Genomic DNA, 144,179 nt, shown 5'->3' with positions numbered 1-144,179 from the left:
TCCCTCTTTTTTGCTGCTCCCTACTTCTCTCCGACCTAGACAGTGGTTTGGGTAAAGTGCTTAGAGCATTTTCTTATTAAGAGCAAAAGCACCTTCCTTGTCACAAGGTTAGTTTCACTGTTCTTTGAGCGAGGGGGTGCATTGTATCAATATTCAATTCTACTTTGGCTTTGCATTGTGTTGACACACTAGTCTAGTTTTCTTTGAGCTCTGAGCTGGATGGTTGCCAGTGCCAAACCCTGGAGGGCGAATGCAAGCAGTGAGTGTTCGCGCATTGAGGCGCAGTCGGGGCACCTATCACTCCAGGCGAGTGTTTGCAGTGCCTAGCTCAAGGTCCACCACTGGGGGTGAGCACTCAAGAATCAACAGGAAAGTGTGAAAAACTAAAGATGTTAGATCCGAAATATGCTTAAGAAACTTCTGGGTGCTGGGGAGGTACAGACATCCCTGGCACTAACGATGAGTAACACTTGTAAGATTATAGTATCCTTAATTTTAGGATAGTCCTGTCCCCTGCACACCGGATCACCGAAATCATTCAGACATTTTTATCAAAACGCAATATTATGCCAGTAATCATCATCAGTGCATGGAAAAAGTAAAGAAAATATTGTTTGACCAAGCAACATCCAACTTGTTGTAATAGGAGAAGAATTCCAGAGACAATCCTTTAAGTTTGTAGAAAAATGTTTAATATTTATGTTCCTTATACTTCTATACCTGTGGAAACATCTTCCTTCCTAACTAGAAGTTACAGACCACTCTTATTCGCAAGGTCATAGAAATATATCAAACCCGAATTTTATTATTACCAATAGAACACATTGGCAATACATAGATCCGTACACATGCGAGGGTACAAATGCGACAAAACTACCAACAGAAAATGTATTCAAGAGTCTGAGGGATTTCAGTGAAAAAGTGTGCAGGGGACAGGAGTACCCTCAAATGAAGGCTACTATAATCTTCCATTTGCTTAGCCACAGTGGCTCTGCATGGTACAGATGGAGCCAGTGCACATGATAGCTATGCAGGGCGGAGGGCATGCCAGGTAACAAGATGGCAATGCACGGGAGTGCAGGGGGTTGCAATGTCAATGCGAAGGGTGGATAGCGGAGCACAACAGAGACAATGCGAGGGAGTTGGAGTTGTGGAGGGAGACCAAGGCATGCAATGGTAAAGCTTTGGGGGGAACTGGGGTAGACAATGGTACTGTGCATTTACGTACAGCCCTTCTACAGATAAAATCATTCTTAACAAATAGAACAAACAATGTTTGGAGCAAACCCTTTAAATCCGCTCCACGGCACACCGACTTTGGAGTATCACAAGGATCATCCCTATCCCCACTGTTCTTCAACATCTACCTGGCTCCGCTAATTAAAATCATCAAAAAAAACAACCATACGTGCTACAACTACGCAGACGACACACAAATCATCTTTGAAATCGAAGATAGACAAGAAGAGAACACAACGCTAGGAGCATGTCTCAAAGAACTCTATGACTGGATGAACACAAACAGCCTAAAACTCAACCCAGGCAAGATGGAAATCATGATTATATCCAAAAACCAGGAAAATAACATTTATATCCCATGACCCACAGAACTAGGAACAGCACCCACACCATCAAAAATAGTCAAAAACCTTGGAAACCTAATGGACAATCCGCTAATATTAGAACCACAAGTATATGCAATAATCAAGAAATGTTTTTCCTCCTAAACTTGGTAAAAAGAATCCTACCATCCAGGTCCTTCACCCATAAGACACCAGCAATCATCGCCTTCATCATGTCAAGAATTGACTACGCCAACAGCCTCTACCTCGGAATGACAGAACACCTAATGAAGAAACTGCAACGTGTCCAAAACGCAGTGGCAAGACTCCTTCTCAAACTATCACAAAGAGACCACATCACCCAAGCGTGAAAAATGTAACATTGGCTTCCACGGCCAAGGAGCACAACTCCTACAAAAGAAAATAATGATTTACCAAACGACAAGAACACTCAGATCAAGCAACGACATCCGCCTAGAACCAAAACCTTACAAAAGGAAAAAACTATGCTCCTTCTCGCACCGGGCAGCAATAACTTGCAACATCCTCCCGAAAGACATACGAAATACAAAGGATCACCTAAAATTCAGGAAACTACTCAAAACCTAGCTCTTCGCCACAGAACCTTCACCTCCTGTCCCCACCATGGATTACTAGACAGCCTCAGAGATAGGCCACCGCCTCGCGCAGAACCAGGTGAATGAACCTCAGAGGAATGCTCCAGCAGACAGCAAGGCCAAAGATACACAAGACAGAGGCCCGAAAGAACGAGATAACCCCACTAACCTATCCGCTAAAACCTTAACTCACACAAGCCTCACAAATGCTAAAAAACCCAACCACCCTCCTGCACCGCAAACCGCAAGCCCTTCACAATACTGCAACAACAAAACAAACCACACATAGTCTTGCACAACAGCACATGGGAGCCCACAGATCCGGAATCCACACCCATACTCACCGAACGGTGGTAACCAAACTGAAGCTGCCAACAGGACACCACAAACCTCGCTCTACCTTTATCCCGCTACACCCTACTAACCCTCCCTACCCTCTTACCTTTCAGATCCGCCAGAGCGCCAGGCGACCACTCTGGTGGTGATAGTGCATGGTGTAAATATCCTTTGACATAACATAACAAACCATACAGTGGGGAAGGGTAGTGTGCACAGCTGCCGGCTTGGACAAGTCTGCAAGACATACACCTTGTACGGTTCCCAAAGTGTATGGCACGAATGGTATCATCAATGCTACTTGTCATGTCATGACATCCTTTGTGAAGCTCTGCATGGCATGGGTTAGTGCTGAGGTTTTGCATTGTAGCCGTACATTATTTTGAGCTGTTTTGGGAAATTGTAAGGTTTTCGTAATAACCTAGGCTACTTTCAAATTTTAATAAAGTACCTTAACATCCCTCAACCAAAGCCTTTTCATGTTGGGTGCCTTGGGCATGTCTTCGTGGTGTCTGGAGCATGGCCCCAGGCTTTATTCACATGTCGCTTACAGGCCATGCCTCAGAAGTAGCCTTGCACAATGAAGAATGCAATATTGGAAAAGTGAATTTTGTTGCAGGGGCCACAGAAACAGCCTGGTTTCCGTTCGCCCTTCTGGGTGGCCCTCAGGAGCCCTAAGGGTGCAGGTCTGGGCCGGATTGCCTTCTCTACGCTTAACTGCGTTGGACTAGATGCGGAACGTGACTCCAATCTTGAGACACAGTGGAGAAAAACAGTGCTAGTACTTGCACTAGGACTACAGCCAGTGCTTTAAGTGGGGGAAGATATTTAGAGGGGGCTCTCATTCGGCGGTGTGGCATGCATGATGGGTGTGTTGTAATAATTGGTGGGCGTGGACTAAGAATTGATGGGCGTGTCCTAAAGAAGCACATGTAAAAGAGGGCACAGGAGTGGTGTGGGTTGTCAAAACCTATTTATTTAATTTAACACACTACATAAAAAGAGCAATGTCAGCATGCAGCCACACTAGTGTAAGTGCATACAGCCACACTAGCATAAGAACAAGATCCAACTGGGAAAAACCAATTTGTCATAAATTACCGTACCAGCCATCACCGTACTCACCCTGCACTTTCCAACTCCCTACTGAGGAATAGCACAGACGCTGAGAGCTGCACACCGTTGCTGTTGGGTGAAGAATTCCTGGCTTTGCCATTGGCTGGCCCGCGAGGACCCTAGATTGTGCAGCTCCCAGTTCTGAGAGAACGACTACTTTTCAAATAACCTGGTCGCAATTCAGATGGCAATTCATATTGGCCACTAGGGTGTTCGTGGATGCACCCAGTACCTTTCTGGGAGTCATGGACAACATTTCCAAATACAAATTGTGTGCATTTAACAGTATGTTCTAAAATATTGTTGGTGCATATCTGAATAATAACACCTTTATGCATTGTATATTTAGAGGCTATTGCTTAACCAGTTGGTTTTGTGGGTCTTGTGGTGCCACCTCAGCCACGCACTCGCCCTGCAGTGAATGAGAGAGCCAAAAGCCAGTAGGGTGCAGGATCACGCTGCAGCCCTCGCTCTGGATTACACCTCCCAGAATTCTTTCATGTCGAGGAACAGGAGCTCTATCCTAGATTCCGTCATGTCTCTGGCAGGCGAGACATGTTAATGCGTAGCAGACACGTGTGTTACTTTGATTCTCTCAATAAAACCCTGTCAACAAAACGCTCGAGTGGGAATTCAGTTTTCAAATATCCACTCCTCCCATCGCCCCCGAGCGTTTCGCCGACACCGTTTTATTCAGAGAATCAGAGTAACACACGTGCATGTTCGTGAATAGAAACGTCGCCATTCTCTGTGAGGCTTTCTGACTGGAAATGAACTTACTGCGCGAGCCTCTTACATAAATACCCTTGTTCCTGCAGTATATTTGTAAGAGGCTCGCGCAGTGAGTGCATTTTCAGTAAAAGAGCCTCAAGGAGAATGGCAACGTTTCTATTAACGACCAGACACGTGAGTTCATAATGAAGGCTACTGGCAGGGGCGCCGAGTACGGGGGCCTCCGGGGCCCGAGCCATCCCCCCCCCCAACGCGCTGGAGAGAAGTGATGCGGCATTGATGGCCCTTTCCATCGATAGATAATGCATCACTTCTCTCCGGCCGGGTATAATCGCGAACATGTGCGATTAAGCCCTCCCCTCTAGGACTCATATTTGTTGTAACCTGGGGGGCACTGTGGTGGAGTGTGGCCCCCCCTGGGTCTGGGCACCAGCGCGCGTATGCGGCGTGCAAGAACACACGCCAGAGACGTCTGCCTGTTCCGGCGCTCCAGCGCGAACTGCCCTGGGCGCCGCCTTTATTAACTGGCACGCATGCGCCGGCCCGCTGGGCCGCGCATGCGCGCTTCGTGTACCACGTACACAACATCCCTCCTTTTCCCCCTCAAACAACAAACACATTAAACATGGGGAGCCAACATGGCTCAACACAACTTATACTTAACAGACTTAGTTACTCAGGCTGCCGAGTCCATGATGAAATCTTGGAATCTTTGTGGGGGGCGGCGGCCTTCCCTGCGCGGGTACCTGGGCGGGCTCCTCTCGAGGTTCTCTGGCCTCCCAGGATCTTCGGGCGGTTCAACGCCTTCCAGCGGCGCCTCTGCCGCTAGTCCTTGGTCAGGATCGGGTTCTTCCTCCGCTGCCACGGGCCCTATGCGCTTGAAGAAGGACACATTCCTGGTCACCGTCCCTCGCGCGTTTGCAGCCGTGACCATGGAGCCTTTGACGTGAGTTACTCCCATTGGTTGGGTTTCGTAAGTCATTGAGAGTTTTCCTTCCGGTTTCCTGTTCCGGACGAGGACGGTGTCTCCTACTGCTATCTCTTTCTCCGGCAGCCTCCGCCTTGTTGTCTCGCTCTCGTTTCTCGCGGCTCTGTCTGCTGCCACCTGTGCGCCATCGATCGTTCCTGGGCGTCGGTCTCCCGCTTCCGGTATCAGCCCTCTGGGTATTCGCCTGAACAGCGCCTCGCGGGTGCGATTCCGGTGGACCGATGTGGGGTGAACCGGTACTCACGGAGAAAGTCGATTAAGTTGTGGCGCAGGTCCTCCCCTCCATTGACAGAGATGCGAAAAATTTTGTTAAGCGTCCGCATGAAACGCTCGACCTCTCCATTGGCCCTTGGCCACAGCGGGATCACCTTTCGGTGCTTGATGCCTCGTTCCGCGCAGTATCTGGCAAACCGCTGCCCTTGGAACGGCGCTCCATTGTCTGAGCAGATCTCAAGTGGGAAACCATGGGTGGCGAAGATTTTGTCCATGGCCAGGATGGTGTGGTCGCTGGCGGTGGATTCCACGAGTTCCACTTCCGGGTACCTCGACCACTGGTCTGTGACTACCAAGAAATATAGACCTCTTCCGGTCGAGCCGAAATCTGCGTGCACTGTTCCCCATGGCACGTCGCTCCGTTCCATGGCCTGAATGGGCGGACCCTTTTCCGCCGGACTCGTGGCCTGGCAGGGGATGCAGGTCCTCACGAATTCGGCCACCCTGTGTTCCAGATCGGGGAACCAGACCTTCAGCCTAAGGCGCGCCTTCATCCTCGCCATGCCTTGGTGCCCTGTGTGGGCCAACTGGAGGACTCTCATGACCAGTGACCTGGGGATCACGATCTGGTCCCCACGCAGCAGCAGGCCGTCCGTGGACACCGAGAGCTCGTGTCGAGCTTTCCAAAGCAGTTGTAGGTCCCTTTGTACCTCTGGGTTTCTTCTGGCATTGTTTAGGAGGACGTCCCGCCACTCTCCTGTGGCCACCGCCTTTTTCACTCTTAGGAATGCCTCGTCAGAGTTCGAGTCGTCCGCAATGTCCTCTCTGGACAGGGCTACTGGCAGGGCTGATTCAACGACGAGATGCACAGCGTCCCCAGCGTCCGACACCTCTACAGGACCCTGGGCGTTCCTCGTGCCTGGGTGGCGAGACAGGTAGTCAGCGGGGTTATGAGTGCCTGGGCGGTATACCAGCTTGACGCCGTATTCGATGAGGGACAGCATCCATCTCTCGATACGGGGAGGCGGCTTGGAAGATGTTCCCGACAGGATAGGAATCAGGGGTTTATGATCGGTAACCACGACGACGGGTTTGCCGAGGATGTAGATTCTGAAGTGTTTGCACCCCCACAGGATGGCAAGGGCCTCTCTTTCAATCTGGGAATACCGCCTTTCCGTGTCGGTGAGGGCCTTGCTGGCGTATGCTATGGGTCTCATGGCCCCTAGTTCATCTGCCTGCATGAGGACTGCCCCCAGCCCCACCGGGCTGGCATCGACCACAATCTCTGATTCCCGGCTGGGGTTGAAGTAGTTCATTGTCTCTTGTTCTGACAGGGCTTCTTTGATGGCATTGAAGGATCTTTGTTCAGTCACCGTCCACTGCCAAGCCACGTCATTTCTCGTAAGTGCTCTCAGTGGTTCTGACAGGGAGGCCAGGTCTTTGATGAATCGGCCGCAGTAGTTGACCATCCCCAAGAAGCTCCGAACCTCCGCCGGTGATGTGGGTGGAGGCGCATCTCTTATGTCTTTCACTTTACCAGGGTCTGGGGATATGCCTCCCGCATGGAAGGTGAACCCGAAGAATTCTAGCCGGTCTTGGAGGAATTCACACTTTTCTTGGTGCAGGGTTAGGCCTACCGCCTGTAGTCTCTCAAACGTGCACTCTAGCCGTTTCAGGTGTTCACTTTCCGACCTGGCGAAGACCAAGATGTCGTCGGACATGTTAATGACACCCTTCAGACCGGACAAGGCTCCTCTGATGGCATTCTGGAAGACCTCAGCCGCGGACGAGATCCCAAAGTTAAGTCTCTTGTACTGGTACAACCCCTCGTGCGTAGTGAACGTCGTTATGTACCTCGACTCGGGGTGCAGTTCCAACTGGTGGTACCCAGACCTGAGGTCCAGTTTGGAGAAGACTTTGGCGCCTTGAAGTTCTCCGACGATGTCATCTAGAGTGGGTGTGAGGTGGCACTCCCTTTTGATGGCGGCATTTGGGAGCCTCATGTCCACGCAGATTCGTACTGCCCCCGGCTGTTTCGGCTTTGGGGCTACTACGATGGGCGAAACCCAAGGGGTGGGGCCTTCCACTCTTTCGATGATGTCTCGGTCGACCAACTGTTGCAGCTCCTCCTCCACTTGGGCTCTTAAGTGAAAAGGGATTCGGCGGTGTTTGAGGGCTGTCGGCCTCACGGACTTGTTGATGTGCAGGCGAATGGGCTCTGCGTTCAGTTTGCCAATGCCCTTGAAGAGAGTCTCAAACTTGTGTAGCATGCTTTTCAGATTGGCGTGGTATACCCCAAACGTGAAATGGACAATGTCGAGTGCTTCTGACGCCGCACAGCTCAACAAGGAATGTGGGCTGACGTTGGTGACGAAGAATCTTGCTTTGATGGTGTTTTGTCCATGAGAGACTGGGGCGACAAACACGCCTTGGATGGGTAAGGGTGTTTCCCCGCCGAATGCATATATTCTTGCCGTGGACGCTGACAGTTCTGGTGGGCCCGGCAGGGCCACATAATGTTTGGTGGCTAGCACGCAGACCGAAGCCCCGGTGTCGATGAGAATGGGGGTGGGAACGTCATTGATGTTGACAGTGCATGTGGGTTGGCGCCTCGTGCCGGGACCATTCGCGATGCTGGAGATGAAGAAAACTTCTTCCTCCTCCTCTTCTTCTTCCGCGATATCCAGGTCCTGCAGGCCCTGATCGATCGAGGAGATGCCTCCCACTCTGCGAGCGCCTCCTCGTCCAACTCTCTCTGGCCCCCTTCCTGCTGCAACGGGGGAAGCAGCTCGGCACATCCTGGCAAAGTGTCCCGGTGTGCCACACCGGGCGCATGCTCTCGACTTTGCCGGGCAGTCACCGCTGTGGCGGAGGTCATACCCACAATATACGAGCATGATGGGGTGTTGCCTGGTGTGGGTGTGGCATCGGGCCTTCTCGGCGCCCATCTTGACCTACCCGCAGCTGACCGTCCCACTGCAAATGGGTCTTCGTTATTCCCTGGTCGCGTGGCAGCGTCCATTTTCGCACCTCTGGCTTCCGCCAGCTCATGTGCTCTACCCAGGTCCAAAATTTGCTGGAGGGTCAGGCCAGGCTCTCTCAATACCTGCCTCCAAAGTTTTCCGGAGCTGCACCCCTGCAGTAGATGGTTGCGGACCATTTCTTCCTCGTTGGCCCATCTGCAGGAGGTCGCCAGGTGTCTCAGGCGGGCGCAAAATTTGTCTAGGGGTTCGTCGTCCAATTGTCTCTCAGTGCCCATGACAAACCTATCAAAATCCACGTTAGCCATGGGGAGAAAATGGTCTTTGAGTGCCTGCTTGACTGCGTCATACGTGACCACGGGGATGACGAGGGAGTCGTAGATCTTGTGGACTTCTGCGCCTGTCGAGTAGATCATGGTTGCGATCTTGGTGTTGTCATCGTCCACCCCGGATGCCCTGAAGAACATATCTAGTCTTTTGACCCACAATAGCCACTTCGGGCCCAGCTTGGAAGGGGGGCCAGTAGTATCGAATTCCGGCATGGGGGCTAGGGAGCTACGAGCTCTGCGAGGGATTGGGGCGGCGGCACCCTCATCGTCAGCTTCTTCACCCATCTCAGCGCCACGTACTCACAGTTGGCTGTCTTGAGAGAAGGGTGGCTTGTCGTGGCCTCGTGGTAGGGTTGGGTGTAAAACCCACTTCTTTCTTCTTAGTTGCCACAGCCCTGCGCCTGCAGGACTGTGGGCTTTCCAAAAATTCTTCTTCTGTGTTCCCTAACACCGCTGGCGAGTGGCGCACGAGCACCCAGTCGGGCCGCAACCACTGTCGCCACGTGTGAAGGGGAGCGAGTGAAAAAAAGAAGATGGCCGCCGGCGCTCCGCGGGTCCGTAATACGGCAGACTTCCGTCTCTCCGAGGTAGTCGGGCACGGAAGCGGACCGTACCTCCTCGTCGCCAGTGTTGTAACCTGGGGGGCACTGTGGTGGAGTGTGGCCCCCCCTGGGTCTGGGCACCAGCGCGCGTATGCGGCGTGCAAGAACACACGCCGGAGACGTCTGCCTGTTCCGGCGCTCCAGCGCGAACTGCCCTGGGCGCCGCCTTTATTAACTGGCGCGCATGCGCCGGCCCGCTGGGCCGCGCATGCGCGCTTCGTGTACCACGTACACAACAATATTTGTGTATGGTCCTGGAGGGGAGGGTTTAGGGCAGCAGTATTCAAACTGTGGGGAGCGCCCCCCTGGTGGGCCACAGCCTCATGCTGTTTGAAAAGAAAAAAAAGGATAAATGACCAAAGGATCGGGCTGTTGCTTCATCAACAAGCAGCAGCCCGATCCATGGCCCCTGCCACACATGCTTAGTGCGACAGGGGCTGGACCTTTGTGAGGCCTGGGGCTCCATTAATATCCTATTTATGAAAACAAAAGAAGGTGTGTGCTTTTTATTTTCTTCATGAATAGGCTCCTAATGGAGCCTGAGGCCCCACAAAGGCCCAGCCTCTGTCGCACTATGGGTGGTGGCAGCAGGGTAGTTTCTAGCCCATTTGGTGCCCAGGGTGAAACACTAGGAATGCGCCCCCCCCCTCGCGCCCCACTCCCACCGCACCCCACTCTCACAGGACCCTGCGCACCACTTCCAAACTCAATATAACACTGCACAATATTGGGACATGGGGACCAGTGGGGGCATACATTGGGACACAGGGACCAGTGGGGGCACAACAGTGGGACATAGGGACCAGTGGGGGCACACATTGGGACACGGGGACCAGTGGGGGCCGGGGACCAGTGGGGGCACACATTGGGACATGGGGGCACAACATTGGGACACTGGGAACAGTGGGGGCACAACAGTGGGGCACAGGGACCAGTGGGGGTACAACAGTGGGACATGGGGACCAGTGGGGGCACACATTGGGACATGGGGACCAGTGGGGGCACACATTTGGACATGGGGACCAGTGGGGGCGCAACATTGGGACACAGGGACCAGTGGGGGCACACATTGGGACACAGTGGGACATGGGGACCAGTGGGGACACACATTGTGGCACGGGGACCAGTGGGGGCACACATTGTGACACAGGGACCAGTAGGGGCACACATTGAGACACAGGGACCAGTGGGGGCACACAGTGTGAAAAGGGGACCAGTGGGGGCACACAATGGGACACGGGGACCAGTGGGGGCACACATTGGGACACAGTGGGGGCACACATTGGGACAGAGTGGGACAGGGGGACCAGTGGGGGCACACATTGTGGCACGGGGACCAGTGGGGGCACACATTGAGACACAGGGACCAGTAGGGGCACACAGTGTGAAAAGGGGAGCAGTGGGGTAGGGGACCAGTGGGGGCACACACACATCTTCAAACACAGTGCATTCAGATCGTGGAAGTGCACAGACAGTTCCAATGGGGGTCCAAGTGCACCCAGTCGGTGGATAGTAGGGTAAGTGCAGAGAGAGCCACTCTCTTGGGTCCTTTCTCAAGTGCATTGAGGGTGGGGTGAGTGCAGGGCGCTGAGGCAAGTGCAAGAGAGGACTGGTGGGGTGCCAGGGACCTGTGAGACTTTGATGTACACCAGGCGGCCAGTCAGCAACCTGTAGAGAAAAGGAGGGAGAGAGGGAGAGAGAAGGAAGAGGAGAAAAAGAAGGTCTTAAGGAGTTTCCAGAACTTAAGGAGATGAGGCTCAAGACGGAGGGTGGCAGGGGGGCTATTCCAGAGGGAGGCCCCTGCTGAGGATAAGTATCTCCATCCAAATCTCTGCTTGGAGAACCGGCTCATTCGCAGAAGGTTGGAGGTAGATGAGTGGAGGGCTCGGGAGGGACAGTATTTAGGTAGGCAACGTTGCAGATAGAATGAAAAAAAAAACACTTGAAATTGTCACCTCTAAATGATTGCGCAGCCCTGAGCAAATGGTAAATGTCCTATTCAAACGATCTGGGTTGTTTAAATTTGACTAAAAGTGAATACATAAAAACAAACAGGGAATAATGAAAATACAGTTACTGCAAGTATAGGAAATGTGCACCAGCATTTATGTAAAGCATTACAAAAATACATTTAGTTCCGTGTCCGTGTTGAGACCAAGACTGGTACAACGAAGTTTGGCGATGGTGCGTGCCTCAAGCTGGCGTAAAAGTAATTGACGGTCCCCCCCTCTTGGGTGGGAATGCGCTTGAATGAGCCCAATGAACTTAAGATCTTTTACTGAATCCATTTGATGATTCTGTTGCCAATGAAGTGCAATAGGCAGCTTCGGATCTTGACTCTTCAGGTGTGCAAAATGTTCTCAAATGCGAACTCGCAGTTCTCTTATAGTAGAACCAACATATACTTTGCGGCATACGCATAAAATAGCATACACCACAAATTTCCATTTACAATTAATAAAATCAGAAATGTGAATTGACAAACCATGGTGGCAACTAAATGTATTTTGAATAAGAGCATATTGGCAAAAATTGCATAGACCACATTTGAAAAAACCAACAGGTTTGGGTGGAAGCCAAGTCAGAGGCTGTGCATGAGTAGGCTTTGGTTGTAAAAACGAAGGGCAGAGTTTGTTGCGCAATGTTTTATTACGAGTAAAGATGAGTTTGGGTGTAGCCGAGACATAAGGCAGAAGCTCTGGGTCAAGTCTCAACAAATGCCAATGTTTGCTTAACAGGCGATAAAGCATACAATGGTCTTCTGAATATTTCGTTATGAACTGTACATACTCCAGACTTGGTCTGGTAGATTCTGTATTCGTAACCAACGTCTGATCCTGAGTGAATGTGTTGATACGATTAAACCCTTGCTTAATGCATTGACTACTATATCCACGTTCATAGAACCTCCGCCTAATCATGCGACACTCATGTTGAAAAGCCATGTCAGTACTGCAATTACGTCTCGCACGATAAAATTCTCCAAATGGGATGTTAGAAATGACAGATTTTTTATGGCAGCTGGAGGCATGCAACATAGCATAAACTGCGGTGGGTTTCCGAAAGGTTTGAGTTTGTAGTTCACCATTCACAATGTTTATCTGAAGATCAAGGAATTCCATAGACTGAGAGCTCACATGTCCAGAAAATTCTATGCCAAAATTATTACGATTAAGATATTCAGAAAAACCAACAAAGGACGAAGACGTCCCATTCCAAATGACCAGGACGTCATCTATGTAGCGTCTCCATACTATGAGATTCTGTTTATATGGGTGGTCTGTGTATATGTGTTTGTCCTCAAAACAACCCATGAATAAGTTAGCCAAAGAAGGGGCATATTTCGCACCCATGGCTACTCCTTTCGTTGCAGATAGGTAGGTTCAAGGCTCCAGAAAGCCTTGTGGACAATGCAGAAGGTCTTCAACTTGATCCTTGCAGCCACAGGGATCCAGTGAAGGGATTTCAGTGCCAGAGAGATGCAGTCGCTGGTCTTGAGGCCAAGGATAAGTCTTGCGCTTCTGTTCTGGATGTGTTGCAGAGGGCGCAGGGCAGAAGCAGGGACGTTGAGGAAGAGGCTGTTGCAGTAGTCCAACCTAGAGAGAACCAGGGCTCTGGAGACAGAGAGCCGCTGGGGGAAAGTGAGAAAAGGTAGAGTACCTCTGAGGAGGTCTAGCTGATAGTAAGACTTTTTAGCGACGTCAGAAATGTGAGAGGAGATGGACAGAGTGGAGTTGAAGATCACTCCAAGTTTTTTAGCCTTGCAGGTGGGTGCAGGGCCAAGGGAGGCCGGCCAGAGTGAAAGTAGGAAGGCGGGAGCAGGGGTGACTGAGTAGCGGACAGACAGTCGGATATGAGGGGGAGGAGGAGGAGGCGACTGAGGGTAGCCTGAAAGATAGTTGTGTGTCACACGCGTAGCACTGGAAGTTAGAGGAGAAAGTTAAAATCACACTTGCCAAGGCAGCCATATCGACGTTGAAGAACCAGGGGGATAAGTTAGATCCCTGGGGGATGCCACAGGTTGAGAGAGCGATAGTTGAGAGAAAGGCTCAGAGTTCCACCTGGGATGGGCGTCGGAGAGAAAGGAGGTTAACCACACCAGAGCCTGAACTGTGATTCCCAGGGTGTCACAGAGCCGTGCAATCAGGATATTGTGGTTAACTGTGTCAAAAGCAGAGGAGAGATCAAGGAAAATGAGGACAGAGGGGGTGTTAGTGTCAAGTTTGAGAGCAGTTCTTCACAGGTGTTCAGAAGAGCAGTTTTCGTGCCTCTGGATACTCTAAAACAGACTGATGGTCGTGGAAGCACCCAAAAGATTCAGTGTGGAGGGTCAGCTGAGAAATAGCCAACTTCTCCAGGAGTTTGCCCAAGAAAGGAGTGATAGAGATCGGGCGGTAGTTTGCCAGAATGGAGGGGTCGACAGAGGGTTTCCTGAGCAGAGGGTGCACAAAAGAGTGCTTAAGAACCGTTGGGAAAACTCCAGTGGAAAAGGAGAGATTGCAGAGATCAGCCAAGGCTCGGGCGAGGGAGTCAATGTTGTCCTTAATGGTTTTGGAGGGGCAGAGGTCCACCTATTTAGATGAGGCCTTCATGGACTGGACTTGTCTGGCGACCTCAGCGGGTGAGACGGGTGAGAGGAAAGAGAGGGGAAGTGGTGGGGGGGCAAAAGAGGCTCCAGTGTAGGTGTATGTTGTGATGTGGAAGGGAGGGAGGAAAGGATGTCTTCAGTTTTTGTGATGAAGTGTGCAGCCAGAGCCGAGCAAAGGTCCTGGGTGGGTGTGACAGAAGAAGAGGCTGCTTCAGAATTGGTCAGTTCCTTACAGACTGAAAAGGTTGGCGGTGTTGCTTGATAGCATAGAGATGCAGGCTTGAATAAAGGCTCTTTTCTTGGTGCGGATGCAGAGTCGATATCACCTTTGAAGGAGGTGGCAGGCCAGTTTGTCAGAGGGTTCGCCTGAAAAATTCCATTTCCGCACAGCTGCCCTACACTTGCGTTTTAGGGCTGCCAGATCGGAGTCGTACCAAGAGTTGCACTTTTTGGGAGACTGCAGACGGACCCTCATGACATGACATGACATTTTGTAAAGCTCAGGAAATATTACCACAGGTTGACAGAGCCTTTGAGCCACATGTGGAAGTACTGTGGTTTAGGCGGACCTGGAGCGCTCGCTCCTGGGAAGCAAGCGGTAGAGCCACCCACACTGAGTGAGGACTGCAGTCTGCAGGGGGGCCATAGGCTCCATGCTGGCCACTGCCCCCCACAGTAGTTCCGCTCTCAGCACCTGATGCCCTGCGCCCCGAGCCATGGAGCCCCGGGGACGGGTGATCGCGCTGAGCCTGGCACTGGGCCTCGTCTCGCTGGCGGTGGCGCTGCTTGTCACCGACACACTGCCATCTTCAGCAACCACACCTCAGTCCCCCACCCCCAATCTTGCTGAGATATCTCGCAGGCACTGACTCTGGCTTTGTTGATTTGAATAGTCTGCTTGGGGCTTGATGTGGAACCCATTCTTGAGCCGTCACATAGCCCTTTAATGCAGTTTTTCAGCATGTGTGTTCTGCAAGTAAGTAAGCACGTTTAACGTCGGTTTGCGCACTGGTACATCTACTTAAATGGTTGGCAGTGTAGTCGGCACAGCACCTCGGTCCAGGGGTCCTCCTCACCTGTCCTGACTCCTGCGTCGTGGTCATCGCACTGAACTGCAGCATTCATACCATTGACGATTGGATCGGTCAAGGGGGCACTTGTGCTTGGTGGCGTGCTAATGCACATTGCACAGGTGCCAGCGCTGCCACCACACCCATTCGTGACCCTGACCCGGCCCCAAGACCCAATCTTCAGTGCGCCACCTGGTCTGCTGCTGCAGCCAGCCTTATTGCAGACAGTAACGAACAACAGGACCTGTGCTATCACCAGGCAAGGCAGTAGTGTGGGGGTGTTAAAAAAGCATTTTGCAGCTCTAACATTTCCAACATATAGGCAAGCGCCTAACCTTGCCTAGTGATAGCACCGGCCCTGCCAGGGCCTCTTATAGCAGTCCCTGACAAATGAGCTGTATGCTCGTTTCTTGGAAGGTAAGACGTTATTAAGCATAAGTGGGGTGTACTTTTTTTACTGACTCCTTCATTTTTTTGAATAAGGGGTGTTTCAAATGAATGTTGAAAACCAGGAAAGTGGGAGTTTTTAAAACATGGAGACAATCATGGCTACAACATTTAGACGCGAGTGCTTCCATCAGTCCCAAACATCACTTGAGTGCAGGGTGAGCCTGGGTAACTGCTTTTTAACATTGTACACTACTTTACCAGAATTTCTGGTAAACTACAATGTTAAAAGCAGTTAATACTCTTCCCCCCAAGTCTGAAACCACACTTGATTGCATTATACTTCAGCGAGGATTGCATTAAACTTCAGCAGAACATCTGATGTGTCCACTGAAAGGTTTAAGATTAAGCTACATCCCTAAGTCTATCTGGTTACCCAGAGGTAACATCTTAGCAAATGTCACTTGTGGCTGGCTGATCTACAGCAGCACTATTGTAAGTTTGAATTGTTGATGTTTTACTGAACTATGGCACCATACATGTCTTGCTTGGTAGTTTTTAATCGGGAAACGTCTTTACTTCTCGTTTCCCTTGAATTGGGAACTTTATTTTGGTGGTGGTGGTGGTACTCCACCTTGCAGCTGTACCTTCTGTTTAGCAAGGATTTCATTCTCCCATCCTAGTTGTGTTGCTCTGCGTTTTGAGGGAGGGCTACTACAACCTGGACGATTATAGAGCGGTGGAGTAGAGGCAGTGATGTCTTACTGGAATGCAACTCGATGGCTTAAATCTCCTTCTTACTTGACTTTAGTATATGCAGTGCATGCTAGCCAATGTTTCCACTGTTCTGCGCTGCGTGCGCCACCACCACCCCGCGCGCCATTGCACCAGGTGGGCGACTACATGCAAATTTGCGGTCATATAACTGCCAGTGATGTCACTTTCTGTATTTGGGCCCCCCCGGGAAATTCATAAGTCGGCTCCCCTGGCTGGCGAACTGCACTGGCACTTTGCTATCATTCCCTCATGTAGAGGACGAGAAGAGGATAGATGCAGGGTTAGGAGAGGAAGAGGTGCAGAGAGAGGCGGACCCGGGGACAAAAGAAGACAAGGGAACATTCAGAGGAACTACCTAGAGGGCAGAAGAGACAGAGAGTGCAAAAGAGAAGAGGGAAGAAGAGGCTTGGAGGGCAGAGAAGTTACGCAAGGGCCTTCTCCTTTGGTCGGGCTAGATCCTCTCGGGGTGCGCAGCGGGAGACAGTTGACTGGAAACCCAGATGCTGCAGAGACACACTGGCAAGTCGAAAATGGCGCACAGAGCAGCACGCCGCAGGTGCAGACCCTTTCATCAGGGCTGGCCTGACAATTTAATTACCTCTCGTGACCATCAGCGAGGTTTGGAAGCCTTTGCGAAGGGTCACGAGAGGAAGTTACAGTGACTGACAGAAGTGCCAGCCAGTTAGTGGCTGACTGGCACTTCTGTCAGTCATAGCTTGCCTGACTTCGTCATGGCGGGTGCATCTCCAGTCGTGGCTGCGGCCGTGGCGGGATAATGTGTCCTGTCATGATGTGGTGGGACCAGGGGGGGCCCAGCAATGCCCCATCTCAGCCCCACTTTCTGTAGATTGCCGGGGTCTGGCCTTGAGGTTCCAGCTACTTCCAGGCACTCCAGGAAAATGTTCATCTCCTCTTCTGGAAAGCAAAGAGAGCCAAGTTTGGCAGAGAAGAGAGGGGAAGAGTGTCCTCGCTTCTTAAATGTGTTTCGCTAATTTGTTAACAGTACCTGATGCACAGCAAAAGCTCGAAACATTGCGCATCTACGGTGAAGAAAATTCCTGCCTGAAATGTATTTTGATGAGTAAATAATGGTGCACAATCTCATTTCAGTGAATGGGAGGGATTCAATAACCAAACAACACCAGATGAACTGTGTATCCCTCCTCAAATGTCATCTCCAATTGGAAAAGCATTACAGACATTCAAAGTTTCGGCTTAAAGGTAGCGTTTTCAGCACCGCCTATTAGCCCAAACTAAGAAGTAGTGGAACTAAGTTCCATCTACCCCACCTCGATTTCTGTTCCTCGCTCCTCAACCCTCCCGACCGAGCCAATACTCACTGTCACTCACCATCCACAATTTAAACCCCATAACTGCGTGCTTCCTTTTCTTATCTCCAACCTCCACAATGCTGTCTTCTACAACAGTTCTATCAAGACTGAAGAAAACAAAATGAAAGAAAATGCCTTTAAATAAACACCATTACTTTGTCACGGTCTCCCACAGCATGTTATGTTATGCTGTTCTGATTTATACCGCACACCGCTGCCATTCCATGGTCTCAATCGCTCTGGCAGATCTGAAAAGGAAGGAGTGTTAGGGAGGGTTTCATTAGTGGCAATGAGAGGGGAAAAGTGCAGAGAGCTTGGCTGTGCTGTTGGTAGCTTCCGTTCAGAAAATAGTGGTCACTGTGTGCTGGATTGTTTTTAGTTGGTAGACGTTATGTGGTGTTTGGTGCATCATTGCGTATGGGTGATTTGTGTATAATTGGTTTACTTTCCTGTTGGGTGTTGTGCACTGTGTGCCGTTTGTGGTTGTTTTAGGTTTCTGCTGTGATAGAGGTGTGAGTGTGTGTTGTTCAGTGTTTGAGGGTGCGATATTGGCAAGTTTTTCGAGGGTTAGTGGAGCTTCATCTGTCCTTTTGTGCCATGGTTATGTTGATCTGTTGAGTTCGTACTATTCTATGGTGATTTGCGGTGGCCTGCTTTATTTTGTTGGTCTTGTTTTGGTTCATCAATTTTCAGTTGTTTTGGTGTTTCCATTGTGATATCTTAGCAGTTTTCCTTTGTTGATGTGTCCTGTTGACATTGGTGAGCTACATGTTTTTGGCAATTTAGGAACTTTAGGTAATTTTCTGTTGTTCGTATTTCCTTTGGGAGCGAGTTCAATGTCATGCTGGACCTTAGCATTTGTCTGTATGCGGGACACAGCAACCTATTTGTGCGCAGAGCATTCAGTTACAGTACAACTTCATGTACTGAACGTGTAGTGTTTGCCTTCCATATATACTGTCATCCAAAGCACAACATTTATCAGTGCTTAGGATGACAATATATGACAGCAAACAGTAATATTCCAGCGCGGGTAGGTCCCTGCGGCCTGCTCACCATGGCCAACAGGGTGTACCTAAAAGAGACCTGCGCTGAATGCTCAGTGTCGAAATGGTACGTGCCAAAAGGGCTGCTACCAAAGAGGGCATGCTGCCTCCCATTAACCGCAAAGACTACTGTGCCTACAGCAATTCAAATGCAGACAGCTGCGGAGCTGCGATTTTTGGCGGCTTGGGAGGGGGCGTTATGATCAAAGCAGTCTACTTAAATGAGCAAAGTCAATATCGAAGTTGTGAGAATGCGCATTGAGATTTGATGTTGGATTTTTACCGGCAGGGCCCAGGTTCAAATCCCCAGAAGGGGAGAAGATTAAAACAAAAAAAAAAACAAAGATGGTCTTACTTGCTGCACTGCAATGGAGTTCCTGCATCACATAAAGTAAGGGAAGTAAGGAAAGATGACTTTCCTGAAAAGAAAGGGAATGTTGTACCCTTTAGTTTCTGCACACTGATGAGGAAGTGAAAATGGCGGTTGGGCGCAGCAAAAGTGAACTTCTGACATCACGTGGAACCCCCCCCCCCGCCCCCACGCTCCTGCATACATACGGAAGAGTGCGTAAACCCTAAATCATCAATTCGTTATGGTGTGGTGCTCCTTCTCCACGTCATCGCTTCTGTAATGACGTGGAGAAGGCCACGGATAATGTCAGCAGGTTATGCCAAAATGGTACCAATCATGGGGGCAAGGGAGCAGCTTGATACCCCACAGGACTCCACTGTGCTGAAAACTGGGCCATTTTAAATTTGACCTGGACATTTTCCCCAGCTGATGTCACATCAGGAAGGCCCTGTGGCATCGAGAAAATGTCCCTGATACGTGTTCTACGGCATCCATTGCTTCAATGCCCTGCTAATGGGCAGCAGGTAACTGGCTGCAGCAACTCCCCCCTATTTTGGCAATGGTTGAAGGGTCCTGCTCACCCTTCACATCTGTTAGCAGCAGGTCAAAATGCAGAGGAGAAAAGGCATCTTAACAATGGCATCGCAATTACTGCTGTGCACATTTCCTTTGTTAACAGTGCCTTTCTTAGGCTTTTAGTCAATTGACACAGTGATGGTACATTTCCAAGCAACAAAAGAAAACACACCCTCCAGTTACCTACCAAATCAACCTGCTACTTATTCAATTCAAATGAGTAGTGTCGTAAAGCTCCTTTTAAAGGTTCACTTTTATCCAGTATGTCTAATAACATGCAAAAAAGGTTTTGCCTTTATGTGGCTAGTCAAATGTTCTTAACATCATGTAACAGCAAGCTGGAAGTTTGTCACAACCTCTATACCCAGGTGACAATTATTTGAGTGTGTACCCTAAAGTGGTAAAATTACAGTGGTGTGAAACAAGAAATGTTTGAACTTGCATTATGTTATATTCTGAGACTTAAAGCTTTCGATTCAGGGTGCAGAAATAAATGGGGCGGATTGAATGCTTTTAGGGACAAAATGGTGTCCCTACGTGCTCCGATTTTTGGCTCATGAGACCATCATCTAGAATTGTGCTATTGTTGTACTAGCTCTCCCTCCATCCCACACCAATTGATTTGACAAGCAGATATGTAGGCTCAACAGCCAATCAGGGCACCAGAGGTTCTAGTATAGTGGACTGACTGAGGCAGAACTAACTTTATTTTCCTCTCCTGTTGCTGCCAATCACCAAAGTTGCCTGGGCCGTCCAGAGTACTTTCCCACAGACGAATGAGTGAAACTCTGTATCATGGTAGTGTTAGGTTGCTCAGCCTTGCATTGCACACCTTCTGCTGTTTCCATGGGGTTCTTGGTGTTTTATAATCTGCAAGAGGTTGGGTAGAGATCTAGAGTAGGAGTAGGGGGAGCAGGCTAAGGTTGCTTTATAGAAATATACACATGTGCAGATTGAAAATATCGGCCTTGTGTTGGTAAGTTTGAAATATAGTGCAATTTGCCTGGAGCAGTCATTAATGTACGATCCGGGTCGCTAATGTGAATTCTTTGTGTGGTTATGTGTGGCGTCTGTTAGAGGGGTGTTTAAGGAGTGTGAACAGTTGCATTGGTCTGTCTGTGGTGAGTTAGTGTGCTGCATAGGGAAATGTAGTATAGACACGTGTCTTCAGGTGGCGTAGATTCCATTGTTTTGTTTTGGTGCTGGCATAGTGTTGAGATGGGTTGTCTGTTGGGGTTGGAGGTAGAATGATTTTGAGGTGGTTATTGTTATCATGTCTTGCCGAACAAACCACCCAATTTCTGGGGCAACATTTTCCACTTTGAAAGCATCTCATTTGTTTATATCCTTGCAAAGCATTCTTTCTCAAGCTTGTATGGCTTATTTTGCCATTGTGTATGATTTTAGGCTAAGTGATGCTACGTTAGGTAACGCTATGCTATTACCCAAATTAAGGGCCCACTGTTTCTATTCAGTTGGCCAGGACCTTCTGGTGATCTCGTGCAAAAAGGATATGACCAAGCAGTTTAGGCTGGACTACCCCTTTTGGGCTGGGACCAAGCCTGATTTGCATATGGGCTTTCCTCTTTTGTAACGACGTGGCAGGCAAAGGACAATGGTCTAGAAGGTTGCCGAGAGTAATGCCAGTTAAGATGAATTCAAAACCTTCCAGCCATTACCTCTTTTGTTTTGCTTTGTCACCCCGAGTGGGACAGGTATACCCAGACGTGCGTCCCGTACCTCTTGGGCCTAGAGACCCATGCTACTCCTCCCTGATGATGTCCAACAAGGCCGAAACCTGTTTGGGGATGCTGGTGGTCTCGTGCAGAAGGGATGTGATGAAGCGGGTAGGGCTGAACTACCCCTTTTGGGGTGGGAACAAGCCTGATTTGCATATGGTCTTTCCCCTTTTGTAATGGCTTGGCAGGCGAAGAACGATGGACTGTAGGGGTGCCCAGAGCAATGCCAGAAGTTAAGATTAATTCAAAACCCTCCTAACCATCATATCTTTTGTTTTGCCAGGACCTTCCTTATGAAGGCCCTTTGAAAACCTCAAAGACACCCCAACTGTAGTGTCACTCAGTTTTACATGGGATTATGGTAAACTGTAGATGGACATACACCGTGAACTAGCACTTGAAAAAGTCACAAGTGTTGGTCTATCCCCATCCCCCAGACGTTTTGGCATAGTTGTGACCCTAACAGCGTGCATGGCAAACAATACACAGGTAGCTCTTTCCTCTCAAAAATCCCAGCTCTCTTGAAGTATTACAGACTTGTTTGATGTGCAAAGGTTGTGTACATGTTGCAGAACTTTGTCAAATGATGAATGATGAGCGATCCTGGGACTCATAGACCAAAATATCAGGAGAGCCGCAGGTATCAGGCTCCTGGTTGAAGGAGATCTCAAGTTTTCAAATGTCAGTTGTGAAATAATTAACTATTCCTGGCTTTTAGGCTTGTAAAAAAGAAATCAAAAAATATATGTTTAAAAAAACGTTTGTCTGTGTGTTTGTATGTATGTACGCATTTGTGTGTCTGCATTTTGGGTGAAGATGCAGTTTGTGTGCCCTGAGAGCTACATAATACACAACTTAGGGCAATGGTGCCATGCACTGAGACAGACTGCCGGAATGCATTTAGGCACTAGCAGGAAAGGTGGGCAGTGCAGACATATAGTGTTGAGGCAAGCTTTTGGGGGGCACTGACAGCACGAGAATGTGTTTCACAGTGGCAATGCTGGCATGCATTTATTTAAGACCAGTTTAATACATTTTTTGTATCTGGATTGGGCAGAATCCGCTTGAAAGTGGGGCAATGATGGCATATATTGTTGAGAGAGACCCCCCCTGTTTTTTCCTTAGGGACACCCAGCATCAACACCTGTTACAAAATGTTCCTGTGTACTGTTAAAGTGATTCATGTGTTACCCTGCAGAACCGAGTGCACATTGTTTCCAAATTTTACAACATTTTTTGATGTGAAATGCACAGTTGGAACCCATTTTTTGAAAACACTGACGGGGAGGCACCAGGAAAAACCTTACTGTGTTAAGTTCTGGTGGGCATATTTGGTTCAATTCAGGTAAAAGCTTTACACCCCTCAATTTTACAAGTTCGCCAGCTGCAACTGAGCTAGACTGTAGTGGTATTGTCAAACCGGGGCATGGACATTCACAAAGATGGCTAGTTAGCTATTCCTTCCTGCTTTGACCACACATTGGGAAAACCCGATTTCCAGAAGCACAAAAAAAGATCCTATTCCATTGCTCTCCCCCTGCCTCTCACTCACTGAATACTCCCCTGAGAATAGGTTCTACTCAAGGCATGCTGCAGGAAATGCTACAAAGCTTGATTGTTTACATTTTCTATCTGTCTCCAAAGTGAATAGTTTCCAGAGGCATTAACCATTTCACTGCCAGGAATTCAATGGTTTACTGCATGATCTCTGACATGTGTACTCTCCTGTAGCTGGGAAATGGGTAATGTTTAGTCCAAAGCTATTAGTGGGTTATTCTACACCCACCTTAAACTGTCTGTTCCAAGGAGCTGTGCGATGTAGTGTCCTGGCAAGGACACAGTTAACAGAGTAAACAGAGCCTTGGAGCTCTGATGGATGGGCCAATGAGCATGCACAAGCCTCACCTGGGAAGCAGCAGTTTCAACCTGCTGAAGGCTCCTGGCTTTATTACAGGCCTGGGCCTGTTGTGTGTGCATGTGTGCTGCATGTTCTCCTTGCATATTGTCCTCCCTTGAGAACCAAAGCTAAAACAACCAACAGAAACTAGACAAGGGCGACGAGGATGGCATACTTCCTTTGAAAGTAAGAAAATACAGAAACCCTTGTCGCAATGCACATTGCGGATGAGGTTGTGAATTGGCGCCATCATTTGCTGACTGCCAAAATGTCAGAAACCGAAGAACCAAGTAGTGCTGCAACTTTTCATTGGCATGGACCATTTGACATGGGTGACCAGCAAGCCCTGGGGCCCTGATGGGAAAGATGGATCCGGAGATTCAAAAATCACCTACATGCCCGCGGTGAAACTGCGCCATACAAGTTTGCTAGGCGGCTGCTGGTGAACCAGGTGGGAGATGAAGCAGAAGATCTCATTCCCACCTTCAGAAGCGCTGATCAACTACTACACACGTTCAACGGTGCATGCCAAATGGCGAGTGAGTCCATGGATGCCTTTACCACCTGCCTTCGCAAACTAGTGGTACATAGTGAATTCTACAAGTTCACGAATGAGGAAGCCATCAGACTGAGGATCAAAGGAGGGTACCTGTCCTCAGCATTCAGGAAGAAATTAGTACGTGAACCGCTTCCTCTGGCAACTATACCACAAATGGCTAGGACGGAGTCACGAGCGGACACGCAGGCTTTGCAAATTGAAACCACTTACACTCCAGGACGAGAGCAAGCATACTAGGTCTTGTCAGCAGCGTCACTTCGAGTGAGGCCTACAAGCAACAGCACGCCCAGATGGTGCCCTTCCTCCAGAAGATGCTACCGGTGTGGCCTTCAATTTCCTCACCAGGAAGGTGTGAAATGCCCTGCCTTTGGGCAAGCCTGTGCCAAATGTGGTAGAGAGAACCATTTAGCGATCGTCTGCAATTTTCCATCCGTACGTTCGCAGGGGTAAAGCTCCATGCCATACAGGTCGGAGTCCGGCACACGCAGCAATGTTTTGAGGAGACACGCAGGCGCAAGGAGAAACCTTGTGAGACACGTCAGGCAAGCAACTGGAAGATCTCCATCGCCCTCACCATCTACAGATGGCACCCCACGGGAATATGTATATATGATGAATGGAATTATCTCAGCATTGGAGGGCGACATCACTCTACTAGAGACTAAGTTCCTCATTGATACTAGCGCCACTTTAAACATCATGTGCATATCAGAATTTCGCAAAATGACATCTTCACCCCAGTTAAGGTAATCTGATCTCAAAGTATTCCAAGGGGCCGCGAGAGCTCCTGTGCAGAACCACAGAAATTTCTTTGCGACAATCTGCTACAAGAAGAAGTATGCACAAGCTGAATTTCATGTGCTGCAGGGGGAGGTCCCTGGAAGCAACCTACTAGGGTGCACCACTGCTCTTGAGATTGACTTTGCGGCTGTGTCCTACACCATGCAACATGGAATGTGAATCACGCAAGCCTTCCCGAATTTGTTCGAGGGCATCGGATGACTCAAGGGAGACCATGTGACACTTCACATTGATGAATCCATAGCGCCCGTGGCTCAGCACCCGAGGAGAATACCAGTTCACATGCACCCTCTCATTGAAGAAGAAATACAGTGGTTGCTGAAGGAAGGAATAATTGAACCGGCTAACGGTCTGATGCCCTGGGTGTCCCCCACAGTGGCTGTACCCAAGAGAGGATCCTCTGACAAGATAAGCATATATATGGACATGCGACAAGCAAACAAAGCCATCGGATCCCGGAATGCACCTTGATGACATAATCGGCCTGCTGAATGGGGCAAAAGTGTTCTCGAAGCTTGATTTGAACAAAGGCTATCATCAGATCATGATAGACCAAAAATCTTGCTACATCACCACGTTCGCCACCCCAATTGGGCTCTTCAGATACAAGAGACTCAGTTTTGGCATCTCCTCAGCAGCTGAAATATTTCAAGATAGGGTGCGGAGAGTAATTTGGCACGTTAGCAACTGTTTCAACTACAGTGATGATATCATGGTGTTTGGAGCCACCATTGCTCAGCACAATTAAGCACTCCACCAAGTATGCATGGCGCTCGGGGAGGCCGGTCTGCCACTGAACAAGGATAAGTGTGTGTTTCACAAGTCTCGCCTTAAATACTATGGACACAACTCATGCGAAGGCATCAGCCCAGAACCAGGAAAAGTGGCTGCCATCTCCAATATTTCAGCTCCCCAAGATGTCAGTGAGGTGAGGTCTTTCCTAGGGATGGCCAACTACCGCAGCCGATATCTCAGAAACTTTGCGACCACCAGTGCCCTGCTAGGGGAGCTCGCCAAGCAGGACAGGGCATTCCGATGGTTTCAGCAATGTGAGGAGGCATTTACACAAATAAATAAAGAAATTGTCTTGGCTGAACGCATGGCCTACTTCAACCCAAACATGTGCACAGAGGTGAATGTAGATGCCAGTTCATTTGGTCTGGGGGCAATCCTGGCACAACACCAACCTGGGCGAGAATCCCCCAGAGCAGTGATCAAGAGTCTGTCAGAGGTAGTAACAAGATATTCGCAACCTGAAAAGGGGGGTCTGGCTGTCGTGTGGGCTTGCAAGTATTTTCAGATGCTTCCCCTTGCCAAGCCCATTACGATTGTGACAGATCACTAAGCCTTAGTGACCATTTATGGTAGTTCCAAATGCAAGATGGTGCCAAAGATAGAGAGATGGGGCCTGCTACTGCAGGATTTTGACTTTACAATTATTCACAAGCCGGGGAAGGGGTACAACCCGGCGGATTTCATGTCACGGCATCCCCTCTCGGACACGTTCACCAACAACTCAATGGTAGAGGAGTATGTGAACTTCCTCAACCATCATGGACCCCAAAGGGCCATCATGCCAGCAATGAATCTGGATCACACGGAACAGGATGCTACGCTGGAGGGATACAGTCTTCACAAATGGACAGGTGGGTGACTGTGCCGCGACAGAACTGCAAGCCTACAGGAATGTAAGAGAGGATTTCAGAATGTCAGTATTGGCAGAAGGACTTGTCATGCAAGGACACAGACTAGTTATCCCCATGGATTTGCCGCAGCAAGTCATAGACGGACGTAACTCATGAAGAACACTGGGGGTGGTGGTCACGAAGAGACAGGAAAGAGACACCATGCGGTTCCCAGGACCTGATCTGATCAGATGGTCGAATGCACGATTGGCACCTGCCACTTGTGCCAGTGCACATTCAAGCCTCATAACCCAGAACCCATAAAGATGTTCGACATGCCAGAGCTCCCATGGACTTAGCTGGCAATTGACTTCTTCGACCTGTTCTGGGAGGGCAAGTACTGGCTAGTCATCATGGATGAGTATTCACAATTCCCTCTAGTACACCTGGTATGATCCACGGCTGCCAGTGCTGTTATACCATTGTTGGATAGCATCTTCTCCGCTTGGGGCATTCCTGAAGTCCTCAAGTCTGTCAACGGTCTGCCATTCTGCAGCCTGGAGTTTGTGAAATTTATAGAATACATGGGCATCCACCACAGAAAGAGTAATCCCCTCTGGCCACAAGCAAATGGCATGGTGGAGAGATTCATGGTCAGCCTCAAGGAAGTTCTCCAATAGAACGAGTTAAGATCGATGTTGCTCAATGAAGTCCTGTGCAACATGTTGCGTGACTACAGGAACTCTCCTCATGGCAAGACTGGAAAGTGTCCGTCAGAGTTGTTATTCGGCAGGAGAATTAGAACCAGGCTTCCTTACCTGGCAAGTGATCCGAAAGAAGATGTGGAACAGGCCCAAGAGATGGACGCATGCAAGAAGTAGGACATGAAGGCCTGTGCTGATAGTGGGAGATGAGCCAAGAACTCCAACTTGCAGATAGGAGACAAGGTGTTTGTCTGTAGAAGGCAGGAAAGGATGCCAGACTCAAGATTTGATCCAGACTACCTAACAGTGTCCTGTGTCAATGGAACAATGGTGACTGCTCCATCCCCTACCAAGGTGGTCACTCAAAATGTTTCCCAGTTCAAGCTGTACAAGGAAGAGGGTCAGCAACATGGTGAGAGAAACAAATGAGTGATCTCAGGTAGTGAGCCAGCGAGAGAAGAGACTGAGGAAGAGCCAGAAGGATGTCGAGCAGGCCAGCCAGATGCCTCAGAAGACCGGTGTGTCTAATTGAAGAAATGTGAAGACAGAACTGTAAGTGACTTTGTTTTGGTCGACAGGGGGAGATGTAGTGTCCTGGCAAGGACACAGTTAACAGAGCCTTGGAGCTCTGGTGGATGGGCCAATGGGCATGCACAAACCAGTTTACCGTAGGAGTTGAATAAAGAAGGTTCAACCTGCTGAAGTCTCCTGGGTTTATTAGAGGCCTGGGCCTGTTGTACATGCATGTGTGCTGTGTGTTCTCCCTGCATGGTGTCCTCCCTTGAGAACCACAGCTAAAAGAACGCACAGAAACTAGACATGCACTAAGCACACTTTTCACACAAGTTAAAAATGATGTTTGCATTTAAGCTAGTACCCCTCCTATTCGTGGACCGACAGGACTAATAACGGCCCACCAGGCCACGCCTACAGAAGGTAAAGTGTATCAGGGCACCCAGCAAGGACACGTGGAGATTGGTTGCCCTCACTCACTGCCTTATAACCTGGGGATGATGGCTGTTATCATCTTGGGGGTCCCTCTAAGGTGCTACTTATTTAGGGGGGCTTTTTTATGGGAATCAGGCAGTATACCTAAATGGTTGCATCATGGAAAATAGAAAAGGCACATTGTCCTGCTTCTATTTTCTGCGTGTGCAGATGTTAGGGTATGGAGAAGGACGAATTTGGCAGTACATATGTGGGTTGGTGGGTGTATTCAGGGGTGAGAGGAGCCACCAGTGGAAGGGATAAGAGGGGGTGCGTGGCCATGAGGCATTGGTGCAAAAAAAGATTGTAGATGCGGGAGAGGCAATGGCTGGCCAGGGGGGAATGGGGGGGCCTTGGAGTCATGCCCTCGATCCTGGCCACCTGATTGGTTCGGCACCTCGCCCTACGATGCTAATTTTGAATTCACTTGTTTAATGTATTCGTACAGCCCTTTGAAGTACGGGAACATGCCAAAGGGTGCGACAGAGTTTTCATTACTGTGCCGAAAGTCTATGAAATATTTGATATGAAAAGGTTTCATCTGTATTATTTAAAACCCGTGGAGATGCTACAAAATTGAACCACCTTTCTTGTTGGCTTGCTGACTAAACCTAGTTTAAAAACTAAATGTGAACGCTAAAATAGAATTCATGAACCCAAAAAGTCGGCAAAGAAATAGGTTCTCAGTTTGTTTAATGCAGCTATAGGTTTCGACAATACTTTTAAAGCTCATTGATTTGGTGCCACTCTTATTGCATTGTCTCTCTGACACTTATTACATGCTGGACATTCACTGGGCCCCCTCCCCATTACGCTCAACTGTGATCAAGAAGGACTGATGTTCTCTCTGTTCTCACTGGGACAATGGTCTTCAAACTGTGGGGTTGCCCCCACTAGGGAGCCCTACTGGTGCCCAAAGGACGGAGCGAGGCTCTTCCAAAAGGGTGTACAGTGACTGCTTTCAATAGACATATAAGCAGATATAGTATCTGGGGGAGGGGGCAGCAACACTATATTTACTCAAGGGAGGGGCTTAGCATAAAAAAGTTTGAATACCACTGCTCTGAAATAAATGAAGTACTAGTGCTTCCATTAGAGAGCCAGCATATTCTTTTTGGTCCACACAAATACAGTCAACAAGGCTTGTGAACAAGATAATGCTCAGCACGGACCTTAAAGGACAAACCACACCACACCATATACTGACCACACAGACTAACACCTGGACACTTACAGGCAAGAGGTGAGGACTTACAAGTACACAACCGCCCCTGCCAGGACAGCTCTTTCAATAATCTATACTCCATGACACTTCCTGATGCCCCATCAGACCCTCTTGCCCGCCACCCATCCAGCCCTCAGCCCTGATTGGTTGAAAACATCCACTTAACAGAACCACCCAGGGCAGCCCTCTGCCTGTTGCAGCCCCAGTGGCTAAGGACCCGAGGCAAAGGACAGCTCCAGAGGAAGCATCTCCAGACTGTGTTGGCCCGTGTTAGCCTGGGGAGCCGGCGACCATCAACCAGCAGCAACAGATAAGGTAGACGAGGTCTGGACAGATGGACCAGAAATCGCTGTTCCTCATTAGACTGTCCGACCTAATCTTACCCTATCCCATTTCTAATAGCATTTAGCCTGATTGTGTAAGTTAGCTATTTCTAACATCTAGCCTGATTGTGCAAGTTAGCCATATCTCACATCTAGCCTGATTGTGCAAGTTACCCATATCTCACATCTAGCCTGATTGAACAAGTTAGCCATATCTCACATCTAACCTTACTGTGTTAGTTAGCCATATCCCACATTGAGCTTGATTGTGCAAGTTAGGCAACATGGCTGTGATTCCTGGTAAATTATAAACAACTTCCACTATTTTCATAAGAGACTTTGGACGCAAACAAGATATAAATTGCAATGCCCTCTGTATGTACACACAATATGAACCGTGCTTGATAACATATGCACGTAGTTCTTTGTTACCAGAGTTGTAAGCTGCGTACTCTCTTGACATTTTTCTTCAGGTGCACCACACTTGGCAGACTCTTGATGGTAGCCAAACACCAATGGCCTTTCAGCCAAGTGCCTTATAGCGCACATAGATCTGGACTGGACTGAAGCCAGGCACATGTCTTTAGCGTTTTCCACCCTGACCTCGTTTTCATGATTAGGTAAGGTTATGACTTTTCTCTCTGATTACTCTCCTCCAGACAATGAGTTTGACCACTGTTACTATTTTAAGGATAACAAGCAGATCGGGTGGCTTGTGATCCATGTACAACCAATACAGGGATTTTAGGACTATGATTTACTTCCCCCAGTGACACATGTCTTTTACAGTAAGAAGATCACTTTGGATAGGAATATACAGATAGTCTAGAGTTGTTTAATAATTCAGAATTTAGTTGTATTTCTCAACTTGAGCATTTCACGTTCTTTACACGTATACATTTCCTCCTAATGCAAGTGATCATTTGAACACCTTTATAATACCCTTCCTTTTTCTTTCCCCTTCATTTCCTTAAACTATAGGGTCCTTTACCTATTGCCCTGACGAAGGGGGACCTTTATCCTTTTTGGAAAAATTCATCTCACATGGTTATTCCTCCGAAACGCATTCTAACAAGAGGGGACTGGAGGTCTTGACAGACCAAGCCGGAAGTTTGAATCATGGATTACAATAGGTCCAACAATTGAAGAACTCTTTTTGGTCAATTTCTGGCTCCCCCTTCTGTGTTGGCAGACCCTATACTGAACAAGAATTTTTCACTTTGGGATATTGAGGAGGACATGTTCCCTTCTCTCTTCTTAAACGAATGTCCTGAACTAATAACAGTGTTTAGGCAGACCTTATTCTGGACAAGAATTTAGATTTAGTTTGTAGGTACCACAAGTCATGGTTTTACACAACGGTCGATTTGGGACATTTTTGATTTACTTTTGTTTGTGCCAATTACGTTCAAGCATTTTGGTATTCTTGTTCTTTTCAACAAATGTTTCTCTCACCTTTTGTCAATGTCTAACACTTTTTCATAATTTCAATAATATGCAGATGTTATTATAATTTATTGTGCCCTCAGCAGTTGGGTTTCACAAGTTGTTTACTCTTTTTTCTTTGACACTATTATATTGTTATGCTGAACACTTTAGCACTCAGTGTTGTTTAAACAAATATATACACAATCCCTTTTTTTTCTTTTGACGCTTGTGGCTGATATGGTGGTCTTCTTTCCTGTGACTGAATGTATGAATGATGTTTTGAGGACGGAGTGGACTAGGATGTTTTCTTCAAAGTAATTTTACCTAGGCATACCACTCCTTTTACGTGACAGCACACTCTTTTCTTGATACAGTGATTGTGCAAGTTAGCCATATGTCACATTGAGCCTGATTGTGCAAGTTACCCTGATTGTGTAATTTAGCCATATCTCACATCTAGCTTGATTGTGCAAGTTAGCCATGTCTCACATCGAGCCTGATTGTGCAAGGTAGCCTGATTGTGCAATTTAGCCATATCTCACATCTAGCCTGATTGTGCAAGTTAGCCATGTCTCACATCGAGCCTGATTGAACAAGTTAGCCATATCTCACATCTAGCCTGATTGTGCAAGTTAGCCATATCTCAACTCTAGCTTGAATGTGTAAGCTAGCCATATCTCACATCTAGCCTGATTGTGCAAGTTAGCCTGATTGTATAAATTAGCCATATCTTACATCTATCCTGAAAGTGTAAGTTAAACTGATTGTGTTAGCCATATCTCACATCTAGCTTGTGTAAGTTAGCCTGATTGTGTAAGTGAGCCATATCTCACATCCAGCCCTATTGTGAAAGTTAGCGTGATTTTGTAAGTTAGCCATATCTCACATCTAGCCTGATAGTGTAAGTTAGCCATATCTCACATCTAACCTGATTGTACTAGTTAGCCTGATTGTATAAGTTAGCCATATCTCACATCTAGCCTGATTGTGTAAGTTAGCCATATCTCACATCTAGCCTGGTCGTGTAAATTAGCCATATCTCACATCTAACCTGATTGTGTAAGGTAGCCATGACTCACATGTAGCCTGGTTGTGCAGGTTAGCTTGATTGTGTGAGTTAGCTATATCTCACATCTACCCTGATTGTGTAAGGTAGCCATGACTCACATCTAGCCTGGTTGTGCAGTTTAGCCTGATTGTGTGAGTTAGCTATATCTCACATCTACCCTGATTATGTAAGTTTGCCTGATTTTGTAAATCAGCCATATCTCTGCATCTACACACACTGTGTTAGCCGGGCATATCTCCCATTTAGAGAGACGGGTTTGATAACACATAATTTCAAAAGTGTTATACCCCTGACTGTGGCACTCCCTCATAGGGCCTTTCTCCCTCTATCTAGGTGCCCCAGGTCTAAGGTTGATGCATTTGCTGCTCTGGTCCTCTAGCTACGTGTCTCAAATCAAAGTGTCATTCCATTGACTGTTGTGCCCCCTTTGGGTCCTCTCCCTCTACCCAGGTGCCCCAGGTCTAAGGTTGATGCATTTACTGCTGTGGCCCTCTACACAGGTGTCCCAAATCAAAATGGCATTGTAGTGACTGTTGTACCCTCTTTAGGCCTTTCTCCCTCCATCCAGGTGTCCCAGTCCGAAGGTCTAAGGTTGCTGCATCTACTGCTGTGGCCCTCTACCCAGGTGTACCAAATCAAAGTGTCATTGCATTGACTGTTGTGCCCTCCTTAGGCCTTCTCCCTCTATCCAGATGTCCCAGACCAAGTAGTGTTGTGTTGAAGGCTGTGTCTTTGGACCTTCTCCCACTGTTCAGGTATCCAGATTCTAGGTGTGACTGCTTTGACTGCTGTGCCCCTAATTAGGGACTCTCCCACTGCCAAGGTGTCCCAATTACAGGTGGGACAGCATTGCCTCTTGTGCCTCTATTTAGGCACTCTGCCCCTGTCCAGGTGTCCCAATTCTAGGTGTGACTGTACTGACTGTTGGGGCCCTCTTTAAGCCCCTCTCCCTCTAGACAGGTGTTCCAAGTCTAAGCATTTGGCATTGACAGTTCTACCCCCCCTGTAGGCCCTCTCCCTTGTACAGGTACCCCAAGCCTAGGTGTGACTGCATTGCCTGTTGTCCCCCACTTTAATTCCTCCACCCGCTATACAGGTGTCCTGAGTCTAGATGTCACTGCACTGACTGTTGGACCCCACATAATCGCTCATAGCTAAAGTACAGGTGCCCTTTGAGCAATCCCTGTGTCTCCAACCAGACATTCCCACCCACTGTGGGTTCGTACATCGGAGCCAGAAAGAAAAGCTTGCAAGGATAGAACTAAAACGAAAGAACTGTGAGGGTATACTACCCCTGGTTCATCAACCATAACCAAAGGAGCCCCAAGATAAATTACAAAACAACACAGGGACCAGAACAGAAAGGGCAATATACAAACCGAACCATGAAGGTCTTTGAACCAAGATCTCAACTATCTGCAACCTCACCAACTACAAACAACAACTAACCACAAACAGCAAAGACTGAACCCCAAGGACCAGGAAACACCCCAATCCAAAGAGGATGCCAACTCAAAGGAATACAACCCACAACCCAAACATAATGCCTTGCCGCAAGAAAGACAAAGAAGCAAGAACAGACAACAGAAACAAGAATGAAACCCAAACACATGGAAAAATACCGATTAGCATGATCCCACAACTCCAAAAAACTGGACAATAAACAGACCAGATGGCCCAAGAAGACAAACAAAGAATAGAGTAAAGACAGACTACATTGCTTGCAGCCTCTCCATATGTGACTGTGTGGCAAGCAAAAACTGCCCAGCAACAACAAACCGACAGCCAACAAGCGTTATGAATGCATACCCCATCAGGACAGCAACACGACAACTAATAAACCATCACAACCCAGACTAAACCCTGACAATACCCCAACCAGAATCAGGGACAAGTTGGATGCATCACCCTCTACACACCCTACATCACCAAAGATTGGAACAACAGACGGGTACCTACACAATTTACAACCTGGAGCGAACCAAAACCAACCTACACTGCCATAAACCTTATCAGTCTACTTGACAAAGAGACTGATCACTAAAGAACCACACTGCCCAACAGGTTCAACAAGGGAAAACACACCAAAAATGGAAACCCAACCGACAACACACCAGGCCGAACAAACAATACAAACAACCACCATAAAGGAAAATCAAAAAAACTGCACCACAGCCTTCTAAACGTTAGATCCATGGCAAAACACTCAATTAAAATCCATGACCTTCTAAGCGAAGGAGCCACAGATGTGCACTTTCTCACAGAAACCTGGTTAGCAGACAACTACAAAGGCTTTGCGAACGAAGCAATACCGGACAATTATCAATTAATACACGTCAACAGAGAGAACTGAAGAGGAGGCAGAATCACAAACATACACAAAGGGCACATCCAAGCTCCTCAGCTCATCTCAACCAACGCAGAAGACTATGAATCCCTTCTCATCAAGAAAGAACTCAACAACCAAACTAACATAGTATTCCCCTTGATCTACACCCTCTTAAAACTCTGACTTTGCAACGAAACTAGCGGTCATGGCTGCCATGCTATCAACCCACCACGACACCTTAGTCATACTGGTAGACTTCAACATATGGTTCAAAAAAGAAAAACAAGTCCACAGCAAACTCACTTTGCGCACTCCTATAAACTTTGCATTGAAGCAAATAGTAAATAGATTCATACACAATGTCAGACATACCCTGGATGCAATTTTCTGCAGGGAAGGACTATGCACCTCCACTCCAGCTACACCAATGGTATTGGGCGACCACTACTTAATACCATTCTACATCACATCCCAAACCTGCCTAACAGCCGAAAAGGAAGTACTCCATTCCAACAAGAAAAGAAACTGAAAGAACTTAGAACCTTCTAGACTCAACCCTTACAAGCGAAACAGAACCCACTGAAATAACCATAGACGCAGCAGAAGACACACTCAATGATTGGATCATCAAGGCCCTTGACCAATTGGCACCAGCTAAAACATTCAAAGCAACACCAAAAAGACTGGCAGCAAAATGGTTCATAGAAGAACTGAAAAAAAACTCAAACCGCCAAATGGAAAAGAAATAGAGAGAACAATACACAAGATGAGACAAAATTAAATTCCAAAGACAACTATACATATCAACAGTCCTCAAAGCAAAAAGGTTCTATTACGCCACAAGAATAGAATCAGCAAGCAATCCACAGAAAGGACTCTTCAAAATCTTCATTTAAAAAAACCTTCTTCCTGCAAGAATTCCATCACCCCAACACAAGCACTTTGTGACAACATTGCCAAACACCGCAGAGCAAAAATAGGCACAGCCCAGGAGACCATCAGCCTAGCTTAGGCACATATAACCATGACTACCGGACCACAGACACCGGGCAAATCGTAGACTACAGCAAAACTCACCTGTCTAGAACCAATCACAGAAGAAACCTTTGCCACGCTGATCAAGGAGACCAACCTTTCAGGTTCCCCAAGGGACCTCTGCCCACCTAACATCTACAAATGAATCCTCAACCACAGAATCCTGGAGAGACTTGCGGAACCTAATGAACATATTACTCAAAAGTGAAATAGTACTATACACCTTCAAATCAGCATACATTAAACCACTTATAAAAAAGAAATCAGAAAGTGAAGAAGACCCGGGATCACAGGGATCCAGCCTCTCCCCACTGCTTTTCAACATCTACATGTGCCCACAGATGGAAATCATTGGAACCCACGAACTTACCACCTACAACTACACGGACAACATTCAACTGATTGTGAAAATCAACAGAACCCAGGAACAAAATAGCCTCAACAACTTCCTCACAGCTAACAATTAACAACCTTAAACTGAACCCAGTAAAAATGGAAATAATGTTCTCACTCGCAGTATTCAATGGAGGAAACACTCCAATAGACTGTCCGATTGGCATGGGAACGCATCCAAAGTCGATTGATGCAGTAAATGACCTTGGAATACTCATGGACAACTGATTATCTAGAACCGCAAGTCAACACAATCACCCAAAAATGCTTCTTCCTTCTATGACTGCTCAGAAGATTCCTCCCCTACCTCTACTTCCTCACAGAACCCTCACAATCATTTCCCTGATACTCACAAGAATTGACTATGCAAACAGCCTCTACCTAGGAATGGTGGAAAGACTTACCAAGAAACTCCAAAGGGTGCAAAATACATTAGCCAGGATCCTATTAAGACTAAACAGAAGAGACCACATCACTCCAGCACTGAACAGCCTACACTGGTTACTAGTAGAAAAGAATATCAAATTCAAAGCACTCTGCTTTGACCACAAGGCCTTGCACAGACAAGGAGCGGAATTCCTCCAAGACAAGATTAGCTTGTATCACCCATGAAGGAACTAAGATCCAGCAACGACTTACAAAACAGGGGCAAAACACTACAAAAAAAAGGAAATTCAGCGGTACAGCTTTCCCATGTCTAATTGCTAACATCTGGAACAACATGCCGAAAGAAATTAGAGCCACGGAAGACCACATCACCTACAGGAAACAGCTCAACACCTGGCTTTTCAGCAGACAATTACATTCTTGAAGGGGCATCAACCAAAACACCACAGACAGCCTGCGATGTGACTAGATGGGCCAAAAAACCACAAACAAGAACCTGAACCGCCCCATGTGATAGCAAAGAACGGGAATCACACAGACAGTCCTCTTCAACACACCTGGACAGGTAGGAGATGGGGAGGATCTGCAGATTTCCGACCCCACTGACAATATTAGTCACCCTCAACCACCCCATTGACCCACGCCAACATGTTCCCTCTTTGAGATGGTAGTTGAAGAGGGGGGACCAAACCCTACTCCCTGAGGGCACTAAATATAAAGGCCACTGAAGATCATGCGTATCACAAATACGCGACTTCCCCCCTCTCCTTGGTTACGGGTTTATTTGATTATTTCGGTGTGTGAGGACAGAGTGTGACTAGTTGATTTATTTGGGGTTTGATTGCGGGTGGATGCCTGTGGATTTGGTCCTGTTTATTTATTACATTAATTATACGCCCAGAGGTATCACGGCGTAGTTACAGACAGAAGCAAATACAATGTTGGTGATCATAAAAACATTAGGACAGACAATACAGGTTTACCTTATTACATTATCTACAATTATGTACATTTATATACACTGAGGGAGGTGAGTTGGTCTGGGATGCAACGTATCTGGGATCAACTTAGAAATGGTTGAATAGCCATGTTTTTAGTAGTGTTTTAAATAGTGGGAAGGACTGTTCATTCTTGATGTTGATGGGTAAGGCATTCCAGTGCCTTGGAGCGAGTACTTTGAATCTGCTGCCTACTGCTTTTTCACTTTTGTATCGTGGGATTTCGAGGTTTTCACTGTTATTAGATCTGAGGAGTCTATTATGGGATTTCTTAGTGACTGTGTTGAGAAGGTATTTGGGAGCTTTGTTAGTGATGCATTTATGGGAGATGCTGAGGGCTTTGAAGAGTATTCTGGCTTTAATGGGAAGCCAGTGATTTTGTCTCCTGATATTGGAGATATGATCAGATTTTTTTATGCCTAATACAGCACGGAGGGCTTTATTCTGCATGAGTTGGAGTTTGGATAGGTTGCAGTTGGAAGTGCCTAGGAAGAGGATGTTACAATAATCAAGCTTTGATAGTATGAGCGCTCTTGCTAGTGTAATGCAGTTTTCTGGTGTCAGGAATTTGCGACTAAGAGAGATCAGTTTGGTTGTGTAGGAGGTGGAGGAGGCAAGGGCATTTACTTGCTTAGTCATGGTGAGTGTTGCATCAAGGTAAACCCCTAGTGTCTTTACTTGTTTAAGAACTTGGATTGTGGTGCCATCAATGATGAACGATTAGTATACAGGCTGAAGGGATACGATTTTGGAAGATGTTCCTTATATGAGTAGCTCTGTTTTGTCATCATTGAGACACAGGCTGTTGTTGGCCATCCAGTTTTGGATTACTGAGTAGATTTTATTGATAAGCAGGGAGTCTTGCTCATGGTTGACTATTAGTGGGATAAGGATCTGGGTGTCTTCAGCGAAATTGGTATAGATGACACCCAGAGCATCCAATTCTGCGGAAAAGCAGCTTGGTGTAGGCGTTGTATAAGGTCGGGGAGAGGCAGGACCCCTGAGGGACGCCTAGCGGGACTGGTATGGGATCTGCTGATTCTTTTCCAATGGCAACTCTCGAGGTCCTATCTACGAGGAAAGATTTAATCCACTCTGTGGCATTGTTGGATAGGTTGAAGTTGTTATTTAGGGTGGCACAGAGTTTGTCATGGTCGACCAGCTTGAACGCTGCAGAGAGGTCAAGGAGCATTATCAGGCAGAGTTTGCCTGACTCTCTTGAGGCATCCATTTGGATCTTCAGGTCGAGTAGGGCTGTTTCTGTCCTATGGTTGGGGCGGAGCCCTGACTGTCGGTCCCCTAGTAATTGATGGTGTTCTAAGTGGTTTGGAATTAGGGAGTATGCTATTTTGTCGATGATTTTCAATAATAATGTTACGGTGGTTGTGGGTCGATAGTTGGTAGGGATAGAGGGGTCCAGGGTAGGTTTTTTAAGGAGGGGTGTTACCCAGGCTTTTTTCATGCTAGCGGGTACTATATTTGAGCTGAAGGAAGCATTAACAAATTCAGTGATGACTGGTGATAGGGTGTGGGCGTATAGTTTGACTAGATGTGATGGGAATTGGTCTTCTTTGCAGTTGGAAGGTTAGAGTTTCATTATGGTGTCTAATACTTCTTTTTTGGTGACTGGGGTGAATTGAAAAGGGGTGCAGGTGGAAGTAGTGGGTGGGTTGGAGTCTATGTTGGGAAGCGTTTTTTCAGCAAGGAGGGTTTTTTGCTGTCGATTTTCTTTTGTAGTAGTATAATTTTAGAAGCTAATGCATCTTGTATTGTGGTGGACCAGGTTTTGCTGGAATTATAGAGTGCTGTCACTTGGCATGGGTTCTCAAGCTCTCTGAGAATGGAGAACATTTCTTTCTATCAGAGTTGGCATTGGTTTACGTGTGTTAAGGGCGTTGGCTTTATGAGAGATTATGGCTGACTTGTATTTTGTATTGGCTGTTTTGAAATCATGCACTGATTCACTAGTATTAGTTTTCCTATGTAGGTGCTCAAGTGATCTTTTTGTACGTCTGAGGGGGACTAGTTCTTTGTCAAACCAGAAGCAAGATCGTTTGTCGGGTTTCCGAGTTTTGGTAGTGACAGGGGCAAGTGAGTCAATGGTATGGGTGAGACTTTGTTGGTAAAAGTCTGCTAAGTAGTCGGGATTGTTCGTATTGAGGGTGACATTTGCAAAGGCCAATTGTAGGATGGGTGAGAGGTTGTCTTCTGTGAGTATTTTAATGTTTCTAGATTCAAAGGTATCAGGTGCCTTGGGGCTGGCAGGGTCTGTGCTTTTGTATTCCAGGGTGAAAGTGATGATAAAATGGTCTGACCATTCTACTGGGAGGGTGGAGTTTATAGTAATTTGAGAATTGAGGGATAGGATCCAGTCTAGTGTTCTGCCTTTGGAGTGAGTGGGTTCATTAATCAGCTGGGTGAAGTTCATATCTGACATGGCTGTGTGAAAGGCGGCAGCGTTTGTGTCGAGGGGGTCATTGTAGCCTGGGTTGCTAATCCCTAGGATGATGAATTTCGTCTTGGGTTTGATAAGGGGCGTAAGTAGTAGGGGGATGTCTATGCTGGGTGGCTGGCTTTGTTGGGTGATCTGTATATTACTAAGAAATTGGTAGTGGTTTTAGGGTTGGGGGAAAATGTAACTAGTAAGAGTTCATAGCCCTGTATTTGTTCCAGTGGGCAGGCTCTGAATTGCAAAGTGGTTCTGGCTGTTAGGGCAACTCTGCCTCCTTGGAGGTTGTTCCTATCTGTTCTAAGGATACTGTACCCTGGGGGGATGGCGATAGCTAGTAGGGGGCCTGCGGCAGGATGTAGCCAGGTTTCGGTGACTACTAGTATGTCGAGTTGTTGGTCCACGATGAGGTCATGGATTTCTATGGTATTTGCACAGAGGAAGTGAGCATTGATGAGTGCACCTCTGATCGTGGGGGTGGGCTCAATGGGAGTTGCTAAGTTAGGAAGCTGAGTCGTGTTTTTGGTTTCTACTAGTGGTTTGGTTTGTTTTTTGCAGGAAACTTTAAGTTGTCTATTTGTAGGTGATGTTGCTGTATTGGTGCCGGTGTCTTTGGTTGCGGTAGGTCTGGGCGCTTGAAGGTTGGAACTGGTTCTGGCTCTAAGTCTATTAAGTCTGTTGAGTCCCGTAGAGGGTATAGTTTTATGGTTGGTCTTGTTGCAAAAGGAGGTTAGTGTAGAGTTCCAAATGTGTGCTAGTCGGTTAGGTGTTTTTGCTTTACAGATCATTTCTTTCTGCCTTTTTTAGCATGCCTGTATAACCAATACATGTGCGTTTATTATACAAAGTTGTTGTTTGCTCATGACTTATGTAGTGTTCTGTGTTGGATTTGTATCAGTTTGTGTTTATTTCATGTGTTTACTTGCAGTGTCCTGACTCAGGAATGGCAGACAGGACGTAGGGAGCACAACACAGGAGCCAGCAGGTACAAAAGGTAAGTGAGCTTTATTGTAGTTTCAGAGTAACAGGTTAGAGGGATGGAGAGAGCATAGGTGAAGGCGTCCTTCCAGTAATATCTCCCATCCTGAATATCCCAACTGTCCTCTGTGGAACCCTGATGGCACCCAGGGTTCCATCACCAGCTAACAGTCTATGACTTGCATTGCCATAGGCAATGTAAGCCCCACACTTATCTCTGTGAAATATGTGGCTTGGACTCGCGTTTTTCTGATATTCCTCGATTCGTATGCCCTAGTTAGACTTGTGGGTTTACCTCATTGCTTGTGACACTTAAGCTCCTGCAGGCAGGAGACAGCGAGGGCTCACAGCCACGCGATACCCCCCACAAGGACTACTGACGAGGGCTCACAGCCACGCGATACCCCCCACAAGGACTACTGACTCCACAGACATCCACGTGAAACTCCTACAGGCATGAAATGGGGAAGGTCTGTAGGCACCCAGCGGCACACTTCTGAAGCACACACACACACACACACACAGATTAACAAAGTCAGAGCGAGTACTGCTCCAGGGGACAGCAGATGGTACTGGAGCATGGTGTTACTGTAAATACCTATTCAATGCCCACGCAATGGTAGCTCCATTTTGGCCACAAAGGAGTTGGTCTCCTCTTCCCCATTCAGCTATCATTGTCTCTGTTCTTGCTTGTTTTACCATGAGGCAGTTAACATTTGTGGAAATATTTGCTCGTAAATTACCTATTTCTGATGCCTTTGGTTTTGGATCATCACTTTGCTATGCCTATCATGATTTCTTCCCCTATCAGCAGGAAGCTTTTCTAGTCGGGACAAGGACTCTGTGTGGACGATCATTTGGAGCCCTTGGTTTTCGAGCTTGGCTTCTTGGGCTTGTAACTGCCTGGCTCTCGGTGATGATATTCCCAAGCGCCTCTGGCGGTGAACGTCTTTGGGTTTCGTTCCTCCCTCACCCAGGAGTGCTTTAGAGGGTGTCTTGCCACCTCTATTTCTGAGCAGCTGGGTTGGTCTGTGCCAGAGATAGCGCGTGCTTAGCCTGTAGTGACCTCACCCTCCGAGTTCCTCCTCCCCGGGACAGGAGCCACGCCAGCAACAACTGGCAAGTGAGAGAATTGGAGGATGGGAGAGAGACATATACAAGGCACGCGGCACGAAGAGGGGCCAGGAAGGGACTTGAAGGTGATTGAGGGAACCTCGGAGGCAGAGGGATGAGAGAATGCAAGAGGTAGAGCTGAGAAGGACACTGGCAGAGAGAGGAAAGAGAATGGGAGCAGGAGTGGGCAGAGAATTTAGAAGGTACAGTTGAGAAAGAGAGGCAGGCATGTAGAAAGAGAGGCAGGCATGTAGAAAGAGAGGCAGGAATGTGGGTGAGATCATGTATCTTTATTGCTCATTTAACACGTAAAGGAGGTCCCCTAGGTACTCATACACAAGGTCTGCTCCCTACATCCACCCACATCACATATCCACACACACACACATAGAAAAAAGTATCCACTGTGCTCTCAAACACACACACACAGGCATTTTGCATGCCACACTCAGTCAACGTGCATACCGCACAAAGATCTTGATTGTACATATCACACACAAATATTGCACACACAACATTGTGCATATCACAGCGAAAGATTATCCATAAATACAACACACAGACAGGTTGCCTACCGTACAGAGAGTTTGTGCATAGCACAGGCAGACACAGAAGTTCTAGTTTTAGGCTTTTATTGGTGTGGTTGAGATGAACAGAGAGGACAGATGATAAACATGACGTCCCTCAGGGCTTACAGACTTTATTTACAAACGCAGTTAGGGATCTCCTCCGATAACCCAAGTGACAACCAGTTACCATAAATGTCTAACACAAGCCTCACAGAGTTACTTATCCTGAGGTGCAAGACCTTCCCCAGCTGAGGCACTCCCCATCCTAAGGTACCTGACCATTCCCCGCCCGAGTTACTCCCCATCCTGAGGTATAAGGTCACTCCCCATCCGAGGCACTCCCCATGCTGAGGTACAAGGCCATTCCCCACCGGAGGCACTCCCCATTCTGAGGTACCTTTATACGCCTCCGGTCCTTTCTGCCCTTAGAAACTACCCGACCTTCATGAGGTACTTCCAAACTGTAATGCTCCCCCACCAATGGGTCTCCTCCACCTCAATTCCTACCCCACCTCTGTTGGATCTTCAAGACCCCGATGCATCCCCCAGAGGTCCTTGGCCATCTTAGGGCCTTTCTTATTCAGTGCAGCCTCAGCTCCTTCACATCTTCTGGCCTTCATCAGCCCTGAAGAATCTTTTCCTTGTGAACTTCAAATTACCAACATAAGAGAAACAACCCTTCTGATCCTCCATAACCCCATGCCTCTATGTTCTGCCCCTCCCTCCCCCAGACCCTCCCCCCACCCCCTCACCCCACGCCAAATACAGTAAAAAAACATTGACACTGGTTAAAAAAACACACGAAAAACATTGAGCAAGACAAAGCGACGAGGAGTTCAATCTCAAGAGATCCGGGGTAGGAGCCGGCTTCCTGCTGGTATCAGTGACTGGTCATCCGGCACTCTGAGGAGTCTCCCTTCAGCATTTCCCATTGCCACATCCGCCTGTGCGAATAGCAAAGAAAATAAGTTTAGAGACTGAGTTACTGCTGCCCTACATTAAGAGATCACTCGCCTAGGCCTACTTGTCCCTAGAGAGGAATGGATTGGTGTCCCTGTACCGTTCCCCTCTACAAGCACTATACATCTCAGCCATTCTACCAAGCCCACCCAGCCACACAGGTGACATTGCCCTGTGTCCTGGTACCCGGCCCACCGCCAGCTGCAGACCATGGCACTCACCTCTGTAACCTCCGTTCCCCAAGAAGCCGTTCAGCCCGTATTTGGATTCTTTGCCACCTGAAAGAGTACGACAGAAGTTGTGAGGTGACAAGTGACTATTGAGTTCTCTCTACCCTACTGTAATGACTGGTCCTTTTTTCTTGCCTAGAATATTCTAGAACCTCCAGGGGGCCACTTGCAATGGAACCATCTTACTTAAGTCATGCCCGTAAGGTCCATGAAGTTGACTCATTCATGCACATTGGCCAGTAGGGAAAGATGAAACTGGCCCAGCCAACAATGTGCACCTAGGGAGCGAAGCAGGACTTGAGGAAAAGATGGAAAGGGGAGCCACGGACATTAAAATAAATGATGACTTACCATATGGATTGGGGTTCTGTCCCGCTCCCAGTTGCCCATAACCACCTAGAAAACAAATGAAAGGCGGTCAGGGGGCTCAGAAGAGGGAGTTCCACCTTCCTTAGCTGGAGAGCTGGGTAGAAGGCCTGTGCCAGCCCTGTTCATACAGTGGGGGCTCCCAGTAAGATTCCCAGCGGGATCGCCCAGTGATGTTTTGGCAGGGATGTACCAGTCTCCACCAGTAAGAGGTACCACTGATACACCCATTCTGTCTCAGGAAGAGGATAGTGGAGATGTCCCTGTCTCCCCCAGAGGAGACTCTAAGGGGGTGCAAAAAGTGAGGGTCCATATAGGAGGCCACAGCGCACTACCTACTTGGTTGTTAGGAAATTGTGGTGCCTAGGGGGGAACAGCCAACTATAAAGTAATGGCTGCAACTGGCCGGCGGAGAACTGTCACGCCTGGAACAGCCTCCTGAACTATGCACAAAACACCCTCTCCCTGCCCTAAGTGCACCCAGTATAATTATAAGATGATCTAAAAGCATATTTATTCATACAATAATTCAAAAGATAAGTGTTCACCAATTAGCCTACATAAATTCAGGCGAAGCCTTGGCACGTGCACTAATGGGTTGATGTTGGCTAAGAGGGAGGCGAACAGGGTAACAATGAGATGTTTTGCACGGTCATTACTCGTGCAGCATATGCTCTCTGGTAGGAGGCGATGAGGATGATATCAGGGCCCATCGATCCATAGCATAGCAACCAATATTGGAAACATCGGACTTTGTTCTCATTTGTATAAAAACAGTTCACTTTTTTATTTTTATTATTGTGGATCAGTCAACATTTGACTTTTCACAAAACAAAGAGAAACAACATTATTCAAAAAATACATTTTATAATATAGTGAACATAGAGAAAATGCAACTGTAAGATTTGTGACGAGGGAAGAGTAATTGAAGGATACAAGAATTACATCATGATATCGGCAAATTACTTTCACTGTGATGTTAATGTTAATGTTAAAGGATATTTGTACCGCGCACTATCACCACCGGAGTGGTCCCTTGGCGCTCTGTCACTAATGGGTTTTATTATTTTACTGTGTTATCTGAGCTATGCATGTTAATTAACGTATTTTGTAGTATTATGTGTATGCATTTAACTGTGCTTAAGGTTATAAAGATGTAACGAAATAAACAATAAATAAAAATTTAAAAGATAATTATCATATGAATAAATATGCTTTTCAGCACATCGTAGTGTTTTCGATCAACTTATTCTTATATTGTGCGCACTTAGGACAGGGAGAGGGGGTTTTGTGCAGAGACTCTGTGGTTTCCCAACCTCTCACAGTAGGAGGGTCTCTGGGGATATCCCGGTGTCTCCGCATAGGGGAATCTGTGATGATGTTCCAATCACTCCTAGCCAGAGGCTCTGGGGGTTGGGACTCCCAGGCTCTCCCATTGTAAGGCGTAGTAGGGATATCCAGTCTCCTCCAAAAGGAGGCACTCACAGCATATGACAGCCTCTGTCTGGAGGTACCCCTATCAGGACATGCCACATGGCGTAGAAGGTGCCTTCCACCCAGTCTCACACTCTTGCGCTTGCGTAAGCCAGTAGCCACTCGCTCATCTTTTGCAATTGCCATACTCAGTAAGCAGAAGCCACAAACAGGAAGGCTGAAGCATTGCAGGCCCCAGCCCGCCAACTTGGGATGAGAAGCAGCAAGCCAGAAAGCAATGGGTTTCCCTGGATGCCTCATTTCAGCGGAAAGGTCCTGAGGCCTTTCGAACATTAACCACAGATTACTGATGTTTAGAGACCAGCCCACCCTATGAAAACACCCCATATCTGTTCCACCAAACTGCAAAATAACTTCACCTGTCTATTGCAGGGAGTATGAGGTTATGGGTCTCGGGAGGATAACTCAGAGGCAACGTGCTCGCCTTGGAAGCAAGACGACACGGAGCAACACGGGTTCGATCCCCAGGTCCGCGCTTAGAAACCTCTGGGTATTAAGCGTGTTATAAATAACCTATCATCATCATACGGGTGATCACCCTGCCCGGGGTAGCTGATATCTTCCTTATCCCCACATCCCTTCGGTTGCACACCATCATAGGTGCTATGAGCTCAGTGTTGGACAACAGTAACCAGCGTGGAACTGGTGAACTTGCTAGCAGAGTCCGCTCCGAACTAGCACAGGGTTTCTAGGTCCATGGTGCACATAACTAGTTGGAACAGACAACATCCCCTTTGAGGCATCCCCTCCACTCTCGCCCCACACAGATACCTTTGTCAGATTTTGTTTTCCTTGACTGAGCCGCGGGCTCCGGAAGCGGCTGGCGGCCCTGCACCTCCTGCCATGGGGCTAGCGTTCCTGAGGAGTCGAGAATGTGCACAGTGTTAGCTCCCTTGAGTGTGACTTTAGTGGAGTCACACTTTTATGCAAAGCGGGCAAAGAACCGCCTGTCCTTGCTCAGGTGTTCTCTGCCCCTGAGTGCCCATAAGAATTCATTTTCTGTATGATTTGAGGATTTTCCGCTAAAACATCTGAGATCAGGATGGAATTTCCATTTCTTGGGTGGGGGGAGGGAAATGCATTGTGGATGATTAATTTAATCAGGGTCATGCTATAGAGTAATAAGGGTGGCAGGTAAGTAGAATTAGAATAAAATCTTAATGGATCAAGATGACACCAGAAATATTTCTGAGAGGGTGCATATGGCATGCAACGAGTTCAGAAGAGCAACTTACATACCTTGAATAAGAGGGCCGATAGGGACTACAAAGCCCACATGCACTGCCTGTTCCCTGGAAGCTATTTTATAAGCAGATTCTGCATGGCCTCTGGGTCTCATCACGAGTTGGGCGGTATCCCGGTGGTAAATACACTGGAATATTACCCAATACAATTACTATTACTGTCACTTGGTCCGGTGGGATTACCACCGGATTATATGTGGCGGTGGTGTGTAACCCTCCATAGGACTCAATGTGGAATTTTCGAAGCAATTAATGCAACTTTCCTCCAAGCTCGTAATTGGGCAGAGTAGTAATGCAGCAGTAATGCTATTACCACTGCATTTTTACCGGACTGCGGCCATATAGTCTTACGCACCTAGTACTATTGCTCTCCTTTTCTAGGCTGTGGGCTAGTCAGTCCGCTGTTAGAAATGAAGCCTGCATACCCTAATTTTAGTCTTGCTCTCTCAGTACTATTTCTCTCATTTGCCAGGCTCCGGGCTAGATAACACACTGTTTAGAAATAAAGCCTGTGTGCTCTAGGTTAGCCTTGCTCTCACAGTGCTATTGCCCACATTTACCAGGCTCAGGGCAAGTTAACGCACTGTCTAGAGATAAAGCCTGTGTGCTCTATGTTACCCTTGCTCTCTCAGTACTATTTCTCTCATTTTCCAGGCTCCGGGCTAGATAACGGACTCTCTAGAAATAAAGCCTGTGTGCTCTAGGTTAGCCTTGCTCTCACAGTGCTATTGCTCACATTTACCGGGCTCAGGGCTAGTTAACGCACTGTCTAGAGATAAAGCCTGTGTGCTCTATGTTACCCTTGCTCTCTCAGTACTATTTCTCTCATTTTCCAGGCTCCATGCTTGATAACGGACTCTCTAGAAATAAAGCCTGTTTGCTCTAGGTTAGCCTTGCTCTCTCAGTACTATTGCTCACATTTTCCAGGCTCAGGGCTAGTTAACACACTGTCTAGAGATAAGGCCTGTGTGCTCTATGTTACCCTTGCTCTCTCAGTACTATTTCTCTCATTTTCCAGGCTCCGGGCTAGATAACGGACTCTCTAGAAATAAAGCCTTGTGCTCTAGGTTAGCCTTCCTCTCTCAGTACTATTGCTCACATTTCCCATGCTCCGGGCTAGATAACAGACTCTCTAGAAATAAAGCCTGTTTGCTCTAGGTTAGCCTTGCCCTCTGAGTACTATTGCTCACATTTTCCAGGCTCAGGGCTATTTAACGCACTGTCTAGAGATAAAGCCTGTGTGCTTATGTTACCCTTGCTCTCTCAGTACTATTTCTCTCATTTTCCAGGCTCCGGGCTAGATAATGGACTCTCTAGAAATAAAGCCTTGTGCTCTAGGTTAGCCTTGCTCTCTCCGTACTATTGCTTACATTTTCCAGGCTCCGGGCTAGATAACGGACTCTCTAGAAATAAAGCCTGTGTGCTCTAGGTTAGCCTTGCTCTCTCAGTACAATATCTCCCATTTTCCAAGCTCCGGGCTAGATAACACACTGTTATGATATGGCATTTGTAAATTTAGAAATAAAGCCTGTGTGCTCTAGGTGAGCTTTGCTCTCACAGTATAATTGCTCACATTTTCCAGGATTTGGGATAGCAAATACGTTTTTTTGAAATATAGACTAAGAATCTAGCTGTAGCTCTACTCTCCCAGAACTGTGGCTCCCCTGTATCCATCTCAGGCTCCCCTGCTGATCATATATGTCTCTCTACCTCCCAATTCCTCCCTTCTTCGCCTCCTTTCATTCTGCTCTATTCTGAACCCCTCCCGTCTTCTCATGCCCTCTCACGTCTGCCCCATTTTGTCCTGTTTACCATTATCTACGCACGCCGTCTTTTTCGTGAGCTGGCAGGTTGAGAGTCTGCTTAAAGAACTTGTGGTTCGATTCAGACTTTAGGTTCCCATCTCTGAACAGTTTCTAACCTGTATGGATTCCTCTTAGATCTGAGGCTCAGAGAACTGTACACAGTACAGGCTGGAGGCTGTGGCCTGCCAAACGATCTGCAGTGCTCCAGATAGGACCTTGAGAAGTAGACACACTACTCAGAGAGGGCATCCAGAGCTGGACACACTACATCAGATGAATCTAGGTGATCACTGGGCCGCCGGTAACTGCGCCGATGAAAAGGTTGACGCCAATTACGGCAAGGCGCAGTGATCAAATAGATCACTTTACCCACATCCTCCAACCCGCGTTCCCCTACCTGACCCCCCCCCCCACCTCATTTACCTTTACGGCGGCACACTTCTGTGTGGGCCGCTGACTCCCCGCTACGCCTATGGCATCGGTTCCTCCCACTTTCAAGGGTCGGAGCTGACGCTGCAGGGTGCTTTTTTTGTATTACTTTCTTGTCCCCCGCTTACCACATTGGTAAACGGGGTACACCCCGGCAATCCCCGACTCCCGTTACTGCCCCCAAGGAGAGTGAGGGACATCCCTGTAATCCCTGCTCTGCTTGGGTGCAGTAATGGGAGTCAGTAAATGGAAATGCACCAAAGTCACTGTAACTGGGTAGTTGCAGTTACGAGGTCGACATTTTGGTGCATTTCCCATCAGATGAGGCCAGGAGAACTATACACAGTTCTCCATATAATGCAGGGAAAGTGGTGTGGTTAATGCTAACCCAAACTGGCTCTTCCTGTTGGTCTTGCCGCCCCTTCATTCCCATTGCACCGCAGCAGCCCTCTCGCATTGTTTGGTCCCTTCGAGGTCATCCGATAGGAAAATCACAAGATCCTAAACCTGGGGTTCATCTCCCCCCACCCTGGAATTCTGGGCATTGGGATAGGTGTGTGTTCTGGGAGGTGAACGATAAATACAGGTGTCCTCCCAGCTGGGCATTCATCAACCATACATGCCCTTCTCCACCCTGACCTGCATAGGGGACTCATGGGGGAATGGTGGTGAGAAAAAGGGGGAAGCCATCAGAGAGCTCGGTGATGTTGATGTTACCAGAGAGAGACTATTTGAAGCTCCATGTGGACAGAATAGCCCTCACATTTGACTACTGGTTCATAGAAATAAGGCAGGAAGCAAAGACTGAAGGTCAAGTCACTGGAGTGTTTCTAGCTGCCTCTCAAAGAGGACACTTTCAGGCCTTGCCGTCACACCATCAAAGTTGATCCAAGTGCCACCATGGGAATCAATTTGGGTTCTTCTCCTGCTTCAGATCATACACTAAGTAGAGCATATTCCAGGAGACAAGAAGTGCAAACCAGGCTCCTCTCTTCCTCTCTTCCTTAAAGGGTTCATTCAAGCCATGCACCAGGCAGGAGTCCATTCCAGTGTGCCTGGAAATCCATTACAGGTTCTTCTCCTGGATCCAGCAGCACTAATAGTTCATTCCACAAGGCACAAAATGCCAGTCTAATTCATCTTCTCCCTGCGGCTATGCCCAGAGTCCATTCCATAGGTACATAATTCCAGTCCATGGTCTTTTCTTGCCACAGCTCATTGCAGGAGGCAAAACACGAAGCAATGGTTGGTCACATTCCAAGGTCTGCAAAGAATGTCTGCCACCGAGAGCAAATGTCTGGGTTCTTCTGCTTCTCTGGAGGATAGCTCAGGGGCAACGCGGTCACCTTGGAAGCAAGCCAACACAGAGCAACACAGGTTTGATCCCCAGGTCCGCGCTTAGAAACCTCTGGGTATTAAGCGCATTATAAATAAACAACTACAATCTCAAAAAGCTGCACCTAGAGGCCAGGCAATGACGCCCTGAAAACCAGTCTAGGTTTGTGAACTTGGTTCCACTGAGCTCTCTTTTTGTGGAGAGTTGTAGTTCTACATTAAGCCCCCACCAATCCACCCCCTATTTCCAGGTATCCCCTATGCATCACCAGAATCACTGAGCTTTCCATGGTACTCGGCCGTGTGCACTAACCACTTCTGTGAAGGGTGGAACATGCAAACATGCACCCAGGGGAAAGAAGGGTTAGTAATGCCATGCGTGCATGCCCAGAGACAACCCTGCCCTCTGGCCCCCAGGGGTTGTTCTACTCCCCCATTATATCTCACCAGGCACAAGTCCATCTCCGTTCAAGTATCCCATGTTATTGACACTGCCTGAAGGACAAAGGAGAGGGGGTGAGGTTTGGAGAAAAGCAAGTAGGGGGAGGCAGAGGCGGATGCCGCCCCCTGCGCTCGTGATTAAGGCCCAAGGGCGAAAACTTACCATCCAGACCTGTGGGCACCACGGGCTGTCCACCATAGGGAAGCTGGCCTGCACCTGCTGAAATCAGAAAAAAAGGTTGAGTGATGGTGTCAGGTGTGAGGCAAAAATGCGGTGCCGAAGAGGTACAGATAAGCAGAGAATATGCAGGGGGTGGATTGCGAAAGGAAGATAGAGCAGCGGCGAGTGGTTGGGAAGAAAAAGGAGAATGGAGACAGTAGGCGACGTAGAGTGAAAGGGTGATCAGAGAAACACAGAAAAGTGGGGGGTGAAAGCGAGGGAAACGGTTTCCATTTGAGACAATTGTGTGACATTGTAGAGCGCACAGAGGCTCCACCAGGGCCTGCGCAACCACTGCCGTGGGCAGGCTACCACTTGCCATCGCCTATTTAAGATAGACAACCACCTGACCCAATTAGGTCCAACTTCTCTACTGTTTAGCTTCACACTCAAGTGGTGGGCCCTAATACAGACATGTTATGTTAAAGGTACTTATAGAGCGCACCGTCACCAATGGAATTGGTCCCCAGGCTCTCTGGCGGATCTGTAAACGAGCAGGTGGGATGGGTTAGTAAGGTGAAGAAGGAGTAGGATAGTGAGGAGTGGTGTACTGTTGACAGCATCAACTCGGTAGACACAGGGTGCTGAGCTTTGGTGCAAGTATTGGATCGGTGGCAGTCAGCGTGTGCTGTTGGTGCGGCTTATGTGTTGTTGTGGTGTGGTGAAATGTGTGCAGCTTGATTGTGCGAGAGATGGTTGTGTGAGTTTTTTTCGCGAGATAAGTATGCAGAGTGTTTGAGCTTATATTGGTTAGTGGGTTATATGAAATTTAACATGCTAACATTCACAGTTCTAAGTGTAGTACTTGCTGATCTACATAATTCTGTCGAAGTGTGGCACTCACTTACCTTCACAGTTTTATCTAGATATGGGGCAGGATAATGTTCTCAATTCTAAGTGTGGCACATGCTAACATCCAAGTTCCATCTGGGTGTGGCATATGCTAACATTCACAATCCTATCTAGATACGGTGCAGGCTAATGTTCTCAATTCTAAGTGCGGCACATGCTAACATTCAAGTTCCATCTAGGTGTGGGATCTGCTAACATTCATAATCCTATCTAGATGCAACGCAGGCCAAAGTTTGGAATTCTGTCTAAGTGTGGCACATGCTAACTTCCAAGTTCCATCTAGATGTGGAATATGCTAACATTCACAATCCTATCTAGCTACGACGCACGCTAATGTTCTCAATTCTAAGTGCGGCACATGCTAACATTCAAGTTCCATCTAGGTGTGGCATGTGCTAACATTCACAATCCTATCTAGCTACGACGCACGCTAATGTTCTCAATTCTAAGTGCGGCACATGCTAACATTCAAGTTCCATCTAGGTGTGGGATCTGCTAACATTCATAATCCTATCTAGATGCGACGCAGGCCAAAGTTTGGAATTCTGTCTAAGTGTGGCACATGCTAACTTCCAAGTTCCATCTAGATGTGGAATATGCTAACATTCACAATCCTATCTAGCTACGACGCACGCTAATGTTCTCAATTCTAAGTGCGGCACATGCTAACATTCAAGTTCCATCTAGGTGTGGGATCTGCTAACATTCATAATCCTATCTAGATGCGACGCAGGCCAAAGTTTGGAATTCTGTCTAAGTGTGGCACATGCTAACTTCCAAGTTCCATCTAGATGTGGCATATGCTAACATTCACAATCCTATCTAGCTACGACGCACGCTAATGTTCTCAATTCTAAGTGCGGCACATGCTAACATTCAAGTTCCATCTAGGTGTGGCATGTGCTAACATTCACAATCCTATCTAGATGCGACGCAGGCTAGTGTCCACAATTCCCTCCAGGTGTGACAGATGTTAACATTGACTAGTATGTTAGGATGCAGTGCAAGGCAACATTTCAAGTTCTGTCATGGATAAAATCATTTCTTAGTATGCATGGGCTAAATCTGTGGCAGTCCATGTTATAGGAAGTTAAGGTAGAGTTGCGGGGGCTTTCTGGTGTAAAGATATGAAGCCCTTTCGCCGAAATCTAGCACTAAAACTACCCTAGGAAATCTACCAGCTTTATGGAAATTCTGGATAAAGGGCACCACAGGTCCCTGTCACATGTAGGGGGAGTGCTTTTAATGTGCTTGTAATCCTAACAAAAACATTGTGTGCAATTCAGATTAAGGGCTGTTCACACCAGCCACTGTGCATGCCACTGTCTAGCACAAGAGGTTCCTCTGTTTAGCTTTCATGAAGGCGAGCTCAGACGGGCGGCAATGCCCTTGGCATTTCACCTGGAGATGGGGGCAAATGCACAGATATGGAGGGAGAGCATTGTCTACATGGATGTTTTATAATCTCCTTTTTTTGCCAAATGGGATTTACAAATGGATAGTCCCACTCTACAATGGCACTGGACTTAAAAATTCAGAATTATTTTGGCAAGCGAAAAATGCAAGAAATCCTTTAAAAATTGCACCTTTCTGGTTATTGTCAGAAACATGTATTAGGGAACCCCTAGCACGCTCTCAACTCTTACACAGCCCCCGAAGTAACCTCTCTTGGAAGTGCCATGCACTAGGGAGAGGGGCGTTCTAGGCAAAGGACCTTGAGGCATTGCAGGGCGAGTTAATTAAAGTTGTCCAGCTGTGGCCACGGCGTGTTTTTTTACATGGAAGTGGTGTGAAGTGGCAAAAGGGGAATACAGTAAAGGAACCATGCCGAGAGCCAAATACAAAGCACCATATATATACTGACACGCGTGGAACTAATGTAAGGGTTAAGGGGGAATCCGCGTGAAGGAGAAAGACGGCTTAACCCGAACGTGCTACGTAGCGAGTCGTGACCTCAGGGCGTGACCTCGGGGCGTGACGTGGACGCACAGCTCATTCCTAATAGGAGTTAGCGCGAGTACCGTATTTAGCAGCTGCTGGATCGACTCCGAGTCCTCCTTGAATTCCTGCCTGTGCACCGTAGGGTAAATGGGCAGCACCTGTGAAAGCAACGTCGATAGAAATAAATATTGCTAAAGAAAATGCGGAAGTCATTATTAAAAGTACTATTACAAAAGATAACTATTGCTGAGGAAATTGGAGAATATTTGACAGGTAATGAAAACATATGGATAAAGAAATTGGAGAAGTCATTTGAAAATCTATCAGAGAAGCTATAGAAGAAAATGTAACTATTGGCAATGTTAGTAACGTCAATGAAAGAAATACTGAAAAAGAAATAGGTTAAAATTACTAGATACGTTTAAATAAATACTAATGGTATTGGAGACATTGGAAATGTTCTTTGGTAAAGTTTTGATAGATTTTTCGAAGTTATTCCAAAAAATACTGACACATGTTGGAGAATAAAATAGATATTAGAGAAATTGCTACTAAATATACTCGGAGGTCTTTTTGGCAAAAGCACTGGTACATCAACTGGAGAGGCTATTTGCACATCTGTTAACATTACAGAGAAGGTTATTCACTAATTTGTTGTTGAAATTACTGCCCATGTTTGGGGCAGTGCTATTTAGGATGTCTGGGCTGCTATTGGTCAAGGTAGTGATTATGATACCGTAGAGGTTATTTGTGAAGTTGTTGATAGTTAATGGGGTTAGCAGCTGTTTATGGTCTTGTAGTGTTCATTGGCATTTATTCCTAAAATAAACTAGATTATTATTCTTTTTTCTATTATTGTATATATTGGTTTATCAAAAACCTTTATACATATTTATATGAAGATGGTACATAAAACATTCCCTAACTAACTAAATTATGAATTAATGTATTGTTGGAGAGGGTTTTGGTGATTATAGTCACTGGTGAAATTATTAATATGGTCATTGGTGAAGTTGTTTTACCGTATTTGCCAGCTGCTGGATCAACGCCGAGCCCTCCTTGAACGCCAGCCTGTGCATCATACTGTGGCTGCCCGGCACCTATAGAGAGAAGACGGTAAAATGCACAGGATTATATCAAGATGGAATTGTCCTAAACAGTTGCCTTCATCTCTCTTGGACAGTATAGCCGGCTCCTTATCTGACCAATTAGCTGATTGTATGAGAAGGAAACTTGGCCTCACGTGGGTACAAACCGCCAACGCATTTGAATATTGACTGGGATCGGGTTGCTAATGGGAGGAGCCTCCTGACATTTCCACCTGTGAATGTGCGCAGTCTCTCAGGTTTTGGGGACACATTAGTGACTGTATATTGTATGGGAGATGGTGTTATGAATCTGCATTCATGGAAGTTCTGGACTAGGTGAAAGCGCCGCCATTGATCCCCCATTACGTTATCCTGCTAACGTACTTCCACGGTCTAGCTTGCCGATCCGCTATCACGTGGTTCTATATCTTTGGCTAGTGCCGCCCCCTTCTTCGCGTTGCAACCCTTGTTCTCCCTCTTTGGGCAAAGAGACTTCCTGGATATGCTGCCTTCCTACCACTGCCTTGCGCTGCTTTCGTTGGGTCCACACTGCTCTCCAGCTCTGCTTACCTTGATCTACTCTCCATCCTATGCTTGCTTGCCTGCTTCCGTTCACACCATCTCTGAAGTGCTTTGTTTACTTTACGGATCTTTTTGATCCTGCTTGCCCGATGCTGCAATATTCAGGGTTTTTTAATGCCTCCAAACTTTTTCCCTGCAGAGGGGCTGTTTCCGGAAGGTACGCCTCTAACCCCATTTTTTTACTACTCTCAGGGCATAGTGGCGACCTCGCGGAACAGACCCTATCTCTTCGACAAGAAGGGAACATCTAAACTGCGACCAGAGGACACCAAATCAAGCCACTGCAACCCATCCGCCCCCCTTCTCAGGGGAGAGTGAAGGGGAGCACTGCGTTAGTTGTGAGAGATGGCACATTTCCAGTTTTTATAGACATAGTTTTGGTGTGCCCGCTGGCCCCTGCTTTGATTCAGTGGAACTTCCCCACTGACTCTCCAGGGCAGCATCCAATCCATGCAGGGGCCCTGGTGTTCCCCTGGAACATACAGACTCTTGGGCATTCTAAATACCCCATATGCAGCCTTCTCATGTGGACACAATAGTCTAGATCTGGCTTTCAGCGAGAGATACAATACTGCGGGTTGTGGCTTCAGAGCTGCAAATGTTCTTCCAGGTTCAGCTTGTATTTGACACAATCTGAGAGCACATACACAGGCAAGACCAACATATAGACATCTAACAGATAATGATGTGGAAAGTACCATGAACTAAGGAGCACTGAATCACACAAAGCCTTCAGGAAAGCCATCCAAACGTGGTTGTTTGCATAAAAGGGCCTCCTAGATTTCTGTTGCCTCCCTTGTTCTTTTAACTCTGCACCCATTCACTGTAACCTTGTTGTTAAACCTTGTTGTTATTCTCTGAGTTATGATTCATGAAATTTTCCATGTACCTGCCTCTGGCCCATCATGCCTAGGTTCTGCTCTCTGTAACCCACGAGCAATCCTTCATAATGTGTAACTAAGACACCTGCTTGCAACAGAGACTCAATGCCTTTGGCTGTAGTGCGTTTTACAAATGCAACAATAAATAAATAAATAAATGAATTCACAGGGAAGGGTTTTACCGTATTTGGCTGCAGAAGGATCAACGCCGAGTCCACCTGCCTGAGCACCGTATGGAGTCTGGGGTGCCCCTGCAGGGAGAAAGGGGATGCAAAGCATTAGCTCGTGTTTAGTGATGTGAAGCCCCCACTCGGAGCCCTACATTTTAAAAGGCTGGTGCCTGTGAACATCCTGCGGGGCAGTGGCACAATCCATACATGACCTATCACACACTACTTGACAGATGGTGAAGTCTGCCCTAGCTCCACTGGGCTGTCAAGGGCACAACTCCTCGCTCCCCTCTCCCCTCTAAGGATGTCTTCATTCTCTGGATAACTGAATGCCGCTGCCCTGACCCGCCCCCCCCCCCTCTGCCTCTGCTCTCTCTCACCTCGCCCACTTACCGTACTTTCCAGCAGAGTAGTCACCTCCCAAGCCAGTGGGCACGATGGGCTGTCCATTGTAAGGCAGCTGTCCAGCACCTGTAAGAGAGTATGGGCAAGAGTCAAGGGGACGTGAGGCTGGCCACAGAAGCAAAAGGAATGTTGGCTGGGGGCAGCAGGATGGACTGGGGCAGGGATTTCTGCCCCCTTCACCAATTCTTCACCATGGAAGTTCACAACCGGCTCATCTCCAACAGTGGCCCCCTTAAATACAAAGAAAAGCATAAAAAACGGAAGCGCAAGGATCCTCTGGAGACTGAGGGAGGGCGATTATATGGGGCCCCTGGCTGGATGGCTGAATTGGGCGTATGCCCTGCTTTGTTTGTTTTGGGCATTTATATAGCACTACAAACCCAGGTATCTGAGCGCTGCTTATTATTACCCAGTGTGGTGCTCATTTATCAACCTCGGAAGGATGAAAGGCTGTGTTGGGCCCTGCCAATATTCGAACCTACATCAGCAGGTTCTGCACGGATGTCAAAGCGATCGCTCTACTCGCTGTGCTATCTGACCGGCTTTCTACTTTTCGTACAGCTTCAGCGCTCCATAGAGAAGCACAGTTAGTTCATACAATGAAATACCTATAAGGACTGAGAGTCAGTCAGTTAGACAGTGTTTATGTTGGGCTTCAGGCCGATAAAATACATATGCACACATCAATGAACAAGCCATGAATACAATGTTTTAAGAACGACTGAGAACAAAGGTTTTGGCTAGAGCAGAACTCCTGTGGCCTCTTAATTGCACTACCTTTTCCTTCCTTTACGCTGGAGCCATAGACACAATGAGCCTTGTTCCGAATTCAGAGGTATTAGTTGCGATGATACCTTCAAATGGGATTACTGCTACCACTGGTGGTAAGACTAGCCTCTCCGCATGATTAGGAGTTTCTGTCATTCCCTATTCTGAAGTCCCATTTGAGTTCATTGGGGTTACGACCCTGGCGTTGGACCATGGTGCTAATAGCACCATGGTCCATGCCGGTAATTTACCGACTCCACCATGGCGGAATGGGGAATTACCGCCCCATTCCGAGGTTGGCGGGGCAGTAATTCCCCATGCCGCCATGACCCTTCCCATTCCCATTTTTGCCCCATAGTGCTCAATGGGAATGGGGAAGGCGCTAAGTACGGTGCCGCACATTGCGGCACCGTACTTAGCCCCAAGGTCCCTTTGCGGGTTGGTTTTTAACGCCTGCAAAAAGCAGCTGTTAAAGTCTCCAACCCGCAAAGTGAACTCGTAATCAGGCGCTAAGGGATTACCGGTACGGGTACCCTTACCGGTACCGGTAATCCCTTAGCGCCAGGGTCGTAATGAGGCCCGGCAGTAATAAAGATGGCCCCCATGACCGCCATTTTTTATAGGTAATACTGCCATGCGCTATACCTGCCTACATTTCAAAATGAAAAACCCTGAGACCTATGTCACCGGAATGCCCCGCCCACAAGTTTGCAAGGCCATGCCCACATGCTTGCAAGGCCACGCCCACATGCTTTTTTACCTTCATGTTAGATATGAAATGTAATATAACGCTCATGTGCACTGCAAGAAGGAAGTTAAAGAAGGCCCGTTGTTTTCCGATCTCTTTTCTAAATCCATCGCGTTTGCTCAAGCTGCAAGCATGGTGGGAAGCGGTTTTCCATAGAGAATAAATCCCCACGGTCTTATTTTCTCACTTGACGTTATGTCGTGGGGGCAGCAGCAGCGAACCTTCAAAGCTGCATTTTTCCTTTTACCACCGACCTGGGCCAAAACGATTGTTGAAAAAGAGGAGTAAACAATCGTATTGTCACAATTGTGTTTCTCCAAAGGAAAGAGTTTGGGCGTTAAGCCGGGGAGCCCAGACAAGTGTGTTTCCTTGAACCGTGTACAGTAGTGACCGACTGCACCTGTGCGTGTGTATCAATCAGTACTGGGTGCGTGCTAGATGGTGGTGTGTGTGCTTTGTTACGAGCTGCTCCACCACCGGGCGCAGGAATGTGCCTGGGTAGGCCTGGCTGCTGTGGGCTCCACAATGGTACTGAGGGAATCCCAGCCTTTGAAAAGGAAACCTTGAGCAGTGTCACAAGCATTGGGTTCCCTCAGGGATCTCACAACCTGCATAGACCAGGCCTCACAGTGGATGTGTCTAGTATTGCAGCTTGCCAGCAGAGGGCAGTACGTTCAAAGCCTGGAGACTCCACTCTCTTTCCCGGGAGATCCAGAGAAGAACGTGAAAACCCTGAGTCTCCGGGCTAAAGCCAAAGGCTAGGCAGGTATTGCATGCGCAGGCAGGTCGTTTTACAGTTTATGGGTTTACAAGACTGTTTTCAGGCGGACTGAAAAAACGGGCAATAATAATGATACTGCCTGTTTTTTCAGTTACCTTCAAACTAGTAAAAAGGCTCGTAAAAGTAGTACAAGAGCTCTCAAGTTCTCGTGCCCGAGAAGGCCATCCAGTCTGTTTTTTCTCCGTTTGGATTCTGGGATTTGTGGTTTTTTTCTTTTCCATTTGAAATTCAGTCCCAGAATTTCAAGCAAAAAAGGACTAGTGGCCTTTTCACACATGACCAAGGGAAACTGAAGAGCTCAGGTGGTACACACCTATTAAGAAATGTCCATGCTTTACAATGCTACACGTTTGCATGTCTCAGTGCTATATTTTATAACTTTAAGGTCACGGGCTGTCCGCAGAGGCTTTAATTTGAAATTATCCATTTTAAAAATATTGTGATATTGTACTATTACTTAATTGAGTATACCGAGAAGTAATATCACTTTTTGGTAAACGCATCACCTTTGATATGATATGGCATTTATAAGATATTTACAGCTATTTTATTAAATACAAGTTAACACCACTTTTTCTATCACAAAGCCATGAATAAAGGTCAGCAATGCTGCCATTTGCACTGAATGAGAGGGGCCTGAAGAGTTACGCAGCAGCGTGAGTTGGTTCTGCAGCGGCCATTTTAGAGTCTCGCAACACAGTGATATTTTGGGCGAATGCACTTAAGAATTTAGGGCAAAGAATAGTTCTGGTAAAGCGTGGAACAGACGTGCAGTTGGAAATAAGCTCGGGACTTGATCTCAGCATTTATGTTTGTATCAGATAGAAATATTACATGTTTACAAATTCACTCTGCATATAGCAGTGTATAGAAACACAACAAAACCCTACAACAGAAAAAAACTTGGGGGATCGTCTTTCTCTCACCAGGCACCCAAAACCTGGAATAACCTACCTAAGAATATACGGAATACAACAAACCACCTAGCATTCAGGAAACTTCTCAAATCATGGCTCTTCAAAGCGTAACCACAACGGAGACGCACTAGAATGCCCAGTCATTAAAACAATGATGAAAATAACTCCAACCTCGCCAACTTTCAAATTGGAGAAACACTCAAACCAAAGAACCAACCACCCGACAGAGCATAAGACATCATTGAAAATAGCCACAAAGGAAGGCTGCAGAGACTGACCACATACCTAGACCCAGACGAAAGCCCTCAAGTGACTCTCCCACTTGTACGCACCGGACGAACATATCCAGACCGGCAGACGTTAGATAGATGTTGGCCTGCATCGCATCTGGATAGGATCGACTGAAGGATAACATGCCCGCGCCTAGAAAAACGTGAATGCTAGCATGTGCCACACTTAGAGTTGTGAACACCAGCCTGCGTGGCGTTCGGATGGAGTTGTGAATGTTAGCATGCCCACACCTGGACGGATCTCTAAACACCAGCCTGCGCCGCATCTAGATAAAAGTGTGAATGTTGGCATGACCACACCTGAATGGAGTCCTAAACATTGGCCTGCGCCGTGTCTAGATGGGAATGTGAGGGCCAACAAGTGCCACACTCAGACAGAACTGTGAATTTTAGCATGGTAAAGGTCAGGTAACCCACTAACCAATATAAGCTCAAACTCTGCATACTTATCTCACTCAAAAAACTCACACAACCATCTCTCGTACAACAAGCCGCACGCACTTCACAACACTGCAACAACACATAAGCCGGAACAACAGCAGGCGCGGACTGACTCCGATCCGATACCCGCACCAAAGCTCAGCACCCGGTGTATACTGAGTTGAAGCTGCCAACAGAACACCACTCCTCTCACTATCCTACTCCCTTCTTCACCTTACTAACCCATCCCATCTTTATCATTTACAGATCCGCCTGAGCGCCTGGGGACCAATTCCGTTGGTGACGGTGCGCGATACAAATACCTTTAACATTTAACATGTATTTCTGTGCTTGGGTTATTTTTTAAAATAGATTGAAACTGCAATATTCTGAAATATAACTCTATTCATAAAAATTTACGAAACTGAGCACCACACTGTAAGCTTGTTTCAGTTGTTGGGTGGGTCATTCGTAGGTCAATATCAAATCTCATGTCAGAAGTCATTGGACTCCACAATCCTTAATGACTATTATATCTGTGAAGAAAACCATCAATTGTATCTAATATCTGGAGAACACTGGCATGCAGTCCTTACCATACTTTCCAGCTTTGGCACTGCCATCATAGGCACCAGGAAGGGACAAGGTAGGCTGGCCTCCATATGGGCTGGCACCGGCTGGGGGAGAAGGGAGAACATAGTTAAAGGTTTAGATTGCAGGAGATGACCGCTTCAAGTTGGATCTCTGCGCAGGGAGGGACAGTATGGAGGACAGGTGTAACTGAAATGTACGTATACATCCGCGATGGCACTGATGAAGCCCAGTGAGGTGGATACGTGTTCGGGTTTGCTCGTGGTCCAACAATTTGTACCGAACTGCCCCATGTGGGCCAGGGCCCATCCTGGTTTACAAATGGTTTTTCCTCTTCTGTAATGACACCACGGGCTGAAAAATCATGATGTGGAAAGCTGCACAGCGCAAGTACCATTGATTATGATTAATTCCAATCTATTCTATCCTTCACTTCTCATTGCAGCAGAATGTTTCATTAAGGTTACATGCACCCATGTACCAGTCTCTCATACCATAATCAAACAGTCATCACTCATTCATGGGTAGGAAGCGTTAAATGAACCTGGGCTTACTGCTAACCCTGCTGCTGCCACATTGGTATTTCAATGGTGTCAGACCTCTGCTAGTTGATGCCTTGTGTCCCCTTTGCCTCAATGGAATCTCAGTCCCTTTCAGGCATACCATCAATGAAGCCACCAGTTCCCCTTTTGACCTCATTGATCCTCCAAAGCCTTACACATGACAACTACATGGCAAGAGGAAGCTGAGGGGCTCAGTGTGCGAGGAGTCACCTGAGAAGACACGGGTCCCTTCTGAGCGACAACTCTCCCATTAGGTACTTATTCCACTAAGGCCACGGGGGCACACCCTGGTTGGGACATGCTAAGCTGTAGGGTGCGCGCCATATATTGCAACCTCATCCTAGCCAAGAAGAAGTGTGAGCGGTCACTAACCACACTTCGCCCGCCACGTTTCCAAGGAACAGTTCTCCCCTAAACCATTGCTTGTTCTTGCAGGGCCTGCACTTCAGCAGGGTGGTGAGCTGCTTCTTCAGTTTATGTTGCGCTTTTACCTCACATGTGTTGTATTAGGATACGTCATATCCAGTTGAGCTAAGCTAAGGTGTCTTATGAGTAGTTGCATAGTACGTCGGTGCCGTGGCATACATATCCTGTTCAGGTCACTGCTCGGATACTGATACTTTTTGGTAACACCTACCGTACTTTCCAGGCTTTCCTTCGGCGCCGAGCTGTGCGCCTCCGTAAGGCTGCTTGCCGGCCCCACCTGGAAGCATGATGAACATAGATTCAGTCATGTTACAGAGCATATAAATCATAAAGACACATTTACCAATCATGGGGTAGGGAACATTCCATCCCACAATGACTACTGTCGCGTGAAATGTATGTAGGGTAAACGACCACTACTGCGGCCTGAAAGGCTGTAGTTTTTTGCATGGTTCTAGGTTTGTGGCAGAGCGTAGTCTGAAGTGCATCACAAGGTGACAGGGCACTGCAAAATTGAATAGAGTTGCATTTACAGGACTAAAACGTGAACGTCAAGGCTGTATTTTGGCAATGTTAGTTGCCGGTGTTGAGTGTGAAAGGAGTTGAAATGGTGAATAAGTAGGATCAAAGTTATAAAGGCCAGCAAGCAAGCTGGTAGCACCCCGGTGGGCGCCGGTAATGCCTTACCATCAGTGGCCCAACACCATTGAGCTGACTGGGCTTCAGCCCACCCACCGACATTTTAGGCTAAGTTGACTCAACCTGGCTCACCTACAGAGCCGTGTTCGGACAGAACAGGACACAAACGTTAAAAGGCACCTGTGCTTAGCTGTTAACAAAGGCCCTGCAATTTCTAATGTAAAGCATTGCACTGTTAGCACTTGCATACATTTTTAGGCAATGGAAATCGTGATGTGGGTTCAGTACTTGCATGCCAGAGGAGTGATTGGACCGGTAGAGAGGGGAAAGGAGACCGCTCACTCTCACAGCAGTCCTTAAGTGGCTGCTTTCAGGCTTAACTGCTTGTAACATTGAAGCTGCACTAGAATAGTCTCATTAGAATGTGTGAAGAAGTTATATGCCCCCACACAAATATGTTTGTCCCTCCCCCACCGTCCCTGAAGTTAGCACCTCTCCCAACACTTGAAGGGTTAGCCCACCCCCGAAATTTAGGTTTTGTAGCACCCCTGCTTATCATAGAAGCAGACACCTCCTCAGGCAGCCCCCTCACCTTCCTGTGCAACGACCCTACTGTCATAATGAGTGACCTCATTCTAATATAGGACAAGAAACATACAATATGACCAGATCGGCTGTGCCCTGGCTAGTTTGTTTGTGGTAACACATGATGTCTTAATATCTCGTGGGACCGTGGGTTGCAAAAGTTCTTCTATACACGGAACCCAGAGAACGGGGGAGGGGCAGTAGTAGTGGCAACTGTGCCCGGGTCTTACCATTGCGGTATTGCGGCTGGAGTCCTGCAGCAGGGTATGCACCAGCGCCATATCCTAAAGGAGATAAAAACAAATAGCAATACAGTTTAAGCAGACCTGCAGTCATGCATAATAGGACAGTGAGGTACCCCAAGAACACACCTAGGAAAGAATGGATGATGGAAGGACGCTATAACAACACCTGCCCCATACGCTATCCGGATGCCCCACCCGGCTCCTAGGACAGTGAGGCCCCTCTGCAGACATTTCTCTGTAATCCGCAGGGCACGTGCTCCATTCCATTATCCATTGCATTACTTGTGAACGATGAACGGAGGTACTTTTTCAGAATAGCAGGGGGCGCAAGGCACCAAAAAATTCAATACAAATCTTTGCAGGTTTCATGAAAGTGCATGTCTTTCTCTGCAGTGTCAACCTGTTCGTAAATGCTTTTTTATTGTTGCTACTGGTTACACCTTTAACATTTGCATGTGTTGTTTAAAAAAAGGTTATACTATTTGTAGCAAAAAAATAATAAATAATACCATGGCAGACAAGGACTCTACCAATGGATGAACACTAATAACCTCAAAATTAAGCCGGTCAAGACAGAAATCATGATTACGCCCAACAACCAAGGAAACAACCAGTACACCCCGTGGCCTACAGAACTGGGAATGACACCCACACCGTCCAAAGAAGTAAAAAACGAGTTAACTCTAGAACTTGCGATAATTAAGAAATGCTTCTTCCATCTTCATACAATCAAAAAGATCCTACCCTTCCTCTCCTTCATGCACAAAACACTTGTCATCATCTCCCTCATCATGTCCAGGATAGACTACGCCAACAGCATATACCTCGGAATACCGGACGACTTACTGAGGAAACTGCAACGCATATAGAATGCGCTGCCAGACTACTCCTCAAATTCTCACGAAGAGACCACATCACTCAAGCGTTAAGGATGCTACATTGGCTCCCAGTGAAATAACAAATCACCTTAAAAACAATGTGCATAACACACAGAGCAATCCACAGCCAAGGAGCTGAATTCATACAAAAGAAAATCACCATCTCCAAGCCAACAAGAACACTTAGATCCAGCAATGACATCGGCCTAGCACCTAAAGCATACACAAGGGAAAACTTAGGGGATCACCCTTTCTTGCATAGCTTTAAAACTTTGGAACTTTCTCCGCAGAGAAACACAAACTATGGAGGACTATCTAAAACTCAGAAAATGTCTAAAAACCTGGCTCTACAGCTCCGGAAAGGGATGAAAACGACTGAACAACATCCGCACATCATGAAACAAACACACAACAGGAAAGGAATGGGGAGTAGGCCGAACCAGAGCAGAGGGCATGGGAGAACAGAGGAATCTGACTGGGAAGGGTGGTTGGAGACCTGAAGTGGATCCCATCCCCATAGAGGGTCAAAGGTGGAAACAGGGGAGGGACATGTTTCCCCTCAATCGGACGACCGAGGGCGAGAAACTCGTCATACATAGAGGAATGCGGCTGGACGCAGAAACCGTGCAACCTACGGACAGACCGCTGGGAACAGGGAACACATCACTCCTGGAGGAACCCGAGGGGGTGGTAATTGCTACGCACTAGAATTGACGACAGGGGAAGGGATAGGGGTCGCATTTAGTCAGAACAGCAGAGATAACAAATGTACGGCCACTAACAAATCGTACTAAAAACTCACCCTTCTGAATACCCCTTATCAAACTCTGAACTAAACACAACCATACCTCTACAGCACCACAAACCGCACACACTTCACAACACCACAACAATGAAACAAACCACACATAGTCTCGCTCCAACACCACTTGGCGAGTAAAAACCGAAAAACACACTTACGCTCTGACCAGTTTCTCCTAATTGAAGCTGCCAACAGCACATCACAGCTCTCTTGCTCTTTTTCCTGCTCAGCCCTACTAACTTACCCCTTCCTGCTCAGCCCTACTAACTTACCCCCCCCCTCCTTTACCCCTTTGCTTTACAGATCTGCCAGAGTGCCAGGAACCTTTAACATAACATAACACAACATCACAAGCTGAATAGAAAAATGCAGCCCTATTTGAGTATCTTATTCAATCTATAAGGCATGGATGCAAAAAAAAGTTCTGCATGACCACATGAATAGGTATATAGCGTGAAATTCATTGTACAGGCAGGTTTTGCTAATCAGATTCCCTGCCAACTTTCTGGTGACTTATGTGTATTTAACTGATTCTGAAAACACTTTCTACCAGCAGAGCATGTTTTACTAGTGTCTTGCGACAAGCATTTTATTTGCATGTTATTAATGATGTGTAAATGTGCACAAGTGCGCAACTCAAGCTACTTCAAGGCGCAACAGAGAAAGATGGCGTGGGCGCACGGAAATTCATTTACAGATGTTCTGAGTAAAACATTTAAGTAAATGGAAGTGCGCATTATAAAAAACAGGAGTACATAAATACAATATCCGACAAAATGCAAGGGGTCTGGATAGAGCGGAGAAGGATGTGCAAATGATAGCGGCACAGCTGGACCAAACCTGGGCATTAACGCTCTGTAAAAAGAGCTGCTGCTAGAACCCAACTCAATAGTTGTCAAGAGTTGCCTTTTGGGGGTGGCGGCCTGCAATTCATACCTGCGGGGTACCATAGCGCGATCATGCTGCTATCCTGCGCCCAGGGGTCTGGCTAGGTCTGGAAAAGATCAGGGGCTAAGCTAATGTCGGGACTGGCAGGATTCGGGGCTAGCTATAGCCTTTTGGTTGTAGCCCCTTATCTTCTATCTGGGGTTGCAACCAAAAGACCCGGGGCTGTAGCCCCCTCAGCCCCCCCCCCCCCCACCTCCTAGCAACGCCTCCAGGCAGTGATGAGCAGACCGTGGTTACAAACCAAGAGACTGAGGAGCAGAGGCTATGAGGAAGCAAAGGCAGTGAGGAACTGAGGGAGGGTCTGAGGTCCAGGCATTGTGGCACTGCGTGTGTGCCATAGCCTTGAGCATGAGGAGCTGAGGACAGTCTTAGGCTTGGACAGTGAGGAGCAAAGGGTGAGCTGATGGTAGCTGGATATCCGACCTACGCAGGGAGGAGCCAGGATTGCACGCGATAACTCCTCTCCGAAAAACATAAAATAAAGAGTTTTTGTACCTGGGTCTTTCACTTTCCCCTGGGCACCAGCTCCTGCATTGAGAGAAGAAAGAGTGACTTTAGTGAGAGTCGTTCAAGTGTTGAAAACCAGCCATGAGTGACACTCCCTCAATGTGCACGAGCCGGTAATGGGGCAGTGGGCCTCTGAGGCCAGTGTTAGGGAATAAGTGAGGCTGGAAATGCAGGATTGAGCGCGACTCCAATGAAGTGTATGAGATCAGCGATCTGGGAGTGAGTGAGACTCCATTGAAGTCTATGAGGTCAGGGATTGGAGAATGCGTGTTACTCCATTGAAGAGTATGAGGCTAGGGACGGGGAATGAATAAAGCTGCATGGAAAGGTAGGAGGCTGGCGATGCAGAAATAAGAGGGACTCACAAAAGGGAATGAGGTCAGCGATCTGGGAGTGAGACTCCATTGAAGAGTATGCACCCAGTTAAGTGAAGAATGGCGGTGTCTCCATTGAAATGTGTGGGGCCTGTGATAGAAGAATGAGTGGATCTTGCTCGGAAGAGGCGCTTGCCAGTGGCTGCAGCTAGGTAGGGTGGGTGTGCTGGTGGGGGGGTAATCTGATATGAGACATGATGTATGGTCTATGACGCCAGTCACCCCAATTCTCCAATTCTCCCACCAAAAGCACTGCTCTTGTTATAATTATAATGACGCTGATATTGAGCGCCTGGACACGCCCTCTGTGGTGGAAACGGCACGCGCCATAAGTCAACATAGCATATCACAGTCTTGACAGAGTGAAAGGCTAGGACTGGGACGTCCTGTTGTAATGGGTCGTTATGTTGTCACTGCTGTATTCCTTTGGCATGGCACGTTATCTATCACCAGCTTTCTGCAATCCTGTCCTCTGCACCCGCAACATGGACACAGTGAATGGCAGAGCCCGCAGTCGCCTGGCATCCCAGAGCACACTTCAGGCGACGCCCCTCTGGCTCCTCTTAGTGCAGTCTCACTTGGAGCAGTGCGGTAGTGCACTGGCATCAGCGGGCGGCGCTGCCCTCGTGGCCGCTGTATTGCTTATAATGCCATGCTGAAGGGCGAAGCTCGCAATTTGCCTCCAAAGGGACAGGATCCCCAGGTACACCCCAAATAACTGTGCGCTTGTTTGACTCTGCAGTGCACCACTTTACCCAGCACTTTCCAAATGTCCAGGTGAAGCACTATAGAACAGCACATGGCGCCGCCCTGCACTTCAGATACAAGTGCCAGGTTCAGTAACTCTTCTCTTTGCTGCTCCACTCTTCCTCGGCCTGGAAGCAAACAGGCAAGTGTGCTATGCCCTGCGTCCCCCACACCCCCCTAATGCGGCAATAGCCCTCTCCGGGCACAGCCCTGCATCCAGTGCAACCAGTATGGGAAAGTCACCCGAGCAGGTTAGGGTCGACCCTGGGCTCTGTGGCCTGTTACGGTGCCTTTAATGGTGACGCTGCTGATACGTCAGCACGTCTGCCAGGCAAACGCGCTCTCAGGATGGCAAATGGCGGGCGCCGCTCTTAGTGGGGACGCCCACCCAGCCCAATCAGGGGGTTGGAGAGGACGGAGGGACGGACTATACAGCCCCCATCCACAGGGGGAGCATGTCACAGAGGGGCAACAGAGGGGGAGCAGGGCCAGAGAGTGGGGGCTATATAAGGCCCCCGGGCCCCTGGGCACGTCCTTTGGGTCCTGCTCCCCCCCAGCTCAGAGGAACCTGCCCACCCTTCCCTCTTTTGTTGCATGCTCCTCTTACTGTCTTGTAAATATCTGTTTTTATTCTAGAGTTGCCCAGCGGATGTTACATGGTGTTCCCAAGAAAAAGCGCTGACAGATACCACAAGGGGACTGCGCAACCAATAGCGTAGAATGTACGGAGCCCAGGGGTACTAGACTCAGGGGAGGCCCAGGGAAATGGGGACGGATAGGGGGTTTGGAAGTCCTCCCAACTCCAATGCGGGGGGCATGTGGGAAGCTCAGGAGAAGGAGATGAAAGCAAATGGGGGAAGGGAAAGTAATGGGGGAAGGAAAACTTGGGAAAGGGGGGAAGTAGTGGGAAACGGGAAGAATTTGGTTACAGGGAGGATTTGGAAAGAAAAGGGTTTGGGGAAGGGATAATAATGGGGAAAAGAGGGATTTGGGTAAGGAAAGAATTGGGGGAATGGGAAGGGTGGGGAATGGGAAGAGTTGGGTGTTGGAAATGCATTGGGGAGTAAGGATTTTGTGTATGGAATGAATTGGCCGGTGGAATAGACTTGGGTATGGGGGTACTGAAAGAGCCGGGGAAGAGAATGAGGGTACTGGGGATGGAATCGATTAGCAATGGAAGGAGTTGGGGGGGGCAGGCAAAAGCATTTGGGGAACTAAGATGTGGGGCGTAGGAATAACTTGGGGAGGGAATGATAGGTATTTTGGGGACTAGAAAGAATTGAGAAAGGAAACCTTAAGGGGGGAAAATGACAAAACCGAAGAGGGATGAAAGCACTGGGGGAGTGAGAAGAGACTCGGGATTGACGGAAGGGGGGATGGGTGAAGTGGGATGGGTTGGACGGGGGAAGGGGCACTGAGTGGGGGAAAGAAATGGGAACATAGAAAGAAAGTAAGAGAACCAATGAAAGAAGGATAGAATGTGAAGAGAAAATTCATGAATAGAAAGAAAGAAGACAAAGAATGCAACAAAAAATAAAATAAGTAAAGAAATGGCCATGAGTAGAGAGGGAATGACTAGGGAGGGGTGGGTCTACCTGGCAGGGTCCTCTGGACACTGGCAGAGGTGCTTAAGAAGCCACGCCCAGTGTAGAATAATCCTGAGGCCTGGTGGAGAAACGGATCACCTGTAAAATAACTCCTTGGTTTATGCAATAAAGCTTGCTGCAGCACTTTTGACTTCCACCTTTGAAAACTGGCCCTGCATCTTTATTTCAGGGAATACCCAAGGGGTCTTTTCAGGGAGGGGGAGCCAGCTGATGGGAAAGGTATAGTATGATGAGTGAGGTGGTGGATGCCTACAACTATGGGGGGGCGCAGCTGTGGGCTGTCCCCGCTAACTGGAATAAATAGGGTGTCACACCTCGAAACTGTCAGCAAGATAAAGTTCTCTCTCTCGCAGGGTGTGCAAGAGCGGATCCCGAACGAGTGCAAGCTGGTGTACCGTGTGCATACCTCTTGCTAAGCGCTGCTGAGGTCACACAGAACAGTGGTGATGAGGAGGCGTCCTACGTCTTTGGCAGGCGCCAGGTTGTCTGAACCTGCACGAACACGGAGAGGAGTGGCCCGCGGCCTTGTGCACCAGGCTTCAATAACATGCTGGGGAGCACTAGACACCGCCTCGAGGCCTGCTGAGTTTCGTTGTGTCTGCTGATCCCCAACGTAATGAAGGGGTGAATATTCATGAACCTGACACAGCCTGATGAGGTGGAGTGTTCACGGTTACCGGATCCTATAACACTCATTCAATACAAGGGATCTGAGAACAGACATTGGGTGCCACAGGAGCAGGCTGGCAGGAGGAGGGGATCATAACAGAGGTTGTTGGGAGTAACAACACAAAAAAACACAATGAAAAGGAAAAAAATCAAAATAAAAGAACTTTTTTTTACACAAGCAAGAGGAGAACTACTCTGGAGGGCAGTTGAGTCAGTCAGTGGATATCAAGTAATATGCTTTCCAGCAGGGGTGTTGCTAGGTCTGGAAACAATCCGGGGCTACGCTCATTTTGGGCTGTCAGGACTGGGGGCTAGCTAGCTTTTTTGGTTGTAACCCCTGAGCTTGTATCCGGGGCTACAACCAAAAGACCCAGGGCCATATCCCCCTCAGCCCCCCGTCCCCCAAACCCCTAGCAGGGGCCCAGGATGCAGGGAGGCTTTCAAGACAAGGATCACTGGCACCATTGGTGGAGATCGTCATCACTGGGATGTCATCAAGCCTGGGCCCGAGGTATGCATTATGGGTAGAACGACTAGAAATGTGTTCTGATGCCACAGAAGAGTTCAACGACAGTGCGCAAAACGCAATGCTATCGTACTCTGCTGGTCATGCAGTACACAAGATTTTTAAAACGCTTTGCCCAGCTAATGCCCCTTATGCTGCTGTAAAGGATGAGCATTTTACTCCCATGGTCAGAGCAGTTCATCCTCAAGGCTGCAAAGCGAAGAGAGGATTAGACGCTCTATGCCTTTCATGCTAGGCTCCGCCAGCTGTCCTCCACCTGTGTGCTGTTCAACAAAGAAGAAGAGGTTTGGGGTGCCCTTGCGGATATACCAGGTGCCGTCAACACAAGGGATGATATACTGGCGTTTGTGAAGACTGCAGTCGAGCATCTGGAACTCCTGAAGAAGGTACTGGGGTGGATAAAATCCTTGGGTTTGTCATTTCTTGGCTTCATTTTCCAAGAAAGTGGCATTTTGGCTGATCCCAAAAAGATGGTGGACATTCAAAATGCCCAAAATCCAGGGAAGGTGACAGATGTGAGAAGTGTTCGTGGAATGTGGGTGGTAGAATTTGGCGATGCTGTCTGAACCCCTGAGGAACCTGATGGAGAAGGACATGCCATGTCAATGTACGCCTCTGGAAGTGGATGCATTTCTCCAGATAAAGGCTGTGCTCACAGTTGACAGTGCCATGGCAATCTTTGACCGTAGGCGTCGATACAAAATGGTGGTAGATGCCAGTCTATCTGGATCGGGGGTGAGGCTACTACAAATGGATGAGAGTGGGGAAATGAAACCCTGTGGCATACGGCTGTACAGTGCTTTCTGCCACTGAGCAGTGATACTCGCAATTTGAGAGAGAGGCTCTGGCGGTCCTTTGGGGCTGTCGGCCTTATCATCTGTTGGACTATGGCAAGCCCATCTCTGTGGTCACCAATCACAAGCCTCTTCTCCTCATTATGTCAGGGTCGTCTACACTATCTGTCAAGGCACTTATCCGCTCAATGTCTTAAATCAGTCGAAGAGGAATGTGTGACGGAAGATTATGTCTGTCTGGTGACAGAAAGCAGATATACCCAACTGGATAACGAGCAATGAAATAAAAGGAGCTTCTGAGGAAGACCAATGTTTCTAAATAATTCAACAGGCCACCACCAGTGGGGAGTGGAAACAGCTCCTAATGCACCTAGCAAAACGAACTCAGCAAGTGAAGAGCGCACTCAAACAATTATAGAAGGTGAAACACAAACTAACATTTGCTGTCGATGGTATGTGCTGAGGAGCACGAGTGGCCATCCCGACAAAGTTGATTCCAAAGGTCATTGATCTAGCCCATCATGGGCACCAAGGTGTGGCAAAAAGGTGTTGTTTCCATGTCTGAAAGAGATGTTGGATGATTTTGTGAAATTGTGTGTGTGGTGCTAAGCAGCATCTCAAAAACAGGGAGGGCCAATGATTCAGTCCATGGAGAGAAGCTGCAAGCCCTGGGACATGGTACACATTGACTTTGGGTCACAAGTCGAGAGACTCATTTTCTAGTCATGAGTGACCAAAGGCCACGATACCTGGAAGTGGAGCTAGTGGCATCAATGGCATTGACCGATGTGAGACCGGTGATGGAGAAAATCTTCGCCACACATGGATACCCTGCAGAGATTTGCTCGGACAATGGGCCATTGTTTCAAGGTGAGGGTTTTCGGCTGTTCATGCAGGATTGTGGCATTAGTCACCGAAAGCTCACTCTTTTGTGGCTAAGGCAGATGGCGAAATAGACCATTATATGAGGACTTTGAATAAGAGATTTAGGATTGCAGTGGTCAGGGCGAGTGCCTTCGCCTGGCACTGTACCCATTCCTGTTTGCCTAGTGATTCACACCTCAATGCTCAACTGAAGTTGCCACCGCAGAGGTGTTAATTGAGAGGTGTCCAAGAGGAAGATACCGGTCAAGTGGCACAGCAAGTAGAGTGCTCGCTTTGACATTCATGCAGAGCTTGCTAACGCAGGTTCAAATCCCGGCAGGGCCAAACTCAGCCTTTCATCCTTCCGAGGTCGATAAATGAGCACCACACACCGTGGGTAATAATAAGCAGCGCTCAGATACCCGAGGGTTCGTAGCGCTATATAAATGCCAAATTATTATTATTATTATTATAAGGAATGCTTCCCAGTCACAAATCTTGTAGACCCGAGATGATTGATAACGGGTCAGTGAGGGTATACAGGGAGAGAGTTAATGAAAGGACAACCGGAGAAGGAGGTTGCAGGCTACTCCGTTGTCAATTGGAGACTCAGTGCTGGTACGATCCCGGCATCGGACTGGTGAGCAGTCATTGACATATGAGCCACATCCATTCCAGGTGGTGGACAAAAATAATCTATGGTCACAGTGTCAGACGGACTGTACACAGTGACGAGAAACCCCATTTTCTTTTGAAAATTGGAAGGGGTCCTCAAGGAGAGTGAAAGAGCCAATGCGGTTAGTGAGGATTAGAGGCCCCTACGAATATTGTCTGTCATGGTCAAGAAGAAGAAGTGAGTGAAAGGGGAAGAGAAGAGTTTGGGATCACAGGAGACAAGGAGACTGAACAGGATAAGATTTCCAACCCAAAGGAACCAGAAAATCAGAGTGTGGTTCGACGGTTCATCCATTATGTAGATCCCGAGGTTGGCCTCGACATCTACGTGATTATATACTGGACGGATAAAAGAATGATCTGATAGAAAATAGGTCATATGTCATAGGAGTGGGTGACACAAATGTTGGAGTCATATTATGTGAGGTTAATGTTATTGTTGGTTGATTGTTATGAAAAAAGAGGAGTGTTATGTGCCTTTAATGGTGACACTGCTGATACGTAAGCATGTAACTGGAAAAATTAGGACGTCATGCTATGCACAGGGTGAGCACGATCAGAGTCCAAACGAGTGCAATCTGGTGTCCTTTGTTTCTTCTTTGGAGTGCGTGAGCATACCGCTCGGCAAATGTCGGTGAGGGCGCACACAAGATGGCTTAGGCCTGGCTGACCTGGGCAAGGATTGTGTCAGTCACTGCCTGTTCCTTATCATCCTTTAGCAGGCAAGCTCCCTCACACTCTGATGTCCTTGTACTCCCAGAAGGCTTGTCTACCTGAAGAAATTAGGAGGGTGTGCCCAGACGTGTCCTCTGCTTTCCTTTCCACTATTATGAGCTCTGGACTTTCCAGGCAAATATATCATTTGGGAATAAGGCTGGCAACAGGTTAAGACAACAGAGATACCCACTGGCCTTTGAACTCTTTGCCCCAACCCGTACTCCACAATGACTAACTCACTGCCACACCTTAATAGTTTTCACTAACATCACCTGATTTCTCTTCCCAACTCGCCCTCTATCTGCCACCTCCTTTCACCCACACATAATCCCTGTTTCTCCTCACCCTCCTAGCACTGTTAGACCACCATAATGCGATGCTAAATGCTATACACGAAACCTACTTTCATAAATACAATGACATATGATGGGCCAGTGATATAGAAATGGGCGGGACTCCAATGAGGAATGTGAGACAGGTAGCTTAGGAACGTGTGAGACTCCAGTGCAGTGTGTGAGAGCTCAGGAATTGATAAATATGCAGAGACCTGCAGCATAGGCAGGTCTCTCCAGGTGCTATTGTACGTATGAGAGGAGACCTGCAGATTCGGCCGGTCCCTACTAGAGCTTACCATTAGGGTATCCCTGTTGGGCGCCAGCTCCCTGGTAACCGTTTCCTGCTCCGTAACCTGTCAGATAAAATGAACAGTGTGGACTTACAGCCGGGTACCTGAGAGGGTAAGTAGCGGGTGTAGGCACCGCAAGAGAAGAATGGGCCTAAGGGTTAATTGGCACTAATGGATTAGAACGGAAGAAGGAAGGCGGAAACAGGAATTGAAGATACTAGAAGTGCTATGGAAAGATAAGGGAGGGGAGAGGAAGTGCAGGGAAGGAAATGATGAAAAGGCAGGAAGCAGAGAGAAATACGGAAGACCCAGAAGTACAAAGTAGGGAAGCCTGAAGGGAACAGTTAGAAAGGCCTGTAATAAAAAGAGAGCAGGGAGTTCAGGGAAGGCTTTGGAAAGAGAACAGGAAATACAGGGACGAGGTTTAGAAGGGGGGACAAGTGCAAAGGAAAGGTTAAGGCAATTGATGAGAGAAAATTAAGTACAGACAAAATAAAATAGGCAAAAATAGGACGCAGACAAGGAAGAGACGAGGAAGACTATATAAAGAGACTGAGGAACGAACAGGAAGTGCAGATGATGGAAATAAGAAGGGGCAGGAAATACGTGGGGAATAAGGTGAGAACATTAGTGCAAAGAAAATAAGGATGGAACAGGAAGAGTGGATAAAAGGAGTAAGAGCGGATACGTATTACAGAGGAAAGAGTAACATAACTAAACGTAATACAGGGAACAATTGAGAGGAAGACAGGAAGTACAGGAAAAAAGCAAGGAAGGGAAAGGATGGGAGCCAAGGGAAGTACAGACGAAGGAACAACAGAATAAAACAGCAATAAGGGAACCAGCAGGGCGAGGAAGTAGCTAAGGCGGTAGCAGAAAGAGCAAATGAGAATGGAGGAGAGACTACACAGAAAGGAAGTGAGGAGACACAGCAGTGATAGAAATAAGAAGTGATCGAGGGAGACTGGTAAAAGAAGTCAGGAGAGAGCAGGCGGTGCTGAGCAAGAGAAAGACACATGTGGGCAGAAGGTCACAGGAGGGACAGCGGAAGGGACGCCAGAAGCAAGGAGAGAGACAAGAAGAGGTTGCACCGAGGAAGCAAGAGGGAGAATGGAACAGGAAGCTCAGACGGGAACCGGTAGTGCAGAGAAAGAGTGCGAGGAGAGAAGAAGGGGAAAGCAAGTGAGGATGGAAAAGATTCTACAATGAAAGGATGTGAGGAAACAATAGTAAGTAAAGTGGAAGGGAGCCAGGTGAGGACACACATTAAACATGAAAAACACGCAAAAAGAGCAGAAGTGGGCAAGAGGATGGGGCAGGTAACAAGGCACAGGATAAGGAACGGAGAAGCAGAGAGCAAGAAGGAGAAAAGATGGCGGCAGGAGTGGAGCTGGAGAAGGAGCCTGGTATAAGGAAAGGGAGAACAGGAAGAAGAAGAAGAAAAGGGAGAGCAGAGAGTGAGGTGGAAGGAAGCAGGAAAAAGTAAAGTGCAGAGCAAGAAAACAACGAGAGACGAGAAGGTACACAAGTGAGGGGGCAGACAGGGCAGGATAAGCAAGTGACAGTTTAGTAGACGAAAGGTACGGGCGATTGATAGGAAGGAGAGGAGAGAGAAGCAAATCACGGAGGCAAGAAGGAAGACGAAAGCACTCGATGATGGGGACAGGGCAGGAGTGAAACAAAGAGCACGAGACATGTGAGAATAGAGTGCAGTGGGCAAAGGAAAGAAGACGAAGAGAAGGGCGTGCATAGGAAGAACGGGAAGATGACAGGTACTACAGGGTAAGAAGGGAGGAATAACAAGGACACACTAGCTGGCAATGGAGGACAGAGGATACAGTACAGAAGCAGAGGTAGAAGGCACAGGAGAGATGCCGTGGTGGAGAAGTGGGGGCTTCCCTTCGCCATGAGCTCGGCTCAGGGGCCCGCTGAAGCGAGACAGGCCACTCACCTGCTTTGCCTGGTTTAGACCCCAGCCCGGTGCCGGCTCCTGCACCTGTGCCAGGGAGAGAATGCAATGGGTGACAGCAGGAGACATAGGCCAAGGAGGGGCGGCTAAGCGCCATGATAGGCTGGTGTAAAATACACAGTGTAGTGAATTCTGTAGGCTAGACCCTGGGGCGAGGCCCGTATGCAGAACATGCACTCTGAGGGGACTTGCGTATGCACCGCATAGAGGCCAACAGAATCATTTCTACCAAGTTGCCCGGTGTAACTTTTGATTTTTCCATTGTAAGTATGGGCCTACAAGTCTCAGTATGCAATGCGAAAAAACCGGACTGGCTCGGGGTGCCATGCATGACACAGGGCAACCTTCCAGCTATGCATAATAGAGTCTGTTATGATACAGGTAGAGTAGGCCCTGGGGCGAGAGGTTCGCCACTTTAGGGTGGTGAGGCCAGTGGAATAGGGTAGTGGGGCATGAGGCAGGTAGTTTAGCCTATCATGTGACAGTGGGACTTACCATTAGGATATCCCTGCTGGGGGGCAGTTCCCTGGTAACCATTTCCAGCTCCGTAACCTGCCGGGCAAAGAAAGAGAAGAGTAGGAGGTAAGCAGAATGTGCAGGAAGTGGTCCAATATATGACCGGAAGTGCAGCTCTTGACGTTGATGGCACCATGAGTTACAGAGGAAGAAAGCGAGGAGAGGCTAGGAAGCCGGGAGGAAGGGAAGAGGAAGTGTAAAGAGGAAAAAAGGGGGCAATACTAACTTCTAGATTAGGGAAGTGACGAGAGAGCAGGAAGTCGCTAGAAAATGTGAGAAGAAGAGGACACAGAAACAAAGAAACCTGAGAAAGAATTTAAAGGAAGTGACAGGAGACAGGAACTATCCAGAAAAAAAAGTGTGAGGAGGACACAGGAACACAGAAACCTGAGAAGAATGGAGATTAAAGACAAACGTAGTGTGGGGAGGACATGAAACATGGTGCAAAGAGGGGCTGGAAGAGTAGGACAGGAAGTGACGGGAAAACACATCAATCAGTAAAGAGAAAGGAAGGGGGACAAAGAAGCCAGAAGAAGGAAGTGGTGACAGAGGAGGAAGTAATATTGATGAAGGGGAAGAGCAGAGAAGAAAGGAAGGAAGCACAAAGGAGGAGGGGGACAGCAGAGGAAAGAGGCTGCAAGGAAGATTATGGGGTGGGTGATGAAGACGGGGGCTGCCGTCTCACCTGTAAGACCCAAGAGCCCATCAAATTGAGACAAGCAACTCACCTGCTTTTCCTGGCTTAGACCCAAGCCCCGTTCCTGCACCTGTGATTGTAAGAGGAAATACAAAGAATGATAGCATAAAACACAGCTGATTCAAGAGTGTGTACATTCATTAGCAGGAAGCGCTGTACATCTGGGGACCCAAGAGAAGCTTGAGCCAGCATGGGTCAAAGGAAGGGCCACAGCTCGACCAAGCTTCGAACCACTGCTTGACCAAGGAATGGGCCGAGGAGCACCCACAATAAAAGGTAAGTGAAACAAAAGGTTTCACTCCATCGATTGCGCATGCAGGCACATTTAACATGCGCTATGCGCTGGATCAGCTGTTCACTGCCTTTCCAGTACTCCAAGCAGGGCCGGCCTTCAGAACCTTCAAGCTATCCCCCTTTAAAAGTTCATACTCTTCCGACCTAGCCTATTCCGGGTAGAAGTTGCTTTAAACAATCTATTATCGTTAGTGAAAGGCTTAAATGTGTCCCACTTAGCATGATCGCCCACCAATCGTCTTGTGACAAACGTATGTGCTGCCCTATATATTTGTCCAACCTAGTACTTCACTTTTGTACAGTCCACCAACAGATGTCGAATTGTCTCTAGGTTTTCTGGAATGTTACAGAATCTGCTGCAGCTCTGGTATAAGGCCCCCCGCCCCCCGCCCGACCCACTCCTGAACACCCGCCCTCCGTCCCCCGCCCACGACTTTCGTTCCCTAAACTTCTCTTGTGGGCAATACATTCAAAGGGATTTGCATGAAAATCCTCCTATAAGACTTCTCCAGGTATTTCCGCAGGTACCATGAGGTGTGGCTCATCGGCTTATTTCCATTTTGAACGTTTGCACACACCTTTTAGGCCGTGCACTGGATCTAAGGTCTTAATCCCGTCCCACCTCCACATTTATTTCTTGATATCTTGTGGGTTTAAGATTAGCCCCGCCTCCTCGCAATCTCCTTCTCTGCAGGTCTACAAACACCCTTCATTCCACTTAACCAGTTGAGCAACATCTCCCGGGTTTTCAAGTCACGGTATAACATCCTATCTTTACAGGGATATGTTCCTGGCTCGGCTTGCGTTTTCCCCTCAAACCAAGCCTGATATCTGGCGCGTCCCTCCCCAAGAATTCCCAAGCTTCCCTAACTCTAGGTGCTGTAGAACAAATTGAGCACTGACGGCTTTAAAATATGCAGACATTTGGGCCTCATTACAAGTATGGCGTTAAGGCAACAGCGGTGCCGGTATCGCTACCCGGCACCATTGCTATCGTACCGCCATACTACGAATTCTGCTCGCGGGTGACCTTGCAGCCACCCACGACCAGAACATGATGGTAATAACGGTACCGGTGCTACCACCCTCCCCATTCCCATTGAGCCCTATGGGGCCGAATGGGGATGGGGAGTCCCTTATTACCGGCACCAGCGAATTGGCAATTACTGGGTCCGCCAAACTCGGCATGACTCGGTAATTGCCCATTCGCGGTGGGCGGATTTTTTTGCAAGTTTGGAGGTAGCCTGCCTGTATTACAGGCATGGCTACCTCCAAACTTGTAATGAGGCCGTGTTGTGCTCGAGCGCTGAAGCCTTTAGAGTGAGCAGGCCTGGCATGCCTGGCTTATAGTGCCTGTGTGATGAGGCCTGTGTGAGAAGCCAGTCACGTGCGGGTCTTACCATTAGGGTACCCCTGCTGGGCGCCAGCTCCTTGGTAACCATTTCCAGCTCCATAGCCTGCAAAAGAAAGACAAGATGTCGGTCTCGTTCACTACGAGGGAACATAGAAGACGCAGGAAGTGCCACGAAATATGACAGGAAGTGTGCTCTTGAAGTTGACTGGCAACATGAGCTATAGGGGAAGGAAGCGTGCGGAGCACAGCAGGCAAAGGGCAAACACTGGGCGGAGGAGGGGCAGTACGGCAGATGGGGATAAAAAGACAAACAGCGACAGTGAGCAAAGAGGCGAGAAGCAGAGGACAAAAACCACAGAGGAGGGAAGAGATGTCAGAGCAGGATGTAATAATGAAGAAAGGGGGAAGAGGGGAAAGTTTCTTGAAGAAAGGGAAGAGTGGAGGGAGTTTATATAAAGAGCAGAAGGCAGAGGAATGCGCCTTCAGGGTAGGTCCTGGGTGCTCGCTCGTGCCACCAGTAAGACGGTATCGGCTCAAAATACAAGGAAAGAAATTGCTGAATGTGCTGCAAAAGATATCCTGGCTTCCATTACACCTAATAAGATCAGTGGGGGTTGTGGATGAGTCCCCCGCTCCCCTTGTTCGGTGTAATGGGCTCGGGAGTTGCAGGGGTGCCCCCCGTTTCCATTACATGGATGGCAGGGGCAATACAGTTAAGAAAAAAGAAAAGAAATAGAAAAGGGATAGAGGGAGTCGGCGGCACACACAGAAGAGTGCCGGCAGAAGGTAAGTATGGAGGGAAAGGGCAAGCGGGTATGGAGATGTGGGCAAAAGTGATCTATGTGATCATTGCGCATCCTCGTTTTTGTATGTGACTTTTTTTTTGTACGCATTTTTAGTGGCACAGTGATCACATAGATCCGGTAAGACTTAGTCTAGGAAATCGAGATGAGCGCCTCACCTGCTTTACCTGGCTTGGACCCGAGGCCGGCACCAGCTCCTGCACCTGTGAATGGAAGAGAAAATACAAGTAATGCAAACAGGAAACATGTGGTGGGATTACGGGCAATTTATTGGTAGAGGACGCTGTAGAACAAACTGGGAGGTGAGGGCTTTAAAAAATGCAATGTGATAATGATGATGCTTGTAAAGACAAGATAGACTGGGCCTCATCATGAATATGCTGTTATCTGATGTTGGGACCTGAAAACATGGCCAGCCATGAGAGGAGGGGCTGGTAGAGCACGGGACCAGAAACCTGTAGAGGGAATAAAGGAAGGTTGCAGATCTCCCTGTCTCGGTGTGTGTATGTACTTGGCGTGCAAGGCCCGGGCCCTTGGCGCCCCAGTGAGGTGAGGCCAAGCAGGTCACAACAACTGGCGATGAGGTGCCACGTTCTACGCGGTGCAACAACCCAGGACTAATCACCCGCGTAGGTACCAAGAAGCAACACGGACCAGAGATGGAACCGCTGTCAAGACAGCGAGTGCAGCCGGACCAGAATGGGCGCTGACAAAGTGAGCCGGCAAACTCGACCTGCGCAAAAGGAGGGTTGCGCCACAGGACCTGCATCTAAGAGGCCCGCAAGTGAGGAGGACCGGACCGGCGCAGCGACACCACACCAGAGCACCAGGGAATGAGCACCAAGCCCGCTGAACGGCGCATGCGAGGAAGTGGCCAGGGGAAGGCACCATCTGCACCCCAGCGGTGAGGAGATCCGCTACACGGCTGCAAGAGAAGAGCGGACGGAGGCGGAGGAGGCATGCAAGTACGCATACCATCCAGCCCACGTGTGACCAGCACACACCACGTATGACAAGTGGAGGTCACACATAACAGGTGGCAGCCGCGTGTCACATGCAGCTAGAAAAAAAAACGAGGAGAAAGAAAGGAGGAACAGCAGCCAAGGGCACGGCCCTGGGACACATACCTTCCACTAAAACCACCAGGGAAGTGCTCGACCCATAGAACAGTGGAGGGACCATCCTCATGCCAAACAGCCCAGCAGACCAAGGGAAGTGACAACCACACTTGCACGCGTGCACCATGCACAGCAACACAGCACGTGCTCACCAATTGGCACCAAAAGCACAATCCACGAAACAACGGGACAAATAAATGGAGTAGGCCCACCACAAGCACAGCAGGCAAAGGAAGGTGAAGCAAACAAAGAAAACGACACCAAGGGAGCACACACAAATAATCCAAAGGACAGAAAATAAACGTACGGCAGACGGATAAGACCCGCAGAGGGCGCTAAAATTAGGACGCCAGTAGGGCTCACAATTTGGAGACGGAAAGTGCACTGCAGAGAGTGTCTGTAGCTGGGACACGTCACACCTAACAGGACACACCGTTAAGCGCGCACCCACACTTCGAAACAACATGGCAGGAAGCAATGAGATTGGAAGTAAGGCCAATAGACGACAGAGAGGCAGAAACGTAATCTGCATGCGAAAAGGGAGATAGTGAGGACCCAGAGGTAATAAGAACACTGGAGAAGGCGAACGGAGCGACAAACAGAGAGACTGCCCAAGGAGGGGGTCACAGGAGAGACTGCCAAAGGAGGGGGTCACAGGGGAAACCTGCCAAGGAGGGGGCCACAAGAGAGTTCTCCCAAGGAGGGGGTATGGAAAAGAGGGGGTACCAAATATAGGGGGAGGTAGGAGCCCTGCCACTGGCAACAAAGAGACTTCCAAGCTGTGAGACGGTACCCCTGTGTGCCGGAGGCAGAACCAGGACTGCTGGAGGCAAGTCTACCTAAGGGAGAGGAGGACCCAAAGGAATGCCGTAGAAGGGAAGGAGAGCTGCCGGGGAAGACGAGTAACCCAGTGGGAGAGCTGGTGAAAGAGGAGACCGACCCGGGTAGGAGGAGCGAACAGAGGCTGCTAGGAAGACATGCTGGGGTGAGGAAGACCCTACGTAGCATAGCAGCTGGCACAGAGAAGCAGCGCCCAGCATTAACCGGCAAGCAATGGAGGTTTAACGAACAGAGGGAGCCACCACTAAGGAACCAGATCACAGGCCAGGAACAATAGTTAGCAGGACACAACCATGCCTGCCCAGAAAGTCAACCAGCGACTGGGCATGAGGCAGCCACCCACAGAGACTCCCACGGTCAAGCCATTGAGACCAACAAGACAAGAGATTTCAAGGAAGTTCATCCACATCAACAAAGCAGTACAAGCAAGAGCACCCACAAATGCAACAGGCCAGAGAAAGCCCAGACAATGGCTCCAAGTGGCAAAAAAGAGAGAGAGGGGGGCAAGAGTCCGCACAGGCACACCCAAAACACAGAAAGACCAGCTACCAATCAAATATGCCCAGTCGAGTGAGCGGACAAATGGGGCACGACATCCATGCCCCGAGGCACATCACCATACACCACAGCACGCCCAAGCCAATGGGGGAAGAAGGGCTGGACAATAAGTGTCCCCATACACCTTTGGGAAAAGGCTGGACTGTAGAAGCGGCACTCCTAAATTTGACTGTGACCAAGACTACCCCTCCGGAGTGCAAAACACAATGCCGTCAAGGGAAGGTCACAACGAGACTATCACGCGGAAGAACAGAGCACCTCCCTTCCTGCCCTTGTCCTTGGCTTCCCTCTTCTTCCCTTAAGGTGGTTCTTTCCTTAAGGGAAGAAGAACACTCTACCCACAGAGGATAAGCAATCAAAACAGTATAAGGGACTGGCGTGGAGGCAGCATGCTGTAACGCTGGAGGCGCCTCAAGGATAGCAGGCGTGGAGGAGGGGGTACCTACTGCTCGGAATAACAGACAAAATAGGGACAATAGACTGTGGGGCAAGTGCAGGCAACCACAGGGTCCTCCCAGCGGAACACAGGACCACAACATCCCCCGTAGCCAGCACAGCCACTGCCACTGATCAGCGATCCGCCAAGCAGGAGCAAGAAGCAAGAGCAGGCCCCAGTTACCAAGAAGGCCACGTGCAGCACAGGCAGGTGTATCAACAACACCATCGGTCTAAAAGGGGTGCCAGCAAGTCTAATGGGCTGAAGTCACTAACAGCCACCACAGTGATAGAGGGATGCCAGAGGCCTCGACTACGCAACCAGCATGCCTCAGGCTGGTACCACCACAAATCCTGCTACACATGCTGCCTCCTCTCCGACCGCCATGAGGCCACGTGACAAAAGGGCAGCACCTGCACCTCAATCTACGACTATGATGAAACTCTGGATTATCACTATGACCAAAGCGCGGGGCGATATTATAACACAAGCCTCCAACATGACTACAACTCACGGACAGCACAGCATGTGCACTGGGGGGCGAGGGGATTGGAAAACAGACCTATCTCCCAGCTTCAAAAGAATGGTCTACAACAGCGGCACCCAAAGGGCACGGCCGCCAGCGCAAAGGACGAGGGAAACGGAAAAGAGAAACACCTGAGCAGGGTTGCTCAGTAGGTTGCCAAAGACATGGGGCATGGGGCTAAGAGTTTGAAGAGACAGAAAAAGACCCAAACAACGACTCTGACATTGAAGGGACAGAAAGAGAAGGAGATCGGCAACAACAAATGCCAGGAGCAGCTGGGTTGAAGGAAAGGGCGCACAGGCTGAAAGGCTGCGAACGATGCCAAAGAGGACAATGCTAAGGGGAAATCAGTGAAAGGGAACAAGACCAAGGCGAATACCACAACGGCCTGCGGAACGCAGGAAAAGAAAGATCAACCTCTACAAAGATGACAAGCAAGGGGGAGGTGTTCAGACCCGAAAACATGGCCAGCCCACCTTAAGGAGAGAACCACCTTAAGAGAAGAAGAGGGAAGCCAAGGACAAGGGGAGCAAGAGGAGGGGCTGGTAGAGCCCGGGCCCAGAAACCTGTAGAGGAAATAAAGGAAGGTTGCAGATCTCCCTGTCTCCATGTGTGGTTGTACATGGCCTGCAAGGCCCGGGCCCTTGGAGCCCAAGTGAGGTGAGGCCAGTATACCATCCAATGTTTACGGGGATATTTTCCTGGCTCGGCTTGCGTTTGGACCTCAAAACCAAGCCTGAATTATCCAGCTTGTCCCTCCCCAAGAATTCCCAGGCTTCCCTAACTCTAGGTGCTGCAGAGAAAATGGAGCGCAGAGGGCTTTAAAATACGCAGTGAGACATTGTGTTGTGCTCGAGCCTGTAGAGCGAGCGTGTCTTGCATGCCTGGCTTATGGTGCCTGTGTGATGAGGCCTATGTGAGAGGCCAGTCAGATACGGGTCTTACCATTAGGGTACCCCTGCTGGGCGCCAGCTCCTTGGTAACCATTTCCAGCTCCATAGCCTGCAAAAGAATGAGAAGATTTCAGTCTCGTTCACTGCGAGGGTACATAGAAGGCACAGGAAGTGCCACGAAATATGACCGGAAGTGTTCTATGTAACATGGGCTATAGGGGAAGGAAGCGTGGGGAGGACAGCAGGCAAAGGTCAAACACTGGGTGGAGGAGGAGGTGGTACAGTAGAGGGGGATAAAAGGAAGTGTCCAACTACGACAGTGAGAAGCAGAGGACAAACAGCACAGAGGCAGGAAGAAATGTCAGAGCAGGATGTAATAATGAAGAAAGGGGGAAGAGGGGAACGTTTCTTGAAGAAAAGGAAGAGTGGGGGGAGTTTAGATAAAGAGCAGAAGGCAGAGGGAAGCGCCTTGAGGGTATGTCGTGGGTGCTCGCTTGCCCCACCGGTAAGATGATATCGGCCCAAAATACCAAAAAAAAGACTGAACGTGCTGCAATAAAAATCCTTACTCCCATTACACCGAATAAGGAGAGCGGGGGTTGTGGAGGAGTCCCAGGCTGCCCTTGTTTGGTGTAATGGACTCGGGGGTTGCAGGGGTGGCCCCTGCTTCCATTACATGGATAGCGGGGACAATAAAGTTTAGAAAAAAGAAAAGAAAAAAGGACCCGGCAGCGCCAGTTCCGACCCATGTTAGTGGAAGGGGACCGACGCCGCAGGGATAGAGGGGAGTAGGCAGCACACACAGAAGTGTGCCGCCGAAAGGGAAGTAGAGAGGGAAAGGGTAAGCGGGCAAAAGTGATCTATGTGGTCACTGCGCGTCCCCGTTTTTGTATTTGACGTTTTTTGTTGTCTGCATTTTTAGTGGTGCAGTGATCCCATAGATCCGGTAAGACTGTGTTGAGGAAATCGAGACGAGCGCCTCACCTGCTTTCCCTGGCTTGGACCCGAGGCCGGCACCAGCTCCTGCACCTGTGAATGGAAGAGAAAATACGAGTAATGCAAACAGGAAACAGGTGGTGGTATTACGTGCAGTTCATCGGCAGAGAGCGCGGTAGAACAAACTGCGAGGTGAGGGCTTTAAAAAATGCAATGTGATAATGATGACGATGCTTGTAAAACAGACAAGTTAGACTGGGCCTCATCATGAACATGCTGGTATCCGGAAGACCATGTGGTATTTTAAAAGCCACTTAAAAAAAATACCACCTACCTATATATGTGAATCACCTGGGTTATTTACCTCATGTGGTACACAAAAATTGTTGCATGGGTTAGACAATTCATATTTACAGTATGCAGTGTTTTCTATGTACCCCAGGTTCTAAATAATTCATGCTAGCCCAACTCATAATTCGGTGGTGTTTTAAAAATAGGGGATAATTTAAATACCATACGTTTTTACCATCATCTCCACGCTCAGAATAAGTCATTTTCTGCGTGTGTGCTGGGGCCTATAGAACAAGTCGGCTACGCATGTGCGGCAGGGCCATCTTAAGCACTTTTGGGGCCCTGGCTACAGACATCTTTGGGGGCCCCCTCCACCAAACCAAAGGAATTAAGTGTTCAAGAATATCTGCCCCCACCCCTCCTGCCACAATCACAACCCATAGGTTGATTTGCTGCCTCACAACATTCAAAATAAGGAAGCTTACTCCCTTTAAGTCCCCTTACCCTCTTCATTCTTGCTCAAATCAGAATGATAAACAAATACCACTTGAAGGCCAACATTATCAGTCTATAAAAAGGTTACTTCTGTTCTAGCATAGATTCAGGAGACTTGTTATCTATAGAATCCAGGAAGGTATCCAGTCTGTAGTATTAATGCAGGACTGTATTTAAAAGGTACATGTAACCCAGAATAGACAGATAACTCACATTTGCTGCCTTAAAGAATGCAACCGTGCTCAAGCATGGATAGAGGAGACCAATTGGTAGGAAGGAGAATACTACACATTCCATAGCATGGATAGTGGATGCAGATTAGAAGCTACCAGCAAGGTGTCTGTATCCAGACAGACTGAGATTAGAAGTGGGACATGGTTTTCAAATAGTGTTGCCATTAGAGATCAAAAGAATAAAGTGCCCGTGATGTGCAATATATCAATGCTCACTATTATAGTGGAAGCAACACTATAGCCATTGAAACCACGAGTGAGGCTGTTTTGAAGATTATACCCTGAGTAGGAAATCTCTCTGAAGGGTTCACCATTTTGAAAGCTTTAGGGACTGGCCATTTTGAGAAGCTAGACAATACAATATTAAATTAGATGCACAACATTACACACACTGGTTATGGGTGAATCTGGGAGGTGTGCCAACTCTGCAATTACTGTATTTGAACTCTTTCATTACCAGTTCTTACTATGAGCTAAAATAATCTAATTTTATAAAACTGACTTGGGAAGTACACCAATCACATTACCAAACATGACCGTTTTTAAAAACAAAATATTATAGAAGTGTGTAACACAGAATGATTCTAGCTTAATTCTCTCCATCATCAAGAGAAGTATAAAAGTATCAACATACCAATCAGAATGATTTATCAGATTTAATCTGGGATAGTCTTTTGTATTTTAAAGCTTTACATAGTTCCAAAACACTGGCTTGTGAAACTGTCATTCATAAACATGCAGAAAAACCTTTGACTTTTACAAAACTGCCAAGCGTTTTTTTTGTGTCAAATGAGCAGACTTTAAAATATGCTTGCCCGAGTCCTGCACCATCTGTTCCGCTCCCTTCTGTCTACCAGCCCTTCCACTGAAATGGCCTACATAAGAAGAAAGATCAAGTAATGGGCTAAACTATGCCACTAGTATGCGAGGAGGCAAACTTCACAGAAGACAGTACAGTAATGTACGAGAGTGATGATTTGACCAGGATCACTGTATTGTCTGCTGGCAAAGCCAGGATACAACCATGAATGCTTTGGTTTCAAATTTGGATACTTATTCATCTCTTGGACTAACAGTTTATGCTCATCATTGGAGGTGATTGTCTAGGTTTTACAACACCCCATCTGAACAAACCAATTTCTAGACCTTCACCATAAGGATGACATGTTTGTTTTTATAGCAACCCTGATCTGGTTCAGGTACATTGCTGATAATAGCACCTGTTGTGCTGCAAGACCAAGTACATACGCAGACAGGTATACACTTCAGACATAGGAAAGGCTCGGCCAGCTTTACAGGAATGTGCTGTTCTGATCTTGTATAGGAACATATATCTCTGCAATGAGTGCCTAACACACTGAGCTAACCTTTGAACCATTGTGGCACTCAATTTACCAATATGTATTTCAAATTTGGCTATTGCACATGATCAACATAATTCCTGCAGGAAGGAAAGATTGCTCCAGGAGTTGTGCCGCAAGGAACAAACACACAAACGATATATACCACTGGGAACACAGAAAGCATATACATGATTCATTGTTTGAGGCAGATTGTACTTGCCAAAACAGAGAGGCAATAGGTTTAGAGCCTCAGTACCATGCCATCAAATATCCTGATGTGTGCTATTTAAGTCTGGTGAACAAAGGAATCTTACTTCTTTAGATCAGGCAGCCTTGTGGGGACCCCTCCAAGGTGGGGGCCCTTGGCAAATGCCCCTTTTGTCCTCCCATAAAAACGTCTCTGATGTGTGGCCTGTGTGATGAGGCCCTTATGAGAGGCGAGTATTATGAGGCGCTTACCGTTCGGGTACCCCTGCTGTGCTCCCTGGTAACCGTTTCCTGCGCCATAACCTGCCAGACAAAGAGATGAGGATTATGCCATTGGCCCAACGCGAGGGTAAATAGCGGGGGCGTGAAGTCATACAAAATGGAGAAGGATGTGTGGCTCTAGGAGTTGGTGGGAGACAGGAATTACAGACAGAGGAAGTAGGGGCTAAAACCGGAAGTGCAGATAAGGATGGGAAGGAAGGAACAGGAAGCACCGAACGAAAATGAGTGTGTTAGCACTAAGCCTCGTGCTCTCGTGGCCTCGTGGCGCAGTGGGTTGTGCACCTAACTTTTGTTTCCAGTACAGCGTAGTGTGACACAGTCTGTATAACATACACAATGACAGAACAGTTCAGACACGAATAGACACGAATAGACACTTCTAAACTGTAGGGTGAATTTTGAAATAGGATACACATAGGTGCTATATGTGTCAGGCAGGGGGTAAAAACGAGAAAGGACGGAAGGGAGGCAGAAGAGGAAGGAGAGCGTAAGTAAGTAAGAGAAGGAGCAAGGAAGGGGGAGCAAAGAAGGGAGGAAGGAAGGAAGGGAGGGAGCGGGGGAGGGGAGTGAGGAGGAAGGGGCCAAAGGGTGTCCAGCAGATGGAAAAGAAGAAGAGGAAAGCAGCAGCAAGCAGAGAGAAAAGAAGCCAGGATAAAATTGGAAGTTCTATGAAAGAAATGGGAGGATATGAAGGCAGGCGGGACCATGAAGTCAAGAAATAAAGAACCGGGATTACAATGTAAGGGGAACAGCATGCATTGAGGGAGGGGAGGGAGGAGCAGGGAACAGGGAGTGCAGAGAAAGGAGGGCGCATAAAGGCATGAGGAAGGAACAGGCATAGAAGAAGGAGAGCAGACTGGGGGCAAAGCACACAGACGGAAAAGAGAAGGAGGAAAGAGGAGGTGCAACCGTAATAAGGAATTAAAGAACAGTAAGAACAGAGGAAAGAAAGAGGGAGCATGGCCTACAGGGTAAGACAAAAGTAGGGGGCCGGAATCACAGGGTAAGGAGGGTTAGAAGAAGGGGGCTATGGAGGGATCCGAAATCACACGAGATGGAAGTGTGATTGGAAGAGTGATCCTGACAAGAAGGGGGTGGCTCCCACCCCGTGATCAGAGCGATAGGGGACTGCACGCAAGGCAGTGGACTCACCTTGCTTGCCTGGCTTGGACCCCAACCCGGCTCCTGCACCAATGAAAGAAGAGGACATTCAAAAGGTTAATGCTCGAAACCAGACGTCCTGCATGCGCTGGTGGGTACAGGTACTGCAGTGGGGGCGCCGCTGGGGCTGATGGGACACTCTCAACAGGGAGGGAGTAAGGGGTGGGGAGAGGACTATCAGGGGTCAGCAGCAATAGATCATTCAGCCTGAAGTGCCAGCTATACAGTATTCTTATTTTTATATATGGGAGTAATGGACCCTCTACTGTTCGTTATATAGACATTGCAAATCACAGAGGAGTTTCATGACCAAATAGAGGAACGAGGCCAAAGGTCGAGCTCCATTCTAAGGTCACAGAACTCGAGGTCACTTGCAATATCCCTTTTGCGTACAGTAGGGGATATTTTGTTCCTTATATATATTTTGTTTTATTGACTCAAAATGTTTACACATTCTTTTACAATCTTTATGCAAGCATTTTCTGTCCAGATTTTCCCAATGTCTTCCCAATATGCCTCCTCGTGGCCGGTTGGTTTGGAGAAAAACTAAAAAGCGAACCACCTGGGAGTTCCACATAGTTCCACATGACACAGGGTCTATTGACAGATTTGGTCAGTTTACCTGGTCCTGATACGTCAAACCTGTCCACCCAGAGGGAGGCAAAGTCTGGCTAGGGGGAAGAGAGTGGGGGCGCTTCCTGCCCCACCTCCAAGGGCTTTCACAGATGGTTTATCCACTTGTAAGCCTACAGGGCTCAAGGGTAAACCTATTTCTGTGGTTTGTATTCCTTATAACACATAAGCATGCAGTCTGATCCTCTTTAATGCCTGGTGTCTTGCATAATGTAATGCAAGGGATCGTCCATTTGCTGACACATATAATCAATGTAGGGTCTGTTTGGATGGACGACAAAGCTAAAAGCTACTAATGTTTTGCAGAAAAATAGTTTAAGCATTTAAATAAAATGCATCAAAAAGGTTTTCGTTGTGTGCTTGAAAATATGTAGTGACATGTAGGTTCTTAAACTACACGCAGAAAATAAACATACTAACATAAAAAGTTCCTTATCAGCAGAGGCATTGCTGGGGGTGGGGGCGAGGGGGCTATAGCCCCGGGTCTTCTGGTTGTAGCCCTGGATAGAAGCTGAGGGGTTACAACCAAAAAGGCTACCTAGCCCCGAGTCCCGACAGTCCCGACATTAGCGTAGCCCCAGATCTTTTCCAGTCCTAGCAACTCCCCTGCGTATCAGTGAATGGCTGTAAAGTATCACAGAAAGCTTGTCCCAGCCTTGATTAAGAGCTGCAGTGGCAGGTGGTTTTCTGCTCTGTGCACGCAGGGTCGAAGTGTACGAAAAGACGTAGTGGAACTATGTTCCGTGCTGGCCTGGTCCCGCTCCCCACTAAGCCCATCACCACACCCCCGCCACACACAATACACCCCCCAAACAATTGCACCTGCTGTTTAAGGGAACGTTCAGTGCAGTGCACTGAAAGTGCAAGTTTCAACTTCTCCCTACACTTTCCTTTTAAAACTAAACCATTCCGGAACGGTTTCTTTTAAAAATAAAAGTATAGCAGCTGTACAAGGTAATTTAAAAAAGTATAGGAGCACCTCTCCCGCTCACTTCGACCACTGTGTCCTGGCTCCAGCAGCAGGCATTGTGACGTTGCAACTGAAGCGTAATAACTGATTACAGAGCAGTGGTGACGTTCTTTCCTTATTGCAGGCCAGTAGCGTTGCTACAACGAACCTTTAATAAGAACCTTATTTACAGCCATTTATATGGGCATTGTAGCCTTCCGTGCATTCTATAACTTTAATGGTTAGTAGTGGACTGATATCTAAGAGTACCCTGGGAGTCATGAGGGGAAGGCAGGGGCGATGTATAGCTCATGCAGATGGGGGGCAGAGCTCTAATGCAGGGTGCTGCGGGTCACGGTGTGAGAGCCAGGCGTTCATTCCACTGAACAGCACCTGAAGTACGAGACTGCCCTAGGTGGGGGAGATCCCGGTACCCGCTACAGTGACATCTGCTGGCCAAGACGGGGACTGCTGCTGAAGTAACACAGCCAATGGGGCAGAAAGGTACTGCTCCTCTAGTGGTGTCTGCTGGCCAGGGCTGGGAGTGCATCTGCTGTAACATGGCAGCCTGGAGAGGGAAACTTGGCCACTGTTCTCACAGCGACTTCATTAGACCAGAACCGTGCCTACTGCTGGAGTAACGGGCTAATGGTGCAACAGTGACGCGTGCTGCCTGGCAGTGCTACGCAAGGAGTTCCTTACCGTATCCTGGCTGAACCCCTGCACCTGGGTAGGCTCCTCCATTGTAACCTGAAAGAAGAACAAAAAAAAACAATGTATTCCAAATTTAAAATGATGGATACACGAGGAGGTGGCAGAGAATGGAGGTGAAAGTTGCGGTGTGAAGGTGCAACAAGCGGGGGAGCTCTAGTGTATAGTGTAGTGGTGCTAGTAATGAGAGAGTTTTAGTGGGTGGTCTAGAGGTGCTACTTTTGAGGGAGCTGTAGAGGGTGGTGTAGTAGAGCTAGTTTTAAGGGGACTGTAGTGGGTGATGTAGTTATGCTAGATGTCAGGGAGCTGCAGAGGATGGTGTAGTAGTGCTAGGCTTAAGGGGACTTTTGTGGGTGATGTAGTTGTGCTAGGTGTCAGGGAGCTGCAGAGGGAGCTACATGGCGTAGTATAGTAGTGCTAGTTCTAAGGGAACTGTAGTGGTTGATGTAGTTATGCTAGATGTCAGGGAGCTGCAGAGGGTGGTGTAGTAGTGCTAGGCTTAATGGAACTGTCATAAGTGATGTAGTTGTGCTAGCTGTCAGGGAGCTGCAGAAGGTGGTGTAGTAGAGCTAGTTTTAAAGGAGCTGTAGTGGGGGATGTAGTTGTGCTAGCTATCAGAGAGTTGCAGAGGGTGATGTAGAGCTAGTTTTGAGGGGACTGTAGTGGGTGATGTAGTTGTGCTGGTTGTCGAGGGTGGTGTAGTAGTGCTAGGCTTAAGGAGACTGTAGTGGGTGATGTAGTTGTGCTGGTTATCAGGGAGCTGCAGAGGATGGTGTAGTAGTGCTAGATTTAAGGGACCTGTAGTGGGTGATGTAGTTATGCTAGTTGTCAGGGAGTTGCAGATGGTGGTGTAGGAGAGTTGGTTGTGGGAGTGGCATAGTGTGCATTTTCACAGTGTCCCATGCAGGTGGGATTGTAGAGGATGATACTGGATGCTGGTGGGGAATCAGGAATAATGAAGAGGTACTGACTGTGGCAGCGCTGCATGCGGCGGTGCAAGAGCGCCAGCCCCAGTGGAGCCATAGAGCCTGTTGTAGGGGTGAGGGCTGCACAGGGGATGCACGTATTAGCGTAGCAGTGGTGGCTGTGAGGGTTTGCAACAAGGGGACTCTTTGCATCCATGTTTTGACTGCATGGAAAAGTGGGAGTAAGTGGTTCTTGAGCCCACACTGCGTGTGGAGCGCAGTACCTTTGTTGCCGGGGCACATGAGTGGTGCTTGCTCAATTCTGCTAATCCAGCCTCCATGTTACTGTCATAGATGGACAAGGAAGCTACAGCAAGTCACAGGAAGTGGTTGGAGGACATTCCCCCGACTCTGAGCTCTCGCGGCCATGGGCTGGAATTGGCAGGTGAACTATCCTTGGCAACGCAGGGCAAGTGCCAGTAGGCCACAGGCCTGATGGATTCATCAGCAGACATTTGCAGCAGGATTGGAATGCCTCCCAGCATGGTCATGGTGGAGGATCCCATGAAAGTCAATAGAGATACAGAATTATTTTAAAAGGGATGAATGGAACTATAATAAATACAAGATTAACATTATTGCCAACCACCCATATCATACGTTGATCACTAGCCTATTGTGCGTGGGCTTGTGCTTATATATATATATGAGTGCACTCGTATCACATAGGGGAAAAAAGTTTATAAAGTAGTGTATTCGATTTCACGATGATGTATGTTATTTTCTTTTTCCTTTGTATTTCTCTTAGTGTTGCTTAATTAAGCAATAACCCACGAGCTGGAGGTGCAGGTAGTAGTTATAGGCCCAAGTCCCGGTAAACAAAGAAAATGGCTGCCATGGAACGGGGCGAAGGGACTACATGTAGTCCCTTCTCCCTTTCCATGGCGGCCATTCGGGGAAGCAGCATGGAAGGACGCGGCGACAACCAGTGGCTGGCGGGCTTATAAGGACCAGGGAGGGCCAATCAAATCGTGTGTAACAATCTTATTGTCACTCACCCGGTACTAGTGATATTTAATCTTCTTTTAGATTGATTCTTGTAAACGTGTTTTAATTTTGCAATGGATTTGGCAGACTGGCTGATGTTCAGAAGTGGCATTGGAATGTGTTTGTGATGGTGCAGGTCTTACCTTGCTGTGCTCCAGCGCCAGGATATGCTCTGTTACCAGGATCGGCTCCATTCCCAGGGTAGGCTCCATTCCCAGGGTAGGCTCCATTCCCAGGGTTGGCTCCATTCCCAGGATAGGCTCCATTCCCAGGGTAGGCTCCATTCCCAGGGTTGGCTCCATTCCCAGGATAGGCTCCATTACCAGGGTAGGCTCCAGCTCCTGGGTAGGCTCCATTTCCCTGATAAGCTCCAGCACCAGCTCCATTGCCATAGCCTGCTGGAAAGAGACATTTCTTAGAACCTGATATGGCAGAGCTCGGCAACCAATAACTTGATGCCATCACCCTTGGGAACATGGCACCGGGTGCTGTATGTCCCTTGGAGAACAGCGCCCAGGGGTAGCTGCAGTTCAAGTCTAGCAAGGTGAAATGACATGTCCCCCTGGGCATTTCAGACTGCCAGGATCTCCCTACGCCCTACTCTACCACGCTTGTGCATCCTGCAGAAGCTGTCCACGCACTCCCCACCAATGGCGCACTCAGGGTTGATCATGCTTGGGGAAGGTCTGTTAGAGAGTATCCAAGTGACTATTAGGGATTCCATGAGGATCTGTTGCGACCTTTGACACCATGGCACGGCTATGCAAGAGAGTGGTGGAGTTGGATGCTTTGGCTGCTGCACACGTTGGAGGAGAGACCTTTGAGGACTATGTTAGAGTTTGGTGGAGGCTATGCAATGACCGACTGAGGTCGTATGAAGGATTAATGAGGGCTTTGTGAGGGACCTGGGACTATGCGGAGGGTTGTTAGGACTTTCTAAGTCATCTGTCTTGGGGTGGGGGATGTGCATTTCTATCAGGGGCTATGCGAGGTTTAGCAGGTGCTACTTGAGAGGATGTTGGTGACTTTGTGAGGCTGCGCTGGGAGCTTGGGGAATGTGGGATGTTCGTTTGAGATCTGCTCTGCTGGAGGCTGCACGGCCGTCTCTTGAGCACTATGTGTGGGTCGGATGAGGATCAGGGTGCTCTCTAAGGAGCTATGCCACACTCATTTGGTGTTATTGGATTTGTTCAAAGCAATGCCAGCAGTGATGATGTTTAGATGGTGGTGTACTGGAGAGTTGCAAGCTTCTTGAGGCTATTTATTCAAGTGTAAGTGGTCTCTGATGGCTCTTTAGGGCCTACATAAGGGTATGTTGGGGGCAATGTGAGGGTCTGTTAGTGGCTAGGTGAAGGTCTAGCAGGAGCTCTGGGAGCCTCTTGGGACTATGTAATCATCTGTCAGTCATGCGCACTGGTCATTTGGGCCTACGCTAGGGTCACTTGGGGCTATGTGAGGGTCTGTTAGTGCTCTTTGGGAGAGTCTGTTGAGAGCCGTGTGAGGGTGTTTTGCGGCTTTATTATGGTCTGTTGAGGAATAGAGAAAGGTCTTTGGTGAGTTAGATGAGGGTTATGGATGGTAAGTGGGATTCTATCATAGGTTTTGTGATTGACTTGTGTGCTCTGTTGAGCTTGTTTGGACTTCAGTATGGGGCAAATAGGGGCACAGTGTGGCACCTGTGAGGGCCATGTGAGGCTCCAGTATGGACCATGTGAGGCTCTGTTGAGGGCTATGTGAGGCTCTAGCTCCAGTGGGGACGACGTGGGGCCCTGTTGAGGCTATGTGACACTCAATAGGGGCTATATGAGGCTTTCCTGAAGGCTATGTGAGGCTCTGTTAAAGGCTATGTGAGGCTCTGTTAAAGGCTATGTGAGGCTCTTTTGAAGGCTAAGAGAGACTGGTGTGGGCTAGGTGAGGCTCTGATGAGGGCTATATGAGGCTCTGGTGACGGCTAAGTGAGGCTGTGGTGAGGGCTAAGTGAGGCACTCATGAGGGCTATGTGAGGTTTTAGTGGGAGCTATGAGAGGCCCCTTTGAGGGCTATGTGACACTCTTATAGGGGCTATGTGAGGCTGTGTTGAAGGCTATATGTGGCTTTGTTAAAGGCTACGTGAGGGTCTGTTGAAGGCTATGTGAGGCTCTGGTGAGGGCTAAGTGAGGCTCTGGTGGGGGCTATGTGAGGGTTAGTGTTCTCTGCAGCTAGTGCCATGACTCTCTGGCCGCCGTCCTATAGGAGGCCTTTGTACTCCAGTCTCTTCTAATGCTCGCAGAACATTGGCTCCGAATTTGAGGTGGATAATAATGCCCATTATTTAAATGCCAGGAGGCAATTGGTCCCAAAACCCTTAAGTCCCACCCCTGTAGCCTCTTGGATCTGGATCGCTGCTGCCCAAGATCTGTGTACCATCGCAGCACACTCTCACCTGCTTTCTGCTTCCCAGCCTGAGGGTACCCGCCTTGCCGACCTAGAGCTGCAAACCGACCCCCCAAAAAACAGAGGTTTGTTAGTGAACAGTGCTTTGAAAAAAGGTAGAATTGTTCAGGAAAGTACGAGTCCACTGACCTGCTCCGTAGTTCGGCTGTGCTCCCCCGTAACCTTTTGGAAAGGGAAAAAGAAGAAACCTGTTGGGCCAAGCTTGACAGTAACGCATCAACAACAGCGCCTGTTAGGCGCAGTACTCGGTTAACCCTTTTTCGGCATAGCCCTTCCAGTGCCAGCCGTTTCTGCATGGCACGTTCGCTGCAGGTCGGTCTTAGGTGTGCCTGGTGGCCGAGGGCACATGGACCTGTCCATGCGGGATAGTATTGCAAATAGTCATATCCCGGCAGAGGGACCTATCGGCACCACGATGTTACTGTTTCCTGGAACATACTGTCATCCTAAGCACTAATAAATGCAGTGCTTTGGTGACAGTATATTTAAGGGAAACTCAGTACACGGAGCTGTACTAAGTGATTGCTCATGCAGAGACGGCCATGGCCAGCAGAGGGCAGAGGCCTATCCGTGCCGGGATGGTACTGTTTCTGTAAAAATACTGTCACCCTAGGTTATCTGTGCATGGAGCTTCCAGTTATAGTACAGCTCCATGTACTGAGCATGGAGAACTTTCCTTAAATTTACTGTCACCCAAATTACAGCATCTTTAAGGAAACAGGAATATCCCGGCGCAGATAGGTTCCTGCGCCCTGCTTGCTGTGGCCAACAGGGCACACCTAAGAGCAGGACCAGAAAACCTTACAGGAGACATATGCAATCATCCAGGAATGGATGGCGGACAATGGCCTTTGTCTCAATGGGGATAAAATGTAAATCATATTGGTAGGCCCCAAAGAGACCCTGAACAAACTAGACAGCAAATACAGCAACTTCAGCATAGAGAACACTGTAATCACAGTCTCTGCTGCAGGAAAAACACTGGGAGTATACCTGGACTCCACCCTGTCTATAGATAGACAAGTTAGTTATATCGCATCATCAGCAGCACTCACAACTAAAATCATTAATGCCGTAAAACCCCACCTCTCCCCCAAAAATGGTCTCAATATTGCCAGAGCTACCATAGGCGCAGCATTTCATTACTGTAATGTCCTCCTACTAGGTACCTCTTCCAAAAACATTAACAAATTACAAATCACGCAAAATAATGCTCTCAGAGCTGCTCTTAGTATCCCTAGGAGAGAGCGTATCTCTCAAGCCAGACAAGACGCCCACTGGCTCCCGATCAAAGAACGCATGCTGTTCAAGGCACTCACCATCACACACAGATGTTTGTCTCAGTCGGCACCTCCCTACTTAGCAGAACGAATACATCAAGTACAATCCCACAGACCTAAACGTGACCTATACTCGCACCAATTTACAATCCCTGCCTTTAACAGAGCCAAAGCCGGCGGATCTAGCTTTGAAGTCTAAGCACCAAAATCCTGGAACTCACTACCACTCAAACTTAGAAAACAAAGCTCTCTCATGGCTTTCAGAAAGCCATGAAAACCAAACTATTCAAGGAGACTGTACCCTGTTTGCTGTTCCTCTGTTACCATGGAACACGAATACTGTCTGAGCTGTAATTATGTTAACTTGTACCTAAGAGCTGTAGCTATGTTAACTTGCACCTAAGAGAATATTCTGTAACAGCGCCACAATACCTTAGGGCAGTTGTGCGCTTTATAAATGGAAATAAATAAAATAAATAAATAAGAGGACCCTGCGGCAAACGTGCTGGCGTCGAAAGGGCCAGTGCCAAAAGGGTCACGCCTGCATTACGAGCTTTTGTTCTGTAATAGCCACCAAACTGTGCCGTCTAGTGTCTACAATTCGGATAACCTTGTTCCCATACCAGGTGAGGCGCTGAAACATAAGAGGATGTTTAAGCTAACAGCAGCAGCGCCACCTTGTGCCGCGTGTGAGGTCTGCCGGAAATCTACTACACTCAAATATGAGTAATTTTACAGCAAGAAAACAGCAGCAATCCACTGTCCTTAAAGCTAAGGGCGAGTATGTGCATCCTGAATTCCCCACTTCAGCAGTTTTACAGGAGGAAAGTAGTACTGATCCTCACTGGTGAATTTGTTTAACTATAGAATGAAACCAACAGATGCAGTACTAGTACCCAGGAATCGACGTAGCTGCAGAAGAAAAGTAGTACTGCAAACAAGCATTTCCCAAGCCAACAGTGTTGGCTTTTGTGTAGGCATGGAAAAGGTATTTGCCGGGTAATCTCATAATGGTACTGCCTGGCCATAACATGGCAACAGCTGGAAAAGTGTCTTAGTCTCTTGGCATATCAAAGCAGTGCCCGATAAAGCCCTACCTATTACCTATACACAAGCCATTCTTGCTTTTAGCAGGACTTCAGTGCAAGGAACAAATATGAGGAAGCACTTACTGCTAATAAATCAAGTGGCTGAGGGCACACTTGGTAAAGACAATTAAGCTATTAGCTTTTAGAAAAGTGCTTAGAAATAACGCTGGCAGGTACTGTATAGTACAAAGTTTGATTTTACTGTTTCATAGAGCCAGCTCAAACAGATCGCAGGAGGATGTGTTTTAGTCTGGAATGGACAGGTAGTGGTGGGTGAGAATTGTCATAGTGATTGGCCCTGGGCAGTCAATGAGTGGGTAAATAACCAAGCAACACCTACAAGATGTGTGTCCCTCCTCACATCCCATCTACCCTTTATCGGTACACCAATGCAATCGTTTTGGCTTACAGTTGGTTCTTTAGCAACATCAAAAACTCAAAACTTTGAGTCTGAGAAAAGGCATGAGGTAAGCAACATCAATGCAGAGTGGTGAGTGGGACTCGTCGGGAGAAAAGCAGCGCCTCTTAGTGGTGAGTGTGAGTAACTTCAAGAGGAAAGCACCAGTGACACCTGGTGATGAGCCTAAGCAACTTCAAAAGATAACCAACAGCGAGGCCTGATGCCATGACTGACTACAAGAGGAAAGTGTCAATGGACAGCCTGTGGTGATTCTAGACCTAGGAGGGGATGCAGGAGGAAAATAGAAATGACCTCTTGGTGGTGAATCTGTGTAATTACACGAGGGAAAGACCTGACACCCTTATGTCGACTGTGAATAACTACAGCAGGAAAGCATCAGTGAACCCTGAAAAACAGAAGTCATTCCTAGAGTGCGGCATAAGCCTTTCTGCACTTTCCCACCTGCTTTTTCTCTGCCTCACCCATGCACACCCGCCTTCACCAGGCTTCCCACAAGAGGCCATCCCTAGAGACCCCACAGCTCCAGTCCAGCAGGCACTCACCTGCTTTCTGATTCCCGGCCTGAGGGTAGCCACCTTGACCTTGTCCTGCAAAACAACATAAAAAACAGGAACATTGAGCATTTAAGTTACCCGTGTGTTTATTAAGCAAATGACAAAAAAGACAATGGAAACACAGACGCCTCCGTGTCAAAGTAAGAAATTAAATGCGCTGACCTGCTCCATAGTTGGGTTGAGCTCCACCGTACCCTACAGAAAAGTGGGAGAGAGACAGCCAGGGATTATGTGTGTTACGGGGGACCAATGGGCTACAGAGAGGGCGGTGGAGGTTCACTGAACCAGGGGCACAAAAAGAGGATGAAGAGAGGGTGCTGGCTAGTGACCAGTATTAGAAATTCAATTATATTTCAGTACTGTAGCACCACAAGGGATGGAGTTTCTTGGCACTATATGTTGAGATGCAAGGTGTGCGTGGATGAGGGGGATAGACAGAAGTGGCAGAGGAGAGGGGGATATATGGAAGCAAGCAGCCTGGATTGGAGGCATCACTGGGCTATGGTCCTTCTGGGGCGTCCTGGAAATGGGACTGGCACTTTGCTTTTTATATCTGCCGGTGCTTCTTCAGGACATTCTGCATCTGGTGCTTATTCAGGACATTCTGCGTCTGGTATCAGCGACTTTCAGATGCACCCACTCACCCCATAACCCTTCAAAATAAAAGATTGGATAGCCAATTGCCCCCCTCTGACTGAGAACCTGTTTCCTTTTCCCCTGAACTTAAGCCCTTCCACGCCCTACGCCAAAGGGCCCTTACAGTACCAAACGTCTGGTATTATCAGGTACACCAGACCTCTGGTAGCCGATTATATACCAGGTCCTCATAAAGAAGGAAACACTCGTTGGCAGTCCTCGCGGGCTGCAACAAGTCGAATTTACGTTTATAGCCAATGAATATGCAAAGTCACCCTCATTGAAATAAATTGCTTGTAAACGTATCTCATGAACGTTCAGTATGGAAATCCTAAATGCATAACTCGATTCCGTCCCTGGGGGATCTTCAGAGAGAACTTGTGGAAGCGATGCTGGATATGTGAAGTCAAATCTGCTGTTATTCGTGGATCCTGATATGCCACCTCGCAGATATTCAGCATTCTACCATTTGCTAAAATGTTAGAGCCTGGGCAGTTGCTAGGATATACCTGACCTTGATGAAAAATGATGTGCTTTTATGATAGATCCTTGATGTGCACAACATCTTAGACACCAACCTCTGATAGAACTGTCCTTTGACCTACACAAGTCCAGATATATGCATCCACCAATATACCCAGCCCCTCCTCACCTGCTTTATTCGGCTTTCCACCACCAGCACCTGCCACACGCCCATAACCGTTCTGAGCACCTGTTGAGGAGAAATCAGGAAAGCGATGAGTGGATGAGTCTGGCTCGTGTAGCTTGAAAGTAGGCCTGAGGAGTGTCCTTTGGAGGGTGGAGGCTGGGACCTTATTTTTCTTGGGGTGGGTGAATTCCTATGAATCTGCGCCGTGAAAATGTAGTGGTAATACACAGGAAATTCATCAACTTTGGCAAATTTCCCCTCAACAAAAATGCCTGCTCCCTGCATTACATATTCACGATTTAACAATTTTGTTGTCATTTCAAAGCCAAAATTACAGAGAAATCATGAAAATAATTGAAAAACAGCACCAGCTTTATTTGTGAATGGAGCTCTAAAGGCAGACCATTCCGGGGATGTAGAAATCCATTTCCTTGTCTTCTTTTCCCTTTATGGGTGATATCTGAGTACAGTGCAGGGGCAATAGAAATCCATCTAACATCCTTACACCCAGCGCCCATCCCCGGTGGGACAGAAGTTCACCCTGGAGCTCGCTACATCTTCCTAAAACTGATCTGAGTCCATATCAGAGACATCATATATACAGTCCAGGTATTGGCCTTCTCCCATGGACTGCACTGGAGACAATTCCAGAGGGAATGAAATCCAACTCTGGTTCCATTACTTTTTGCAGGGACTGCAATGCTTGTCTCTTCCGAGGGTATAGGGAATTTGCCAGGGGTTTTATCCCAGGTGGTTGTATCCAGGAGAAAAATGACTGCATTTCTGAACCCTCTGTTTAATGTGGTTTCCATCCACACCCTGCATAGGATGCTGAAAGGCAAACCAGTGGTATAGTTGACCAAAAAAATAGAATAAAAAATAAAGAGTACAATATATCGATTTTGGTTAACAAAGAAGGTAAACAATATCTACTAGAGGTATACATGTCGAAATAAAGGTATGAATGTAGAATTACAGGTGTGAGTTTTAGTTTTAAAAAGTCCAATTAGACTTCAGTAAAAACTACTATGAATGGGAGGGAGAAAAAGAGGGTTCATGGATATGAGAGGTCACAGAGGGTCGAGGGGGTGTCCCCCATAAAAGGTATTTGTAAGGCAAATGTAGGTAGAATGTAATATGGGTTAGTGAAAAGACATTAAAACTAGGACTAGAATTATTAAAAAGTCCACTAGATGACACTCTCAGACTATAGATACAGACTGCATGTAGATATTAGGCTTGATGAAAGGTGTAACTCGTTTTAAAAAACAGTTATTTAAGTTTTGTTATAATTTCATTTTCATGTCTGTGCTCTCTTAGTCACCTGGTGTTTACCTTTTTTTGTTTCGGACTTCAATTTGACTACTGAAAGAACTGGTAATTTCTGTTATAATATAAATAATACAAGATCCTTTATGGGTACACAAAAAGACTATCCTTGCAGTTCATAGAAATCAAAAAAAGACTTGGTAATTAACAGCCTACCATTCACAGGCACTAAAGTAGGACTACTGACAGTGGCACAGATCTGTATTAGATGTCAGAGACGACTCCGAGATAAGGTTCTGAAAGGGGAGCCGGTACGTCCTTTAGATGCGGTATATGATGTCAGTGGGTTATAGAGAAATTTAAAATCAAACACATGAATAAATTACATTTGGAGGGTATGGATGCAGAGAGAGCGGTTGCTAGCAAAGCAGCCCAATTCCTGCCTGTCAAGTCCAATGACTCACCTTGTCCAAGTTGCTGTCGCTGGCCTGCGCCGTAGCCTGGGTATTTCCCTGAAAGTACAGATAAAAAAAGTGTAAGACTGTGCTCTGCCCATATTGAAGGCACAAACCGCTCATTGTGAATGACTCGTACTCGATGTCCATCTCCACCATACATGTTTTTCACTTCTATATAATTCCATGCCCGAGGAAACCCCCAAGCCCTGTCTAGCAGCTAACTTAAGGAGCTTGGCAGGATGCACTAATGGGTAATTCAAGAATCCAGAAGCCACATTGGCTGAGGTTCCATAGCCACACCAAGCCAGAAGCGAGGAGTTAGAGGGTTTTCTAGTTTGACTTTGGACGTCGCTCATCCCAGCCCTTGCATCTGCCTCACGATCCCCAGCGCTATCAGCTCTTCTGCTTTCCCATTGGAGATCTTGCCTCATACCCTAGCAGCCCCATTACCTGGCTTTGTTCCACCTCCATACCCAGGTTGCACGCCGCCCAGCGGAAGACTGGCTCCTGGAAGAAAGGAAAAAGAGAATGGGCGATTGTTGAGAATGCCGTATGCCGCAACATATTAACTATGATTCTCGCTGTTCTATCTACAGACGCACCTATGTAGATTAAGGGCCTTATTCATGCAATGTTTTGCACGTGCAAAGTGACTTTTCACTGATGAACAGTGAATCTGCACTGCCAACAAACACGGTGGCGGTAAACCTGCCGCCACCGTTGTTTCCATACCGGGTGATCACGACTCCTGCAGGCGGAGGCGTCTATCCCGCCAGATCTGACCTGGCGGGTTTAACACCTCCCGCCTGCAGGCGGACGAGGAAACACCGGCACCATCATGAGATGGTGCCGGTGTTTCCATGATCCCCATTCCCCGTGAGTCCTATGGGACTCAATGGGAATGGGGATTTACACCATTCCGCCTCCGGAATTCCCGGGACACCGGGGTTGTAATGCCCCGGTAATTCCGGGAATCACGGAGGCGGAATGGTAATACGAGTCCGGCGGTACCAGGAACCATTCCCCATTCCCATTTGAGCCCCCATTGGGCTCAATGGGAATGGGGATGGAGCTAATAACGGGCCCGCTATTAGCGGGCCCGTTATTAGCTCTCCACCTACCTCGCAATGACCCCCATTGTTTAGTGTGTATGACCAGGGGTGTTGCTAGGTCTGGAAAAGATCTGGGGCTGCGCTAATGTCGGGACTGTGACTGGGGCTGGGTAGCCTTCTGATTGGAGCCCCAGAGCATCTATCCTGGGCTACAACCAAACGAGCCGGGGCTATTGCCCCGCAGCTCCCTCCATAGTGACGCCTCTACCTGTACCATTGCACAAAGCTGCAGATCGCAACCTGCAGCATTACTAGACTGCCAGCTCCAGATAATGGGTTAGAATTCTACGTTAATGCTCTGGATTGATGCGGCGTCATTCTAATCCTGATATCAAAGCACGCAGCATTGCACAGTTTACTATGGGGACTCACTTTTGTTTTTTTCAGCCATGTGGGTGAAGTCCAACACATGTAAATTGAAACGTTGCACGTTCTTATATGCAAAGGCATTTGTTATTTGGTGTCAGAATGCAGGGTCTGAAACCTTTGGCTCTCAGATGCATTGGACCACAAATTCCATCAGCCCTAACCAGCATAGTTAACGGCGAGGGATGTTGGGATTTGTAGTTCAACTCATCTGGAGAGCCACAGGTTCCAGATCCCCTGAATGCGATATGAAGGCAACCCAGACCAGGGCAGTGCTCCATAACCAGAGAGCCCCCAGTGTTAGGAGATCAATGGCCGATGGGTGCTCTACGAATGCCACACCACTGCAGCAGTGCCCACACCATGAACACCATCCCTTGCCTACAGTGGCAGCCGCTTGTATTAACCCGGGGATGTCTTGCAATTGGATTGCTAGATATTTTTAATACTGCACTTTATGGGCTAAGTCATTTTTTGAGTGTCGTTGTCTCTTGGTGTTAGATATTCTCACTTTGTCATGTGGGTTGTTTTGTAATTGTCTTCTGTTAGCTGCTTTTCACAAATAGTGCTTATTACTTGATTTGGTTATTGTTTAATATGTGCAGATGCTGTAATAAGCCATGAACAATGTGAATGGGGATGACATACCTGCCACTTGCTAAAATAAGTTTCCAGCAGGAACCACTTGCTGTGTTTTGATGCTTTATCCCCAGGTCCTGCTTGTGTAGGGGACCACCCCTCCGGTGTATGCTCATGCCCCAGACAACAAGGATATCCATCAAGCTGCAGACGGTGTAGCCAACAGGACTGTCCCTCCGGCTTTGCTGGACTCAGACAACAACGCTATCCCTGGGGCTTCTCGGGCCCCAGACAGCAGGGCTATGCCTCAGGCTGAATAGTCCCCAGGCATCCGAGCTATCCTCTCGGGCTGCCCTCGCCCCAGACGGCGGGGCTATGCCTCAGGCATCAGAGCTATCCTCAGGGATGTCATTTCACCAAAATGCCAGGGGTAGTGGAAGTGACATCACACGACCCTTGTGACATCACAGGAAGTGATGACATTTCACCCCACCCCAAAGTGATATCGCGGGAAGCGATGGAACACGACCTTTCACCCGTTGACAAAACAGGAAGTGGCATCACATAGCATTGTACACTACGTAAAATATGGTTACGATATCACTATAATGTGATGTACCCTTCATACCTGAATGGATCGCCATATGTATCATTAAGATCAAATGACAGTGATTGCAAGCAGATGTCCATGACCAAATGATAATGATGTGTTATTATATAGCACTTAAGCTTAAGCGCTTTACATAGAAGAAATATACACCCAATATCACCCAACCTGTGTTGGTACCCGTTTATCGATCTCAGAAGGTGAAAGGCTGAGTTGAGGCGTTTGGGAACAGACTAAATCAGTGACTCACCCCCTGAAGTGTGCCTGAAATCAACCTTTAATCAGTCTAGCAATTATTGTATAGAATTCCAGAAAGACACATTTTTTGGCATTCCTATTCTTTCTTGTTTAGGGTCAGTGCTGAAAGTGTTAGACTTGTGGCCCTTATGTTCTTCTTTTTCTTCTTTTTAAGGGGCCTGAACAAGAAAGCCAGCCACCCCAGAATTAAAGAGCCACAACATTTTTTAGAGGTCGCAGGGGAGACCACAGAGGCCGCACCTGCAACCTCTGGCGACCCCCAAATGAAGTCCCTGTCTATCCTCTCGGGCTGCCAACGCCCCAGACAGCAGGTCTATTCCTCAGGCTGAATAGTCCCCAGGCATCCGAGCTATCCTCTCGGGCTGCCAACGCCCCAGACAGCAGGTCTATTCCTCAGGCTGAATAGTCCCCAGACATCCGAGCTATCCTCTCGGGCTGCCAACGCCCCAGACAGCAGGTCTATTCCTCAGGCTGAATAGTCCCCAGGCATCAGAGCTATCCCTGGGGCTGCTCAGGCCTGAGACAGCGGGGCTATTCCTCAGGCTGAATAGTCCCCAGGCATCAGAACTATCCCTGGGGCGTCTCAGGCCGGAGACAGCAGGGCTATGCCTCAGGCTGAATAGTCCCCAGGCATCCGAGCTATCCTCTCAGGCTGCCCACGCCCCAGACAGTAGGGCTATGCCCCAGGCCGAATAGTGCCCAGGCATCAGAACTATCCTCTCGGGCTGCCCACACCCCAGACAGCAGGGCTATTCCTCAGGCTGAATAGTCCCCAGGCATCAGAGCTATCCCTGGGGCTGCCCAGGCCTGAGACAGCGGGGCTATTCCTCAGGCTGAATAGTCCCCAGGCATCCGAGCTATTCTCTCGGGCTGCCAATGCCCCAGACAGCAGGGCTATGCCCCAGGCTGAATAGTCCCCAGACATCCGCGCTATCCTCTCAAGCTGCCCACGCCCCAGACAGTAGGGCTATGCCCCAGGCTGAATAGTCCCCAGGCATCAGAGCTATCCTCTCGGGCTGCCCACACCCCAGACAGCAGGGATATTCCTCAGGCTGAATAGTCCCCAGGCATCAGAGCTATCCCTGGGGCTGCCCAGGCCTGAGACAGCTGGGCTATTCCTCAGGCTGAATAGTCCCCAGGCATCAGAGCTATCCCTGGGGCTGCCCAGGCCTGAGACAGCTGGGCTATTCCTCAGGCTGAATAGTCCCCAGGCAATAGAGCTATCTCCGGGGCTTCTCAGGCCCAAGACAGCAGGGCAATGCCTCAGGCTGAAGAGTCCCCAGGCTCACCTTGCCGAAAGCAACGGAGCTATCCTTCAAGCTGCCCAAGCCTCAGAAAACAGCACAGTCCCTCGGGTTGTAGTGGCACGCGCCTTCCAGAGGTAGGCTATCTACAGGAGGGCACTGCAGGGGCTCTCAGAGCCAGGACCCCCCTCACTTACCTCCTGCTTTGGCTCCTACTGGTCCCGAGCCTGCACCAGGCTGCACCCCGCCGGCAGCTGCACCTTAGAAGAAAGAAAGAGGCATTACACCCGATATCTGTAGAAACAACGCCCGCAGAGGCCGGGCTCGAGCGGGGGGGCTCACCCCTCTGAAGTGGGCAGCTGCCCGGATGCCCTATGCTGCCTGCTTACCTCTCACATAGGATGGGCGGTAGAGGTTGCCCTGGTTCCCAGCAGCCTGGGGTTTCAGGCCTGCAGGGGGAATACATAAGCCATGATAAATACCGAATAAAGGCAAATAAATACATTCTTTACAACACACACACACTTTCTTAGTTATAAAATGTGGTATTCGGATGAGATGTATAAAGCTCATGGAGTATCTCCCCGAAATGTGAAACTGTAAGCTACAGACTACCCGTTCATGTCTCTGCGACAGGTGCACGCGCGCACTGAGCTACCTGGTAAGCATATACGCATCCGACTGCAGTTCTCAAGCCGGCCGAGCTATCAAATCAAGATTCCAGCCTGTGCCATGCACAGATATCTGAAGCATGGCTACTGGCGCACCAAGCTCACTTTCTGGGATTCCAACACACATATTGGCAATCTGCACACAAACTCGCTGAGTGGTTTTCCTGGGTTCTTAACTTCCATTCTATGCATTACACCCACACAGCTCTGCAGAAGAGGCCTGGACCTGCTTAAGTGTACAGGGTGCCCCAACCAAGATCTGAAATGCATCGTCATGTTAGAATGAAGCAAAATACCAAAAGCTAAGTTCGACAGAAAGCTCATATATGAAAGCGCCTTCAGAACAGCACAACTTTAAGTCACCGAGCCCGGGGACAGGGCGGTGGGAGCGCAATAACTGGACTCTTTGTCGAGGATGGAACATTTAAACAAAGATATTTATAAAAAAATGCCATAATGCTGAGACGATGAATGTGGCACCTGGGTGTGGCGGGCAACACAAGGCCCCATTCATGGTCTGTCGGCTGAGGGGCACTGCCAGGGTGGGTTGTGTAGTGGGCCCGACCTTGTTGTTTAGTCTCCTGTTGATGGATCACACCACATGCAGAAGTGTGTCCTGGCACTTGGATACTCGCTGTTGTTATTTCAGAAGTCAATTGCACTCTTTTTGTAAATCTGGCAAGGGCCATGCTTTGGATGTACAGGCTGGGATCTGGGGCCGCGCGGGTTGCACACGTGTCTCAGGGGCAAATATCTGTTGAGCAGTTTTACTGGGTTTAGAAACTGAAATCAGGAGGCTACAAGCATCACTCCACAGGATGCGCATTATCCCCCCGAACTATCTTCTGAGCCCTCAAATTGTACCATGTGTGGGGTGCGTAGCTCCTCGAGTCTTCTGCCTTTGCTTTTCCCTCCACAAATGCAGTACTACAAATCCCAGAATGCAAAAGAAAAGGTAAGACTGGAGGAGGAATTGCTCACACAGCATATAAAACTACCTGCCATCTTGGCTGGGATTACAACCTTCCATGGTCAGGTTATACACAGCTCTCTATAGTGAGAACATTAACCTGCCGAGCTGTCTTACTGTGATTGTAACGGAAAGCAAGCTGACAATACACAGATCGCTGCAGGGGGCATGGATCTCTACCGCATGCACAATAACCCGTGAGTAATTGTATTGGATTTTACCCGCTCATTGTAATTGACACAGCCATTCTTTGTTGGACTTGCTAGAATGGTTCTGTGTGAGCAAGCTCCGCCTGGTGGCATCAGGGGAGCGTCATCTACATTCGTCTATGTTGCCCTTGTCAACTGTCCTGATATTGCGGCGCCGCTCCTCGCGAGATTACGCCTGATAAAACCCCACCTGGATCAATAGCTCAAGAAAAGAGAACATCTTTTACCAGCTATAGCCACGCAGACATTACATACATGTCAGAGGAATGTCGTTGTAAGAGAAATTCTTTGCGAAACCCGCAACCTTAACCATGTGAAACAAAATGTGTTTTTCCCGCCCAAAACACTGACCATCCTGATTAAGAATTGAAGATAGTCGGAAAGGTTTTGAAAGTTTTGTTCCCATTTGGCAGACCTGCTCCCTGTCCCTGCTGTTTGTTTCCTTTGGCTGCAGAGCAGTGAGTACGTACCATAGGTCTAGTCTAAGCCCATATGTGGAGTGCTGGAGAGTCTGGCCTGGTGGAGGAGGGGCAGGGGGGTAGATGGGACACCCAGGAGTAGACTGCCAAGTTATTTTGTCTCCAGAAGCACCAGGGAGTTTCTCATGGACGGGGGAGTGAGAGACACGCCACGAGGGCAATGGAATACTGCCAGGGTATGAGATGAGGACATGTCCACCCGCCAGACCTTAGAACACATCGCCACTCTTGCCTATCATATCACCCTCCAGGACTACCACTCGAATATGCCAGGACTTTACCAGCTGGAGCTGTCCTGTTCCCATCTGGGACTAACGCTTCAGCATCCTCAGCCTGGACTATGACATCACATGCCGAGATCATCACGCCACCTGCAGGAATATCTGACAGCTATTACAGAACTATTACCAACCGAGTAACCGCATTAGCAGCGGCGACTGTCACCGCATCAGCCAGAACTGTCACATCTCTAGCCCACAGTGATCACATTAACAGCCAAGTCTATTAACACACCCCCAGCCTTGACTGTTCCATCACCAGCCAGGTCTATCTTGTACCTAGCTCTGACTATCACACCACTAGCCCAGGGCTATCATGCACCTAGCCCTGAACCTAGCCCTGACTATCACACCACTAGCCCAGGGCTATCATGCACCTAGCCCTGAACCTAGCCCTGACTATCACACCACTAGCCCAGGTCTATCATGCACCTAGCCGCGACTATCACACCACTAGCCCAGGGCTATCATGCACCTAGCCCTGAACCTAGCCCTGACTATCACACCACTAGCCCAGGGCTATCATGCACCTAGCCCTGAACCTAGCCCTGACTATCACACCACTAGCCCAGGGCTATCATGCACCTAGCCCTGAACCTAGCCCTGACTATCACACCACTAGCCCAGGTCTATCATGCACCTAGCCGCGACTATCACACCACTAGCCCAGGGCTATAATGCACCTAGCCCTGACTATCACACCACTAGCCCAGGGCTATCATGCACCTAGCCCTGAATCGAACCCTGACTATCACACCACTAGCCCAGGGCTACCATGCACCTAGCTCTGACTATCACACCACTAGCCCAGGTATATCATGCACCTAGCCCTGACTATCACACCACTAGCCCAGGGTTATCATGCACCTAGCCCTGACTATCAGACCACTAACCCACGTATATCATGCACCTAGCCCTGACTATCACACCACTAGCACAGGGCTATCATGCACCTAGCCCTGACTATCACACCACTAGCCCAGGGCTATCATGCCCCTAGCCCTGACCATCACACCACTAGCCAAGGGCTATCATGCACCTAGCCCTGAACCTAGCCCTGACTATCACACCACTAGCCCAGGGCTATCATGCACCTAGCCCTGAACCTAATCCTGAATATCACACCACTAGCCCAGGGTTATCATGCACCCAGCCCTGACTATCACACCACTAGCCCAGGTCTATCATGCACCTAGCCCTGACTATCACACCACTAGCCCAGGTCTATCATGCACCTAGCCCTGACTATCACACCACTAGCCCAGGGCTATCATGCACCTAGCCCTGACTATCACACCACTAGCCCAGGGCTATCTTGCCCCTAGCCCTGACTATCACACCACTACCCCAGAGCTATCATGCCCCTAGCCCTGACTATCACACCACTAGCCCAGGGCTATCATGCACCTAGCCCTGAATCGAACCCTGACTATCACACCACTAGCCCAGGGCTACCATGCACCTAGCTCTGACTATCACACCACTAGCCCAGGTATATCATGCACCTAGCCCTGACTATCACACCACTAGCCCAGGGTTATCATGCACCTAGCCCTGACTATCAGACCACTAACCCACGTATATCATGCACCTAGCCCTGACTATCACACCACTAGCACAGGGCTATCATGCACCTAGCCCTGACTATCACACCACTAGCCCAGGGCTATCATGCCCCTAGCCCTGACCATCACACCACTAGCCAAGGGCTATCATGCACCTAGCCCTGAACCTAGCCCTGACTATCACACCACTAGCCCAGGGCTATCATGCACCTAGCCCTGAACCTAATCCTGAATATCACACCACTAGCCCAGGGTTATCATGCACCCAGCCCTGACTATCACACCACTAGCCCAGGTCTATCATGCACCTAGCCCTGACTATCACACCACTAGCCCAGGTCTATCATGCACCTAGCCCTGACTATCACACCACTAGCCCAGGGCTATCATGCACCTAGCCCTGACTATCACACCACTAGCCCAGGGCTATCTTGCCCCTAGCCCTGACTATCACACCACTACCCCAGAGCTATCATGCCGCTAGCCCTGACTATCACACCACTAGCCCAGGGCTATCATCAGCCTGAACTACCACATCCCCAGTCCGGACTACTTAATTAGTAGTCAGAACTTTCATACCACTAACTCATACCCATTACATCACCAGCCATGCCTCTCATGAAGTCACCAGCCTGGACTATCAATTCCCCAAACAGCAATAGCAGATTTCCAGCCAATGTATCCCATCACGGGCCAAGAATAGCACATCACCAGCTGGGGCCATCACATTATGAGTAATGACAATCACATGACCAACCGAAAGCTGCCAGATATTCCGCCAGGGTTATCACCACATCACCTTCCAGGAGTATTGCCACGCCAGCCAACATGATCCCATAGCCCAGCAGGATTATCACACTGTCAGCTACAACTGTCACATCACTCAGCAGGTGCAGTCAGATCCCCAGCCATGATACTTACCCAGCTGAGCTGTTGCATCACCCAGAAACCTCACATCACCAGCCAGGACCCTCACATCAAAAGCAAGGACAACCGGATGCCCAGTCAAATCACTATATGTATGCGAGCTCAAATATGCATATATCTATTTTACACACATACACACACATACATGTTATGTTATTTGCATAGCACCTAGTGCCATTAGTATGGCCTCAAAGCGCTATAGGTGAACTTGGAGGACCGAAGTCAGAGGTATGAGTAATTGATAACAGGAGTTTAGAATGCATGTGTGCATTTTAGCCAGTACAAAGGTAGGTAGGGGTGACTACGATCCCGCTGGCGACCCATTGAGAAGTGGCTTGTGGATGGGTGCTGTGATGGGCTGTCAGGAGAGAATACAAGTCAAGGAGACTGGTTGTGTGCCCAGCTAGAGTACATTTTTGTATTCTACACCAGCTAAACTCCTTTACAGCAGCAAGTTTAATTTATATTTCAGATGGAGAGTGAGAGAGCAAAAGGTGAGGGAAGGGAGAGAAGGGGAGCGAGATAGAGATTGGTGCAATAGAGGGGAGATGGGTAGGATGAAGTGGATAGAAGCCGAGAGACAGACTGAGAGAAAGACAAAGGGGGCGGGGGAGATAGGTAGAAGTGAGTGATAAATGGAGAGGTAGGAGAAGACAGACTGAGGGAAAGTGAAAGCAATGAGAAAAAAGAGGTCAAGCTTTCTCAGTGTAAGGCACACATTCTAGAACTCCCTGATCCGAGATCTCAGACCCACTGGAAAGCCCTTGAGTTCAACCAGAAGATGAAGATGTTGGCATGTTCCCAATCCAAGAGCACCAGCAGGGGTTAAGAGGCCAAGCTGTCTCAGGGTAAGGCACACATTCTGGAACTCCCTGAGCACAGAACTCATATCCAAAGGGAAGCCCTTGATCAGCATGAAGATCAAGGCATTGGCACGTTACCAATGAAAGGTGAAAGGGCCTCTGCAGGAGTTAGGAGGCCAAGCTGTCTCAGGGTAAGGCACACATTCTGGAACTCCCTGAGCACAGAACTCATATCCAAAGGGAAGCCCTTGATCAGCATGAAGATCAAGGCATTGGCACGTTACCAATGAAAGGTGAAAGGGCCTCTGCAGGACTTAGGAGGCCAAGCTGTCTCGGGGTAAGGCACACCCTCTAGAACTCCCATACCAGGGATCTCAGATCTAGTGGAAAGCCCTTGAATTCATCGAGAAGATCAAGACATTGGCACGTTACCAATGAAAGGTGAAAGGGCCTCAGCAGGGATTACCGTATGTCTCCCAATTCCATTACTGGGCGCTTTTGTGCTATTTGTGCCACTCAGAGACATTGCTAGAGGGGGCTGGAGGGGGCTATAGCCCCGGATCTTTTGGTTGTAGCCCCGGATAAAAGCTCAGGGACTACAACCAAAAGGCTAGCTAGCCCCCAGTCCCGACAGTCCCAAAATTAGCGCACCCCCGGATCTTTTCCAGACCTAGCAGCACCCCTGGTGCCACTAACAGTTTGAATACCAAAACACAAGGTCTGCAACAAAGCCTAAAGATATTAAAGAATTCAAGAAAGGTATAGATTTACAGAAATAATGCAAAGTAAGGACCATCCCACATCAGTTTAACACGAATCGAGAGAATAATATACAATAGCACCCTGATGCTGTGCACCGCCATCATGCGTGACAGGACATGGGCTGCATTCATCGATACATGCCGGCGTTCTCGCGCTCTGTGGATGATTGACTCTGCCAACCAAAGTGCTGCCTCTACCTTCTCCCTGCTTCGGCCCGAAAACACCTACGCTCAACCACCTACCCCGCACCCTTTTCTCCCACCTTCACCCTCCCCCCTCGCATCGCCGGCCTCCCTTTGCTCTCCACCATCTTGGAAAATGAAAAGGATGTCGCACAGAGCGCCTTTCACTTCCACCATGGCTGACATCTTTTCTTGGGACATATTTGCCTTTGTCACCGTGCGGCCAACATCGCGCTGCATCACACCACATAAACAATAGAGCCCCATTAGCTCATCACGTGTACTAATGGTGACAATTGCTTGGCAAGTGGGCTGGCGCTGCTGGTAATGCCATTGCCAGCCACGTTAAGCGCCTCGTCTGTCTTCATCTTGCTGACAAACGTTCTCCATCAGCTGTGATTATTAGCTACCGAGGCTTGAGCCTGGTTACGCCATCTTCTCGGGTTGAGTGTGTAGTCGTGGGTTAGGATGCTTCGTGGTCTGTGTGGACTTGACACAGGTGGGCTGGTTTCACAGGGTCTGCAACGTGACGGGCCGAGGGTAGCGGTCCAAAGGGTTTGCAGTAGTGGCAGTGAGGGACACCCGGCCTGTAGGTGTTGTTTGAATATTTGCCCGCCCATGGCCATGCTAATCCCTATGGCCATTCCCACCCACTCCCTTCACCCTCCCCGCCCAAAACACATGCTCCTGGGATCTGTTGGAGCTGGTCATCAAGCCATACCACAGACGTTCCCCGAAGTTCCTGCCAGTGGTTTTTTCAAAGCAGTCTTTTGAGAGTTAATGACTTAATTGAAACTGTAAACCCGATACTGGTGTAATAAAAATGTCTAAACCAGGTCTGCCGTCTGCCACTCGATTTATGCGCACTATGCCTGTCCTTCACAGAAGACCTGTACAAACAAGCATTGGCAAAGCCAACAGTTTTGGCTTGTTTATAAGTATCAGGCATTTGGAAGGCCCTGCTATTAGATGGCCAGGTACTCGCACCATTTTTGCACCTGCTACCATCAGCGGCTAGTTACTACCGCTATGGCTGTGCCTGGCAAGTGCCTTTCCCGTGCTCACACACAATCCCACACCGTAGGCATTGTCAATGCGTGTTCCACTAGGGGGTGCCCCCATGAATTCTGACACCCCTCGGAGACCACAGAACCCCTCCACAGATAATACAATCCACTAGGATGTGCTCCCTGGATCCTGATTCCCCCTGTCCCCCCCCACAGGTTTGACCACCTTCAGCTCGCTCCTCACCTCCTTGCAGGCTGCACCGCGCCAGCCAAAGCAGAACGGACATGCGCAGCCACGTGCTTCCCATCATGTTGACGGACCTTCGAAGCGCTGTACAGAGCAGGGAAGTTCTAGCAGGCAGGGGATCTGAGGCTGGAGCAGGAACACAACCACCCTTCGCACAGACAGGACCCCCCGTCTGGTGCCCACCTTTTATCCCAGGCTGGCTAGGGTGGGCTTCCTGCAGGCTCCACCCAGTCTCCATGTTCCTTGCCCCCTCCCCACCACCAGGCGGTGCATTGGAAGGCTGGGGGTTGTCAAAAAACCTCCTTCTCAAATTCCCCAAAAAATCAGCAAGAAGCTGTGAAAAGCGACGGAATGCGCGAGCTCCTCCTGGCAACATCTGCACTGAGCAAACAACTGGCGGAGCGGGCGGGGCGGGGGCGGCATTTATAGAAAAGAAGGGCCGACATTATTCCTGGGGGGCTTCGGGTTTTCCATCTCTGTGTCAGCCCGAGAACCCCGCTTGAGTTAACATCGTATTCCTCAACCCTACAGCGGCTTGCTCGCGACATCACAGAGAAGCGCACCGATGACATCAGGCCCGGGCTGGCCTCTGGGGCAAGGCCGGAACCAAAAGCGCACAATGCCAGTGTGGGCCCGTTCTTTGGGTCCAAGTGGGCCACTTTTTGGGCCCTTGTGGCCGGGTTTGATAGTAGACTTGACCATTGTTACTGAATGAGTATTCTTTAAAATGCACCGTTGGCGCCACATTTGATTAAAAGCCTCCCCCTTGGGCACTGCCCAGTCTGTTACAACAGGGGTGATTGCCGTTTGCAATTGCGGGCCTCTTTTCCATTGGTGCCCGAGACAATGTCATGGGCCAGTCCGAGCCTGTATGACATCATCAGTGACACACCTGCGCCCTTATTCTGCATGGATTTGCGTGACATGTCAAACGATCAATTTCCTGATACACTCAATATATTATGCCATTGCCACAGCTTCCAAGACGCGGCGCTGCAGCGGCTGTGCGCGTGCACGCCCCCTGCCCACACCAGACTCGCCCTTACCCTATTGACACTCCTGTTTTACACTTCGCTAAGTGGCACTTTTGGGATATTGTGCTGTGGCACTTTTCGTGCGAAGAGTAGGGATTACTGGAGGGGACATGAGTAAGCGTAGAATGGCGAACACGGGGGTGGCAAATACAGCCGCCACAAGTGGCCCTAATCAGTTTTTGCGGATCTCAAACACCAGTGGCCACAGCCCGTGTCTGCAGGACTCATCCACCATCCACTGGCTGCTGCCACCCGTGGCCACAGTCAGTGTCTGCAGGGCTCATCCACTAAACACTGGCGACAGCCACACGTGGCGACAGAGAGTGCCTTCAGGATTCATCCACCAAACACTGGCGACAGCCACACGTGGCCACAGACGGGCGTCTGCAGGATTCATCCACCAAACACTGGTGGCACCCACCAGTATCCACGTTCCGTGCTGGCAGGAAACGCTGTTTGCACTTGTAACCACCAGTGGTCACAGTTCGTCTTTGCAAGACTCATCCACCAGACACTAGTGACAGTCACAGATGTCCACAATCAGTATCTGCATGACTCGTCCACTATACACTATTAGCAGCCACAAGTGGCCCCAGTTCATGTTTGCAGGACTCATCCACAAGTAGCCACATTCTGTGTTTTCATGAAACACTGGTTTCAGCCACAAGTGGCCACAGTCCGTGTGTTCAGGGCTCACCCAATAAACACCGGTGGCAGTGACAAATGGCCACAGTTAGTGTCTGTAGAACTCATCCATTATACGCCCGTGGCAGCCACAAGTGACCCCAGTTCATGTTTGCAGGACTCACCCACAAAACACTGGTGGCAGTCACAAGGGGACCCAGTCTTCGTATATAGGAACTCCTCCAGCAAACACTGGCGTTAGCAAAAGGCAGGTCGTGGGCCCAGTAGAGACGCATTGCCAGCCAGACCAGAGAAAATAACACAAACATCTTTGTTTTGGAAAAATAATAATAATAATAGCAATAATAATTTAGCATTGATATAGGGCCATGTTTAATCCTTTAACATTACTACGCAAAATCACTGTATTCCAAAATAAACATGACCTTAATAATCACAAAAAATGCATAATCTATGTCAGCATATTTCAACATCAACCATAATATTGTGGGGGAGGGGGGGTAGCTCAGCGGCAACGTGTTCGCCTTGGAAACAAGACACACAAAGCAGCATAGGTTTGATCCCCGGGTCCATGCTTAGAAACCTCTGGGTATTAAGCACATTATAAATACGCAACTAAGAAAAAAAACAATTATGCAACAAAAAAAAACAATTCCTGTAACATCCACGGGCTCTGAGCGCTTTAAAAATGCAAAATAAAAAAATAATAACTCACATTAATAGTAGTTCTTCCTTGTGACAGGCCAGTTCCCGGTGGAACTGCTAACTCCTCCCCCTTTAGGAGTTTGTACAGCGGTGAGTTGCCCCCACACCGTCGTGGACCTCCCCGCCATACCCTATGTTGGGGTGACTTCTGGAGACACCCTTCTCATGACCAATAGCTTCTGCCTCCTGGCCCACCCCTGTCGCTGACCTTCCCATCGGACCCCCGCTGGTCCAAAGCCACCCCAGTGAGAAGCAGACCGTGCCCTCGCCACTGCACCTAACCGGCCTTAGGATCCCCTTCGTTCTTTCCGTCCCATTGGTACCAGGTGGTTTCTCCCTCTGTGCAGGATCATCAAATCTGGTTCGGGCAAGCAATGGTTCGCAGGGACGTTATTTAGGGGTCGCCAAGGGTTGCAGCTCTGAGTGACCCTGAGGTCTCCCTTGCTACCCCTGTGGTCTCCCTTGCTGCCCCTAAAAAAAGAATTAAAAAAAAATAAATATATATATATATATATATATATATTTTTTTTTTAATTAAATGCAAGCCCCTGGGCTGTGGCCAGTGCCATGTGGCTCTTTGCTTCTGGAGTAGCTGGCTTTCTGGTTCAGATCTCTTAAGGTCAGTATTGACCCTAAATAAGAAAGAATAGGAATAACAAATAATTTGTTCTATATAAAGCGCTTGACCGTAAGTGCTATATATTAACACATCATTATCATTTGGCCATGGACGTCTGCTTGCATTCACAACAATTTGGTAATATGGGCCTATACACTCTGATATCAATGATACATATGGTGATACATTCTTGTATAAAATGTCTATCACGTTATGGTGATATTGTAACCATATTTTTCGTAGTGTACTTAGGGTAGCTTTTTGGGCTATATGATGCAGTTTCCTGTTTTGTCAAGTGGTGAAATGCTGTGTTCCATCGCTTCCCATGATATCACTTTGGGATGAGGTCAAATTACATCACCTCCTGTGATGTTATCAGAGGTCAAAGGTTGTGTGTTGTCACTTCCACTACCCCTGGCATTTTGGTGAAATGACGTCCTTGATGATTCGCCTTGAATTCTGTCACGATTGGGCACACCTGTCCTATTTACATGCCACCCTTGCTGCTCCAATGTATTGCAGCTTTTGTGCGCCTACGCCAGTGTAGAGGAGCAGCCGAATGCCCCTGCAGGAAGTCCCACCGCCCCCCCACACCTGTATGTTGGAGGCCTGAGATTGTGCCATGCTTGGCACCAGCGGTTGTGACTATTCCACAGCAAATCTTCGAGAAAAGGTATCCACTAAGAAAACACAATCAGATGTATTCCTGAAGAGATGACAATCTAATGGAGGAAGTCCCTGAAGGAATATGAAAAAGAGAAAGAAAAGGAGCTGGTGATGTCACAAGAAGCGAGCGTGACGCACCGAGAAGACTAGCTGAAGCAAATGTATGAACCTTATAGAAACTCATGACGAAGTAAAGAATCGAGTAAACTTTCAAATGTAAAGGGGAGATTTGACTTGTGAAGAGCACTGCAGAAAATGCAAGTCGTTCAATAACTGTACAGATGCTGTAATGGAAGTAGATCAAGTAATCTTAGAAGCTGGCTATGAGTAGTGAATAGATTGCAGGCAAAGCCTCAATTGTATCAAAACTGGACATCAGTGTTATAACTTTAGCAAGCTTAAACCCACGGAGAGAAGAGTCGGGAGCTTTGTCTCAGCAAAGAATTAGCCGAGATCATGGAAGAGGCTGGAAGGGCTGTCCGGCCTGGTGTCAAGGCTGAAGCAGCCAAGACTGCTTATCTATTCTTAAAGGCAGTGAACGTGAGATGCTGAATCATCCCTTGTTAAGGTGCAAAGAAAGAACACCATGGGTGCCAAGTTTTATTAATTTAAGACAAATGCTGAAAAATAGACCAGATCATGGATTCCTGTCACGTGAGCCAAGGATGGAAATACAAGCGGACGAGGAGGTCCAGAATAACGATAGTGCATGCCCACACTTCCTCATATTTACAGAGGCAAGGATACTTTCCAAGGCCAAGTTCAAAGACAATCTTCATGGCAGAAGGCATGGGTGATGAGAGATGTTGGGCTTATTGGGTGGGGAGGTACAGTCAAGTCCACCTCCTGGCATCTGAGGTATGAGCTTCCGTACTGCTAGTGAGCCCAATGTTCCAGATTGGCACAAGCGTGCCAACCAATTGTAGAGGGCCGTATAACGAATGGCCTTATACCTTGAGCCATCGATATACCATGTACCTAATAGTAATGAAGGTGACTTGCACTAAGGGTGGGCATAAGTTGTCCAGCTGACAGCAGAGACCCAATCACAACCCAACACCTAATAGAAAGCAGTAGAGAGTCCTTGTTACCTTGCAACTGTAGGTTTTGTGTTGAGCCTTAGAAGATTCTCACGCTGGTTGCTTAGGATGTGTTTCTTTTATTGTCCAATTGTAGACACATTGGGCCTCATTATGACCCTGGCGGTACGGGGTAAACGGCGCCGTAAAAGGTGCCGGCGCCGTTTACCCCGTACCGCCTAATTACGAGGTCCCCTCGCGGGACCCAGGAAGCAATGCCTGGTCAAACCAGGCGTGCTTACCGGGTCCCGCGAGGGGAAGAGGGAGCAAACAACGGGCCAACTCGTAATGGCCCGTTGTTTGCTCCCTCTCCCATTCCCATTCAGCCCTATGGGGGCTGAAATGGGAATGGGGAAGGACCGGGTCTGGGTTCTTGGAGGGAGGAATTACCGGGCCTTCCAAACTCAGAATGGCCCGATTATTCCTCATTCTAAGGACCCGGACCCGGACGCGATTTCGGCAGCAGGCATGCCGCCAATAGCGGCATGGCTACCACCAAGGTCGTAGTGAGGCCCATAGTCTAAAGGGTGGTCAGCCGACATGTGTTTCGACCGCTGGGGTCCTTCTCAAGGCAGGTATAAATAGGTTGGCCTAGGGGATGTTGCACCAGAGAATTCAGAGGATTCCGTTGGGCAGTTTGTTCAAGTGAAAGGGCGGTGGGTGTTTCTTGGCTAATGCCGTATTCTTGTAGGTAAACTTTCAAACAATGCCTGTGATTCCGAGGTGAGGGCGTGCATGTGTGCTAGAGTGCTTTCCCAGCCAGGTTCCAGAATTCTTTCTGTATTGCCTAGTCAGCAAGGCATAGTAGAGCAATTGTTGAGTAGAGAGCATGCGCCCCCTACATTCCTTAGAGAAAACGGAATTACAAATTCAGAAAAGACACATGAAACAGGGCTTGGTAGATAGCACAATAATGCAGAGCAAATGTGTCCTGCAGAGGTAAAGAACGTGACAAGCAGTTGCCATTTTAAAATTAAACAGCAGAGAATTCAGCTCTGGCGCTTTAAGAAAACACCCAGTTAAGCATGATTGAGCAAATACAGTTAATTCAGGGAAAATGCTGTAGCTAGTTAGATGGTAGCTACATTAAAAGCAATGTCAAACCCCCAAGGCCTTGTAGGGGAGTGTTGCATAGCGGAACAAGATATTAATGTGTGTGTCCAGCTGTCGAGATAAATTAAATCACGACTACATGGCAGACCATTCCAAGTCCATGGGACGAACTGGACATCCCAGGAAGTCTGAAGGAGTTGGCACATTAATGCTTCTGAGATCGACGAGGCGTGACATAGGGACGCAACATGAGACTAGAAAAAAACAACTAATTGCCGTGTTGAGATCTTAGCAGGGTAAAAGCAGAATGACTCACAAAATTATTATTCATAAATATGTCAAGAACAGGATGGCGCGATCACTGTTGTGAGAACAAGTCCTTGAGACTCAGCGACTCAGGGCATGGGAGGTAACATGGGCTATTTGATTTAATTAAAACAAGGTGAAACACTTGCTCTAACTCTCTCTTATCTACATAAACATGTCATCATGCAGCCAGGTCATGGATAGTGTGGCCACATTCTAACCAATGAGCACGTGTCTTTCTTAACCTCAGAAGCAATTTAGGGCCTACCACTAATATTTGAATATGATGAGTAACACACTTTTTTAGGGGAAGGATCATGGGTGGGATCTTTGATAACGATTGTCCGATCCTTAGTTGTGCACATATGGGATTACATAAGTAGCTTAGTAGAGGGAGCTAATGACCAGGAGCGATAGGTTTCCAAACATGCTTATAAACATGTTGTTTCCTGTTGAATTGTGGAGAATGTTGAAGTGAGAGCTTGGCTTTTAATGTTGTTTTTTTCCTCAGTCTAGTGCAATAAACAGGGTTACCTTGCATTTGGCATACCACAATCACTCTGTGTTGGCTTTTTGGGCTATTTGGCTTTGTGATCCTCTTTTCAAAGGCAAATTCAGATCTTTACTGCCAAGAATGGGGAGATCCGAACCTCTGAAATGGGGGAGCAATAGCAGGTGAAATGTTTGGTGTATCGACATATCCTTTCTCCTAAATCTCCCGACCCGTCCATCCTCTCATCCCCTTCTTCCTCTGACTTTGCCGACTATTTCACATCTAAAGTTGCTTATCTTTGATCCACTTTCACTCCTCCTCCTGCTTCTCTCCCTTCTTCCTCCTCTAGTTCACCCCACTCTCTCTTTCCTCATTTTCTCCTCTCACTGATTCTGATACTTCTGCTCTTCTTGCCTGTGCTCACCCTACAGCGTCTCCTTCTGATCCTCTTCCCTCTTCACTTATCCCAAAGGTCTATCCACACCTTCCTCCTTATCGTACTTCACTTATTAATTCTTCTTTTTCAAATTCATGTTTCCCTGCTGTCTTTAAGCATGTTCTTATTCTCCCAATTATAAAAAAAATCAAATCTCCATTGGTCTGTTCCTTTCCTCTCTAAAATTCTTGAATGGACTGCATACGCTCAGGTTGCTAGTTTCCTGAATCTCTATTCTCTTCTACCACCTCTTCAATCTGGATTCCATCCCTCTCATTCTACTGAGACGGCTCTTTTGCATGTCTCCAAATTCTGTCTGCTCGCCATTCTAAGCTCTCCTCTATACTGATTCTTCTCGATCCATCTGTGGCATTTGACAGTGTTGATCACACTCTTCTTTTTCTTCTTTGGGTATCACTGGGCCTGTCCTTGAATGGTAAGCGGTCCCATTCTGTAACTTGGACCGGACACACCTCTTCCTCACTTCTTCTTCTTTATATTGTCCCTCAAAGTTGTGTACTTGCTCTTACACTGCTCCCCTCACTGCTCATATTTATTCATTTAATCTTTCTTTTCATCTGTATGCAGGTGATACACAAATCCTTGTCTCTTTTTCTTTCTTTGACTCCACTCTGCACTCTACTGTATCAACTTGCCTTTCTGTGGTCAAAAACTGGATGTCCTCTCATTTTCTTCACTTCTAAGACTGGGGCTCTGTGTATCTGGCTTTAACTATTCCTCCTACTCTTCCTCCTCTGTTTCTCTTCTTTCCTTCTCCTTTTCTACTCTTTTCCCCTCCTGCGCACCATTTGGGCATTATCTTTGCTCCCTCACTTTCTTTCACACTGTATATCTCTTCTATTGCTCGCTCCTGTCGCTATGCTCCATTCAACATCCGCTGTGCTTGTCCTTAGCTGGGATTTCATGCTCCTAAACCGCTGTTGTTTTTTTTTCTTGTATTGACTACTGCTCTTCTCTTCTTCTTGGTCCCCCTGCTTCACATCCTCCTCCCCTCTGTTCCGTTTATAATTCCTCGCTTTGTCTTCTCTTCTCTTTACCTTTTCGCTCTTCTATGACATCCTCTCTACTGTCCATTTCGCTGCTTACCTTCAAATCGCATCTTCTCTACCATTTTCTTTCAATTGTTTTTAAATGTACTCACGGTCTGGTTCCTCCTTACCTTTCTTTGCTAGCGTCGTTCTGTTCTCCTTCTCGGACTCTCCGTTCACAGAATCTGCTCCTTCTTACTGTACCCAACAACTCTTTGTGCTTCTTCCCGTTTCCAATCTTTTGCCCTCTAAGCCCCTAAATACTGTAATTCTCTTCCTTTTTCATCTCTTCGTATTTTTCAATCTAATCTGAAAGCTCATCTCTGTCCCTTCTTTCCCCCTAGTGATTATCTGGTCTCCTCCCCCACCTTCTGTTTCAAGTAGTTCTGCATTATCATGTCATTTTACTGCCTTTTAATATTTTGTAATAGTGCTTTTGGCAAAAAGAGCTTTATAAATTCAATGAAATGAAAATAGTGCTGTTAGGAAGTGAAGCATCAGGTACAGAAAGGCACCATCTTTGAGTTTTTTAGATGTCTTCTTTTCGGGAGGATAGCTCAGGGGCAACATGCTCGCCTTGGAAGCAAGACGAAACGGAGTACCACAGGTTCGATCCCCAGGTCAGCGCTTAGAAACCTCTGGGTATTAACCGCGTTATCAATAAACTATCATATCATCATATAATATCATTTCATAATCCTGGGGCATATCAAGTCCCATCTAGAATTCATAGCAAAGCATTAATTACACATATTTTGGTAGACGTATTTGACTGTATCATGAAGATTCCAAACATCTTAAGCCTATGAAGCCATTACCATGCAACTGAGCACAAAAGCCAGGCTCAGTCATGCGCACATGCATTCTACAGCTCTCTGGTGAATTTCCCATATTTGGACTTCAGTCCCCCAGGGCGTTCAACCCACAGCATGTTGAGACCATGCCAATGGTGAAAGACACTATACATAGGTCCATTACATTACAGATGCATGACATTATGCCACCCTCCACCTGCATTTCAGCCCCAAAGCTCCTGATTTTAGTTATTCAATTTCCAACATGTATCCCAGATCTTGGCAAATGCCACAGTGACATTTCAGCTGCTCTGGACTAAATCTACCCCCATTTCCATTAAAAACAAAGATATATATATATATGTAGAAATACTTTATACCTCGGTATAAAGTTGAGCGGAGTGCACTCCGAAAAGCAGTCCAGTGAAACAGTGCCACACCAAACACAGAGTCCAGGAACCAAGAGTCTCCAAGCATCAAAATATACTTTAATTAGTTGAATGCCATGGACAAGAAAAAGGTAACACGAAAAACGACGCGTTTCACGGCAAACTGGCCGCTTGTTCACGTTTTTGGGTGAAAACATAAAGGAAGGACATATAAACCAGCATGCTCTCTATGATCCCAGTATATAGAGCTACGTGCAATGACATTGAAACTCGTTTTACAACTTGTTTTACACAGTCGGCCATATATTGAACATATTTCAAACCTCAGTAAGTCGTATTGATTACACTAGAATGTGTTCAAACATGCATCAAATGAACTGTCCGTTTTGTATAGTTGAATTTTTCCAAATATAAAATACAACTAGCGCAAGGATTAATTTATATTCACAAATTGCGTAGTATGCAATGCTGTTGAGAGCATGTGAACAATACCATAAACAATTTATCGCATGATTCAATCTTATGTGGTTAAAGTGCATTGTGTTGTTGGCAGTGGCATGTCAAGTTTGATAGAATGCAATAGTTATGCAGAATGCAGTTACCTTAAATATGCAAATACAAATCTGTTACTAATAAAGTGCAAAGTGCATCAATAACAGCAAATTCAATAGCAGCAAATTCAATTATCCCCCTGTGGGGATACGTAAAGTGCAAGTGCCTAGATGTGCAAATATCCAATAACCCAATATGGGTAAAGTGCAAATGCAATTAAGCAGGCCATGATATACCGTCTGTACGGGTTAGTAAGGAGCTAAGTGCATACACTGCCTGAACATTAGATGAACACAAACTCACAGTGCCAAAAATATAAAAGCAATAAATTGCACAAATGGAAGATATAAAACCACCAGATTAAAACCTCAAAGTTGTAGACTAGCACAATGCGCAGTTGTAGAAAAACATATACAGAAAGGGCACGTTTGATTAAAAGAATGCTGGTTGACTAGTGTTCCTAAATAACAAAGCAAAAACATTGCTCACCCATAAAAAAGAAAGAAGAAGATTAAAATAAGATAGCTAAAAATGGAGAGATGCTAAAATGCATTCAATTTCCTATTTGTTAATAAAATATTGAATTGATAGTTTCTCTGTCATTTAAAAGCTAAAGTGAAAAACTTAACCTGTGTTACCAAAATTAAAACTCTATATATTGACAGTCCAATACATACGGTGCTACCACTAGAGTCCACTTATACTAAACCTACTAATATAGCTGATGGTTAAGTAACCAGTTATCAAAAAATCATGTAAGCAATGGGAATAGAGATAAAGACAATAGCAACACAATCAGTAACGGTTTCTAGTCTACAGGTAAATTGCCTTCCTTGCAGATCCTAGATATAAATGCAGTCACGTAGCTCAAGTGCCCAGAAACGTGTAAAGTTCTTCGTCCGGATTATGGCCCTTTGGCTTCTTTGTTTCTAAATCTAGAATGTACTTGGTCTCAGATTTTCTGAGGAGGAGCTCCCGATTATCTCCTCTAGGCGCCTTGAGAACTGTATGTATGCCAAAGTAAGCAAAGCCTTCTAGTTTACCTCCATGCGTTTCCTGAAAATGTAGAGCCATCGGGTATGTAGGATCAGTGTTCTTGATGGCTCTTATGTGCTGGAGAATCCTAAGCTTCAATTTACCAATAGTACTCCCCACATACCATTTGTCACAAGGACAAGTCAATACATACACAACATACTCAGTTTCACAAATGATACAAGATTTTACAGTCATATTTTTGTGTAGTATCAGATGGAGGTAGTTTTTGGTATTCTTGGCAAATTTGCACGCCTTACATTTGGTTACCAGTCAAATGGTCGAAAACATTTGGTCGACAGACAATTTGGTCGACACCATTTGGTCGAATGCCAAATGGTCGAATTTTTTTTTATTTTTTTTTTACCCATTTTTTGTTTTTTTTGGGGGGCCCCCCCAACCCCCTTTTTTTTCTTTTTTATTTTTTTTCCCCACACGAAAACCCACAAAACACATATATATATATAAAAAAAAAAAATCGACCATTTGGCATTCGACCAAATGGTGTCGACCAAATTGCAGTCGACCAGTTTGTTGTCGACCAGTTGACTGGACACCCTTACATTTCATGCATTTCTGAAAACCTTCTGGTGTAACATTCATCCAACTCTGTCCTACTGGAATAGTCTTAGGGCTCATAAAGCTGGATACAAGGTTATCCCGGAGTGAGGTCGAGCTTCTAAAGATGATGTTAATATTGTTGCCCAGAATGCTTCCTAAATGTTCATCTTTTTTTAATATATGCCAATGTTTGTGCATTATGTGGCGTATATTCTTGGAAGCTTTACTGTATGTCAGAATGAGTCTAATATCTACTATATCTGGGCTTTTCACTGTAGAGACTTTAGACATTACAATGTAGAGCAATCTTTCTCTCGTGCTTTGCTGTGTGCTCTCTCTAAAACTCTCTTGGGGTAGCCTCTTGATAGGAACTTTACAGCCATCCTTCTGCATTCATTATCAAAGGTTTCAATTTGGGAACAATTCCGTCTTATGCGGATAAATTTGCCATACGGTATGCTCCATTTGAGGGCTATGGGGTGGTTGCTTTTTGCATGTAGGGGTATGTTGGAGCATATAGGTTTTCGATAGAGTTCAGTCACTAATTCACCTTGTGCCACAGTAACAAGAATATCTAAGTAAACAATGGCAGTCTTGCTGGGTGCCTCCCTGAGGCCCCTTTCAACTGAAAAGGCTGAGCGGCCCGGATGCCGTCCCTGCTTCACAGTTATTACTAGAGCTGGCAGAGTAAGGGCCGAGGGAAAGGCCGAGCCAGGTGGTCTGGCCTGGTTCTAAGGGCAAGAGGGGGACGAGTCAGGAAGCCGCAGAGCCAGTGCGCAGAGTGGATGGTGGCGAATGGAGGGTGTTAAGGACAGCTGCAATGTATTTTTGGACTGCTTAAGGGAGAGGGAAAGGAAAGGAGGGATAACAGCTCTGAGGAGGGGTGAGGTAGGAACAGCAGCAATGTTTCTTTGGATGGCACAGGGAAAGCGGGATGAGGAAGAGGGATGGGGATGGCGGCACTGGTGTGGGAGGGGGTAGGGTAGATGGCTGCTTCCAGGGATAGGAAGGTAAATGGGTCGGACCGGAGTAGAAAACAGTAGTGCTTCCCGTATGAAGCAGGAAACATGCTTCATATTCATTGCCAGTCTGTTCTTTGTCGTCCTCAGGGAATTCCAGGAAGTGCAGTGTTTCTCCTGTCCTGCCCCAGCCAATCAGTGAGTGGCAGAGGGTAGGACAGGAAGTTAGGCAGCCACTCTCCTGTACGTGCAGCCATCACGCCAGGAGCACGTTTAAAAAAACAATAATTCAGGAAACGGGACTGGTGAAGGATGGGCAGAAGATGGGGCTCATGGTGGTCGACCCTTGTTTTGGGCAGGCACTGTCCCGAGAGGGATGGCAGGCCAGAGCCCCAGCTTGGACCCAGGCTGGCCTGTGCCCATCTGGCAGTTCTGTCAGTCGAAACTTCATTTTTGCCCAGTCGTCGGGTGTCTGCAGGCATGAGGAGACGTAGCTAATCCCCGGCTCAGGAGAACCAGCAGGGGCTGCAGGAAGGTGCACAATGCGTTTCTCCGTGTCCGTCTCCTTCATCCACAGACCCGAGAATGAGTCTGAGTGTGAGGAAAATCAAGAGAAGTCTTGAATACATCAATGCGAATTGTTCCCATCTTATTACAGGTATATTTGCTTTTAGCTTTTACTTTCAATCCTGTAAATGTCATCCAATGACTTGTAGGAAACTCTTGCATATACTGGTATAACCTCCCCAATGTAGACACCCTGCTGAGTCCCCCAAGGCTCTGTTCTTTCGCCCCATGTTATTTCATACACACATGGAAGCTGTAGGTGAAGTGATTAGGATCCTCGAACATCCAGTCATATGTGAATGGCAGGCACCTGTATGTAAGCAAAGTATCACTCGCCTTGTCAAACGCCCACAAGAAATCCCAAACTAGATGTCTACTCAATTCCTAAAATACAGAATTGCTGTTACTCGCGTTTCATCAACAAACCTTCCCTTCGAAACCTTGATGGCACCCTGATCTGCGCGGGGTATCACTCCAGATATCGTCACCAATGCCAAATCATTCTTGTGGTGTCTGGCATGTTCACCTGGCATGTGTGCATGCTGAGTAAATGCTTTCCTTGCTGTGTGGATGAGATACCTTAGGAATGCCAGAGGGACTGTAGAATGTTGTGAGGGGGGATTTTAGAGATTAGGGTTGATGGGGACTTGGCGATGGGAACCTGTAGTGGAAGGATGCCATTGCCCTATTTTTCGCCTATTACCTTCTACCTGAGGTCTAACGAATAAAGTACATTTCCTGTTTGTACCTGCCTGACTCCTGCATGCTTCCTGCGAGCTGGCTGGCCTACCTGAGGTTCCCAGATACTAGCATTCTTCCTCAGAACAGACTACAAATTGATCTCCACATCAAATACACAAGGAAGATCAGCACATTTCAACTACACGCGCTAAGGAATATACAACACCTCATGCCAGAAATGGGCCTTCAGCCAGTGCTACAAGCACTAGTCATCTTGAAATTATACTATGTTAATGTCCTTCTTATTGGTCCTCCAGATAATTGACTGGTTCCTTTAAAAGAGATTCAACACACAGCTACTGTCCTGATGTTTTGACAACACCACTCTGGTTATCTAAATGATATTGTCTCCCCTTGGAAGCAGTCATCTTTTATCACCTCCAAGTCTCTCCATCAAAACCCTCTGAAATACCCGAGAGACAACCTCTCCCTGTCCAGAGGTTCCAGGGGGCCTCTGGAAAACCTCCAACTGGAAATGGCCATCTTCAGGCAGATGCACACTCTGCACCGGTCCTTCCTGGGTCGCAAGTCAACGATCTAGAACTCTCTTCCACTTGAACTTTACTTAATGTCAATAGCAGAAAAGTGAAATGGCAGCCATCTGTACAGGCCAGTGGCAGTGCGGTCCTATCTACTTGTAAAATCCACCATAGACAAGGTATAGAAATAAGAGTATTGTAACTCTCATAAATGGCCACTGTTGCAGTAGAAAAACAGAGTTACAAAACGTAAGATACATGAATAGCGCATGAAACCCTTTCAGATGACATTTGAGCCATCCGATAAGTAGCCCCTCACTATGATCAGGAAAGTACACTGATGTGCAATGATCCCTCAAAAGTGTGATTTGGTGAAGCTTGACATTTTCATTAAAAGCTGAGTAATGTAACATAACATGAATAGCCCATAGAGAATCTCTGCAGTAGCATTACTGTTTTTTTTAGGCTGGGTTCTACTCATTAGACACTGCGCGTTTAAACGTTTGGACACATTCCGCATAACGTACAAAACCTTGGTTGAACACCATGGTGCTGCTTGAAATGTAATTTCTCAGCGAGCAGAACTTCTTCCCAGTGTTTGAGCATGTGTCTGTTTCATTTCCAATATATAAACCTTTAGATAAAGGCACCCTACAAGACTGATTTCCTGGCCTACTTTTCACCTGTAGCCAATGGAGTTTAAAGTTGAGAAGCCCTTGCCTTTTTTCATGTAAAAGTGATGTCCAGCTCTGTGTGTGTTTTCTTTTGTTGCCCATTTATCTTGTGACCACCATATGATTAAGAGGTCGCTGGGACTTCGAAAGCTTGTGGACCTTCCATCTTAGCATAATACTTTGTTAGTCCAATGAAAGGTATACAAACTGCGATTTGGCTTGATTTCAAAACTGAACATGGCGCAGAAATCCCTTCTCAAGTACAAATGTAGCCCTCTGAACTATACCGCTGTGGAAGGGGACCTTAAAAATGGTCGCCTTTCACGGTCCTCCAGCATTCATGTTCCTCGTGTCCAATATAACGCCCCCTTGTGAGAGTAGCAAGATCTCTTTTCTTTCTGCTCCCAAACCCCTGCAGATATGTATTAATAAAATAATGTGCAACTGCCAATATAGTTGACAACTGGAGAATTTGTATTATGTAGATTTCATAGTGCTTGGCTGTTGGAAAAGACTCATGTTAAATAAAACAGAGAACTGTGTGCAGTCGCCAACAGTGTAGAGACGAGAAAAGGGAAAACGTTTTTTAAAAGTTATATTTTCATGATCCATGCCACATGTGCAGCAGCCTTAAATGATGTCTGTGAAAACTTGCATCAGCTCTCTTCCGCCCTCTGCCTGTGCCAGCATATACATTCTTAAAGGAAAGGACCTTACACATGCTGGCAGACAGTGTTAAACACCAAACCCTTGCTTTCAGAGGCAATCATCGTGGACAACTCTCAGCAGAATGTGATCGAGACTGATCCAGTGGTGCAGATCTCTGGCGAGACAGAGGAGGAAGATTCCTGGTAAGAAAAACGTGGCCACTTTTATTGGGGAGACTGTGTACCATTCTCTTACCAATGCAACAGAAGGTCATGCAGTTAAGATACAGTTGTCTCCACATTGAATGTACTGCCCATAAGCTTTGGTACGTCTTTTTGGAGTCAGTGAATAAAGGGCTTACTAGAATCTTAGCGACGTCGGACATCCCCAACAGCCAATGCATTTGACTGAGACCCAGCATGGTATGTCTGATGATCAACACTCCAGACATCTGAGTGCAGTGCTGCTGGGAGGGTCCCTGTGAGGGCTCTCAGGCTTGCGTGACATCCCTCCTAAGCAAGGGGAAGTAGAATATTGCTTCAAGAAGGCAACATAGAACCGGCCCTGATGATGTCACCATGGGCTCAGTGGTGGAATGTTTCTGAGCATGATATATCCACGATTTCCCTTCCTGTATTAGCTACCCCTGATGCAGTTGACCCATGATGCACGTGCCATGCCTGGCACATCAGGATTGGTTGATCACTTTGGGAAAACCTATGTTTAACCCTTTGACTTGGTGCATTCAAACTCTTTAGAGCGGTACACACTGGACCACATACAAAGCTATGTAGCAACTCTCAGAGGGCCTTATTTGAAGAACCTTGAGACCCAGAGTTGATGAGTCGGTGGTCTCAGAGGGCCTTATGCGAAGAACCTTGAGATCCAGAGTCAATGATTCGGTGGGCTCAGAGGACCTTATGCAAAGAACCTTGAGATCCAGAGTTGATGAGTCATTGGGCTTAGAGGGCTTTCTGCAAAGAACCTCGAGATCCAGAGTTGATGAGTCGATGGGCTCAGGGGGCCTTAAGTTTTGTTGCCGATACAAGAGCGTGTGCTAATGATGAGATCCACGCGCTATAAGTATGTTACAGTTGTTCAACATAGGAATTGCAAGCACTCAAGTTCAAAGGTTACTTCCTTGCCCCTATCCCGCCATCTCAAAGTTATCGCCAATGGATTCATCAGGAAACATAACAGTTGTGTAACCAAAAGGGCGACAGAAGTGAGAACATGTTCGGATCGGAATCTTTAAAGCAATATTTTTCTGGTAATGAAAAAAGACAAAGGTCCCCCCCCCCCCCCCTAACCGTATTCAATTTAACAACCTACTTGCTGTGTACAGACCATGTAAAAGTATATTTTGCATGAATACTGCCTGATAGTAAACGATTGGACTAAGCACATTCGCATCGCATTGTATATTGCATTGAATGAACCTGAAACAGGCTGACTACGGAGCCATTTTGAGTTACCTGCCATTTTTATCGCCTCTTGCTTTCTGTCCCATGTTTATAATTGTGTTTTGGCTCCAGTAGAGCAAAATGAACTTTGTACTGTTTCCATGATGTCAACGTAGATAAGAATGTTGAAGCTGCTAAAGTGGATTGTTTGTCCTACACTGAGACACCTTGGAGTTGAAAAAAAGCTGTACTAATCAGTAATTTAGATACCATCGGTGCCAAGAGTGCCTTCTCCATTCAAACAGCAAAGTAGAATGATGAATAGTTGAACGTGCTCTTCTTGCAGAAATCTTTTAAACTCAAGAACAAATGATAGACAAATATAAGTGAGTAAAATAAGGAATGTTACGTTTGTGTCTTATGTTTGGAAAACATGTGAAATGTTTAAAGGAAAACAACAAACTATTCAAACATGTTTAAGCATGACTTAGTTATGTGGATAGGCCATGAACCCTAGGTAAATGTATTACACGAAGAGGGGCTGGATGATGTGTCCGGGATTGTGGAAAACCTGTATAAATACTTGTGTTTTTGAAATGTCCAGCACTCTCATCTCATGGTGTCTGCTTGCACACATTGCGGGGTGTTGAGAGCCAGACAGCTGCCTGTTGATAAATGTACATTATAATTTGACCTTGTGACCGACGTATTTCTATTATGTGGTATTAAGCCTCAATATTATTTAATCTTTCAGATGGCACCCGAATAGGGACCCTCAAGATTGATGTCACATCGCTAGACCAAGACGGGGCTACCGGACAGGGATCAAAGAGAGACGGGGCGCCCTGCAAAGTGAGACGCCATTGCTCTGCAGTATGGCACGCCCGACCCTGGATGGTGAGCATCACAACGAGGGTCCCCGTATCGAGGCCTGTTTTGTGAAAACGCCAGCCATGATGATTTGATGTCCGATTGGATCCGTTAATTTAAAATCAGGTGAGTCGTACCCCGATTCTTAGAATCCTGATATTTGTTGCAAGTGTTGTCTCTGCAGAAACAAACGTAGCCAGGTAAGATCGCGATTTAACTATGCCTGGGAAATTGTCATCCTGTTTCAGAGTATTATTCCGCAGGGAAAGACAGTCTTTGAAACAAGGCTAACCGGCACCACCCGAAGGGTCGGGGGCTTTTTTGATGTATTGTAAGTATGGCCTGGGAGCTATCGTATTTAATGAAATTTGGCACAGACAGACCAGACATGTTTCTGAACTTCAGTGGCCAGTTTATTGTAGTTTTGAAATTGCCCGCCTAGAGCATTTAGAATCTGTATTGTTGAGAAAAAAGGCTAGGCCTGCAGCATTTGATGCAGTTAGAGATTGGAGGAAGGAAGCTATGCAGCAACTCAAAAGTAGAAAAAAGCATGTGCGTAGACAAATGACGAATGTTGAGAAAGCATTATTGCATGATCAGCAGAATCAGTCAGAATCCATTAGAGGTACGGACAGGGCTTTTCTACTAGATGTGCAAAAGATATATCCCTCTCAGGATTTTCATGCATCAGACAAATTAATAAATAAATTATTGAATGAACGTAGGACTGTTTCAACTGCACCACCTCCTTATGTGCCTCCTCCTGTTGTTGTTCCTCCTCTTCCCATTGTTGTTCCTCTTCCTCCCGTTGTTGTTCCCCCTCCTGCACCTCCACCTGTGCCAACAGTTGCCGTCCCCATAATTCTGTTCGCACCGCCAGAGGTATTACCTCCACTACCTATTGAACAAGAATTGTATGAATCTTCTTTGCCAGGTGGGTCTGCTCCACCTGTAGTGGTTGAAGGGGCAGGTGCTGATTCAAGAATAGTGACCCGTGGCACAGTATCTAAAGACAGAAAGAGAGAAATGTATATGTGGGCTGAAATGTACATAGAAGAGAGGGATGAATAGACTGTTTTATTTGTGATTTCTGATCATGGGGGTATTGCTGAACAGAATATTTTGATAGAACAGATGGGAACATATTTAATTGATATATGGAGTGATTTGACGGACATTAATGTCCCACAGGGGTTGAGGGATTTTAATGTTCTTGCCCGCACAAGGGACACTGCGGCGAAAGTATATGAGCATGTAAAGAAGGTATTTGATTTTAAAAGGGACCTAGATCGGTTACAGAAAGATGAGATAGATGATAATGGACGGCAGGCTTCATATGTGCAGAAGCGATTTCTTCCTCCATTGAAACCAATGAATGAAGAAATGCGCATTTGCACAAGAGACGCTCGTAGATGGATTTCGGATGTTTCAATTTCTCCCATTGAAGTGCATGACACGTTTAGTAAGTATGCTCCGGCAATGCAAAGGAGAGTGTTACAAGTGATGGTTGAATATTTACAAGATGAATTTATGAAGAGAAAGGAATGTTGTCCGCAGATTTGATTGTTATTTATCAAAGAGCATTTTTCGCCCGATACTGCATTGACTTCTTTTCACTTGATTTAGCATTGTTGCTTAATAGACGTTCAGATTTGCCTTCTTTACAAGTTCCTCCGACATTTGTTCCGAAAGTAGAGATTCGAGCTAATGCTGCAGTAGGAACACCTGCCAGTCTACTGAAGCACATTATGTCTTACAGTTTGCGCATGTCCCATTTTCTAGACAGGAAGTGAATACCATTAGGCAATCATTTCCAGATATATGTCTTTCATTTGTCAGTTTTCACGCTGGGTGATATAGATTTGTTGTTTCCTGTGATCCTTCCTGCTGATTTATGGAAGCAGATTAGAATTGTAGATGATCAGGCAGGGATGGGTGATAGATGGCATGCCTTAGTACGAGCAGATGGAGAAAGGAATGCCGGTGAAAAAACACCACAGGTGATATTGATGTTGCCAGATAGAATAGTGACTAAATAAAAACCCTGGTTCCTGAAAAAAGAATTATATGGGATAAGCTTACGGCTTGCATGCAAGGGAAGTCATAAGTGCGACAGAGCATTTTAACAGATTTGAGCAAGTATTTTCGGATTTTAGTGGTCAAGATTTAAGTACAGAGCCAGGAAAGAGGCTATTTGTTGATAAGCTTGTGCGTGGATTGTTGCCTGAAATTCAATCACAGATTATGACATCTGAGAGTGCGTGGCAAGCAAAATCACAATCTGAAGTGTTACACATGGCTCAGTATTATGAAAATAGGGTTAATACAGAGAAGGAGAGGTGGAAAAGAAGAAACAAGACCTGAAGACAAGAGTGTTATTGCAGCAGATAGCTTGATGAGCCAGAGGTGGGAATACACAGTTCAGAGGCCAATTTACACCACAGGGTGGCTCACAACAGGGTCCATGTACACATAAATAGAAAGGGGATAATGCGATTCCTTTTCATTTTATTATTGATTTGCGCACAATTAGTAAGGTGGTTGCTCCACAGTTTCTGATTGTACCCGATGTCACCACCATTTTGACTTTCATTCCAGCCACGGTACAAATTTTAGTGTTGTGGATTTTAAAAACAGTTTCTTTAGTATCCCTGTGCATGTTCATAGCAGATATTTGTTAGTGTTCACCCTAGGGGGATGCTTGTTCACATTTACTCGTGTGCCGCAGGGGTACACAGAGTCCAATTATTTATAGAAGAGCGTTGAAAGAGCAGCTTGATACGTTCAAGTAGCCTTCCACTTGCACGTTGTTGCAATATGTTGATGATCTACTTCTAGCTGTTGATTCTGAAGATGCCTGCAAAGAGGGCACTGCGTTGTTGCTAATTCATGTAGCAGAACATGAACATAAGGCTTCATTGAAGAGGTTTCATTATTGTCGACAGGAGGTCGCCTATTTGGGCTATCTCCTGTCGAAGGAGGGAAGAAGAATGACACCTGAACGGATACAAAGCATCTCTGATATGTCTGTTCCAAATACACAGAAAGAGGTCAGAGCTTTAATAGGCATGGTCACGTATTGTAGACAGTGGATCCTGAATTTTATGTTGTTGATAAAACCTATGTTGGCACTGATAAAGAAGAACATTTCTTTGCCTTTACTGTGGAACATGGATTGCAGAACGTTTTTGATTTGCTTAAGGCTGCGTTGTGTTCAGCACCAGTTTTGGGCACACCAAATTACGAAACAGGCTTTGTTTTGTATGTGCATGAACGTGATGGACAGGCTGGGACTGGATCCTATAAGAGGGGAAGTTGGACACCTTCCGGACTGATGCAGGGGACCTACCAGGGAGAATGCCAGAGACAGTCCTGTCTGAGATGCTGTCAGGTGAGGACAAAGGCAGTGAATATGGCAAGGGAAATGTGCACAAGATCACACAGTGAATAGCTTTGAGTCAAACATCATGCATGCAGGAACCAAGACTCATGTATACTAAAACCCAGGAGTGCAAATAGAGTGTGACAACAATACAAATATTTGAAAAGGGATGTGGGGTAAGCACTTAGAAGCTCCTTATGATTACAAGGAAAATTGGCAAGTTCCTTACACACAATTGCTATTACAGGTACTGACAGTGCTAAACCCACGTACAGGGCATGCAACGACAGGATCTGTGAGCTAACACTCTTGATGGTATTGAATAAGGAAACTTAAAAACAGTACTCAGGAGGACCAGAAATACCACTTGAATGTCAGCAAAGCCCACAGACCCTGTTGATCAAACAGGGACCCAGAAAGGCTATAACAGCAATGGGAGGATAACTAAATACATAAGACTCAAGACAAGGGGCAAGTAAGAATAATGATTACAGAATAGTGAGGAAAACATAGGCATTGACACAGGAGCTAGTTACAACAGCACACCACACCTAATAATCAATGGGAAATAAATGCAGAAGTGCAAGGGAAAACCTGGAATGGATTCCAAGAGAAAGTAAAGGAGCAGAGAAAACGACATTACAAAGGCAAACCTCCCCCACCCATCCAAGGAAAAAGGCAGGAAACTAAATCTATAAAGAGGAAAGACTAAATCATTAAGGTTTACAGCAGCAAAGGGCAAAGTCAAAGAAATATAGAACACAGGCAAACTGGGCTGCACCAAAAAGGAAAGCACTGACAAATGCTGCCTGCAAACAGAGGAGGACAGAAAGGGAATCTAGGAAGCAGAAATCACAATTAAGCACATTCAATTCGAAATCCAGGGATAATGAACAAGTAATAGAAACTAGGAACTAAGCACAAAGCTAAGAACCAGGAACAAGGGACCCGTCACAAACAGGAACACTGCATCAATGACCAACGCTGGACTGAAGCAAACTGTGGCTTTTAAAGCTGCTTAACGAGCACACGCCTCAGGTGTGCTGCTTGCTGCACCTGCAGCCACAGGTGTTGCCTATCCTCCACCCAACCTTGTCCTACAAGGGAGGAGATGAAGCAGTGGGCCAGGCATTCTGGGAAGCATAGCCATTTGATTAAAGCAGCATGCTGGCTGCCAAAAACCTGGAAAGGATCCGGAAGGGAAGTAGCTTTGAAAATAAGGATTTAGCGCTCCCACTTCATCACAGCACTGTAGCATAAGGTTCAGAAGGAAAGTCCAGTAGGGAATAAACCCCAAATCATGCCCCCAAGTGGTGGGAACAGGAGCGAAGGGAGCAAATTGTGACAGACGCATCGATTGTGCGTTGGGAGGCCTAGTCCCTGAAACTTCCTCACATGACTTGAATTTTGATATGTGTACCACAGTCTGTTACTCAATGCCCCCAAGTACTTGTTCGAACCAGAATGATCTTTTCTCATTTTCAGGGCAGCAACCCCCAGAACGCACCTGGGAGAAACCAAGAAAACCAAGACCGGAAACAGGGAAATGGGTTCAGGAAGAGAAATCGAACGGAGTGGGATTGTTCTTGCCAAACAGAGATGAAACACCCAACACCTGTCCTACCAACCCCAGACAAACCCCAGACGAATGAGGAAGCAAAAGAAAACAAACTGAGAGTGAACACAGAATGTAGCGGGGACACCAAAATCATCCCCCCAAAACCAAAGTGGAAGCAAAACCCAAGAGCCCATGAAGAAAGCCACAAGGCAAACAAGTAGCCTCAGCACCTTGCTGCTACCCTGCAAATGAAGAAAAGGGGCGGAGCTGAGAGGGTTTATGTAAAGTGTTACAGCTGTATAACCCAACCCCTCGGAAAAGAGAAGCCACTGATTGGCCCACAGAGTTGGGTTACCGCTCGAACCAGGAAGTGAAGAGTATATAATGAGCATGAATGAAGGAGAGACAGGGTGTGATTTGTAGGGGTGAGGGCAGGAGTTATGGAGGCAAACTAACAAATCAGGCAAAGGATTGACTGTGGAGTGGAGTGCTGCCAAGTTGCTGGTGGAGTTGGTGTAGTTTGCAGTTGGGGTATTTATTGTGAGAGAGAATAGTTCCAGTTTAGTGTGGTGTGGTGGGGTGAGTGAGTGAGAAAGAGAGAACGAAAGATAGAGTGAGGGAGAAGTGTAGGAGGAATTAGAGAGAATGTGAGAGTAAGAGAAAGAGTGTATGACCTGAAGGTGTGAAGAGAGTCAAAGGTGGTAGAGGAAGTAATGGTGAGCGTGGAGTGAAGCAGGAGGAGGGAGGAATGTAGTTGGAAGATAGCGGTAGCGAGAGAGATTAGAGCAGAGAGGCATAGATAGGGGATTGTGTGGAGGAGAGAGGTAAGGAGAGTGGCAAGTAGAGGTGTAATGAGAGCAGTAAGAAGAGGAGACAGGTTAGAAGAGAGAAATATAGGGAGGTCAGGAGATGGGGAGAGGAGAATAGAGAGAGCACCACATTACAGTGACAGAAGGGGAGCAAAAGAACAGGAAGAAGACCGGCAGGTGTGATAGAAGGCAGAGAAGACAGAGAGGTTAGGGAGAGTAGAGTAGAGGGTGTGGAGGAAGGAGTACTGAAATCAGGGAAAGGACAGTGCAGGAGCATGTGAGTGAGAGAGCACACCAGGGTGCCTATTACTGGCACAAGAAGAATCATTATTTTCTATTGAGGAAACCGGGGGAATGTAGGTTGGGGACCCCTTAGAAGAACCCAGAAGGAGCAGATAGATAAGGCTTTGGCCTTTAGGTTCTCACCTGTCGCTAGCATTTAGATAGTAGGCATTACCGATAGCTAGTTACCAAACCAGGGGTTGGGGAAGTCTTGTCTAGGAAAGTGAGAGCCTATGGGAGGTTGATGTAGGCAAACATTGATGACAGCCTACTTGAAGAGATGAAGGGGTTGATTTGTTTATTTCCTTTCTGAAATCTTATAAACCATCCTCTTCTAGTGGAGTAGGCAGCCTTTAGTGGCAGGCAGGGGCGAAGAGTTTTGGTTTTCCTGGGGGAAGCCAGGGGTGCTAAAGGTGAAAAAGAAAACAAAAAACATCCCATTCTAACTATAGGGACTTTGACGAAAATAACCTTTCCTTGGGGGTGCCGGACCCCTGGAGCACCCACCTAGTTGCGGCAGGTGGGTGGGAGTGGTTAGCTCCTGAGAGGGCAAAGGAAATCTAAGGGATTCAAGGTCAGTAGCAGTGTGTGTACATTTTCAGTTGCAGGGTGTTAATATTTCCCTGCAGTGAAATGTATCTTCTAACTCATGCAGTTTAGCTAATGGTAGATAATTTGTGATTTTTAGATATATGTGACTCTGGTCTATTGTCTTGTGAAGAATCTCTAGAAGCGCCTGGTTGGAGAGGAGCATGTCAGAAATCTGTATAGCATCTGGATCTGTGTACTGTAGAAGTCATCATGAAATTGGATGGACAATTGATAATAGGATGGACAGAAAATAATTTGAAAAATCCCATTCATAAAGGCATAGAATGGATATAGGTAGGGTATTTTTATGAATGGCTGTGGCTTGTTTTATATTTGTTTATTTGTCTAGCATTTCAATGATAATAAATAAACAACATATTGTTGTTTAGCATGTAGTTGACTGTAAGTAGATATATGAAAATAATAGCACTTTAAAGTGAGGAAAATAGATTGATTGCTATTTAGAAACCCTGGGAAGTTCTCCTCAGATAAGTTTATATTTAGTCCCTTCTGTAATATCGACTTAATACTGGACATCAAGGACATGCATGATAGAGGAACTTAAAAGGGAAAAGCAATCATAGGTGTTTATAGCAAGTGTTTTTGTTTATTTGTCTCATTTAAGTAAACAAGATAGGGTCCTTGGTCCAATGCCAAATTTATTTGCTGCTTAAAGTGTCACCTGCCATGATTTCACTTTTCTGTCAGAGGTGCTGGTCTCTTCTGGAAAAGGACATTTTATGGACTTCACGGTTGGAGGGAAGGCACCCCTCCAATATCTGAATACATAGAGACCTTTGGTGTGTGGAGAGCAGTGAGGAGAGGAGTAAGGGGAGTGCCTCACCCAGTGCTACCCTGCTCCTGAGGTATGGTTTCTGGTTTGCCTCAGGCAACACCCAAACTGAGAAACAGAGCATGTGATGATGTTGCAACTCTTCTTCTGGTACGCTTTTGGCACAGCTCTTGGTATTTTACTGTTCTGGTTAATAATGAAGACTTTTATCCTATCATGTATATTATGGATATGCAGTAGTATTTTTCCTGTTTAATGAGTGCATGGTTACTTCACAATGTTCCTGCTCTTCATTAATATTGGCATTGCCTCTCCTTTCATTGGCATTTATGTTGTATCCAGAATTAACAATTTATCATTTTTATATTATCTCCTGGAGTTTTGTTTGTGTGGTCATAATATTCCAAGTGGTAGTTAATATTGTGTCATGAATTAAAATGTATGTCTATGATATGAGCATCTCTAAACCCCAAGCCATGCCACATCAGCCTGTAGACACAAATGAAACATTCCTGTTAACCTTGACAGAAATACATTCCACAAATCTGTATTCCAACTATTGACTTAGCCGGCCTGCTCTTCTGAAGCCCAATCAGAAATATATAGAAAATTACTTTTCAGAATGCGTTATGTGGTTCATGTGGTGACTGGGAACCTAAAAAGCAAGGTACGTTTAGAAAATGCATTTCTTTCTACACGGAAAGCACAAGGTAAGTGATTGCCTAAGCAACAAGTGTATCTGCTAGCTTTGTCCAGTTGGCTGCATTGTTTTTCAAAACAATCTCCTTGCTTTGCTTCACTGAGCATGTGGTGACCTTATCAGTATTGTGAAAAAAATGTAGAAGCACAGTGCACCAAGAATTAAAAACATATGCAATGTTTAGTTAAAAAAGAGAATTATTTTGAAAAGATTTAATTAGGAGCTACAAACATGTATGTTTATGTGAATGAAAAAGATACAAGTACAGTCTGTTAGAGCTGAAACACTAACCAAGGTTGAATGCTTAATTAGGACAAATGCTGATAGAAGAACATGTTATGAATAAAGCACTGACGTCTTTCATCATTTGGCCAAGGCCCATCTCGTTCAAACACACCAGTTCTTACATCAGCCATAGAGAACAATAAGATTGGCTTAGTTCAAATTTAAACAAGACATTCTTTTCTACTGTTCCTACTGATTACACAAATGACATTATTTTCAGTACAAATTTTCTTAGCTAACAGGGAAGCCGGAGTTGGGCGTAGCTTTTAAAAGCTTGCTATTTTAAGACAGTTGAAGGAGTTAATGATATTTCACTGAAGGCTACACTGCTGTGGATGACCAAGGAGCAGGCACTAGGGGCACTGCGGACCCACACGACTTTAACCTGCCTGGGTAAGGAAGCAAGCAGAATCTTTAATTCCTAGACCAAGATTGTAATTCTAGTCTGTGACCTAAGAATTGGCACTTTGCCAAAGTATCCATATTCTGATTTGTAATATTTTCTTCAATCATTTAGCAATATATTACAAAGCTCGCCTGCTTTGGATGAAAAGCAGCCAACAGCTTTCAGGTGCCTTTACTCCAATACAATTAACTGCCCATGGGGCTAGAAATTGGCACTTTGACAATTTGTCAACATTTTAATTGTTTGACTGTTTCAATGTTTCAGGGGTTCAAATAAGGCATTTCTACTGTTTCTTTTTCAACATAATTGTTATTTTCCTTGGAGGACCATTAAGAAACACCATGATATATTTTTGTTAGGTAGCCTTTCAATGTTCCCTGTGCCGGTGATGCACTGAGTTTAGGGTGGTACTGAGTTTCAACACAGTGTCCATATATGATCTGTGTTGCCCCTCATAGTTCTTTGGCTAGGATATGTAGATCCATCCTAGTACAAAGGAAGGGTGTGATTAATCCTTTGCAGTGGGATTTAAATTGTTTGGCCTGTAATCATTGTACCCATGACTGTAGATAGCGTTTAGGTGGGTCTTACCCCTAGAAGCCATGGATGTTTCGACAGAGTTTTTACCCCTTTACACCTTATGGGTTATCCACAAGTTGGTCTTTATAACCTCACCTGTCCCCTAGCTTGCTAATCCACAGCATCACAACCGTGAGCATGATTTTAAGGTTCATTGGGCCACAATGGCTACACACACATTGGTGATTGGTAGAAGATAGTTTTAACGTTTTAGAAGAGTAGGATGCTGGGTATGTACTCTACTACGTTTCCGCTGGTATTAGGAACATCCTATTGCTTAACTATTTTATTTTGAATGTTCATATATTATCTGTACAAGAGAATACATATTCACATATTATCTCTACTATGGTATGGTAATGTTTATTTATATAGTGCCTATACACAGGTATGCTGTAAATCATGACAATTGATTCCCTGTCATCCATCAACATGACATCACAAAAATGAGCGTCCACTAAGTGGTCATCCCAGTTTACGATTGGTACTCTGAAAACACCCCAAAGTGACGCTCCTCTCCCTAAAGACTCCTCATCCAATCATGTTATGCAAACTATTCTGGGTGAATGAAGAGCACTTAAGCGCTTTGTGGAAATGACTAACATAAAATTACAAGAGTTGGGTGACAGATGGGCCTTTATTGAACCAGAATTAAAGAGGTGGAATGCCGAGGACATCTTGAATAGAGAAGTCTCACTTGAATGGGCTCTTTTAGATCTAACTAAGCATGCAGAAAACCTAGAAAATTTAGAAAATCATAGTAGGTGCAATAATCTTCACCATATTGGCATACCTGTAGGAGATGAAGGACAGGATGCTGTGCTCTTTCTGGAAAACATACTGCCTAAACTCTTAGCTTTTCCCAAAACTGTCTTTCTGAAAATGCAAAGAGCACAGAGGGTGGGTCCCAAAAATGAATACGAAGAAGAAGTCACAGGCAAGATGTGCATTTTCTATCTTCTTGAATTAACCCAAGTTCTTTTGATTATGAACAAGGTGACAGATTCTAAGAAATGTATTTGCAATGGCCACAAAATATTGCCCAGGATGTGTCCAAGCAACTGCCATCGTAGAATAGAGTTGCTTTCTTTTCGACTAGAGTTGAAGCAATTTACTGTGAGATATGGTCTCATACAGCCCTGCACATTCAAGATCGCTCTAAAAAGGTAGTACTTCAGTATTTGAAAATCCCAGAGACCTGAAGCCTTTTGTTCGGTCATGGAGGATGGCAGACATCTCACTACCATTTGATAGTCATTTGCCTTATACGTCAGATGGAAAGGAAAGACTCTTAGATAAGATGAAAAAGACTAGTTTTACTCGTTTCATTCTTCTCTTTTTTTCCTGGTGCCCATTTCATTGATAACCTGTTTTTTTAACACAGCAGTTGGTGCTTGTGACTGACCCTATTTTTAGTTTCCCTCTCCCTAAACCTTTTTCTCTTGCTAACCTTGTCCATTGTGGCTAGAGGGTATGACTCCTCCCATGCCGCATATTATACTATATATCCTTGATGTTATAGTAATGTTGTGTTGTTGGTCCAAGTTAATCTACTTTTATCTCCCTTGTCCATCCCATTATTGTGTTCATTTTTTGAGTGAAGGTATTGCTTTGGTTTGCTGCTTTATTTATCTCTGGAATGTTAAATGTTTTAAAAAAAATCATATTAAGAGACAAAAGGTTTTGCAATACTTGAATAGATTTAAACCAGCTATTGCATTTCTTCAAGAAACCCATTATTGATAAACGGATGCCGCTAAATTAACCACTTAAGTGCTAAGGACGACTATGCTCATCCTTTATGCATGGACTTGCTTAAAGCCTGGCACTTAAGAGAGGTTATGGGTCAGTGAGGTACTATCCAGTAGATCTGAGGGCAAGCAAAATGGGGACTCTATCTTAGTTAATACTTCTCTTAAATATAATAACTTACATACTGAAGCTGATGATAACGGTAGATGAGGTCTGGTCAAATTACAAGTGAGTTCTACCACATGTTCCCATAGGAAATGTCTATGGCCCCACTTGCCCCTCTTTTTGGGTAAATTAAAAAACATTGATGTTACAGTCTGACCTTTGTGAGACAGGCATGGTGTCAAGGTAGACAGAGACTCAAAGATTATCGTTTCAACACCTTTATTTTGCTAAAGTTCCTGGGTTGGTGTAATGCCTAACTGACCCTAACACTAAAGGGATGGTTCCCTTAACTGATGTTTTTTTTATTTTAATTTTTCATTTATTGTTGCGTGTTTAGTTTGCAAAAACCCTTACACAACATAGAAAGAGTAGAAAAACATTACTAAAATACATTACATTATTTCTACAATCATCCCTATATAGTACAAAAGAGACAAGCAGAAAAGTCATCATAACTAAATTAGTAATACCTAAATCCTATATACCAAGTACATGTAAAAGTACATTAC

At 47.2% G+C, this 144,179-nt stretch overlaps 1 protein-coding gene across 12 annotated transcripts; it reads right to left on the bottom strand.

Annotated features, from left to right (window-relative positions):
- Positions 1-42,257: 42,257 nt before the first annotated feature.
- GREP1 (glycine rich extracellular protein 1) lies at positions 42,258-114,766 on the bottom strand. 12 transcript variants are annotated; one of them, XM_069651679.1, is made up of 36 exons: positions 114,609-114,766; positions 106,901-106,960; positions 106,709-106,771; positions 102,796-102,852; positions 102,352-102,399; positions 100,622-100,681; positions 99,496-99,528; positions 99,322-99,366; positions 96,120-96,152; positions 95,980-96,027; positions 93,701-93,955; positions 91,597-91,644; positions 89,304-89,336; positions 88,122-88,172; positions 85,349-85,393; positions 84,417-84,473; positions 80,152-80,196; positions 79,237-79,293; positions 77,574-77,612; positions 76,825-76,881; positions 76,312-76,356; positions 74,367-74,423; positions 66,751-66,783; positions 63,613-63,666; positions 62,370-62,435; positions 61,175-61,255; positions 56,643-56,720; positions 56,262-56,330; positions 54,551-54,628; positions 53,609-53,686; positions 50,679-50,735; positions 50,522-50,569; positions 46,033-46,119; positions 43,753-43,797; positions 43,393-43,449; positions 42,258-43,155 (listed from the first exon to the last, which is right to left on the bottom strand). In XM_069651679.1, exons 1-36 carry the CDS (start codon positions 114,673-114,675, stop codon positions 43,130-43,132), a joined length of 2,160 nt encoding a protein of 719 aa, XP_069507780.1. In that variant the 5' UTR covers positions 114,676-114,766; the 3' UTR covers positions 42,258-43,129. The 12 variants fall into 12 exon arrangements, with proteins under 12 accessions (XP_069507780.1, XP_069507782.1, XP_069507781.1 ...); XM_069651681.1 differs by having other exon boundaries at positions 50,679-50,732; XM_069651680.1 differs by having other exon boundaries at positions 93,701-93,952.
- Positions 114,767-144,179: the final 29,413 nt, after the last annotated feature.

Source organism: Ambystoma mexicanum, chromosome 3p, assembly GCF_040938575.1.
Source record: "Ambystoma mexicanum isolate Mex_15411 chromosome 3p, UKY_AmexF1_1, whole genome shotgun sequence".
Classification (NCBI taxonomy): Eukaryota; Metazoa; Chordata; class Amphibia; order Caudata; family Ambystomatidae; genus Ambystoma; species Ambystoma mexicanum.
This window is presented reverse-complemented; position numbering and strand designations above follow the sequence as displayed.

What these genes read in the sequence shown, in the direction of transcription:
- GREP1 (XM_069651679.1), bottom strand. Translation starts at nt 114,675, where the DNA reads ATGATGGGAAGCACGTGGCTGCGCATGTCCGTTCTGCTTTGGCTGGCG. An exon ending in GGCCGGGAATCAGAAAGCAG is followed by an intron (nt 96,153 to 99,321) that starts GTGAGTGCCTGC and finishes CCTTTCCAAAAG; the next exon opens with GTTACGGGGGAGCACAGCCG. An exon ending in CCAGCAGGGATATCCTAATG is followed by an intron (nt 76,357 to 76,824) that starts GTAAGTCCCACT and finishes TCCCTGGCACAG; the next exon opens with GTGCAGGAGCCGGCACCGGG.